Consider the following 132,946-nt stretch of genomic DNA (forward strand, 5'->3'; position numbering starts at 1 on the left):
TGGAAAGTTTCCAGTGCCTCAGCCACCTTCTCTAGCAGTAGCTGGCTGCCATGGGCGTTATCCAGTCAAGTGCAAGAAATATCACAGAGAATGACAGTGTGCGCGCCTGCCTGCAAGTCAAGTCACCTGCACAGCTGAGTTTTTCCTTTTTAATTAATTAATTATTGAAGGGCAGAGAGAGAGAGAGAGAGAGAGAGAGAGACTGTGAGTAAGAGGTTCACTCTCCAAACGCCCGCAATAGCCAGGGCTGTCTCAGATCCAAGCCAAGAGCCTGGAACTCATTTCTGGTCTCCCACACAGGTGACAGGGACCCACGTCCCTTGCCATCCTCTGTTGTCTTCCTGGTGCACATCAGTAGGAAGCTGGATGGGAAGTGGAGCTAGGCCTCAGAGCCAGGGGCTCGGGTGACGGAGGCAGGCTGGCCAAGTCTCAAACTGCCGTGTTGAATGCCCGCCCCACGCAACTGTGATTTTTAAAGAAGTCCCTTGGTTTTCTGTGAGGCACTAACCCTGGCCCCTTCTCCTAACACGTTCCCAAACATTACGAGATCTGTGCACAGACAGGTTCAAAGCAGAAGCTGCTGGGAAAGTTCTGTCAGGTTAAAGGAGCAGTGTGTACCAACATCAAGTTCCTCTGCCTGTGACTCTTGTCTTCTGTCCGTCCAAGTCTGGGTTTCCTCTTTGTCTGAGCCAGAGGAGCCTTGTACGTTTCAATACCTCTTAATATCCAGGAGGACTTCTGTCCACCCTGGGCAAGTCGGCCAATTTTAGAAGGGAGAGAAAGGAGCTGACCACACAATAGGGATGATGTATTTATTTATTCAGCCCCTCCTAGTCTGCAGCCAGAGCAGCAGCCATTGCATTGGGCCCTCAGGAAATGTATGTAGCGGGAGGCCTTCTTTCCTTTCCTGTTAGTTTCCTGCAAAAAGACATCAGTGTCTTCCTCAGTGTGGCAGCTGATAAGAAGGATGTCGAGGCTAAAGTGGAGACGGACAAACACACGTATTTCCCGTCACAGACCCAGGTCATCCGAAGGGCATGGGGAATTACACCAGACTGTGGAAGTGCCAGAAAAACTTGACCATTTCCTAAATGACATTTTTTCTCCCTGAAATTCTCTCTAACGGGATACAATAATTGCATCTTCCGACGGAGCAGAATTTCACACTTTGCCAAGATAGTGTCTTGTTACACAGGAGCAGATTTGGGGGGACTGTAATTGGCAGAGCTTGGTAGTACCTTGGAGGGTTCTAATATGAGAAGATAGTTATAGATTAACTTTATGTTTTGGAGAAATTATACAAATAGTATAGGTTTTCTCTACAATGGATCCCACTTGTTAGCTCTGACTCCTCCTATAGATTTCATCTTCTGAGTGACTACTATGGGGACAGGAGGTGTCCTGACACCCCCTCTTCAGCCACCACACAGTTGGGCACCCCTCTTACACACACTGCACTTCCACTTTAGCCGCACGCATCCCCTGGGTAAAATTGCTTAGTGTTTGTCCATCCTGCCGCCTGTCAGCATTGTGACACCAAAGCCCACATCCTTCCTGTTCAAGGCTGTCTTGCACAGTACCTGGCCCACAGAGCTCTAAATACTTAGTGATGGGCCAGCGCCACGGCTCACTAGGCTAATCCTCCACCTTGCGGCGCCAGCACATCAGGTTCTAGTCCCGGTCAGGGCGCCGGATTCTGTCCCGGTTGCTCCTCTTCCAGGCCAGCTCTCTGCTGTGGCCAGGGAGTGCAGTGGAGGATGGCCCAAGTGCTTGGGCCCTGCACCCCATGGGAGACCAGGAGAAGCACCTGGCTCCTGCCTTCGGATCAGCGCAGTGCACCGGCCGCGGCAGCCATTGGAGGGTGAACCAATGGCAAAAGGAAGACCTTTCTCTCTGTCTCTCTCTCTCACTGTCCACTCTGCCTGTCAAAAACAAAAAACAAAAAACAAAAAACAAAAACAAAAACAAAAACAAAAAAACCACTTAGTGATGACTGAGAGAATTGGGAACTGTCTCTAGAAGCAGCCTGGCCACCAAACACAGTAATTTATCTTGGGGTGGTACTCTGGGAGAGGCATATGCTAATTATCACGACGGTCACTGATGGTTATAGTAATTAGTAGGTAGAGGCACAGCGGTAGAGTACAGCTTAAGCTCTCCACCAGCATGTGCAGGGCCATCTCTGAAAACTTTGGAATCCCACTGCCCATCTCTGTTGGACTCTTGTAGACAGAGTCATTCCTATGGGAAATTCTGTGCAGAGCTCCAACACTGGGACAAGGAGAGCTCAGTTTCCCCCGACTCCAGGGAACACTTCTGGTCTGCAAATGAAACAGCCGGGCTCTCTGCTTCTTTTGCTTCAGCCGTTGAGACCGATTTCCCCACTAAGGGTCTGCCCTGAATCATCCCTCCTCCAAGGAAAACAAGTCAGCTTCCTCAGAGCGCGGGATGGAAGTAAATACTCACCTGCTCATCTCCTCTGTCCTTCCAGGCCAAGGTTCATGGCCTTGGGGGAAGAAGAGGGCAATCCAAGAGAAGAGAAAGGCTCTTCCTGTCCCTTCCTCCCTGCATCGGAAATGTGTCTTTTTCTTTCTGCTGAGGTACTGGGCTACACTGAGGGGGTGGGGACAGTAGGGAGGACGAAGGATAAACCCCAGGGCACAGTGTTTTGTCAGCTCACAGAGGCAGGATGACAGGACAGGGAAGAATCCCTAGGTTCTTCAACAATTCTCCCATCCTGAACAGCCAAGGCTCAACCAAGTTGCCAGCACACCAGGAGACCAAGAAACGCCGTCAGTGGGAGGCGATGACAGCAGAGAGCAGGCGGCTTTGATACCCAGGCCCCTACAAAGAGCTACGCCCTGTGGCAGAGTCGCAAACTGCTTAAGACTGGGGAGCAAAGAGGGAGCAGGTGTGCAGTGTGAGACCTCAGATTAGGAGGCCCACGCCCTGTTTCCAGCTCTATTGCCAATTCACAGGGAAGACCCCAAGCAAAAGATGAATGTCAGAGATGTGGCTTAATCAGCTGCCTATGGGATGGGCAGATGTCTGTGAGATTCTTTGAAATCTCTAAATGAAAGGAAATGCCAAGAAAAGCTGAAATTACTCTGAATGCTGATCACAAAAGAGGAATCAGAGCATCTCTGGGCTCTTGCACTGGAATCAGAGGCCACAGTACTTTTATCTTGGGTGAAACAGTCCTTGGGAAACTTGCTTTCTAATAACTTCAAATGAGAGCAGGGTCAATTCTCTTAGCAATCTCATCACTGGAATATAGAATTTATTATCTTTTTTTTTTTTTTTTTGGACAGGCAGAGTGGACAGTGAGAGAGAGAGACAGAGAGAAAGGTCTTCCTTTTGCCGTTGGTTCACCCTCCAATGGCCGCCATGGCTGGCATGCTGCGGCCGGCGCACTGCGCTGATCTGAAGGCAGGAGCCAGGTGCTTCTCCTGGTCTCTCATGGGGTGCAGGGCCCAAGCACTTGGGCCATCCTCCACTGCACTCCCGGGCCACAGCAGAGAGCTGGCCTGGAAAAGGGGCAACCGGGACAGAATCCGGCGCCCCGATCGGGACTAGAACCCGGTGTGCCGGTGCTGCAAGGTGGAGGATTAGCCTAGTGAGCTGCGGTGCCAGCCTAAGGAGTATAGAAATTTTCAACAAAGTTCCAACAAGTGTGTAGGCTGATTTTAACTTGACTAGGGAGATGATGTATAGGCTATGACCTGTTAACACTTCTTCTGGGTCCTCTCTTTCTCACTCATTTTTTAATGATTTTATTTATTTATTTGAGAGGTAGAGTTACAGACAGTGAGAGGGAGAGACAGAGAGAAAGGTCTTCCTTCCTCTGGTTTACTCCCCAGATGGCTGCAATGGCCTGAGTTGCGCCAGTCTGAAGCCAGGAGCCAGGAGCCAGGAGCTTCTTCCAGGTTTCCCTCGTGAGTACAGGGGCCCAAAACACGTGGGCCATCCTCTGCTGCTTTCCCAGGCCACAGCAGAGAGCTGGCTCAGAAGAGGAGCAGCTGGGACTATAAAAGGCGCCCATATGGGATGCCGGTGCCACAGGCGGAGCCCAGGCCCCCCACCTCTCTTTTTTTTTTTTTTAATTTTTTTTTATTTGTTAGACAGGTAGAGTTACAGCCTGTGAGAGAGAGACAGAGAGAAAGGTCTTCCTTCCATTGGTTCACTCCCCAAATGGCCGCTATGGCTGGCGCTGCGCCGATCTGAAGCCAGGAGCCAGGTGCTTCTTCCTGGTCTCCCATGCGGGTGCAGGGCCCAAGCACATAGGCCATCCTCCACTGCCCTCCTGGGCCACAGCAGAGAGCTGGACTGGAAGAGGAGCAACCGGGCCTGGAACCCGGTGCCCATATGGGATGCCGGCACCACAGGCGGAGGATTAGCCATGTGAACCACACCGCTGTCCCCCGCCCCCTTTACATGAGCACTGGGCTACTTGAAAACTTTGAGTCACCAAAAGACACTTGGAGATTCGAAAATGATCACCTCAGCTGATCTTCAACCATTTAGATAAAACAAAATAAAGCAAAACAAAACAAAAACATGATTAATGGGTTCCTACATCAAATCCTTTTTCTTTCTATTTAGCAGATACACGACGCTGGAACTCTCCTTCTCCATTCTCTCCCTGTGTATCTCACCATAAATACTCCCTTGCCACTCCTTCCTCTGAACTCTGTGCACTGAACCATTCAGATTGCTATTCCAAAGGATTATATGTGACATTGAACTCTTCTAAAATTTTTATTATTGTTATGTAGCTGCAAGGCAGAGGGAGAGAGAGCGAGCAACTCAGACAAAGACTTAGCATCTGCTGATTCAGTCTCCAAATGCAAGCAACAAGTGAGGCTGGATCGGGCTGAAGCCAGAAGCTTGTAACTCACTTTGGGTCTCCCACATGGATGGCAGGAACTTGTACTTGTGCCATCACCCGCAGCTTCCCAGGGTGTGCATTAGGAGAAGGTTGGAATTTGAGAAGATCCGGGACCCAAATGTAGGCACTCCAACATCGGATGCCAGTGTCCTGCCGCACCAAACACCCCCCTGGCATTGAGCTCCTCAGTGAAAGGATATTCCTCTTCCCGGCCTCTTGAAGACAGCAGGCTTATTAGACTCAAAACAGAACACCAAACTGGCAACAAGTGCTTACCTGTCCTGAATGTCCTAGGTCACAATCATCACAGGGACAGATATTATTTTTCTGTTCTTGCACGAAGTGGACAAAGGTTATCTGGCTGATACAGAATTGATCGCTTAATAAAGCCAAAGTCCCTTGTAAACCGAGAACAATCTCAAGTGGGCATGTGACTGCCAGGCAAGTTTTGGAATGAGAGCTAAAGCAAGTTTATGGTGTCCCAAATGGCATGGGCAACATCAGCATAGACTCACCTCTCAAACCCCCAAATCCTAGGATTTCAATCCTAGTAGAGCTAAGGGTAGGACATATAAGAAGGAATGCTACTTCAGCTTTAGGCAACGAATGCACAGAGCTCACTACCCAGAGAGAGGATATAATCAGAGTACAGAAAAGGTCACAGCGAGTTTCTGAATTGCAGGGTCATGACTGAGTGCAGCTGGATGGGTACTGAACAGCAGCTTTTCAACCTGGTTCTGTGTGAGACTCCCAGGTCCCTCTCCTGCTTTCAGGGATTCTAGATCGGTAGACAGGAGTAGAGTGCATGAACTCTTTGTGTTTTGGCAAAGCTCTGCCAGGTTTGGGGACCATTACTTGAAATACCTTTTCTCCAAAGAGTCTGTTGGACAGACCATAGGTCTAACCCGGCCCTAATCATCAAACTGGCTGGTGAGTGGCAACCTCAGAGACAGGTACAGCTGATTTCCTTATAACATGAGAACAGACTGCAGAGTAGCCATTAGACTTTTTATCAGTGGATCCAATCAGGTGGTATAATAATTGGTTCCTGCATCATTTAGATCCTTCTCAGAGATCTGTGAGTCTTTTCTCCTCAGCAATGAAACAACTGGGGCTTTTAGAACAAGGCACTACTCTTGGAAGGAAATATTCAGGTTTTCTCAGCAGGATAAGGTACTGGCTTCTTTATGCACTTCTCCCATGGCTCTTTTCGCACACTGTTTAATACAGTAGTAGAAATTCATTTATTCAGTAAACATTTATTGATTAAACATTAGATACATATTCCATGCCAGTAATATTTTGCTGATGATACAAATAAGATAGATGTAAAGCAAACCAGATATAGTTCTTGGCCTCTTAGTTTCTTTTTTAATTAATAAATACATTATTTATTTATTATTTGAGAAGCAGAGAGACAGAGGGAGGAAGACAGAGAGAGAGAGAAAGAGAGAGAGCACTTCATCTACTGATTTACTTCCCAAATGTCTTCATCAGCCAGGGCTGGGTCAGACTGAAGCCGGACCAACACAGGTTTCCACTGTGGGAGGCATCATCTGCTATCTCCCACAGTGCACATTAGCAGGAAGCAGGAATTGGGAATGGAGTTGAGCCCTGAACCCAGGCGCTCTGATACGGGATGCAGGCCTCTTAACCGTTAGGTCAAACATCTACCACAAGCCTCCTGGTTTTTTAATGAACTCTCAGAAACTATGATGATGATGGTATTATGATGATGATGATGTAGTGTCTGGAGACAGTGAGACAGCCATTGGAGAAACTCTATCTAAAGGTCTATGCACTTAGGAACACAGCGTTGAAGTTCTCTAAGAAGCCAAGAACAGATGTGTGAGGGAGTACACACCTTTTCTTCTCAAGTGTACATGCAGGTGAAGGATAATAATGCACCTCTGGAGGATGAACATTACGCCTTATTTTTTCTTGGAGTCCCCCAAACCAGGAATAGTACCTTGCCCATGGTGTTTAATTTTTTTATTAAGATTTATTTTTATTTATTTGGAAGGCAGAGAGAGAGAGAGAGAGAGAGAGAGAGAGAGAGAGAGAATCTCTTCCATCCACTGGCTCATTCCCCAATGGCTGCAAAGGCTAGGGCTGGCCCAGGCCGAAGCCAGGAATCAGGAGTTTCATCCAGGTCTCCCACATGGATGCAGGGGCCCAAAAGACTTTGCTGCTTTCCCAGGCGTATTAGCAGGGAGCTGGATCAGAAGTGGAGCAGGCTGGACTCGAATTGTCATCCATATGGTATGTCAGCACTGCAGGTGGCAATTTAATCCATTGTGCTATGCCATCAGCCCCATGTTTAGTGTTTTGAATGAATGAATGAACTAAGTTTGAATCCCACGTCTGCCTCTAATTGTATAACCTTATACAAGGCACGGAATCTTTCAGAACTCACCTTCCTTATGACTGAGACATAACTACCTTGTGTACTTTCCATACAGTTAGAAATCATGTGTTTTGTTAAGTCGTTGGCATGGTGCCTAGCATAGGGGAGACATGGTTAGTGCCTAGCACACCACAAGTGGTTGTGGTGATGGTACACAATTCATAGCCTTAAAAGGGAGCCAGGAGCTTCAGACTTGTGTGGTCAAACTGACACCTAGTGGTGCAATTTTAGAACACATACGCAAGGTGTAGCTTGTTTGAAACAAGTTGGCAATAATCAGGAACTAACAGAGCACTGCTTTACCTAGGTAACATCTAAATCTTCACCAAATTATTTTCAACCCTGGCCACATGTTGGAATGACCTGTGAAACTATAAAAATGTACTGAAGTGGGGCCAGCTCTGTGGCGCAGCGGGTTAATGCCCTGGCCTGAAGTGCCAGCATCCCACATAGGCACTGGTTCTAGTCCTGGCTGCTTCTCTTCTGATCCAGCTCTCTGACATGGTCTGGGAAAGCAGTAGAAGATGGCCCAAGTCCTTGGGCCCCTGCACCCGCGTGGGAGACCCAGAAGAAGTTCTTTGTGAGAAAAGAGAATCAGCTACAAATGCCTCAGCCAGGAAGGACAGGTAGGGTCTTTCATGGAGGATTTCCTGGGGTGCTTTGCCATGACATTTTGTTAGTGTGAGTAGATTAACAAAACCGTGAGAGTGAGGAGAATGGAGCCAGATTCTCTATTGCAAAGAAACAAGTGGCACCACTTGGAAACAGCAGAGGGAAGAGGAGCCGTCGCAGCCCCTGCCAAGCTCATTGCTTCTTCCGGCCTTTTAATTTCCCATGTCCCTCCTTGCTGAACCCTCCCAGCATGTCTGCTCTGTGCTACACGATTCCCACTAGAGAACGAGCATTGTCCTTGAAAGCTTCTCTTTTTGTGTTTCTTTAAAAACCCCTTGTAAACTCCTCGAGGACAAGGGCCATTTCTTCTGTTGCTGCTGCGTCTCCCCCAGTGCTGGTGGCCTCACAGACCCCCGTACAGCCTTGCCGACTGGCTGGCTGACGAGTTCCGTTTGGCTCTCTTGCTCTTGCCAGTAACGCAAAGAGTGCACAATGAAGTCCTTTCACTATTAAAGGACAAAATCAAAGATAGAGGGGCTGGGAAAGTACTCATACAGAATCGCTCATTGTCTCCAACGTCTCGTGGCAGCTAGATTCCGGAATCTTCAGGTTAAGATATGGGAAAAACTTTTGCATGCTGTTTGTGATGGTGCTTTCTAGATTAGTCTTTCACTTGGGTGGAATGTGTAAAGTGATAAATAAAAATATAAATTCTATGAGTCAGGGAAAGGGAAGATTTTCTGTTATGCAGTTAACTCATATTCCCCAAAGTTCTTTTTTCTCCTGTTTCATAACTTCTAAAAGTTCATCAGAGGGGCCGACACCGTGGCGCACTAGGCTAATCCTCCGCCTGCAGTGCCGGCAACCCACATGGGTACTGGTTCTAGTCCCGGTTGCTCCTCTTCCAGTCCAGCTCTCTGCTGTGGCCTGGGATAGCAGTGGAGGATGGCCCAAGTGCTTGGGTCCCTGCACCCGCATGGAAGATCAGGAAGAAGCTCCTGGCTCCTGGCTTCGGATCAGCACAGCTCCGTCTGTTGAGGCCATTTGGGGAGTGAACCAACAGAAGGAAGACCTTTCTCTCTCTCTCTCTGTCTCTCTCTCTGTATTTCTACCTGTCAAATAAATAAATAAATAATCTAAAAAAATTCATCAGAGAAAATAATGTTTTTTAATATATTTTTTCATTTATTTATTTGAGAGGCAGATATTTGAGAGGGACACAGAGAGAGGGAGAGAGAGGAAGGGAGAGAAAGGCTCTTTTTTTTAAATTTTTAAAATTATTTTTTATTTTTTATTTTTTTTTGACAGCCAGAGTGGACAGTAAGAGAGAGAGACAGAGAGAAAGGTCTTCCTTTGCCGTTGGTTCACCCTCCAATGGCCGCCGCGGCCGGCGCGCTGCGGCCGGCGCACCGCGCTGATCCGATGGCAGGAGCCAGGAGCCAGGTGCTTTTCCTGGTCTCCCATGGGGTGCAGGGCCCAAGCACCTGGGCCATCCTCCACTGCACTCCCTGGCCACAGCAGAGAGCTGGCCTGGAAGGGGGGCAACCGGGACAGAATCCGGTGCCCCAACCGGGACTAGAACCCGGTGTGCCGGCGCCGCTAGGCGGAGGATTAGCCTAGTGAGCCGCGGCGCCGGCCGAAAGGCTCTTATGTGTTGGTTCACTCCCCAAGTGGCCAGGACTGGACTATGCCTAAAGCTGGGAGCCAGGAACTCAATCCACATGTTCTATGTGGGTAGCAGATGTCCCTTTACTTCAGATACCACCACTTTCCTCCAGGATCGACATTAGCAGGAACCTGAGTCAGGAGTCAGCAGTTAAAGTTAGGAATTAAACTCAGGTACTCAGATGTGGGGCACAGGAGTCTTTTTTTTTTTTGCAGGGCCCAAGGACCTGAGCCATCCTCCACTGCACTCCCGGGCTACAGCAGAGAGCTGGACTGGAAGAGGAGCAACCGGGACAGAATCTGGTGCCCCAACCGGGACTAGAACCTGGGGTGCCAGCGCCGCAGGCGGAGGATTAGCCTAGTGAGCCGCGGCGCCGGCCAAGGACACAGGAGTCTTAACAGCTGTCTTAAATGCTCACCCACTTTTTATATTTCTTTCCTTTTTCAAAAGATCCATTTATTTATTTGAAAGGCATAGAGAGTGAGCGAGCTCTTCCATCTGCTGGTTCATTCTCCAAATGGTCACAACAGCCAGAGCTGGCCAGGCCGAAGCCAGAACCAAAGAACTCCACCCAGGTCTTCCATGTGCATGACAGGGACTCAGGTACTTGAACCATCATCTGCTGCTTCCCAGGCACATTAGCAGGGAGCTGGAGCTGGCCTGGAAGCAGAGGAGCCAGGACTCAAATCTGCTGTCCCACATGGCATGTGGGCATCCCAAGTGGCAGCTTAACCTGCTGAGCCACAACACGGGTCCCATCCCACTTTGTATACTTCTGATGACAAAAGTATATGATTAGGGGGAAAAAGGGGAGGGAGGTTCACACTGTCATTATTTTCATTATTGAATGTCAAAACTTTTTAGGGGAAAACAGCAACCAGCATTTAGGAAAGGACCATGGATTCACAACATTGAATCCTGGTTCTCTTTTTCCATGGTTGGTTTTTTGGTACCATGTGCTATTACAGAATCACATCTTGTGATACAGATACAGCTTGCAGTTGTTCCACAATGCTTCAATCTTGTAAGCACTGATTGTATTGAGGCTCACGACAATTGTTCATCAGCCTTGCGAAACTGCCTGATTGTTTTCCAGGGACCTAAATGTGTCACACCCACCCACGCAGAATGAAGGGGGAAATGATTGGGCTGCTGGGGCTTTTTGTAATACTCCTGTGGCATGGCCTCCATGTTCCTCTGTGGGCTGCAGTTAAAGAACCTGCTCTAGAACAAGACAAGACTTGTGGATAAAAAAAAAAAAAAAAAGAAAGAAAGAAAAGTCATCTGAGCCGTTTCCTTTCTAGATAAACAGGATTCTAGTTTGGGTTTCAGAGGGCATTATGCACAGCTTGTAAAAGATGCTGAGTCTTTCGATGTTTCTGGCAAAATTTGGAACTGACTTATGTTTGGGGCACGACCATTCTAGGGCATGAGAAAATAGGCTCTTTCACCTAATGTGATGTCAGTTTCCTTTAATCTGTGTAAAGGGTGCACCTTAAGAAATCAGAGATACTGCTAAATAATTTTTCTTTATAAACAGTGACAACAAGATTGTATAGTATCATTTAATGAGACAAAATTTGACCAAATCCACAGTTGTCTGTGTCTTGGAGCAAGAGACGCATCCAGCAGCCCAGATATGAGAACCTTTTTTCTAGAGGGAGCAGGCATGATGCTGGGGGGAAAAAAATCTGAGTATTTACTCATAGAAAGCTGAGTTGTCAGATCCAAATGGCTCCGTATCAGTTGTATTTTCCCAGTTGGTATGCAGATTCTTGACAAATGATGAGCTATTTCTGTTTCTTGTGTTGAGGCGTAGGACTGGACTTTGTAACCAGGGACTTGGCGTGTGGGGCTTCACAGGCTGCAGAGAAATGTTAATGTATGAGTGCCTAAGCTAAACATGTGAACCAACGTGAGAAAGTGGGCCCAAGTGCACCTTTTGCCAGAGTGACTCTGTAAATGACTATACTAAGTAAGAAAACAGAACCCACGAGTCAAGATCTGTTTCCTTGACCCTAGGCAGAAGCCCAATGTGGAGAACAGGCCTGAACTGCTGAGCCGAGAAGACTGGGATATCTGCCCGGTGATCTTTGGGGTTAGCTTGTGTTTTCCATATCTTTACTATTATGCGAAGTAGCCCCAGCTGTAGGATACCCTTGCGGCTCTGAGTGAAGACCCTTATTCCTGGGATGTGCTGGGGAGACAGATTTGCTCAGGTGAATCTACTGCTCTATCTTAACCTCATAAACCACTGTAGTGTTGAACAGGGTTGAACTTGTACCAAAGTTAAACCACTGCAGGAGCCTAGGTAGAGCTGTTATCAATGCAGGCATCTGTATAGTAATACTAAATATTAGTATTTAGTGGAATACTAAAAGGGATATCCACTTCACTTCCAAATGTGTTCTTAGCCTGGGCAAAAGTACAAATGGAAGCCAACTGACCATACGTCTAAGTACTTAAATATTGTAAACCAAGCTAAGAAGCTGTTGGGTAAAATGGGCTTTATCACCTACCTTGACAAGGAGACCAGACTGGAATTCGGAGTACTCAGATTCTTTGGAGTCCGTGTTAGAATTTGGTGGCACAGGAAAGAGGATCTGCAGCCTACTCGTCCCTTGCCCTTCCCAGCTCTTTCCCACACTCACAGTTACATGTGGACACTCGGGCTGCATGTCCAAGCTCTGTGCCCGTGTCCCTGCAGAGAACTGCCCGTTGGTCATTCCCTGTCTGAGAGTGCAAACACTGGCAAGACTGCCCACTCTTGGGAAGACAGTTCAGTCCACCAAACCTTGAAAATGCCAGACTTTTCGGGTGTCCAGATTATGTGGTCTATAAGGCAGAATGCAGGCTTTCGTAGGTCATGTCTGTGTGACCCAGTGGATCTTGCCGTTAGGAGGGGTATGGCTAGAATAAGAGACGAGCTCCCAAACTGAGGTCCCAGGACAGAGGACCCTCCTGCTCTAGGTGTTACTGGTGAGGGAGATGCAAGATCTAGATGACCAGATGTAAAATTTTATTGATTTATTTATTTTTTAATTTTTTGACAGGCAGTGATAGTGAGAGAGAGAGAGAGAGAGAGACAGAGAGAAAGGTCTTCCTTTTTCCGTTGGTTCACCCCCAAATGGCAGCTGCGGCCGGCGCACCGCGCTGATCCGAAGCCAGGAGCCAGGAGCTTCTTCCTGATCTTCCATACGGGTACAGGGCCCAAGCACTTGGGCCATCCTCCACTGCTCTCCCGGGCCATAGCAGAGAGCTAGAGTGGAAGAGGAGCAACTGGGACAGAATCCAGCACCCCAACCTGGACTAGAATCCCGGGGTGCCGGCATTGCAGGCGGAGGATTAGCCTAGTGAGCCACGGCGCTGGCCCAGATGTAAGAGTTAAGACTGTCTTCCAGGAAATCTCCCTTTGCTCATGGGATCGCTAAACTGTGATATGACATGAAGGCACAGGATATAAAGAATAGTCCTATGGTGTCCAACGTTAAAGTATATTGATTACAGAAGAACAAGATTCGAACTGTGCAGGGCTAGAAGCTAGTTTATGGAGAATTCTTCTACTCATCATAATTATAAAAAAAGGATTTAGTTCTCATTGTTCAAGAAAGTTCTTTCTTGATAAGCTACTGTTATAAACATAACAGATGTTTTTCTCTTTTGATAGACATTAAGGAATAGAATTTTAAAAAATATTTGAAACACAATATTATTCAGATTTTAAATGAAAATATAAGAATGACTGTAACAAACAAGATTTCACCACTCAATATTGTGATGTAGCAATGTTATATTTAAAACTCAAGAAGGTAAGGTGCCGGTGCTGTGGTGCAGTGGGTTAATACCCTGGCTTGAAGCCCCGGCACCCCATATGGGCGTCAATTCTAGACCCAGCTACTCCACTTCCCATCCAGCTCTCTGCCAGGGCCTGGGATAGCAGTAGAAGATGGCCCATGTCCTTGGGCCCCTGCACCTGCATGGGAGACCTGGAGGAAGCTCCTGGCTCCTGGCTTCAGATCAGCACAGCTCTGGCCGTTGTGGCCAATTGGAGAGTGAACCATCGGATGGAAGACCTCTCTCTCTCTCTCTCTCTCTCTCTGCCTCTCCTCTCTCTGTGTAACTCTGACTTTCAAATAAATAAATAAATCTTAAAAAAAAAAAAAACTCAAGAAGGTGGGGTCAGTGCTGTGTGCAGCAGGTTAAGCCTCTGCCACGGCACCCACATCCCATATGGGTGCTGGTTTGTGTCTTGGCTGCTCCTCTTCTGATCCAGCTTTCTGCTATGGCCTGGGACAGCAGTGGAGGATGGCCTAAGCTATTGGGCCACTGCACCCATGTGGGAGACCAGGAATAAGCTCCTGGCTCCTGACTTTGGACTGGCCCAGATCCGGCCATTGTGGCCATTTTGGAGAGTGAACTCGTGGATGGAAGACCTCTCTCTCTGTCGCTACCTCTCTCTGTCTGTAACTTTACCTCTCAAATAAATAAATAAAATCTTTACTAGAAAAAAAAACACCTGTCAATAAAATAAAACTCAAGAAGGAAATGACTGCTCTCCAAAACAGATAAATATGTAAATCCAAAATATGAAGGTATTTTTCAAACTGCCACCTTCCCTCAAAAGCCCATTCATCTCTTTCAGCATTCCACAGAGGAAGCACAGGGTCTGCGTAGTTAGAGAACACGGTGCACACAAGCTGCACCCCTGACATCACAGGACAGCTGCCTATAAAGCTAGAACTCTGATGTCTGGCTCCAGAATCATTTTCTCACGGCCAGCATCCTCATCCAGGAGAGCAGTGTCTGAAGAAGCTCTAAATCATGCGGAGCCTGTGCTGCCCCGGCTGGCTCCATGACAGCCCCTGGTGGGGCAAGAGCGGGCATGGCAACAAACTCCAAATTAGGGTCTCCCACAGGCTTTCTAGCAAGCCAGAGGAAGGCTTTCCCAAGTCATGGATACTTTGGCAGAAATGTCATACTACTGAAGATTCTTCTTTGGGTAGCAGACAATAGATTTTATCTTCATTTTACTGTTCTTAATAGCTGCTCTGTTGCTACAAACACGATGGGGGTTTTTGCATATCTGTATCAGATCTTTATGCCAGTTGGGCCCATTCTTGTAACTTTTGATGGTGTACCAAACATAGTAATGGCACACTGGGCTTGGCTATAATAGCCATCTTTCAGTCCACCAATTTTTTTCTGGCCAGCTACTATATATCCCATACATTGGATTTGATAGGTCCTCTGCTGGTGTGGACCTCAGCATCCAGCATGGCTCCGTATGAGTACTTCTCAAATTCACTGACCAAAGGACATTTCATGAATGTAGGTTTTCTAGTACCACCATTATCAACAGTACAAGTTTGAATTGAGCATGGGGCTCCGCTTGGACAGCCACCATGGTATCTGTCCCAGATACATTTTCAGAAAATAGAATTGATCAGAATTTGTGTTTACAGAGAATAAATCTGCAGTGAGAGGCACATCAATGAGTTTGTCATTGTGTGTGTGCTTGTATTTATATATATGTATATATATACATATACATATATATATATGTGTATATATATAGAGAGAGAGGCTTCGGGTCGGTTCAGCTCAAGCCACTGCAGGCAACTGGGGAGTGAACCAGTGGATGGAAGACACCTCTCTCTTTCTCTGCCTCTCCTCCCTCTGTGTAACTGTGACTTTCAAGTAAACTAAATAAATCTTTAAAAAAAAATCTTAAGAGCTATGTCAAATGCCCACCCCTCATTCTTTTTCAACAATATATATAATATATATATTATATATATAATAAATAGGGGGCCAGCACTGTGGTGTAGCAAGTAAAGCTGCTGCCTGCAGAGCCAGCAGCCCATATGGGTGCTGCTTCGAGTCCTGGCTGCTCCACTTCTGATCCAGCTCTTTGCTATGGTCTGGGAAAGCAGTAGATGGCTTAAGTCCTTGGGCCCCTGCTCCTGTGTGGGAGACCCAGAAGAAGCTCCTAGCTTCGGATCGGCCCAGCTCTGGCCATTGTGGCCGTTTGATGAGTTAGCCAGTGGAAGGAATACCTCTTTCTCTCTCTCTCTCTCTCTCTCTCTCTCTCTCTCTCTCTCTCTGCCTCTCTGTAACTCTGCCTTTCAAATGAATAAATAAATCTTTAAAGGTAATAAATAAGTAGGAAGTTTTTTATTATAATGGCTTATTTCTGATTTTTATGCTTGATTATTCTTTAAAATTAATCTCAGAATTTTAACATCAGAGTTTGATAAGTGCTCACTTTTATATTTGCAGAAGGAACATAATGCCTTTTATAATATTCCTTATTTCATCAACAATGTCTGATTATATACTTTTTATATAATTTGTATAATTTAATTAACTATCATAATCAATATACTGTTACCAATTTTTCATTACTTAAAAATGGATAAATTAGGGGCCAGCGTGGTGGTGCACTAGGTTAATCCTACACAAAACCCATATGTTCTAGTCTCGGCTGCCCCTCTTCCAGTCTAGCTCTCTGCTGTGGCCCGGGAAGGCAGTGGAGGATGGCCCAAGTGCTTGGGCGCCTGCACCCGCGTGGGAGACCAGGAAGGAAGCTCCTGGCTCCTGGCTTCGGACGGCATAGCTCCGCCCGTGGCAGTCATTTGGGGAGTGAACCAACAGAAGGAAGACTTTCTGTCTCTCTGTCTGTAACTCTACCTGTCAAATAAATAAAAATCTCTAAAAAAATTATAAAAAAATGGATAAATCGGCCGGCGCCGTGGCTCAATAGGCTAATCCTCCACCTAATGGCGCCGGCACACCGGGTTCTAGTCCCGGTCAGGGCGCCGGATTCTGTCCCGGTTGCCCCTCTTCCAGGCCAGCTCTCTGCTGTGGCCCGGGAGTGCAGTGGAGGATGGCCCAAGTGCTTGGGCCCTGCACCCCATGGGAGACCAGGATAAGTACCTGGCTCCTGCCATCGGATCAGTGCGGTGCGCCGGCTGCAGCGCGCCAGCTGTGGCGGCCATTGGAGGGTGAACCAACAGCAAAGGAAGACCTTTCCCTCTGTCTCTCTCTCTCACTATCCACTCTGCCTGTAAAAAATAAAGTAAAATAAAATAAAATAAAATAAATGGGTAAATTAATTATAATGGACCATTAACATTTTAAATTTGAGTTCAAGATTTAGTCCTCTAATAATTATTTTATTATATTTTATAATAGTATATGTTTTCTTTTAAATTTGAGAGAGAGAAAGAAAGCTTGTTCTCATCCACTGGTCGGTTCCTAATACCTGCAACAGCTGGGGCTGGGTCAGGCTGAAGTCGCAGAGAGCTGGGAACTCAATCCATGTGGTAGCAGGGACTCAAATACTTGAACCTTCATCTGCTATCTCACAGGGTGTGGTTAACAGGAAGCTGATATCAGGAGCAGAGCCAATCCTCAAACCTAGGCATTCTGATATGGGTGCCCCAAGCAATACCCTTTTTTTTTCTTAAGATTTTTTTTTTTAGTTACTTAAAAGATAATTACATAGAGAGAAAGAGAGAGAGAGAGAAAGAGACAGAGAGATAAAGACAGAGACAGGAATTTACCATCTGCTGGTTCACTGGTTCACTCCCCAAATGGCCACAATAGCTGGGGCTGGGCCAGGCCAAAGCCAGGAGCCTGGAACTTCATCCAGTTCTCCCATGTGGCTGGTAGGGGCACAAGTACTTGGGCCACCTTCTGCTGCTTTCCCAGGTGCATTAGCAGGGAGCTGAATTGAAATTGGGGCAGCCAAGATTTGAACTGGGGTTCATATGGGATGCCAGTATCACAAGTGGTGGTTTAACCTGCTGTGCCACAGTACTGCCCTCCCAAAACCATCTTAAGGGGCTGGTGCTGTGATGTAGCGGGTAAAGCAGCCGCCTGTGGTGCTGGCATCCAATATGGACGCCGGTTCGAGATCCGGCTGTTCTATTTCCTATCCAGCTCTCTGCTATGACCTGGGAAAGCAGTGGAAGATGGCCTAAGTCCTTGGGTCCCTGAACCCACATGGGAGACCTGGAAGAAGCTCTTGGCTCCTGGCTTCGGGTCAGCTCAGCCAACCCCCGTTGCAGCCAATTAGGGAGTCAATCAGCAGATGAAAGACCTCTCTCTCTCCTCCTCCTCTCTCTCTCCCCCTCTCCCTCTCTCTCTGCCTCTCCTCCCTCTGTGTAACTGTGACTTTCAAGTAAAAAAATAAATCTTTAAAAAAAAATCTTAAGAACTATGCCAAATGCCCACCCCTCATTCTTTTTTTTTTTTTTTTACAATTTCCTAATAAAAAACACTTGAGTCATTTCCAGTTGTGAAATTATAAGTAATGAGCATCTTTGTCTATGTTTACATGGTGAATATTTTTAAAGGATAGATTTCTAGAAGTAGAAGTACTGGGTCAAAGATAGTAAAGTTTTGATGAGCTGTCATCTACAGTATACACCAGGCTATCTCAATGATAATCACTGTTTTTTGTTTGTTTGTTTGTTTTTTGACAGGCAGAGTTAGTGAGAGAGAGAGAGACAGAGAGAAAGGTCTTCCTTCCGTTGGTTCAACCCCCAAATGGCCACTATGGCCGGCGCTGTGCCAATCTGAAGCCAGGAGCCAGGCGCTTCCTCCTGGTCTCCCATGCGCTGCAGGGCCCAAGCACTTGGGCCATCCTCCACTGCCTTCCAGGGCCACAGCAGAGAGCTGGACTGGAAGAGGAGCAACCAGGACAGAATCTGGCGCCCCAACCGGGACCAGAACCTGGAGTGCCGGCGCCGCGAGCAGAGGACTAGCCTAGTGAGCTGTGGCGCCAGCCAATCACTGTTAAATATTATGGTGTAAAGAGTCTCCACCTTTTTCTAGTAGTATGTATGGATGTATGCATGGATGGTAGGTAGATACATGCATATGCACTGACACACACACATATGACCAAATAGGATTCTGTTGTAATACTTATTTTGCCTACATTCCCTCATTCAAGAATATTTAAAAATCATTATTATTTTATTTTGCTAGACTTATTTATTTGAAAGTCCCAATTACAGAGAGAGGCAGACACAGAGATGGAGAGAGATCTTCCATCCACTGGTTCAGTACCCAGATGATCACAATGCCCAGTGCTGCTGGGCCAGACTGAAGCCAGGAGTCAGGAGCCTCCTCTAGGTCTCCCATGTGGGTATCAAGGGCCCAAGCACTCGGGCCATCCTCCACTGCCTTCCCAGGCCATTAGCAGGGAGCTGCACCGGAAGCAGAACAGTCGGGAAATGAACTGGCGCCCCTTGGGATGCTGGCGTCATAGGCAGCGGCTTCACCCACTAGGCCATGACACTGGCCCCCACTATTCTTAAATTATATATCTGAACGTGGTTATTAATAACTACTTTTGTAGTGAGAACTAAGTAGAGCCACAGGAAGAGTGATGAAATTAAAGATAAGTCTGTTTCCACAAGGCAACTCCCAGCCACAGGGGAACCAGAGGACAGAGAAATCAACAAGACCCTTTATTGGAGGAAATCACAGCATGTTGAAAAAAGAAAAGGATGAGGTCACAGGAAAGACTGGGAGGAGGAGATATTTACATAGGATATGGAAATGATAAACTTACAGTCTCTTGTAATAGGGAGCAGAGGCCCCCAGCTCTGCAGTCAGAGATGTGGCCTTTGTCAACTGGAAACCACTCTCTTTAGAAAAGCAATTAGAGTTCCCAGTTATAACTGCGACCTGCTCTCTTCTCCAACATTTCCCCAAGCAATCTAACACGGCCTTTGTGTCAAGAGGGAAGAGGGCTCCCCCTCCTGCTGTTCCTATCTCCAGACACTGCAGCCCCGCCGCAGAGGGGACTTGTGGGGAGAACAGGAATTGGTTTCAGCCCTTACCTCATCCCTTGACCAGGAATCCCTGTGCAGAGCAGTACCTACATAATCTCACAAACTGGCCTTGTCAGATATAGTCCTCACAGGTTTGTTTAAGCTTCTGTACAGCATATACAAAACAACAAACTTCCCAACCCTCACTTTCACCCTGCCCAACTCGAGAAGTTCTCTGCAGGGTAAGGTTAATCACTGCTAGGAGGCCTGCATCGCATATAGGACTGCCCGGGTTCAAGTCCTGGCTCTGCTTCCAATTCCAGCTGCTTCTTTTTTTAAAGATGTATTTATTTTATTTGAAAAGCAGAGTTACAGAGAGGTAGAGAGAGAGAGAGAGAAAAAGAGAGATGTCTTCTATCCACTGGTTCACTCCCCAAATGGCTGCAATGGCTGAAACTGTGCTGATCTGAAGCCAGGAGCCAGGACCTTCTTCCGGGTCTCCATTTGGGTGAAGGGGCCCAAGGCTTGGGTCATCTTCTACTGCTTTCCCAGGCCATAGCAGAGAGCTGGACTGGAAGTGGAGCAGCCAGGACTTGAACCAGCATCCATATGGGAGGCCAGCACTGCAGGTGGTGGCTTTACCTGCTATGCCACATAGCCAGCCCCCTAATTCCTGCTTCTTGCCAAGGTGTACCCTGGAAGGCAACAGGTCATGACTGAAGTACTTGGGTTCCTATCATCTAGTGGGAGACTGAAATTGAGTTACTGGCTCCTGCCTTTGGCCTGGCCAAGCCTCAGCTGTTGTGGGATTTAGGGAGTGAACCAGCAGATGGGAGATCTCTCTGCCTTTCAAATTGAAAAAAAAAAAAAAAGAAAAAAAAGAACTTCTTTGCCCCACTCAACCAATCCATTTCTTCCAACTAGACCAGTGGCAGGTAAGTCATTATATGGAGCTTTGCTACATAATAAAAAATTATTATAGCTACCATTTAAAAGTGTTTAGCTCTGTACAAAGTCTTGTGCTAAGTGCCTTAAATCCATGACTTCATCCTCACAACAATCCTGTGAAGAAGTAGGTTCAATTCTTATGCCCATCTTACAGATGTGGTCACCAAGACCTGAGAGGATAACTTGCCTGAGCCGATTGTCCCAAATAAGGCATAGGAAAGACTCGATTCTGGTTGGTCTGCTTATCACAAACATTTCCTGTGCACCTTCTTTGTGAAAAGGAAGTGTGTCAAAATCAAGCGAGGATAAGAAAAGGCATAAGGAACTCCTCTCCTTGAAGGAATTTACAGTTTAGGGAGGAACAGGACAAGGACATAAATCACCAACATGAGGCACGGTGTGTTAAAATCATGTGAAAGAAAAAAACTGTGTTCAGGGAGATGGTAGAGCCTTTTGTGAGAGACAGGACACACAATGGGCTGTTTATGGTTTTGACAGAAGACTGGAAGTTAACCTTTAGAAAGAACAATATGGGAAACATGAAGGATGGATGATGTAGGCAAAGAACAGCAGGCTAGCTTGCAGAAGTAGAGTGTAAGGGAGTGGTGGCTGACAGGCTAAGACGTTCTGTGACTTCAGCGCTAGCTGAAGAGTTCGCGTTGGTGGATGGAGCCCTTGGATAGATTTTGAGTAAAGCGATGATGAGTTTGAGGCCACAATTTGAGAACATTAATCTTGTAGCGACGTGTGATTTAGCCTGGCATAGGAGAGATTAAAAGCAGACACTACTCAGGAGACTAGCTACTTGTATCAGACCAGGGCTTCTCTACATTGGCACTATTGACCTTTTTGGTCAGATTATTGCTTTTGTGTGTGTTTGGACGAGGTAGGGGTATGTTATCCTTTGCATTGTGGGCTATTTAGAAGCATATCATTTAAATTTTCTTGAAAGGGAGGGAAGGAGAGAGTGAGAAAGAGAGAGGGAGGGAGAGAGAGAGATTGACTCATCTTCTATTTGTTGTTCTCAAACACTGGCAACACTCGGGGCTGGGCCAGGCCTAAGTCAGGAGGCCAGGATTCAATTCCATGGGTGGCAGGGACCCAAGTACCTGAGTTACTACCTGTTACCTCGAAGGCTGTATAAGCAGGAAGATGGCTGGGAAGTGGAGGAGCTGCAACTTGAACTAGGTGCTCTGATCTGGAATGTGGGCATCCCGAGCATCCTAACTGCTGCACCAAACATTCACCCCAGCACCTCTAGTTTCTCCCCAGTAGACATTAGAACCACCCCTCCCCTCATAAGATATTGACAAATGTCTTCAGGGAGGCAAAACTGACCCCAGAGATCTGTGTAATGGAGCACGTGAGAAATAAAAAAAGAGAAAAGATGGCTGTTACACATGAGTGTAACGCCTTGGCAAGCATTTGGATAGGAGTGTGGCCAAGAAAGAGGATGGCCACGGCGGCCATTGGAGGGTGAACCAAAGGTAAAGGAAGACCTTTCTCTCTGCCTCTCTCTCTCACTGGCCACTCTGCCTGTCAAAAAAAAAAAAAAAAAAAAAAAAAGTTCAAACAGAAGCAAAGAAAAGGTCCTAGAGGCTATGTAATCTAATAATCTAATGTGAGGGCTCTTCAAAAGTACAGAGAACAATAGGATTAAATGATAGGTTTATTCAGATATAAAACAACTTCAGGAGCCATGCAGACTTTTTTCATAATATGCTTTTTCCATGAACTGTTTGAAGAGTCCTTGTATGCACGGATTTCAATTTTTTTGCACCCAAACTTTTTTTTTTTTGACAGGCATAGTGGACAGTGAGAGAGAGAGACAGAGAGAAAGGTCTTCCTTTGCCGTTGGTTCACCCTCCAATGGCCGCCGCGGCCGGCACACTGCGGCCGGCGCACCGCGCTGATCCGATGGTAGGAGCCAGGAGCCAGGTGCTTTTCCTGGTCTCCCATGGGGTGCAGGGCCCAAGCACCTGGGCCATCCTCCACTGCACTCCCGGGCCACAGCAGAGGGCTGGCCTGGAAGAGGGGCAACCGGGACAGAATCCGGTGCCCCGACCGGGACTAGAACCCGGTGTGCCGGCGCCGCTAGGCGGAGGATTAGCCTAGTGAGCCGTGGCGCCGGCCCCAAACTTTTTTTTTTTTTTTTTTTTTTTAAATTTGACAGGTAGAAAGAGAGAGAGAGAGAGAGAGAGAGAAAGGTCTTCATTCTGTTGGTTCACTCCCCAAATGGCCGCCACGGCCGGCGCTGCGCCGTTCTGAAGCCAGGAGCCAGGTGCCTCCTCCTGGTCTCCCACGTGGGTGCAGGGGCCCAAGCACTTGGGCCATCCTCCACTGCCTTCCCAGGCCACATCAGGGAGCTGGACTGGAAGAGGAGCAACCGGGACTAGAACCCAGTGCCCACATGGGAAGCCGGTGCCGCAGGCGGGGGATTAACCAAGTGAGCCACAGCGCCGGCCCCCACAAGCTTATTTTTAAATTGCATTTTCCACAAACTTTCTGAAGTACTCTCTATGCTTACCCTTGTTTGCAACATTGTAAGCAGAGCAATTTGGTAAATCTTTTTGGAGGAGAGTTTGGTAAAACCTAATAACAAAATTTATTTTGTGCTTGACTCAGCAATTCTACTTTTGGGAATTCATCTTAAATGATTTAAATAAAGACAACCTATGTACAAAGCAGCAGTAGTTTCTCTCTCTCTTTAAGATTTATTTATTTATCCATGTGAAAGTTAGAGTTACACAGACACACACACACCTTCCAGTCCCTGCATCATTCCCCAAGATGGCTGCAAGGGCCAGGGCCGGCCCAGGCTCCGGGTCTCTCTTGTGGATGGCAGGGGTTCAAGTACTTGGGCCGTCTTCTGCTGCTTTCCCAGGCTACAGCAGGGAGCTGGATCAGAAGTTGTGGTATAGCCGGTAAAGCGACTGCCTGTGATTCTGGCATCTCATTTGGGCATTGGTTCCCATCCCAGCTGCTCCACTTTCAATCCAGCTCCCTACTAATGTGCCTGGGGAAGCAGAGGAAGATGGTGCAGGTGCTTGGGCCCCTGCACCCATGTGGGAGACCTGGAAGAAGCTCCTGGCTTTGGCCTTGTCCAGCCCTGGCCATTTGCAGCCATTTGGGGAGTGAAGCAGTGGATGAAAGATCTCTCTGTCTCTCCCTTTCTCTGTATCTCTTTCAAGTAAATAAACTTTTTTTTTTTTTAAAGGTGGAACAGCAGAACACAAACCAGAATATGGTTATATGGGATGCCAGCGAGGCAGGTGGCAACTTCCCCCTCTAGGTCACACACCTGTCCGGACAGCAGTCATAACAGCATCACATCTACCGCCTTTCCCGTGGTGAAAGGCACAAACTTCAGAAGCTGATTAAGATCGAAAAAGAATCCATAGCTGTGAGACAAAGTCCCAGGGGAGTGGGGAGTCAGCTAGCAGGGATGCAAGTCGAGAAGTCCATAACAACCACTGCTGGGCTTTGTAAAGGGGAAAGGAGGAGGAACTCTTAGATAAGGCTTCGATAAATGAAGTCATCTCTAGGGACAAGAGGACCGGGCGAGGTTTGTGTAGAAAGTCATACTTTGCCTGAGGGTATTCCTTGAAGGTAACAATTGTGCACTTTCTGGTGGGTAGCTACTGGGAAACACGCCTGGAGGAACGGTGCAATAGGCAGACTAGAAGGGAAAAGCAACCAAGTAGCCTCCTTTCTCCTGTTGTTCCAACCAACGTGCTTTTTAACTTGTCCTCTGGACATGGGATCCTTGTCAGTTCGTTTGGCAGGGATTCTGCCGCCCCAGTGCAAAAGCACGCATCTAGGAAAAGCAACCTTTGCTAATCAAGAAAACGGGAGGGGTGGGGCGCACGAAGAGTGGGCGTGACCAGCCCAGGAGACCACGCCCCCTTCCCAGAGTGCACCGCGGCCGGCGCCGGCGTGAGACCCTTTCTCTTCGGCTCGAACCCGGCTCTGGGGGGGACTGTCGGGCCATGGACGGGCTTCGGGCTAGCGCGGTACTGCTGAGGCGCGGGCGGCTGAGACGTCGGCGCCAGCCCCAGTCCCACGGTGGGTCGGTCCTGGCCCTGCCCTTGAGGCCCAGGAAGATCCGCCGGCAGCTGAGGAGGAGTGTGGCGTCCCGCATGGCCGCGCTGAGGGCTCAGACGTTGCCGAGTGAAGACTCGGAGGACTCGAGGGTCGAGTCGACGTCTGGCGATTTGGGGGGCGCGCTGCCCGGTGGCGCGGCGGCCACGTCGGACGCGGCCCGGCGCGAGCCGTACGGCCACCTCAGCCCCGCAGAGCTGCTGGAGGCCTCGCCCGCCGCGCGCTCCCTGCAGACCCCGCCGGCGCGCGTGGTGGACGCCTCGGCGCTGCTGTGCACCGCCCAACACCTGGCGGCCGCCCCGCCTGCCGGGACCCCCGCCACGCTGCCGGGGCCGCCCGTGGACGGCGCGGATGGGGGGCTGCCCTGGGACTCCCCGCTGCAGCGCGTCTTGGCCGAGCTGAACCGCATTCCCAGCAGCCGGCGGCGGGCGGCGCGCCTGTTTGAGTGGCTCATCGCGCCCATGCCGCCCGACCACTTCTACCGGCGCCTGTGGGAGCGGGAGGCGGTGCTGGTGCGGCGGCAGGACCCCACCTACTACCAGGGCCTTTTCTCCACCGCCGACCTGGACTCGATGCTACGCAACGAGGAGGTGCAGTTCGGGCAGCACCTGGACGCCGCGCGCTACGTCAACGGGCGGCGGGAGACCCTGAACCCGCCGGGTCGCGCCCTGCCCGCTGCAGCCTGGTCCCTGTACCGGGCCGGCTGCTCCCTGCGCCTGCTCTGCCCGCAGGCTTTCTCGGCCACCGTGTGGCAGTTTTTGGCCGTGCTGCAGGAGCAGTTTGGAAGCATGGCCGGCTCCAACGTTTACCTCACGCCCCCCAACTCGCAGGGCTTCGCTCCTCACTACGACGACATCGAGGCTTTTGTGCTGCAGTTGGAAGGCAGGAAGCTCTGGCGCGTCTACCGCCCCCGGGTCCCCACCGAGGAACTGGCCCTGACATCCAGCCCCAACTTCAGCCAGGACGACCTCGGGGAGCCGGTGCTGCAGACCGTGCTGGAACCCGGAGACCTGCTCTATTTCCCGCGCGGCTTCATTCACCAAGCCGAGTGCCAGGAGGGAGCCCACTCTCTGCACCTCACCTTGTCCACGTACCAGCGCAACACCTGGGGCGACTTTCTGGAGGCCGTACTGCCTCTGGCTGTGCAGGCGGCAATGGAAGAAAATGTGGAGTTTCGCAGGGGTCTGCCCCGGGACTTCATGGATTACATGGGGGCCCAGCATTCGGATTCTAAGGATCCACGAAGAACGGCTTTCATGGAGAAGGTGCGTGTCTTGGTTGCCCGCTTGGGACACTTTGCGCCTGTGGATGCTGTGGCTGACCAGCGAGCCAAAGACTTCATCCACGATTCGCTGCCCCCCGTGTTGACTGACAGGGAGAGGGCACTGAGTGTTCACGGGCTCCCGATTCGCTGGGAGGCTGGAGGACCTGTAAACGTGGGCGCCCAGCTGACAACAGAAACCGAAGTCCACATGCTTCAGGATGGGATAGCCAGGCTGGTGGGGGAGGGAGGTCACTTGTTTCTTTATTACACAGTGGAAAACTCCCGCGTTTATCATCTGGAAGAGCCCAAGTGCTTGGAAATATACCCCCAGCAAGCTGACGCCATGGAACTCTTGCTTCGCTCCTACCCAGAGTTTGTCAGAGTAGGGGACCTGCCCTGTGACAGTGTGGAGGACCAGCTTTCTTTGGCAACCATGTTGTATGATAAGGGGCTGCTGCTCACCAAGATGCCTCTAGCCCTAAGCTAGTTTCTTGCTGATTGCTGGAAACAAGGCAGTAGTGATTCTCCCAGAACACTGCCACTATTTTTTTACTTTTGAAAAAAGTGCTCTTACCTTGATGATAACCATCATTGTGCTCACATTTACCTTTATGACTGCATCGACGTCACAGAACTCAGACTGCCTTCTAGGGAAAACCGGCTCATCTAGGTGCAAAAGTAAAATCGGAAGTTAAAGGTGGAAAAGAAGGAGCTATTTCTGCAGAAGTAACCTTGATCCCTGGTTATTTCAGAGCACAACTTCATCCCTCTTCAGTGTGCTGTATAACTAACTCTAGCTGTGACATTTGCTTGAGACGTTAGAAACTTTTATTTGGAATTCGCATCTTTGATTTGAGTTCTCTTTCATCAGTTTTGGGGGACGGTTGGGGTCAGTATCTTGTTTGTTATTGAGCTTGTGTGAACATTAGAAAAGTTATTAAAGTGCCAAAGAACATTTCTCTTTTTCTAAGGCTAGATTGTTATGTGGGATGGTTTGAAGAAATGTGGGAGGGAGAGGAAGACAGGAACAATCTCTAATGGCTGAGGTGAAAAGCCATTCGGGGTGGTTGTAGGATGATTAAACGGAGCATGTTAAACAAGCTTTTAAAGAAACTCATCTGATGGAGGCCAGTTCTTTCAACTTAGGGTTAATTTGCTTGTTTTTATTATCTACTTGAATACCAAGCAGTACAGTACCAAAGTTACTTTAACACTAGCAGAGAGTGAGCTTTAAGAAAATTTTGTTTTTGCTGAGTGCTTGCTTTTACCAATGGCTGGCATTAATCCTAAAAGGGGGCAGCATGCTAATAGTTGTGATATCATAGGCCTTAGTCAGCCAATTTGTAGCAAGCTGGCCTTATGGAAAGGCTAGTGTTCAGTTACTGTCCACTTTCATTTTCTTCTGGCAGTTGGAAGAAACTTCCCTAAATCTGGCAAGTGAATATTCTCATGATTGGTGGAAAAGAGCCTGGTGTACCAGAAAGAGCACTGGACTTGGAATCAGAAGACCTGGGTTTGGGGTGGTGGCTGATGGGCAGCTGGCTGAATAACCTGAGGCTGCTACTGCACCTGGGCACATTTTGTAAGTATATTTTGGTACAGCTTGATTTCTGCAACTTCATCATACAGGTGGTTGTCTAGCATGCTTTTCACTATATTTAATAGGTTCAGTTATTTGAACTTGAGAACTTTCTAAAGTCTTCATTTATTTGAAAACTTTTTTTTTTTTTTTTTTTGAAAGGCTCAAACACACACATACACACAGAGATGCCTTCCATCTGCTGGTTCAAATGTACATAACAGCCAGGACTGAGCTAGGCTGAAGCCTGGATCTTAATCCAGGTCTCCCATGTGGATAGCAGGGACCCAAGCACTTTAGCCATTAACTGCTGCCTCTTAGGGTGTGCATTAGCAAGAAGTCAAAATCAGAAGCAGAGCTGGGACTGAAACCCAGGTACTCCAGAATGGGATGCGATTGTCCTAAGTGGCATCTTAACCACTGTGCCAAATGCCCATTCCATAAAGTCTTTTTTTAAAAATTCACAAAAGCATAGATGTACATAAAGAAAAATGATAGCTCTCTCTCCAACTTCACTTTCCAGAGATAACAACTATTAAAGATTTTTTTTAAGGTTTTTTGTTGTTGTTATTTTATAAAGCCTTTTGACCCAACTTTTAAATTAGTTCAAATAAAACTATTATTTTTTTCTTTCTGAGGAACAAAATAGCAAATGATAAAAACCTGGAAGATTAGGAAGAAAATAATAGAAAGTCCGAACAGATAGTGGATAAGAGGGGAAGGAAGTAGCTTTCTTTGATTCTTTTCCTACAGGGCTTGCTACTAACTCCTAAAACATCCAGTTCCTGAAACAGACTTTTTAAGAGTCAAGTTATAGGACACACTTCTAGGAAACCTACCCTGGAAAGCTTCTTGGAGAAAAGTATGAAGTTCCAATGGCTTTTGCCCCTCTTGGGGTTGTGAGTAAACACGTTTTGCTTCCTCCTTCACTTTTCCTATGACCATCTCAATTTTGAGTATTTTTTGTGTCACCAAGTCTTTTTGGCTTAATGTTTTAATCTAGATTAGAACAACCAATGTTAAAAAATTAATAGCAAATCATCAAAAAGTATTAATAAGTTAACTATACTATACTTATTACTCTCTTAGGTAGTACATAAAAGCCTGAGAAGATTGTGTTCTTAAGATACTTATACCTGTTAATGCAAATGTTCCTTTAGCTTTTTGGTCATTGATGAAAGGAGTCTGCTAAGAAATCCTTGCTTGGTGTGAAGTAGGTTTTGTGAATTAACTTTTTTTAAAAATTCATTTCTTTGAAATGTAGAGTCAAAAAAAGAGAAAAAGGGAGGGAGGGAGGGAGAGATATCCTCATCCTCCATCCACTTGTTCTCTCCCCAGATGGCTATAACAGCTGGGGTTGGCCAGGCTGAAGCCAAGAACCAGGCACTGCATCCAGGTCTCCCATGTGGATGGCAGGAATCCAAGTACTTGGGCCATCATCTGTTACCTCCCAGGTACATTGGCAGGAAGCTGGATTCGAAGTGCCTACTAGCCAGGACTTGAAGTGGCACTCCCAATTGGGATGCAGGCATCCCAAGCAGTGGCTTAATCCACTGTGCCACAATGCCCACCCCAGTGAATTAACTTTTTTTAAAGATTTATTTTATTTATTTGAAAGAGTTACAGAGAGAGGCAGAGACAGAGAAGTCTTTCATCCGCTGGTTCACTCCTCAGATGGCCGTAATGGCTGGAGTCGCGCCGATCCGAAGCCAGGAGCTTCTTCCGAGTCTCCCAAGTGAGTGCAGGGGCCCAAGGACTTGGGCCATCTTCTACTGCTTTCCCAGGCCATAGCAGAGAGCTGGATTGGAAGTGGAGCAGCCAGGACTCGAACCAGTGCCCCATGGGACGCCGACGCTTCAGGCCAGGGCTTTTAACCCACTGCATCACAATGCCAGCCCCATGAATTAACTTTTTAAAGTTCGTTTCCCTCTATTCCTTCATTTCATCTCATAGCTTTAAAAATTAGAACACCCAGGGCTGGTATTATGGCAGAGATGGTTAAGCTGCTGCTATGTGCAATGCCAGCATCCCTTATTGAAGCACCAATTCCCATCCTGGCTGCTCTGCTTCAGATCCAGCTCCCTGCTAATGCTCCTGGGAAAGCAGCAGAAGATGAGCCAAGAAGTTGGACCTGCATTCACATCAGAGACAGGTGGGGTTCTAGACTTGTGGCTTCAGCCTGGCCCAGCCCTGGCCATTGTGGCCATTTGAGGAGTGAACCAGCAGATGGAAGATTCTCTCTCTCTCTCTCTAACTACCTTTCAAATGAATTATAAATAAATCTTAAAACAAAAAAATAGAACAACCCTTTCAGTTCCCAGAGAGGTCCTTGGGTGAAAGCCCAGATTAGGAATTAGGAAAATTAAGAAGGAAAAAACTAGGGTGTCAACTCCAATGTCTCCTTTATGCCTCTGTGCAAGAAAAAACAGCAAAACAACTTGGGTTTAGCAGATTGGGGGGGGGGGGGAGTGGGAAGGGAAGCAGTATTTCAGAAACAACAGTAAACTCTGATTTTGAGGGCTATTTGATAGAACTAGTAAGATTTTTGTTTTGGTTCCTTTTCCTAATTTGTATTTATTTTCATTTAATTTAAAAGAGTGAGATAGATATCTTCCATCTGCTCATTTACTTCTCAAATGCCCACAACAGCTAGGGCTGGGCCAGACTGAAATCAGGAACCAGGGGCTCAGGGTCTCCCACATGGGTGGCAGGGACCCAAGTACTAAAATTGTTACCTGCCTTCTCTCAGGTACATATTAGCAGGCAGCTGGATCTGAAGTGGAGGAGCCAAACAGGCACTCCAGCATGGGAAGTGGGCATCTGAACTGCTGTGCCAAACACCCACCGCACTAGTAGGATTTTAGAATTCAATTACGCATATATGTTTTGTCTTCAAATGGTATGGTATCGATTTCCAGGATTGTAGAAAAAATTTTGGCAGTGAGGAAAAGGGTAAAGGAACTCTTGAGTGCCCTGAGTTTTCTTTAGCATAGTTTACACTTATTTACCCTGTTCTTGATCTCCTGAAGCATTTCCTGATTGCCTTCATTTTCTAAGTTGAGTATCTTCATTGCTTGGTAAATTTCTCTGAAAGAAAAGGAGCAGTTTAGATTGTTCTGTCCTGTCCTTAGGCAAGAATCCCAAATTCCTGTTCTAATTGCAGTTTTGCTGAGCTCTATCTGCAAAAGTGGTATGATGTTTAAGTTACAAAGATGTTGTGTAGTTTTTGATACATTTGAAGGTACTAAGGTACCATTGAACACCTTTCTGACAGGTACTGTCATCTCATTGATGATCAATGTAGACTATTATCTGTTGGATGAGAAAATGGGCTCAGAGAGTTTGTGTTCCTCATGCAGGCTCACACAGCTATTGCACGACAGAATGGAATTTAGACCCCATTTGTACTCTATAGCCCGTTGTCGCAATAAATGTCAGTTGAACATATGAATAACTTAAAATCTTCCAGAGTGGGGGAGAGAAAAGGCACGTGAACTGCATGGAATTTTTCAATCTCATTTAGGCCAATTTTTTTCTGTTACCCACTGGGTAAGTAGGTGTATGGCACAGGCAAGCCTTTGCTTTTACGGTCATTAGGCAGCCTGGAAAGGCAAGGACGTTCACATATTTAGTGAACAAAGATGGGAGGCTGGTAGCCCAAGAAGTCATAGCAGAACTGGAGATTCACTGCCTACCTTAGAACAGCCTCGTGGTTCTCCAGGAGCAGCACATCTAGGAAAGTGTCCCTAACCCGATCCCCTCGGAGTTTGAGGGCCAGGATGCTACGGCAAGCTTCCAGTCGCACACCTGGTGACTCTTCATAGTGGATAGCCCAGAGCAGGAGATCTGTCAGCTGGGGACTCACTTGCCCGATCTGTCCCAGAGCTGCAGAGATGAGCAGGAAGCATGTTTCACTATCACTGGAGTTGGCTACATGCTAGCATCCAGGAATGAACAGAATGAACCTTGAAAGCTTCCTGGGTGGGGGTTGTTGTACCATCCCTGCTCTTTAGGATATGAACACAGACCGCCTATTTAGGTATGAGATATAGGATAGATAACTTGAAAGACCAGCCTAGTCAAGGCAGGGTAATGGGAAGAAATGGCATAGTTATTTCACAAGTTTACCTAGAGCTAATTCTGCTAGGGACATGCCAAAGACCATGTGAAAAGAAGCAATGACAAAGATCTTAAAAAGAAACTAAGAAAATTAGCAGGCAGGGTTTTAGTCTATAGCAATCTTGAGTCTGGTCTGACTTTACAAAGTGCTATAGTTGAAACCTCTAGGGAAAGCAAGATGTATTCAATAGTGGATATCTACTTGGTACATGTCCTTGGAACAGTCCTGGTGGCAGGAACTGTTTTATCTGCCCTTTGCCCTATGAAATTTGACAGAGACCTATACTCAGGATCTTTTACTAACAACTAAAAGAAGAAAATAATCTTTCCATTCTCAGGCAAAGAACTTCTGAGAAGTTAAGCTCATTCCCTCCCCTGTACTGTATTCCCTAACCAGAGAGTTTCTGGGGATCTTCTGTCCTAGCATAGGGGATGGTGTTTAATGCTGAAGAACTGGGGCCTCTACTGTAATACCTCGAATGGCAAAGGCCTTGATTTTCCAGTAAGGATCTCTTTGCATCAGATTCAAGAGGCAGTCCAGCACCTGGGATGGATAAAAGGCAGTGCTAAGTGGGAGAACCAGAAACGGGGACTCCTCTCATCTCTGAAAGGTGCTATAACTGAAAAGTAACTTTTTATCAATTCTAGTGATAAATGAGCTAGGGCTTGAAGCACCAGCCAGTATACAGTGGATTAGCTAAATTACCTGTTGTGTCTAAACACCTCAATCAGATTTTCCATTAAAAGCATTCAACTGGAGTTGGTCCTGAAGCCTAGCAGCCCCCAGATAATGAGAAGCAGATAACTGAGGTGAGCTTATAGGATGTAGGGGGTGTACCCCAGAGTGAAGCCAGGGCTGGCTGGAAGCTGAATAGTCCTAACTGATGTGGCCCACATACCCCCTCACTTTTCTGGTTCTAGTCTCGTTCTGTGTAGCACAGAGTAGTGAGTGTACTGTGCACAAACAAGGGAGGGGAAGACCCTCTTGAGGTCAGTCAGGTGAGTTGAGGATGTGTTTCCCTGACTTACCATCTTATTGCGGATCTGCAGGGCACCAGCCGCCAAACAGGCCGCCTGCCGCACTGCTATGAAGTTGTCAGAGAAGCAGTTCAGGAAGCTGGGGAGGAGCTTGGCGGTCATGAGCTTGAGCCCACCTACCAGGGAGAGGGCCTCCACGCGCTCCTGAGAATTCCCTTGGCCCAGCTTGACTCTGCAAGGCACAAGCTGCTTTATTTTCCACCCTGAACTCCCAGTGTCTCCCTCCCCCGACATCCCCGTGTCCTCAGGAGTCACTTGAGTCCCTGTTACCTAGCTGTGCTACGCTCTCAGCTGTGTTAAATGACTGCATCAAGGAAACTTTATTCAGCTTGCACCCTTGTCACAGTCAATGTCTCTTCTGCATTGCCCTCACATGTCCATTTCTGTAATTGGCTCCCAGTCTGGAACGTCTATGCAGTCCTGCGCATCCTCCATGAAACTTGGCCTTACTCTTCTACCCCATATGGAGTATTTTTTTTTTTTTGCCATAGCAGTTATAGTATATGTCATGTGTTCTAGTTTCTAATATGATTTGATATTTTTTAGTTTATTACTTGAGAGGCAACGAGACAGAGCTTCCACCCAGTGGTTCACTCCCTAAATTCCCACACTGGCTAAGCCTGGGCCAGGCCAAAGCCACGCGCCAAAAACTCCATCTGGGGCCGGGTCTGTGGCGTAGTGGGTAAAGCTGTCACCTGCAGTGCCGGCATCCCATATGGGTGCTGGTTTGTGTCCCAGCTGCTCCTCTTCTGATCCAGCTCTCTACTGTGGCCTGGGAAAGCAGTAGAAGATGGCTCAAGTCCTTGGGCCCCTGTACCCACATGGGAGACCGGGAAGAAACTCCTGGCTCCTGGCTTCAGATCAGCGCAGCTCTGGGCCATTGCGGCCAGTTGGGGAGTGAACCAGTGGATGGAAGACCTCTCTCTTTCTCTTCCTCTCCTTCTCTTTGTGCAACTCTGACTTTCAAATAAATAAATATAAATAAATCTTAAAAAAAAAAATGAAGTCAATCCAGGTCTCCTATGTAGATGGGCAATGACTCAATTACTTGAGTCATCACTTGTTGCCTCCCAGGGTCTGCCTTAGCAGGAAGCTGGAATCGGGAGTAGAGCTGACTCCAAGTCATGTACTCCAATGTGGAATGCAGCTGTCTTAACCACTGGGCCCAATTTGGTATTTTTAATTAGACATTTCTGTATCTTCCTTGTGGTATCAGAATTTTGTTATACTTGTGAACTCCCTCAAGTACCTAAAACATTGTCCCACACCTGTGAATTCTTTTCCTAGCTACATTGTTAGTTTCTGGAAAAATGGTCAATTTATGCTAATGCCTAATTGAATGCTGAGCTCAACAAATGCTGGTTTGTGGGATCCCAATCCCCTTAAACTTTTTATTTTATTTTATTTATTTTATTTAATTATTATTTTTTTTTTTTTTGACAGGCAGAGTGGACAGTGAGAGAGAGAGACAGAGAGAAAGGTCTTCCTTTGCCGTTGGTTCACCCTCCAATGGCCGCCGCAGCCGGCGCGCTGCGGCCGGCAGGCGCACCGCGCTGATCCGATGGCAGGAGCCAGGAGCCAGGTGCTTTTCCTGGTCTCCCATGTGGTGCAGGGCCCAAGGACTTGGGCCATCCTCCACTGCATTCCCTGGCCACAGCAGAGAGCTGGCCTGGAAGAGGGGCAACTGGGACAGAATCCGGCGCCCAGACCGGGACCGGGACTAGAACCTGGTGTGCCGGCGCCGCTAGGCGGAGGATTAGCCTAGTGAACCGCGGCGCCGGCCAAAACTTTTTTTTTTTTAAAGATTTATTTATTTGAGGGGCCAGCACTGTGGCATAGCAGGTAAAGCTACTGCCTGCGGTGCTGGCATCCTATAGGGGCACCAGTTCGAGTCCCAGCTGCTCCACTTCCAATCCAGCTCTCTGCTATGGCCTGGGAAGGCAGTACAAGATGGCCCAAGTCCTTGGGCCCCTGCACCTATGTGGGAGACCCAAAGGAAGCTCCTGGTTCCTGACTTCAGATTGGTGCAGCTCTGGCCATAGCAGCCAATTGGGGAGTGAACCAGAAGATGGAAGATCTCTCTCAGCTGGCGCCGCGGCTCAATAGGCTAATCCTCCGCCTGCGGCACCAGCACACCAGGTTCTAGTCCCGGTGGAGGCACTGGATTCTTTCCCGGTTGTCCCTCTTCTAGGCCAGCTCTCTGCTGTGGCCTGGGAGTGTAGTGGAGGATGGCCCAAGTGCTTGGGCCCTGCACTCATGTGGGAGACCAGGAGAAGCACCTGGATCCTGGCTTTGGATCAGCGTGGTGCGGCAGCCGCAGTGCGCCGGCCATGGTGGCCATTGGAAGGTGAACCAACGGTAAAGAAAGACCTTTCTCTCTCTCTCTCACTGTACACTCTGCCTGTCAAAAAAAAAAAAAAAAAAAAAAAAAAAAAAAAAAAAGGATCTCTCTCTCTCTCTCTGCCTCTCCTTCTCTCTCTGTGTAACTGTGACTTTCAAGTAAATACATAAATCTTTTTTTTTTTTAAAGGGAAGTAGAGTTACAGAGAGAGGGAGAGACAGAAAGATCTTCCATCCACTGGTTCACTCTCCAAATGGCCACAATAACCAGAGCTGGGCCAATTCAAAGCCAGGAGCCAGGAGTTTCTTCTGGGTCTCCCATCTGGGTGGGTACAGGGGTCCAAGCAGTTGGGCCATCCTCCATTGCATCCCCAGGCTATTAGCAGAGAGCTGGATTGGAAGAGGAGCAGCAGGGACACAAATTGGTGCCCATGTGGGATGCTGGTGCCACAGGCAGAGGTTTAGTCTACTATGCGAAAACCTGAGCCCCCTTAAAAACTTCTTAGAAGACTTTCCTCGTGTTGAGTAGGTCTCACCTGATTGCATCATGCAGCTCCTTCCCAAGGCTCATTTGTCCCAGTGCTTGAGCAGCTGCTTGCCTCACTTCCTTATTCCAGTCTTTCCACATCAGCTGGATCAACTTGCATTTCATATCCTATCAACAAGTACAATATTATATCATTGATTGAATATCAGTTCTGTACTTGGCATTGTGTCGTGTTTTTAATCCATCCTTTAGTTTCCCAAACAATCCAGTCAGGCAGATGTTATTACCATTTACACAGGACAAAATAGAAGCTTGCCCAAGGTTAACCTGGTGGAATGCTGAGCCAGGACTCAAATTCAGGTCTGTTTTACAAGCTCATCCTTTAAAGTACTGTATAGTGTTGGGGATGACCTAATCTCCCCGGGAGACAGAAAATTTGAAAGGAATACTTAATGGGGTGACCAACTTAGCAATTTTCTTGGTTTTCATACTGGAAAGTCCCATGTTCTGGATGAACCAGCACAGTTGGTCACCCTGTACGTATACCTCTGAGGGAAAGAGATTACTGAAGTTTTAGTTGATGACTGCAAATGTGTGCAAGCTATTCTCCCTACCTAAAACATTATTTTTGACCCATTCCTGGTACCTGATGTTTGTCTACTCTAGGATTTAGCTCAAAAAGTATCCTCAGTAGGCCAGTGCCACGGCTCAATAGGCTAATCCTCTGCCTGTGGCGCTGGCACACCGGGTTCTAGTCCCGGTCGGGGTGCCGGATTCTGTCCCGGTTGCCCCTCTTCCAGGCCAGCTCTCTGCTATGGTCCGGGATTGCAGTGGAGGATGGCCCAAGTCCTTGGGCCCTGCACCTGCATGGGAGACCAGGAGAAGCACCTGGCTCCTGGCTTTGGATCAGCGTGATGCGCCGGCCACAGCATGCCGGCCATGCGGCCATTGGAGGGTGTACCAACGGTAAAGGAAGACCTTTCTCTCTGTCTCTCTCTCTCTTTCTCACTGTCCACTCTGCCTGTCCAAAAAAAAAAAAAAAAAAAAAAAAAGTATCCTTAGTGAAGTCTCTTCTGCCCCATAGAAGCATAGGCAATACCTGTAACACGTTAAGCTGTTTTTGTGATAGCTAGGTACAATATTTACCGAGAGAAGACATGTTGTCTTTGCTGCCCCAATACTGGTATAGGGCCTAGCAGTGCCGGAAACTGCCTGCTGCATAAGTGAAAGAACTCATAGGTATATGCCTTTCTTAATTGCATCATGAAGTCTAATTCTGACATGAAGTTATCATCTTTACCTCATCCACTGCTACCTATGCATGTCTTTACTTTCAATTGGCAGTTCTGTGTGACAAGTACCATAAAAGGGAATGTGCAAATGAGTCAAATGGTGTTCAAAGGGTACTTTTAAAATGCTCATTCTGATTGAGGTGGCCCAAGGTGGGATTCTGCAGTTCTAACAAGTATCCAGATGGTGCCTGTGGTGCTGGTGCTACAGCACTTGAGACAGAATTAGCCTTGTCCAAAAATACTTTAGGTGTTTGTATTGACTGGCCAGATTTTGTGTTTCCATATCAAAACATGAGGGTCAAAAAATGACAGTTGTTCACTTCTCATGGGAATTCCAATATTCTGGGCCTTTCTGAAGATACCCAATATAGGAAAAGATAGAGTAGAAATAGCATTTGGAAAGGTGACTATGATTTGAAGATAATGGTAAAGGAGGTCAGGGTTCCCTTGCATGGAATCTTCCTCTTCAATTCTAGCCACGTCCAATGCTTCTTCACAGAACTGTAACTGATACGTCCAGCCCAGGCTAATCTCTCTCTCCCTCTCTGAAAAACTTTTAAGGGAGTGCTTACATTTTCTTCTTGTTCTTGAATCATGTGTTTTTGTTAGTCTTGTTGCTCTAACTACAGTGTCAGCTTTTTAAAGCAGGAACTGTTTTCTATGTGTGTGCTGAACACATAGGGGATCAGGAAAGACACTCACAGAGTTGTGTTGGGTGATTTAAGCTAATGCTTCTTAAACCCCGTGGTGAAGGACAGTTTTGGGGAGGAGAGGATGTCGCTTACTGAGACTTTATAAAGCCCATTGACACAGAGGCAGTATCAAATTACTATAAATGCTTCTAAGCTCTTCCAGCTTTTGTGCTGATTTCATTGTGAATCCGTTAGTTTGTGGACTGCCAACACACTGAGAAGCACTGTCATAAGCCATAGAAATAATTCTAGTTTAGGAGTAAGGTAGCAATGTGGGGACAGAGGTCTGTTTGTAAGAATGGGACACTAGGTGGCAGCAAAAAGTGGAAAGGCTCCCTAACCCAGCCTTGCTTAGGCTTTTCCATCCTGGAAGCAAAGAAAGCAGCAGCTTACTAAGCAAACATTTCCACTGATCCGAGAGAACGCCCGGCAGGCCACAATCCGGTCCTTCCACTGGGGGCTATTGAGTTCCACGGCAAGCATGGTGTGTATCAGGGTCTGAGGAAATGGAAGACTTGAATGGAGATTCACAATCACTTTTAGAGATACTAGAACCCTGAAGAAGTTACAACCTATTACGCCACCCAACATAATGTCCTAAGTACATGAGGTGCCCATTTTTAGCAAAGGAAAGAGTGGGATCACAAAATATGAACACTCTTCTGTCTAACGCAACTGGATTGTAAATCAGGAACAAAATACCAACTTAATCTGAACAGGAAGTTCCTGGAGCCTTCCCTTTTTTACTTTATTTTTACCTCCATAATGATTTGTCTGTTCCTTGATCATTGTGAATTTCACATTTCTACTGTAAGTAACTAAACACAGTATTCAATGTGAGTTGTTTTCAATGGCAAACTTTCAGCAGAGGCAAATTCTACAAGTCATAGCTCTTCTTAGATACCGTTTGCAACCTGCTTTCCTCACTTTTCTCTGAGCTAGCTATTGTCATTTCTGCCTGCAAACACCACTACATCGAGGTTCACCCACACTTAGTCCATTTTAGCCACATACTTGAGATCACCCTACCCACACCACCTGCATTTTGGATTCCTTATATGCACTGACCTCAAATGCCCAATTGTTCCCCGTACTTGGTTTCTTTCTCTAACCCTGTAATGGACACGTACTGTCTTCTCACTGAGATGGCTCAGGAGGATGCAGGCCTGTTCCTCAGTGTCCTCATTCTTCTTGTAAAACAGCTGGTGGAGGATCCTCTTTATCACGCGGTAAGTGGCAGCCCCTTCCACAGCCAAGCACTGAGCAGCAGCCCAGCTATCCACAGTATTACCTGCCGCAGTGGGGAGAAGAAAGGGGTCCAGAGTGGTCATCGGTTCCTCTTGCCCCTGCGAGAACAGCCTGTGGATTGGTACCCAAGGCAGCTACCTGCCTGATCATCTCACTTCGCCGTGCTCCACTCAGTCTAGAAATCCAGTCCTATACGTAATCCATATTTAAATGGAGCCTATCACAATTTTAAATATAAACTGAAAATCTCAATGGCTAAGTCCTAAAGGCTCTTGTTAGGTAACAGCCAGAGGCATTTGTGGCTTTCCTGGGAGGTTCAGTTGTTTCTCCCCCTGGAGACTGAGAAGGCTGGGGTGGGAGGCCTTCCTCTGATAGGAATGTAGCTGTTGAGTGTATGCAGACAGCCAGTTGTCCTAGTCAAGGCAAGGAGAAGCTCATCTCTTGGAAACGGTAGTTAGGCACCGTGGGCCTGTCACCTGACAGTCTTTCATTAAAAAAAAAAAAAAAAAATCAGGTTGTATTGAAGAGGACATGGTTTCTAGTCAATTGCATCTATGAAAAGCTTAGTCCAGGGACCCCTTGGTGGCAGTGTACCTATTTTGTAAAAGAACATAGGATGAAGTAATTTCTGAGCGTTGTAACATAAAGTAAAGCCAAACCCAGTACAGTAGACACCACAGAACATAACGGTGCGGAGGAAAGGACTGAGAAGGCCGGTGGTGAGATGTCTCGATCACGGTGATAACAGGGACTTACCCTTCAGAAGGGCAGTCTGCATGATGTCCTGGGCAAGAGGATTATGCGCTTGTATGGCATACTGGCATATTGCTGCTGCCATCCGCACATTGGCATTCTTGTCACAAAGAGCAGCTTCCAGCCAGGGCTGCAGAACCTCTGGCAAGTCCTGGATGGTTGGGGCTGTCGTGGTCGTCTTGTCTGTGATCAAAAGAGCCAGGTAAGAGAGTAGCCACTTGCTTTTCTCCCATATATAGCCTCCATCCCATGGCCATATGGTGGCCAACCTCAGTCTCAGCTGTAGGTGCTTACTGCTACTTAAATGTAATTACTGGCCGGCGCCGCGGCTCACTAGGCTAATCCTCCGCCTAGCGGCGCCGGCACACCGGGTTCTAGTCCCAGTTGGGGCACTGGATTCTGTCCCGGTTGCCCCTCTTCCAGGCCAGCCCTCTGCTGTGGCCCGGGAGTGCAGTGGAGGATGGCCCAGGTGCTTGGGCCCTGCACCCCATGGGAGACCAGGAAAAGCACCTGGCTCCTGGCTCCTGCCATCGGATCAGCGCGGTGCGCCGGCCGCAGCGCGCCGGCCGCGGCGGCCATTGGAGGGTGAACCAACGGCAAAGGAAGACCTTTCTCTCTGTCTCTCTCTCTCTCACTGTCCACTCTGCCTGTCAAAAAAAAAAAAAAAAATGTAATTACTGTTTAACTGAGTCCCTGTAATGGGCAGGATTTTTGCTTAAGGGTTTAGAGCACACTGCTGTGCTGGTATGCTGGTTCATAGTTCTTTATCTTCTGGCCTCTAAAGACCTATATTCAAGCCAAAGAAGAGCGTTTCTAGCTAGGCTATGGTGACCATCACCATTATTTTCGTGATGAAATCCACCTGTTTACCTCATACAGCTTTATATTTTTAATAATAATAGCAATTGTATTTAGGTAGTGCATTGACATTAATTACATAATGTTTACACATTCAGTCTTCCAACCCTTACTGACTTAGGCAAGGCAGGTATCACTGCAGAACTCACCAGGCAGGCTTTTTTTTTTTTTTTTTTTTAAGATTTATTTATTTGAAAGGCAGAGTTACAGAGAGAGAAAGGGAGAGAAGGAGACAATGCATGCTTGTATCCACTGGTTCACTCCTCAGATGGCCACAAGAACCAGGGCTGGGCCAGGCTGAAGCCAGGAGCTTCTTTCAAGTCTCTCACATGGGTGCAGGGGCCAAAGCACCTGGGCCATCTTCCACTACCTCCCTGGCACATTAGCAGGGAGCTGAACTGGAAGTGGAGCAGTCAGGACTTGTACCGGTGCCCATATGGGATAGTGGAGTTGCAAGTGGCAGCCCCTCACCAGGGGCTGGGAACTCAACCCAGGTCTCCTACACTAGTAGTGGGGTCCTAGCCACTTGAGCTGTCACTGCCGCCTCCCAGGGTCTGTATTAACAGGAAGCTGGAGTCCAGGAGCAGAAGTGGTCATCAAACCTAGGTATGCCTATGTGGGATGCAGGCGTCTCAACCATCAAACCAAACACCTACCTCCATCTGTCCTTTTTATTAATGCTGTGCACCAATATACCATCTATTAAGAATAGACAACAGGTTGAACATCACCACTCTGGAAATCTGAACTGCTCCAAAATCAAGGTAATGCCAGCATGATGTCAAGTGAAAAATTCCATAGCTGACCTTTTGCTAATACTGTATAAAATACTACCTTTACGTTGTATGTCTAAAGTATATATGAAACAGAAATGAATGTCATGATTATACTTGAGTCTCATTCACAAGATATCTCATTTTACACATGCAAATACTCCAAATTCCTAAACAGGTCAAAACACTTCTGTTTTTGTTTTTGTTTTTGTTTTTGTTTTTTTCCAGATAAGTATTTCAGGTGAGGGCTACTCAGCCTATAGATGCAACCATATGTATTTTGTGGACAAACAGAAATCAATTGACTATTTCAAGAAATGAGGGGGTGGTGTTGGTGGCATGCTAGTTGGATTTCCGGCTACTCCTCTTCTGATCCACCTCCCTGCTAATGCACCGGGGAAAGACGGCCCAAGTACTTGGGTTCCTACCACCCATGTAGGAGACCTGGATGGAGACCCAGGCTTCTGGCTTCAGCTTGACCCAGCCCCTGCTGTGTGGCCTTGGGTAATAAAACCAGTGGATGGAAGCTTCTCTCCCAACTCTGCCTTTCAAATAAATAAATGAAAGGAAGGGAGGGAGGGAGGGAGGGAGATTTTTCCTTGGGGAGGTAACAAGACAAATCAAAATGAAAATTTAGAGATGTGGACATGTGAAATGCACAGCTCTCAGGAAGACATGTATGTCTTCCTTTGTAAGGATGTGGGAGACCTAGAGATAAGATAATATTTGTTGCTACCTATTGAAGGTTTCTCTATGTGATAAGCACTGGAAATCTCTCAATCCATTTAATATCCAAATAAATAAGAATATATAATTTAAATATATTTATATGTGGAAACTGGGACACTGAACCAGACCTGGTTGATGGGTCAGGAAAGGTTCTGCAGGGCTAGGAACACCTTAGTTGAAAGTTGTAGTGCAAGTATAGAGTAGAGGGAGAGGCTTTTCCAGCACAGGGAGCAGCAGACCTAAAAACCTGGAGGAAAAAATGCCTCTATCTGGATTCAGTATGAAATAAATGAAATAAAACTTTTTTAAAAAAAGATTGATTGGGCCGGCGCCGTGGCTCACTTGGCTAATCTTCCACTTGTGGCGCCAGCCACCGGGTTCTAGTCCCGGTTGGGGCGCCGGATTCTGTCCCGTTGCTCCTCTTCCAGTCCCGCTCTCTGCTGTGGCCTGGGAAGGCAGTGGAGGATGGCCCAAGTGCTTGGGCCCTGCACCTGCATGGGAGACCAGGAGGAAGTACCTGGCTCCTGGCTTCGGATCAGCACAGCGCGTTGGCCATCACAGCCATTTGGGGGGTGAACCAACGGAAAGAAGACCTTTCTCTCTCTCTCTCACTGTCTGACTCTGCCTGTCAAAAAAAAAAAAAAAAAAAAAAATTGATTGGTGGCCGGTGCTGTGGCCCAGTGGGTTAACACCCTGGCCTGAAGTGCTGGCATCCCATATGGGTGCCGGTTCTAGTCCCAGCTACCTCTCTTCCAATCCAGCTCTCTGCTATGGCCTGGGAAAGCAGTAAAAGATGGCTCAAGTCCTTGGGCCCCTGCACCCACTTGGGAGACCCAGAGGAAGCTCCTGGCTCCTGGCTTCGGATCGGTGCAGTTGCGGCCATCTGGGGAGTGAACCAGCGGATAGAAGACCTCTCTCTCTCTCTCTACCTCTCTCTGTAACTCTCTTTCAAATAAATAAAATAAATCTTTTTTTTAAAAAAAGATTGATTCATTTATTTAAAGGGCAGAGTTGCAGAGAGAGGAGATTTTTGATCAGCCGATTCACTCCCCAAATGGCTGCAATTGGCAGGCCAGGGCCAAGCCAAAGCCAGGAGCTTCATCGGGGTCTCCCACATGGGTGCAGGGGCCATTTTCTGCTGGTTTCCCTGGTGCATGGAGCTTCATCAGAAGTGGAGCATCCGGGACTCCAACCGGAGCTCATAAGGTATACTGATGTTAACAGGCAGAGTAACCCGTGGTGCCACAATGCCAGCCCCAAAATGAAATTTTTTTTTTTAAATTTTTTGACAGGCAGAGTGGACAGTGAGAGAGAGAGACAGAGAGAAAGGTCTTCCTTTGCCGTTGGTTCACCCTCCAATGGCCGCCGCGGCCGGCGCGCTGCGGCCAGCGCACCGCGCTGATCGGATGGCAGGAGCCAGGTGCTTTTCCTGGTCTCCCATGGGGTGCAGGGCCCAAGCACCTGGGCCATCCTCCACTGCACTCCCTGGCCACAGCAGAGAGCTGGCCTGGAAGAGGGGCAACCGGGACAGAATCCGGCGCCCCGACCGGGACTAGAACCCGGTGTGCCGGCGCCACAAGGCAGAGGATTAGCCTAGTGAGCCACGGCGCCGGCCCCAAAATGAAATTTAAAAGCCAGTAACTGTGTAGTTAGTCCCTGCCTTTAAGGTGTTATTTCCCTGTAAACAGACTGTTATGGCAGAGTGAGAAGTTTGAGGAAGAAGTGAACCTCTGATGCCACCAGCAGCAAAGAAGGGGGAAGTCAGTGCAGTTCATGTAAAAGTGGAACGTGGTATCTCCACACTTGGAGGGTTGAGTGTCAGTGCTGTTTGTCTTTTTGACATTTCATCATGTGAGCCCTGTGTCTTCTTGAACCACCTTCTCAGTAGGTTACAGCTGTGGCTCTTATAGGAGGGAATTTTTTTGTTTTTAATTTATTTACTTACTTGAAAGGCAGAGTTAGAGAGAGAGATCTTACATCTGCTGGTTGACTCCCCAGATGGCCGCAATGTCCAGAGCTGGGCCAGACCACAGTCAGGATCCAGGAGCTTATTCCAGGTCTCCCACATGAGTACAGGGGCCCAAGCACTTGAGCCATCTTCCACTGCTTTCCCAGGTGCATTAGCAGGGAGCTGGGTTGGAAGTGGAGCAGCTGGGATGCAAACTGGTGCCCATATGGGATGCTGGCGCTGTAGGCAGCAGCTTAACCTACTTGCCATTGCACCAGCCTCAGGGAGGAAATATTTTTAAAAAGATTTATTTATTTGAAAGAGTTATAAAGAGGGACACATACACACACAGATCTCCCATCCACTGGTCCACTCTCTAAATGGCTTCAGTGGCTGGGGCTGTGCCAGCCAAAGTCAGGAGCTAGGAACTCCATCCAGGTCTCTCACATGGGCAGCAGAAGCCTAAGCACTTGGGCCATCTTCTGCCTCCCTAGGCACATTAGCAGAAGCTGGATCAGAAGTGAAGCAGTGGAGCTTGAACCAGCACCCATATGGGATGCCAGCATTGCAGGTGGCAGCTTAACCCACCGTGCCACAATGCCAGGCCCTGAAAATTTTATTTTTTTAATTGATTACTACTAGTAAAAAAAAAAGCCATGGGCATTTCTTTTTGAAAAGATTATAGACTATTGGAAAAAAATGGCAAAATCCATGATTCATTTTACAAAATTTTAGAGTACAAAAGTTGTAAGTAAAACAACAAAAATCCTGAAAACTATGTATTTATTTATTTTGGACAGGCAGAGTAGACAGTGAGAGAGAGAAAGACAGAGAGAAAGGTCTTCCTTTTCCATTGGTTCACCTTCCATGGCTGCTGTGGCTGGCGCACCGCGCTGATCCAAAGCTGGGAGCCAGGTGCTTCTCCTGGTCTCCCATGGGGTGCAGGGCCCAAGGACTTGGGCCATCCTCCACTGCACTCCCAGCCACAGCTGAGAGCTGGACTGGAAGAGGAGCAACCAGGACAGAATCTGGTATCCCAACTGGGACTAGAACCCGGTGTGTTGGTGCCGCAGGTGGAGGATTAACCTATTGAGCCATGGTGCCGGCCAAAAACTATGAATTTCAGGGCTGGCATTGTGGTGGTGTAGCAGGTTAAGCCACTGCCTGTGATGCTTATGAGCACTGGTTCAATTCCCGGCTGTTCCACTTCTGATCCAGCTCTCTGCTAATGTGCCTGAAAGCAAGTCCCTGGGCCCCTGCAACCATGTAGGAGATCCCAATGCAGCACTTGGCTCCAGTCTGGCCCAACCCTGGCCATTGCAGCTATTTGGGGAGTGAACCAGGAGATGGAAGATCTCTCTCTTGTCTCTCCCTTTCTCGCTTAATTCTCCCTTTCAAATAAATAAATAAATGCATCTGAAAAAAGAAAAAAAAACAACTATGGGGGCTTGCACTGTGGCACAGTTGGTTAAGCCCACACCTGTGACACCAGCATTGCATATGGGTGCCAGTTCAAGTCCCAGCTGCTCCACTTCTGATCCAGCTCCCTGGTAGTGCACCTGGGAAAGCAGCAGAAGATAGCCCAAATCCTTGGACCCCTGCCATTCATGTGGGAGACCTGGAAGAAGCTCCTGGCTCCTGACTTCGGCCTAGCCTAGCCCCAGCCATTGTGGCCATCTGAGGAGTGGGCTGGTAGATGGAAAATCTGTCTGTCTCTACTTCTCTCTCTCTTTCTAACTCTGCCTTTCAAATTAATAAATACATCTGTTTAAAGAAAAAAAGATATGTATTTCATTTATGTAGTAAATTCTAAAGTATTAACAAACCCAGCAGACTAATAATATAATCTGGTAGAATTCAAAAATTTAACAGCAGAGTTTGTCAGTAGAGTTACTCTACCAATTAAAGGGGTAGAACTAGGGACTAGCTTTGTGATGCAGCAGGTTAAGCCACCGCTTGCAATGCAGCATACTATATCAGAGTGCCAGTTTGAGCTCCAAGCTGCTCCACTTCCAATCCAGCTCCCTGATGATGGCCTGGAAATGCAAGGGAACATGGCCCAAGTGTTTGAGTCCCTGCCACCCATGTGGGAAATCCAGATGGAGTTCTGGACTCCTGGTTCCAACATGGACTAGTCCTAGGCATTGCAACCATTTGGGGAGTGAACCAGTGGCTGGAATATTTCTCTCTCTCTCTCTCTCTGTCACCCTGCCTGTCAAATAAATAAGTCTTAAAAAAATTAAAATAAAACTAGAGTATGTCTGATAAAATTCAACACCCATTTTTGTAATAAATAGAAAAGTCCACATATGAAGGAACTTCAAAAAGTTTGTGGAAAATGGAATTAGGACGGCGCCACGGCTCACTAGGCTAATCCTCCACCTAGCAGCGCCAGCACCCCGGGTTCTAGTCCCGGTTGGGGTGCCGGATTCTGTCCTGGTTGCCCCTCTTCCAGGCCAGCTCTCTGCTGTGGCCAGGGAGTGCAGTGGAGGATGGCCCAGGTGCTTGGGCCCTGCACCCCATGGGAGACCAGAATAAGCACCTGGCTCCTGCCTTCAGATCAGCGCAGTGCGCCGGCCGCAGCACGCCGGCCGCGGCGGCCATTGGAGGGTGAACCAATGGCAAAGGAAGACCTTTCTGTCTCTCTCTCACTGTCCACTCTGCCTGTAAAAAAAAAAAAAAAAAAGAAAATGTCGCTCCCCCTCTTCGTGGAGGAACGACACAGGACCCTGCGCTGTTCTCTCGTCTGCTCGGCCCTCCCCGGGTTTGCTGCTGGTTCTTCCCGGGTTGGCTACTATCCCTTCCACCTCCGTGGAAGGGCAGTTCCCCCTGGCCACATTCCCCACTTCCGCAGGGGAGCGGCACACCGCCGGCCGGCTTTCTCGGGGGCTGCACGGGTTCCCTTAGATGTTCCCCATAGATGTTCCTGGTGCATGCCGTCTCTCTCCTCCTTTATAGTCCTCCTCCGCCAATCCTAACTCGGCTGCCCACACGCCGAGTACGCTGCTCTCCAATCAGGAGCAAGTCCTACAGTTTATTGGTTGAACTGGAGGCAGCTGTGCGGAAGCTGTTTACTTCTCTCCCAGCGCCATATTGTGGGAGAGCAGATGCATAGAATAAGTCCTAATTCCAGTAACTCAGTCCAGTCCGGATTGCTCCCCACAGAAAAAAGAAAAAAAAGAATTAAAAGGTAAGTTTGGGTATGAAAAATTTTGAAATCTTTAGTTTTCCCATAACATACATTTCCATGAACTTTTTGAAGTGTACTCATAGTTTCTGGCTGTAAAGGATGGGTCTCCAGAAGAAGCTCCTGGCTCCTGGCTTCTGCCTGGTCCAGTCCCAACTGTTGTGGCCAACCTCTCTCTCTGTCTCTACCTATCTCAGTAACTCTTTTAAATAAATAAAATAAATCTTAAAAAAAAAAAAAAAAAAAGAACAGGTCTCAGTGTGGGAAAATGTGAACTCTGCAAGCCTCTGAGCAAACGACAGGTGATGCTGTGTCATGAAAAAGCCCTGTCCTGGAAGTCAGGGGTTTTAATCTACTGTGGATAAGATGTGTATAGTCAGGTCGGTCTCTGGTCTTGGCTTCCACATTTTTTTTTTAAAGATTATTTATTTATTTGATAGGCAGAGTTAGAGAGAGAGAGAGAGAGAGAGAGAGAGAGAGGAGGAGACAGAGAGTGCTTCTATCTGCTGGTCAACTCCCCAGATGGCTGGGCCAGGAGCTTCTTCTGGGTCTCCTACATGGGTTCAGGACTCCAAGCACTTGGGCCATCTTCCACTGCTTTCCCAGGTGCATTAGCAGGGAGCTGAATTGGAAGTGGAGCAGCCGGAACTTGAACTGGCACCCATATGGGATGCCGGCGCTGTAGGCAGCAGCTTTGCCGGCTATGCTACAGCGTCAACGCTGGTTTCCACATTTGTACGGTGACCCCAGGTAAGCTCTAACATCCCACCAGATCAGCTGTCCTATGGAGTAGTTTAGTCCTTACTCTCGTCTGTGTCCCCGTGACTGGTGACAATCCAGGGCTGTTCCAAAGCAGCTGTGGCACATGTGGCAATGGCTTGGATCCGAATGTCATCGTGCATGTCTGCCAGGCTCCTCAGCAGGCTCTCCACTGTCTCGTGGTGCCACTCGACGACTGTGTCACAGTGAGGGAACGAGAAGAGAACTACCTGGTCAAGGTTAGATATTGTGCTGCAGGCGGAAGACGGGAAGTACCCTTTCCCTAAGGACAACTGAAGAACAGCATCAGCTTAGAATGGAGGGCCCAGAGATGGGTCCTTAGGGATGACCTATGTACCCTCCCAAGTAGTTCCCAGATAAAACTCCCCCCAGTCCTATCCTCTATGTTCTCTCTCTTTGCTTAAACAACTTTGCATTGTAGCCAACTGGAAATTGAAAGGAGCAATAAGACACACTGGTTAAGGTACTTTGTTGTTTGACATAACTGTTGTGGAATTAGTTATTAGCTGTGTGACCTTGGAAAAGTTACTTAGCCTCTGAGATTTCTCATTTGTCATATGAGACTAATACTAGAACTTACCACCACTGAGTTACTTTTGAGGGTTAAATGAGTTAAGTAGATCCAGTGTTTAGCAAAATACCCAACAAGATACTGAGGATTCGATAAATGTTAATTATTGTGATTACCATTGGGTTTCCTTGCTTTTGAGGCTTCAATGTCTTCCTCATTTTAGTTGCTAATTGCTCAGTTTGTAATTAGGATACTTTTATTTCAGTATTCCTACTAAATGTGGGTGCTCCTTGTTCACAGTTCTTACTCAGAATTTCTATCCTTTTTGGACAACTGGTCTAGTTTATCTAATGAATTGCCCTTCCTTATTCAGCATTAACTAAACTGGTCTCATGTTCTGACGGCCAGCAGCTCTTGAGTTCTCAAATACTTGCGAGGCCATTATTCTGCCCAGGTACTCAACCTTTTCTCATAGCTTTGAAAGAAAAGTAGACGCATGATAACCCCAACTCCAGAAATATATTTTAGAGGGAGACTGTTTATATTGCAGTCAAATACAGTTTCTTTTGACGAAGGGTCTTCTTATGAAAAGATGTGTCTGTGAAAAAACTATGTATAGATTTTTCAAAAATTTTTTTGGCACTTCAATAAACTTACCTTTTACATTTTTCCATAAACTCTGGAGTACTCTGCATTCATCATTGCTTGCAACATTGTAAAACATAGTGCGGGCAGCATATTTGGTCCTTCCCCTCATGCATCATTTACTGAGCATTAAGTTCCATAAATCAGCAAGACAGAGTTGCTGCCTATGAGGCGTTCTCCGTGGAGAGAATTTCTGCCCATTACTGAAGTAATACCCATGCAAAAAGCATCCAGATGCATGTATGCATGTGTGCCAGGATTCACCGAACACCCGCTGTGTCAAAGGCTCTCACCTAGTGTAGCCTTGCAGTAAGATTTCACAACAGAGGGATGGATGTTTCAGAGATTGAGAAATACTTGTCCAGAGTGAGGCCCACCCCATCACAGGTCTATACCAGTGCCTCAGGACCCCATCACTCACTTAGAGACCAGGCAGTCTTCCATTCCTGCAGCATCCTCTGCAGAGCCACCAGCTCCCAGCTCACATCCACCCTCGATGGTCTTGCCTGCTTCTTCGATCTCCTGGTCTGAACGGGCACATCCTCACCCACCTGCAGCAGCACATCCTTGGCCGGGGTTGGCAAGGCAGTCCAGCGCAGGGCTCCTTTCACAGGCCTACAAGCTGTGCAGTGTGGCAGTGAGAGATCTCACCCCACTGGCCTTACCTTGCCACAGGGTGCTTCCAGCTAGCATCTCATTCCTAGTCCTCTAACACCAAAGTGAAGCAGAACTCTTGCTAGCAGACTTGTTCGTGGTTATATAGGGAACTGGGTATGAGTCCCATAGGGAATTATGAAAGGTCCTGACTACAGACATGGGAGGCCATGATGATGGTGAGGGAGAGAGATTTGGGGCAGGAGATGAGCTGGAATTCAAATATATATATATATATGTATATAAAATCTATCATAGCATCTAAGCCCAATAATTTTCCTATTTTTCCCCCAGGTTCTTTTAGCTTCATTTCCTGAGATGAGATGATGAATAAAATGGTTATAAGAAGGTATGTCATAGGCCTCAGCAGGGAGGCAGGGTCTACGTGGAGAGGGGGGAAGAAAAAAGAAGGTATGTCTATGTCACTATACTTTCCTCAGATCAATCTCAAGTACTATTTTTTAAAGTTTGATGTGAAAATTCCTACAGCATCAGCTCATTAAATACCCTTTCCTGGGAACAAAGAGGGCAGGGGCCCAGCGTGCCTGTGACGCAAGTGTGGTGGGGGGCAGAGAATGCACGTGACGCAAGTGTGGTGGGGGGCAGAGAATGCACGTGACGCAAGTGTGGCGGGGGGCAGAGAGTGCCCGTGACGCAAGTGTGGCGGGGGGCAGAGCCTCCGTGAAAGCAGTGGGATCCTTGGAGAATTCTTTCAGAGGTAGAATTCACACACAATAAGATTCATCCTGTTAAAGTGTACACTTTTTAGTGTATTCAGAGTCCAACAACTATCACCACTATAATTTCAGATTTCCTCACCTCCCCCCAAAAATCCCATAGCCATCCTTCCTTCCCTCCCCCCAGCCCCTGACGACATTAATCTACTTTCTGTCTTTACGGATTTGCCTGGTCTCATGGAGAGGGCATGCAGAATGGAGCTAGCCTCTGGGGAAGGCAGTGTACTAAAAATAACTCCTTGAGTTTGTGTCACAATGAAAGTCTGCAAAACGTATTCACAAAACCACCTCTTCCCAGTCTCGCAGAAGTGCCTTGCTGTCTTAATGATCAGTGTCTGCATTTTAATGAAGCAGTCAACCAGCCCAGAAGATGACTGACCAAGACCCAGCCCAAGGCGTTGCTGCATTCTAGTGGTGATCCACAACAAAGCAGGAGGGTGAGTGTTTGAGGGGGGATGTGCCCTTAGTGGTCATCATTAGCACCTCTTCTACCCTAGTGGCTACTGCCTATCCAGGAAGCACTAGAGACAGAGGTTCAGGACTGGTGGGATAAACAGCAGGTCACTCCTGCTGTTTGTTTCTGTACATCAGGAGACCCATCTGAACAGTGATTCAGCAAGAGAAGAGTAATGGACAAAGAGACATGGCCTTTTGTTTCCTAAACTCATTTCTCTGTCATCTCCCTCTCCTCTACCCTGTTTGTCTTACAGAATGTAGAATGATGTATTTACGAAATGGAAACTTAGAGCAAAGGAAGACCACAGGACCTGAGAAAGTATAGCCTGACTGTGGAGCCAGCCCAGGGGAACGGGACAGAATGCTGTGCCAGGAGTTGGATGACTTTCCCTTGGAAGCATTAAGATGGGACTTGCCTTATTGGTAATCATTGGCTTCAAACCACTTGATTACACCTAAGTTATATCTGATTTCAATTGGACGTATGTTCCACCAAGCCTCTTTCTAGTTCCAACCAGTATTCTATGAGATGATTTTAGTCGGGTGGAAGGGGATTCTCTACTGCCATGAGCCAGGGAGGAGCCTGAAAGAAACACACTTCCATCACTACCCACCCCCGTTAGCTTCCTGCTTACGTGCTTCAGGAACTGGCTGGGAACTCCACGTTTCTGGGGTTTCAGGGAAGACCTTAGCTAGCTGCTTATTGTACTGATTCAGGTTTTCCAGGAAAATCTGGTCTTTTTTTGCCCCAATCTTGTGGACGATCTGGACTTCATCTGCGAACAAAGAAACAGTGAGCCCCCAGCGCCCTCCTCTTTCTTCTCTTCCCAACTTTCCCGTCACCAGGATCAGACTCAGTTTCTTTTTACTCTAATGGAAGCCTCAGGCCGAAACTGCCACGCTGTGGGCATCCCTTGAAGGTGGCTGTTGCATAGAAATGTCACAGCGGGCCTCTTAGAGAAGCCTTATGGGACCTGGGAGCTAAGGATGGCATCCTCCATCAGGAAAGCAGAGCCTAACTCATACTAAAAAGAGGTACCTAATTAATCCTATCAGTCTTGAATATCTCAATCAGAATTTTTTTTTTTTTAAGGAATACAAATTTCATAAGTACAACTTTAGGAATATAGTTGTTCTTCCCACCATACCCGCCCTCCCACCCACAGTCCTACCCCTCCTCTACCTCCTCTCTCCCCTTGCCAGTCCCATTCTCCATTAAGATTCTTTTTAATCAGAATAGTTTTGTTAAATGCTTGAAGACTTTCAGCTGACAGCAGTTAGGAACAAGATAGGGGTCAGAAAGAAGAAACAGGTTGGTTGGAACATGCAGACCTACACCAGGTATCTTGGAAAGCGCAGCAGGATTGGAGTGGGAGTGGTGGGCATTTATTGGGCAACGTCTGTGTGCCAGGCATTGAACAACAGGCATCATGCTTTCTTGTCTACTATATTTGAAGGACATTTTTAACATTTTTTTTACAAAGAAGGTATATAAGGCTCAGAGTGTTTGTTGAAGGTTACTAAGAAAGGACTGAGCCAGGATTTAAAACTAAATCTGTCTGACTCCAAGGCAAGTGATTTTTTTTCCCCCAGCACAGTTCCTCAGTAAGGGGAATATCTCAAAGTGAGCAAGTGAAGAAGGGTGAAGAGGTAGTTTGTTCCCGAAGTCAAATATTACATCCTCCATGGCCCCCTTAGGAAGGTAAGGGGTAGAGAAAGAGGAAGAGAGGAGACAGTTCCCACAGTACCAGGTAGCACTGCCCCGAGCCCCTGTGCTAGAAACCAACAGGTGTCCCCATGAAAACCTGGTCATCCAAGAACTGTCATCCACACCCATGGCTGTTTCTGTTCACCAACTCTCTTCCAATTCCCTGGTCCATGCCCACCCACCTGCATCCCACCACACGGCTCAAGCTGTGTTACCAAGGAGAGTCTCCTGTTCAAAGGTGTTGTCTGTGGAGTAAGCAAACTTTCCAGCTCTGGGGTTCACTTGTCGGAAGTAGCTCTCATTCTGGGGTTGGCAGATGTTTCTCTTTGCCTTGATATCCTGAGCAGTCTTATTGTTGCTGGGTGTGATTTCATCCGTCTGTTCTTGTGGGGTGTAACTGGACAATCTTGGCATAGGTGAGAGAAAAGGAAATGGGAAAGGGTGGGAGATGAACTCCCCTTTCCATTAGATCCCCAGCTCATTCTCTTTCCTCTTTAAGCCCCACTCATACACATGTGAGCATCTGAAGAACACCTGTGTCGACTGTTAGCCTTGCCCCTAAGGTGCCAGATGGACACGTAGCCGCCAGAAGGGCCTGTTTCCAGCCACCTCTCCCCCCCTTTGCTGGATCCGTGCCTTTAACAGCACGTGACAGATCAATAGAGTGACCATGCTCACTGCATAAGGGTACAATGGTACCCTTAGAGGTTCATGGACTTGGAGAAGGGAATCTGCCTCTCTGTTGTCTCATTCTACTATGTGTGTGGCTATTTATTTATTCACTCAGTGGACAGGCTGCAAGCTCCTTCAAAGTTATATTATAATATTGCATTATATTCCTAGCAATTGACAGACTACCTGGAAAGCAGCAAGAAGGCAATGTGTTTGTCCAATCAATGAATAATAAATAAGTAGATTGCTACTTATTTTTGTTCACTTTTGGAAATCAGAATATTATACCAGCCCTGGTCTTCCTTTAGCTATAAATAAGGATGCAACCCGAGGGATGTAGTTACCCTCTTCTCCCAGGCTGCTGGGGTCTCTGTCCTGCAGCTGGTTGGTTTTCAGGTCAGTGCCATATTGGCTCCTCATTCAAAGTGAGGCAGGACCAAAGCTCAGTGCCATGAGGTCTCAGCTGTCCTCACTTTAACCACAGGTAACACTTCTGGGAGCACCCGAATGACAACTGATAGTTAAATTTGCTGGAGCAGGCAAAGAACAATCCCTCCAAGGGCAGTGGTTTTCAACTGTGGGAGATTTTGTCCCTCTCAGAGACATTTGGCAATGTCATAGCTGGGCAGTGATGGAGGCATCTAGTGGCTAGAAGCCATTGATGCTGCTGACATCTGTGCACACGGCAGCCCCACTAGGGAAAAAAACTGTCTAACCCAGAATGTCAGTGGTGTGGAGTGGAGAAACCTTAACTTTGACAAGATCTCAGAAAGCAGGTAGGTGTTGGAGAACATGAGGTTGACGGGACAGTGCATTCTGAAATACAGAATGGGAGCCCACCTGGGAGTCCAGGGTTCTCAAAGGCGCACCCAAGGCCCTGACCAATCTACCTGTAGTAAACAGGAAGTGGCAGCTCCTGCTTCTTTGTTTCCTGGGGGTGCACACTGACATTCTGATCCGCCTCAAACTCCGCTGTCTCTTCCTCCTCCAGCTGCTCCAGGAGCTCCAGGTCACTGGCAGAGGTGAGCTCATCTCGGATGTGGCTCCAGTCATACTGCTGGCGCAAGAAGCTCTGCCACTTGCTGGGAGACTCCCCAGGCCTCAAAGGACGCTTGCTCTGGATCCATCGGGCCGTGCGCTTGTTCAGCTTCCCCAGCACGACAGCCTCCCAGGCTCTGGCTACTTTCTCAGCCGGCGGGAGCCAGGCTTCCCTCTCCTCCAGGATTATGTCTGGAGAGGGAGGCTGCTGGGTGAGAGGTCGAGGGGCTTCCTGGACTGTGCTCGCTGGCTGTGACTTCCTCCGCCTCTTCTCGGGATTGACAGAGTTGTCTTTCTTCTTGCCCTGGAAAGTGTCCCCCACTGAGGGACCGTGCTGAGGGGCAGTTTTCTCAGGTCGGGCCTTTCTGAGCTGGGGGTGCTGGATGATGTTGTCTGTGTTGTAGAGGTGGTCAAAGCTGTACTGGCTGTAAGGGATGCTGGGCAGCCCTCGCTGCCACACCACCTCCTGCGAGAAGGTGAGGTTGGCAGCAGCCTTTTTCAGGTACTGGTTCTTGAGATGTGTGTAGTGCTGTGGGCTGAAGCGGAAGGCTGGAGGAGCACACGAGACAGAGGCACACTCCTTGCCTTTCGGTTTTGAGTTGCAGAAAAGCGTGCCCCATCTCAGCTGTGGGGGGAGTGGCTGATGCAAGAGAGGGATCTTGCCATTCTGGGTCCTGGTCATATTGTTTCTACACTGCTCGTCCAGAGGCAGGGCCTGGAGACGGGGCCAGGAACCTGTGAACGGGATGCAAAGAACCAGTAAGAGCCTTCTGCCAGCAGAAACGGGAAGCCTACAGCAGCATAGAAAGAATAGGGTCCGGCACTTGGCATCGTGGATAAGATGACTGCATCCTGTACTGGAGTGCCTGGGTTTGATCCCTAGCCCCAGCTCCCAGTTGTAGATTTCTGCCAGTGCAGACCCTGAGAGGTTCTGGTGCTAGCTCAAGTAACTGGTTTTTTCCATGTGGGGGCCTGGATTGAATTCCTGGCTCCTGCATTTAGGTGCCTTCCCAGCTGTGCCACTGTAGGCATTTGTGAAGTGAGTCAGTGAATGAAGCCATTCCCTCTCTCTGCTGTTTGACTAAATAAATTTTTAAAATTTAAGAAAAGAAAGAGAATAACAGAATACAGAGAGGATGGGTGGGAATTGGAGGAAAGGACATGCAAATGAGAAGAACACAAGAAAGAAACGGTGCGACATTGTAAATATTTCTTGTATCACACACATGCTCCCAATTCTCACATTGTTTCCATAGCTCAGACCCTCATCTCCTTTAAGCATTACTGCATTTCAATAGTATACCACCGGGCCGGCACTGTGGCATAGTGGGCTAAGCCTCTGCTTCCAGCACCAGGGGCCGGTTTGTGTACTGGCTGCTCCTCTTCCGATCCAGTTCTCTGCTATTGCCTGGGAAAGCAGTGGAAGATGGTCCAAGTCCTTGGGCCCCCACACTTGCGTGGGAGACCCAGAAGAAGCTCCTGGCTCCTGGCTTCAGATGGGCTCAGCTCCAGCCATTGAGGCCATTTGGGGAGTGAACCAGCAGATGGAAGAGCTTTCTCTGTCTCCCACTCTCTCTAACTCTACCTGTCAAATAAATAAGTAAAATCTTTTTTTTTTTTTTTTTTTTGGACAGGCAGAGTGGACAGTGAGAGAAAGAGACAGAGAGAAAGGTCTTCCTTTGCCGTTGGTTCACCCTCCAATGGCCACCGCGGCCGGCGCACCGCGCTGATCCGAAGGCAGGAGCCAGGTGCTTATCCTGGTCTCCCATGGGGTGCAGGGCCCAAGCACTTGGGCCATCCTCCACTGCACTCCCTGGCCACAGCAGAGAGCTGGCCTGGAAGAGGGGCAACCGGGACAGAATCCGGCGCCCCGACCGGGACTAGAACCCAGTGTGCCAGCGCCGCAAGGCGGAGGATTAGCCTAGTGAGCCGCGGCACCGGCTAATAAGTAAAATCTTAAAAAAAAAAAAAAAAAAAACCAAGTATACCACACTTTAATTTTGTGTGTGTGTATTAAAGAGTTTCTTTTTCTCTGTTCAAAAGGTTTACAGCATGAAGTTCAAACTGCTCAGTCTGACATTCAGGGTTCTCCATGAGTATGACCCCAGTTTATGACTTTGTCTAGACATGTAACCTCTGCTTCAGCCTGTTGGGTCTTCTTGCTGTCCGCTGAGTATTTCTCCCTCCACGAGTGCGGCTTCGCTGTGTGCTCCCTCCATGGAAAAGGCCTTTCTTCCATACTTGACACAAATTCTATCCATTCTTTCAGGCTCAGCTCAGTTCCTACCTGCTGTGTAATATTTTCTTGACCTATCCAGGCTATTATACCTGAATGTGTAAGTCACTCCTAGTCCATATCACTTCCTTTGATTGTTAATTCTGTGATTCATCACATTGTTAGATATACGGCTCTAACTGTTCAGCCCAAGACCATGTCTTCTGTCTCTCCAGACTAGCCTGGCACTTTTCCATATCACTACTTAGTCTTCATTGTTAAAAATATTCAAGCTGGGGGCCAGTGTTGTGGTGCAGCAGGTAAAGCTGTGGCCTTTGATGCTACCATCCCATGTGGGCACCAGTTGAAGTCCAGGATGCTCTACTTCTGATCCAGCTCCCTGCGAATCTGCCTGGGAAAGCAGTGGAAGATGGCCTAATTGCTTGGACCCCTGTCACCCACATGGGAGACCTAGATGGAAGGAGTTACAGGTTCCTGGCTTTAGCCTGGCCCAGCCCTGGCTGTTGTAGCCATTTTGGGAGTGAAACAGCAGATGCAACATCTTTTCTCTGACTCTCCCTCCCTGTAATTCTTCCTTTGAAATAAATAAAATCAACCTTTAAAAATATTCAAGCTGTATAATATTTTATTAAGTAGGTAAATCACTCTGGCCCTTCCTTAATTATTAGGCAGACCGTTTCCAGGTTTTGACTAGCACAGAAAATGGTAGAGAACTAATGCTTAGATTTAGTGTTTAGCTTTGTTTTGCCCTTTCTTCTGAAGCCCGTTGGCCTAGTAACGATAGTTGGCACTTACGGGGTACTTTGCTGAGGGCTTTATTTACATAGAGAACTTACTATGATCTTCATTCCATCTGGGAAGAAGCTGAGGCTCAGAGATGGTTGGCAAATTGCTTTAGATCACATAACCCATAAGTTGAGGCATCAGGTTCCAATCCCGGCCTGCCAGGTGGCAACTCTGTGCCGTGCTGGCCGTGGCTCAAGCTCCGCTCCCCAGCACTGTGTTGCCTTGCCACTCTCAGAGCACATGGATCTCCTCACACACAAATGAAGCTGAGACCAATTATTCCGTGTCCATCTCTCTTGCCAGAACCAACTGCTGCCCTTCTCTGCACCCCAGATCTGACTTCTTTTCCCCTTGTAACCTGCAGCAAATACCATCCTTCCCCAGGGCCTGATTTCTCCCACTGTGTTCTGTGTATGAAATCTGACCTTGTATTTGTTTCTGTTAAGAGTCACCTTTTAAGCCAGCGCCGTGGCTCACGAGGCTAATCCTCCGCCTGCGGCGCCGGCACTCCGGGTTCTAGTCCTGGTCGGGGCACCAGATTCTGTCCCGGTTGCCCCTCTTCCAGGCCAGCTCTCTGCTGTGGCCAGGGAGTGCAGTGGAGGATGGCCCAGGTGCTTGGGCCCTGCACCCCATGGGAGACCAGGAAAAGCACCTGGCTCCTGGCTCCCAGCTTCGGATCAGCGCGGTGCGCCGGCCGCAGCGTGCCGGCCGCTGCGGCCATTGGAGGGTGAACCAACAGCAAAGGAAGACCTTTCTTTCTCTCTCTCTCTCACTGTCCACTCTGCCTGTCCAAAAAAAAAAAAAAAGAGTTTTTACTGGGATGCCACTAGGCCAGAATTGATAACGTTTCAAATTAAGTCATGAGACAGGATTTTGGCACTGTAGTTAAGATGCCACTTTGGATGCCCATATCCCATATCAGAGGGCCTGGGTTTGAGTCCTGGCTCAGTTTCCAACTCCAGCTTTCTGCTAATGCGCACCCTGGGAGGCAGCAGGTGCTAGATTAAGTAGTTGGATCCCTGCCACCCATGTGGGAGACTCAGACTGAGTTCTGGGCTCTGGGCTTTGGCTTGGTCCTGCCCTAGCTGTTGTGGGCATTTGGGGAGTAAAGTAGTAGATGGAAGCTCTTTGTCTCTCTGCCTTTCAAATAAATTAAAAGGGGCTGGCGCTGCGGCTCAGCGGGTTAACACCCTAGCCTGAAGCACCGGCATCCCCTCTGAGCACCAGTTTGAGACCTGGCTGCTCCACTTCCGATCCAGCTCTCTGCTGTGGCCTGGAAAAGCAGTAGAAGATGGCCCAGGTCCTTGGGCCCCTGCACCCATGTGGGAGACCCGGAGAAAGCTCCGGGCTCCTGGGTTCGGATCGGCACAGCTATGGCCATTGCAACCAACTGGGGAGTGAACCAGCAGATAGAAGACCTCTCTCTCTCTCTGCCTTTCCTCTCTCTGCCTCTCCTCTCTCTGTGTAACTCTTTCAAATAAATAAATAAATCTTTAAAAATTGAATCACATGTGATTAATATGATGTCCCCCTAGGATTTCTGCACATAAAACTAAATTTAGTTGTTTCATCTGTTTACAAAGAAGAAGGCAGTGTGGCCACAAGGGCACTCAGTATTTCAATAGCTGGAGTAGAAGAATTAGGGCAAAGGTAAAGGGCAGTCACATGGAGTTATTTTTCCTGAAACAGTATTTACTCTCACTGGTTGAAAATGAACTGTCAGAACATGTCAGTGTCCTCCTGCCTCGTTATTGCTCTAATAAAATACTACACATTCTTAACACATCTGTGTATCAGGATCTTACTAGAGAGAGTTTTACACTTAATTTTAAACTTGAAAAACAGGACGAGGCTCCCCTTGGGAAGTGGGTTAAAAGCCTGGGACATGGTGTGTCCTGCCTTTCTCTTCCTTTCCCTGGCCTCTCATCAGGAGGGGGCTGGCTGTAGCCCTGCGCCTCCAGGGCGCGTGGCCTTTGGGCCACCTGCCCTAGATGCTACTCCATGTGGCTGGTTCCTGGTGCTCGGTATGGACCCAGATTTACCTCTCTCTCTTAGATAAAGCTCTCACTCTCCTATGCTTCTCTCTCACTAAATAAAAGCCTAAAATATATATATATATAAAAAACACAGGATGAGGACTGGTTTCACCACAGGATGGCTGCTTGTATGGAGTGATTTAGGGTGTCCCCAATTTCAAGGGCTCTTCATAAAGTTCATAGATAGTTTATATTATGAAAAACCATATTTCATGTGTTTTAATTTTTTTTGGACCAAAATAAGCCTAGCTTTTAATTCTACTTTTCTACAAATTTTTTCAAGTCCCTGCATATGTGGCATAAAGAATGTTTGGTTATAATGCAAACATCCCAGAAAGAATACCATGTTATCATTATTAGTTATTATAAATTCTAGAGGAATAGCTGTTACTGATATGAGAGCTTATTGAAAAGGAAGGAGGTGGCCGGCGCCGCAGCTCACTAGGCTAATCCTCCGCCTTGCGGCGCCGGCACACCGGATTCTAGTCCCGGTCGGGGCACCGGATTCTGTCCCGGTTGCCCCTCTTCCAGGCCAGCTCTCTGCTGTGGCCAGGGAGTGCAGTGGAGGATGGCCCAAGTGCTTGGGCCCTGCACCCCATGGGAGACCAGGAGAAGTACCTGGCTCCTGCCATCGGATCAACGCGGTGCGCCGGCCGCAGCACGCTGGCTGCGGCGGCCATTGGAGGGTGAACCAACGGCAAAAGGAGGACCTTTCTCTCTGTCTCTCTCACTGTCCACTCTGCCTGTAAAAAAAAAAAAAAGAAAAAAGAAAAGAAAAGGAAGGAAACACGTAATAGATCCATTTATATAGGAGTGAGGTCAGGACAAAAGGTCAGTATAGTCAGAAGACCTGTCCTGGGTGCCTTAGAGCGAGAAGACAGCTGCAAGGCCAGGTTCTGCTCTTCCCAGCCATGTTACTTGGGCAGGTGATTAAAACAGCCAGCTGCCTATTCTGATTTTATGTTAAAATGAAGGTTGACACTGGAAATGTGGGTTAAAGTTCTTTCTGCAGGCTGCAAGATATTGCATAAATGTGGAGAATTGTTACTATTGATATAGGGGAGCGATGAATTCTTGTTAGAAGGAACATCTCTGTGGTCTCACAGTCAGATGTACTGGGCACTAATGGAAGAATTTGGAAGTATGGGTCCGTGTTTGGCCCAGTGGTTGAGATACCCACAACTCTATATTGAAGAGCCTGGTTTGAGTCCTGGCTCTATTTCCAATTCAGCTTCCTATATGCACTCCCTGGGAGGCAGCAGGTGATGGCTCAAGTGCTTGGGTCCCTATCATCCATATGGGAGACCTGATTGAGCTCCTGGCTCCTGGTTTCCACCTGGTGCAGCCCTTGTTAGGAAAATGGCGCAGTTTTATCTATGGCGCAATCTACACCCTGGTTTACATCCTAGGCCCTAGCCCCCACCGCCATTAATTAAAGCCAGGTAGCCACGTGGCCCAACCACTGGTGTCAAGCTCCACCCCCATCCTAATGGGATTTGCTGCTCCTGCTTCCCTGCCCGCCCTCTGGCAGTTTTAAAAGAACCTGTTCCTGAACTTGTGGCTCTCTCTAGCCTCCTCCTCTGGTCTCCTTTCTCTTCTCTCTTCTCTCCTGCTCTCTCTCTCTTCTCTCCTCGCTAGCTCCTCTCCTCTCTCTCTCCTCTCTGTTACACTCTCCTTCTCTCTCTTTTCTCTTCGCCCCACCCCTCTGGTCTGCTAGGTTTTCCCCAATAAACCCTTCCCCTTACTCCGGAGTTTGGTGTGTTTTGTGACAGCCTAACAGCCCTGGCTGTTATGGGTATTTGGGAAGTGAACAAGCAGATGGAAGATCTGCTTTTGTCTCTCTGACTTTCAAATAAAATGAAAATAAATGAATGAAAATATTTTAAAAGGTGGGGGGGTTTGGAGCATTAAGCACTTAAAAGAGAAGGTGCTTAGAGAAGGAAGGGCAGACCTACGAGTGGAGTTCATCTGCACGGAGATGTTACCCGCCTTGCAATGGCAGGGTCCTTACTACTCACAGACAGCCCTCAGAGCTGAAAGCTGAATGGCAGGTCCCAAGCCCTTTTTGTACACTGACAGCATAAAAAATTGAGTAAGTGGATCCTGGCATAATTACAGCTCAGGATTTGCAATCCTGGCAAGCAGCAACTACCAGCATCATCTCTGCACGCGGGAGCCAAGGCTGAAAGTGCAGGAGTGAGGCTGGAAAAGTTAGTACTTCCAGGTACAACTTGCTGGATTTCTAGATCCCTGGTTGTAAAACGTGCAAGTTGAACTAAAGTCTTCTGCGATTTTATGAGTGTAAGAAGCCAACTCCAGAGGAGCACGTTTAGTGCTGCTTGCTTCTCACCCTCACAGTGCCCAAACACTCCCTGGTCTGGTACTGCTTGCTGCAAAAGTGTTTGGAGTGTTGAGTAATGTGTGCTGAAAGGAGTAATGTCTTGCTTTTTTTCCCGTCTGTTATTAAAAGAGAAGGAACTGGGGCCGACGCTGTGGTGTAGCGGGTAAAGCTGCCACCTGCAGTGCAGGCATCCCAAATGGGTGCTGGTTCGAGTCCCGGCTGCTCCACTTTTTTTTTTTTTTTTTGGACAGGCAGAGTGGACAGTGAGAGAGAGAGACAGAGAGAAAGGTCTTCCTTTGCTGTTGGTTCACCCTCCAATGGCCGCCGCGCTGCGGCCGGTGTACCGCGCTGATCCGAAGGCAGGAGTCAGGTGCTTATCCTGGTCTCCCATGGGGTGTAGGGCCCAAGCTGGCCTGGAAGAGGGGCAACCAGGACAGAACCCGGTGTGCCGGCGCCGCAGGCGGAGGATTAGCCTAGTGAGCCGCAGCGCCGGCACCAACTGCTCTACTTCTGATCCAGCTCTCTGCTATGTCCTGGGAAAGCAGTGGAAGATGGCCCAAGTCCTTGGGCCCCTGCACCCACGTGGGAGACCTGGAAGAAGCTCCTGGCTCCTGGCTTTGGATCAGCGCAGCTCCGGCTGTTGTGGTCAACTGGGGAGTGAACCAGCGGATGGAAGACCTCTCTCTCTCTCTCTCTGCTTCTCCTTCTCTCTCTGTGTAACCCTGACTTTCAAATAAATAAATAAATCTTTAAAAAAACCAGGGTCTTCTGAGAACTGTTACATACACTTAGGGCTGGCATTATGGCAGCTGCCTCCCGTGATGCCAGCATCCTTGACTTGGGCCTGGCACAGCCCTAGCCATTGCTGCCATTTGGGGAGTGAACCAGCAGATGGTAGATCTCTCTCTCTCTCTCTCTCTTTCTCTTTCTCTGTAACTCTGATTTTCAAATAGATAAATACATCTTTTATATATATATATATATATTATATATATTCTCCATTCAGATTCTGTTTCTGAAGTGGGAGGGTCCAAGAGGCAGTCGTGAGCTTTTGGAGTGGTGTTCATTAGGCTTAAGTAACATTAGGCTTAAAGTAATTTCTGTATCAACATCACCTGAGGAGCTTGTTAAAATGCAGAGTTCTGGGTGGGTTTTTGGTATAGTGATTTTTTTAAAAGATTTTTTATTTGACAGAGTTACAGAGAGACAGAGAAAGGGAGAGACAGAAGAGAGATCTTCCATCTGCTGGTTCACTCCCTAGGAGCCAAGCACTTCATTTGGGTCCCTCACATGGATGGCAGGGGCCCAAACACTTGGGCCATCTTCAGTTGCTTTTCCAGGCACAGCAGTAGGGAACTGGAAGTAGAACAGCTGGGACTCAAACCGGCATCCATATGGGATGCCAGTGTTGGAGGCAGTGGCTTTACCTGCTACACCACAATGCCAGCCCCTGGTATGGTGATTAGGACATGGCTTGGGATGCCCACATTCCGTACTAGAGAGCCTGGGTTCTAGTCCCAGCTCTAGGCCCAATTCCAGCTTCCTGCTCACGTGCACACTGGGAGGCAGCAGGTGATGGCTCACGTAATCGGGTCCCTGCTACTCACATGGGTGTCTTAACCACTAGGTTAAACGCCTGCCTCTAGAAATCTACATTTAAATAGGCTTCCAGGGGTCATTATAGACATTAAATTTAGAAAAATCACATCCCTGAAGGGCATCAATGGGGTGTTATTAAAGCAACTTGGTTGATGCGGAGAACGGGATCCGGGAACACAGCCTCTTAAGCTGGCTTGTTTCAAATCCCCCTCTGCTTCTTCCCCTACTGATAAACGTCCCCTCATCTCCCCACCGCCTTTCTGGTTTACCCTTCTCGCCATGCCCTCAGCTGTACACTGTCTCTGGCTGCGTCCCAACTCCTTCATCTGACGGATTCCTGAGTGGGGCCCAGAGTACTGGTTAGTATCTGACCACTTAATACCTAGTCCAAAGTCTTTCCAGTTACCTCAGGGTGCTTCTTACATTCATTCAGATAATGGTAAAGTAGCCTTGCTCTAGAATTATCTTCAAAATCCTCAGCGGGAACTCAGTCCTTAATGGGAAGCAAGCTTCTACATCGTTCAAGTTCCTTGGTTTCTTAGGTTCCATAGCTGTTTATGTTGGTCACCAAGTAACCAACGCTAGAATTCCATGGATCTGCTCAGAGGACCTGTGGGTTCACCTGAGAGTATTTTCAACTAGTCATTACATTTCCTTTGTTTTTTTTTTTTTTTTTTTTTTTTTAAGATTTTTTATTTATTTGAAAGGCAGAGTTACAGAGAGGCAGAGACAGAGAGAAAGAAAGGTCTTCCATCCACTGGTTCATTCCCCCAGATGGCCACCACAGCTGGAGCTAGGCCAATATGAAGCCAGAAGCCAGCAGCTTCCTCCAGGTCTCCCACATGGGTGCAGGGGCCCAAGCACTTGGGCCATTTTTTCTGCTTTCCCAGGCACATTAGTAGGGAGCTGGAGGGGGACTGGAACAGCTGGGACTTGAACCATAACCCATATGGGGTGCTGGTGCTGCAGGCAGTGGCTTTACCTTTTATACCACAGTGCCAGTCCCTTATTCCTTTTTTAAAAAAATGTATAGGGGCTCCTGCTGTGTTGCAGTGGGTAAAGCCATGGCCTGCAGTGCCAGCATCCCATATGGGTGCCAGTTTGAGTCCTGGCTGCTCCACTTCTGATCCAGCTCCCTACTGATGTGCCTGGGAAAGCAGCAGAAGATGGCCCAAGTCCTTGGGCCCCTGCACCCACATGGGAGACCTGGAGGAAGCTCCTGGTTCCTGGCTTTGGATCAGCGCAGCTCTGGCTGTTGCAGCCAACTGGGGAGTGAACCAGCAGATAGAGGACCTCTCTCTCTCTCTCTCTCTCTCTCTCTCTGCCTCTCCTCTTTCTGTGTAACTCTGACTTTCAAATAAATAATAAATCTTTTTTTTAAAGTAAAAAATAAAGTAAATTTGCATAGGGATGATACATTGCCTATGAAACTGAAAAAAAGGAGATGATCTTACAATTGACAATACTGGTTCCATCTGGAGAGAAATGAGATGATTTGGCCTTTAGGAATCATTTCAAGCAGGGTATGTGGGAAAGCTGCTAAAATTTCACCTGCTTGTCATGACACATATATTCTTTTTACAATATTACAGTTGACTGCTCAGTTGTTTTCTGTGTATGAAGCACTTGTAGTACATTTCCAGAATGCAATTCAATACGCAAATGTGAGTGCACTTTGAATGGCTAGCAACAACCATAATGAAAGTTCATCAAATCAGAATGTGTTTTATTAAATTCCATGAAATTCACATCCAGGCTTGTTTTGTTTGTTGCACTTAAGAAAAAAATTACTTTCAGAGAAATCCGTGCCGGTGAAGAGCCAAGGCAGGCCCCCACCTCATGGTCTCAGCGTTGACTCCCTGCTGTCCTTGCCTGAGATTGTCCCACGTGGAAAACAGCCCTGAGAAAGGGCACCTGTTCCATGGAGAAGTCAAAATCTGCCACTTCCCAGCCTCCGGGTGCCTCGCCCCTCGGAGAGCCTGCAGCAGGACTGCCAGGGCTGGGGAGGGGGCTCCCTAAATTACCTTTTGTGTAAAATGAGCTTTGTGGAACTGCATGTTTTTTTTTTTTTTTTAAAGATTTATTTATTTATTTATTTGAAAGAGTGACACAGAGAGAGGAAGAGAGAGAGAGACAGAAAGAGAGACAGAGACAGAGAGACAGAGACCTTCCATATGCTAGTATGTTAGTTCACTCCCCAGATGCTTGCAGGAGCTGGGACTGGGCCAGGCAGGAACCAGGAGCCAGGAACTCCATCCAGGTCTCCCACACGGGTGACACGAACCTAACTGCTTGCGCCATCACATGCTGTCTCACAGGCACAGTAGCAGGCAGCTGGATCAGAAGCACAAAGTAGCTGAACTTGAACCTCCGGTGTGGGATGCGGACTTTCAAAGCAGCAGCTCAACCCTCCGGGCCACAACACACACCCCTGCATCATATTATTAGTTCCGTAATGAATTTCTTGGTCACTCTTTGAAAAATAAACCTTTAGATCTATGCAGCTCAATATTCCAGCCACCCACCAACCCGGGAGTGCCTGAGTCCTGCTCAGAAAGAGACAAGGCAGGAAACACTTGAATATGTGGCACTGACATTCTTCAAGATGGCCAGGTAGCTAGAACAAATGATAAAAGAACAACCGTTGGGGTGGACGCGTGTGCAGTGGTTACAGGTCCCCTGGGAGCTGGCCTCTGCTATTACAGGACCTGGGTTCTAGACCCAGCTCTGCTTCAGAGTCCAGCTTGTTGCTTACGCACACCCTGGGAGGCAGAAGATGACGGCTGCCACCCTCGACACACTTGAACTGAATTCCTGGTTTTTAGCCTTAGCGACCAGGGGAATAAACAAACTGATGGAAGGCCTTTCTGTCTCTCTCTCTCTATTCTCAGTTAAATCCAAAACGAAACAAAACAAGCCATCTGGGCTTTTTCCACTGCCATTTCATCTCTTCCACACTGTTTAATCCCCTTCATCTACACAGTTCAGTTCCATCTCCCCAACCCCCGGGTCCTAGCCAGACTATTAGGCAATCACATTACTTTTATAAGGGGATTCTTCAAGTCCTGTATTTAAAAATAGTCCAATTTCAGGCCTACAGAAACACTGGTCTTCAGGAGTCTGCTTATCAAACAACTAACTCTAACAGGGAAGATTTCCGGGCTGAGGCTGTCTGGCTGACGCAGGTCACGCTATTCAGGCAGCCCCCGTCTTTTGTTTCCAGACAAGGGTGGCATTGCTGATGGAGCCACACGCTGGCTTTAGTGCCTGGGCTCATGCTGTGCTCAGACCCTTAGACTCCCACAAAAGGGTGGGAGAGTACATTCTCTCTAAGGAGAAAAGAGAAGACTGAAAGACTACAAAAGTTAAGTATTAAAACCCTGTTGATGGGCCGGCACCTGGCTCCTGGCTCCTGGCTTCGGATTGGTGCATCTCTGGCCGTTGCAGCCATTTGGGGAGCGAACCAATGGAAGGAAGCCCATTCTCTCTGTCTCTCCCTCTCACTTTCTGTAACTCTACCCCTCAAATAAATAAATAAAATCTTTAAGAGAGAGAGAGAAAGAAACAAGGAGGGAAAGTATATGAATTTCCTGTAGGGATTTCATAGGAGAGTGATTATCCAGTAACCCAATGAGATTCAGAAACTAAAAAACTTTTCTTTTTAGGGAAGAGGGAAATGGGAAAACAAAGGCATTTTTTGAAAGGTGGAAAATGAGGTTTAGAATAAACAAATGAGCCCAAAGAGTAGATCACGAATGAGACAAAGCTGTTCTTAATTCTGGGAGAGGTGGCACTTGTTACCAGAGTTGAAAGGTGCAACTTCACCATGAACCAAAGAATTTGTTATGTAGATAAAGTCTCCTAAGGAATCTCCCAAGAACAGCAGAAAACTTGGCGTGATTTTAGTCTCTTCTGTGGTGTTTCATCTTTCCTGATTATTTGATGATATTCTGAGGGAGGGAATTTAAGACGATTCTATTTGTAAATAGTTTCCTCAGATAAAATGGCCCCTCCCTGCACTGGGTAGAGGGAGAAACAAAGGAGAGATTAGGGAGACCCTGATTCTAAGGCTTTCCAGTTTCCTTTTTTTAAAAGATTTATTTTACTTCTTTGAAAGAGTTAACAGAGAGAGCGGTAGGGTCAGAGAGAGAGAGAGAGAGAGAGAGAAGTCTTCCAAATGTTGGTTCACTCCCCAGAAGGCCACAAGGGCCAGAGCTGAGTTGATCTGAAGCCAGACTCCAGGAGCCTCTTCTGGGTCTTCCACGTGGGTGCAGGGGCCCAAGGACTCAAGGGCCATCCTCCGCTGCTTTCCCAGGCCACAGCAGAGAGCTAGATCGGAAGTGGAACAGCCGGGACTTGAACTGGAGCCCATATGGGATGTCACACCGCAGACAGATGCTTAACCTACTATGCCATAGCACCGACCCCTCCAGTTTCCTTTGGTTTAAGGTGCTCAGCACGTCAAAGCATCATACCTTGGGCTCTTATTTCCTGAGTACCAACACAAACACCATGCTAAGTGAAATAAGACAGAAACTAAAGGGCAAACACTGTATGATTCCACTTAGATGGAGTCCCTAGAATAGACCAATTTACAGAGGCAGAACATGGAACAGTGGTCATCAGAGACCGGGGAGGAAAAGGACTGGGGTTACTGTTTCATGGATACAGAGCTTCAGGGTGACATAAGGACAAAGTTCCAGAGATATAGGGTGGTACCAGTGGCATGATAATGGTAAGAAGTAACTGATGTAGGCCAGCATTGCCAGGGGTGGAAGGATTCACCAGAATGGTCAGACAATGTGAGCGGAGTTGGGTTTATGGAACAACATGGCAAGAGAGCAGCAGGTACACAGGACAGCTAGAGACTGACAGCTGCTGCCCTGTGCTGCACAGAGACTATGACCCAAAAACCACACTTGTAACTGCAGTATCTTTTAGTTATGGGGAGCTGCCCGTGGTCCAATAAGTTTTGCATTTCTGGGTGGAGTTGGGAAGCCTGCACCGCCCTTAGCTTAGGTTCCCCAACCTTCTGCAGTACTGTGAATGTACTTAGCTGTAACCTAAGAATGGTTGCAGGCAGGGGTGGGCACGTGGCACCGCTGTTAAGACACTGCTAAGATGCCCACATCCCATGTAAGAGTGCTTCAGTTTGAGCCCAGGCTTTGCTTCTGATCACTTCCTACTACTGTGCATCCCGAGAGGCCACAGGTGATAGTTCAGGTGCTTGGATTCGGCTACCCTTGTGGGAGAGTGACACGCTTAATAACTAGCAGGACCGAGCAGAGTTTGGAAGGGGAAAAAGGCTTGTCTGGGAAAGCTCTTGAGCGCGGACTACTGGGAGCAGAGACAAGCACAGGTTTTGCAGACTTGATTCTCACACATTCGCATGTTTCTCTAATAACAAGGATGTGGAATTATGAGCATAAAATCAGCTACAGGCCTTGGAAGGGGCCTGACACTTAAGTCTGACCAAAAGTCCACTTCTACTCGGAACCGACAGCTTATGAAAAAGTGGAAAAAGTGAGAAGTTCGGACGAGAGGGAAATAACGTTTGCTCAGTGTAACAACATAACCACTACCTCACCTGACTAACTTTAAACCTGCCTGGAATGAAGGTCACATAGCCAGCAAGAAACCAGGCCCGAGACGTGGGCCTGAGGAGGCTAAGCATACACAGAGATGACGCACAAGCAGCACATTTTAAAGGAGAAAGCTCGTGATTAGTAACGAGTGTGAGTTACTCAGCCAGTGAGCGAACTCCTGTCCTGCACCGCTCTTCGCCACCAGGTGTTCAGCGATGCAGGTTCCTCGTGAGCCGGCGCCGGTCTGGCGCTCCTCCCGGGCACAGGAGGTTTTGCTACAAAGCGTTGTGCTTTGTGGATTGTTTCAGTGCTGGAGGCTTGGAGAGAGTTCACGAGGGACTATTTCCGCTCTGCTGATTGGCAGGCTCTCCGCGGCAGTGAGCAGCTGTCTAGGCCCCTCTCCGGGTAGGCAGTTCGCCACTAGAGGCCCTCTCTCCAGTTCCTTACTCCACTCAGTTCCGAGAGGTCTCCCGTCAGGGCCCAAAATGGTGGCCTCGTCTCTCGCTGTCCTGCGAGCCTCCGGACTGTGCCAGGTGGGCCTGAGGAGTTGGGCGCGGCTGCAGGGCCCGCCGCAGCTGAGGCCGGGTGGCTGGATCACTTGGACCCCTGCTCGGATGGCGGCGACGGTGAGCGTGGAGCCCGCGGGCCCCTGCTGCTGGGACGAGCCGGTGCGCATCGCCGTGCGCGGCCTGGCCCCCGAGCAGCCGGTCACGCTGCGCGCGTCCCTGCGCGACGAGAAGGGCGCGCTCTTCCGGGCCCACGCGCGCTACTGCGCCGACGCCGGCGGCCAGCTGGACCTGGCGCGCGCGCCCGCGCTGGGCGGCAGCTTCGCGGGGCTCGAGCCCATGGGGCTCCTCTGGGCCCTGCAGCCCGACAGGCCCTTCTGGCGTCTGACCAAGCGGGACGTGCAGACGCCGCTGGCCGTGGAGCTGGAGGTGCTGGACGGCCACGCCCCGGAGCCCGGGCAGCTCCTGGCCCGCGCGCTGCTGGAGCGCCGCTTCCTGCCGCCGGGGGTGCGGCGCCAGCCGGTGCGCGCGGGCCGGGTGCGCGCCACGCTCTTCCTGCCGCCAGGTGAGCCGTCTGCTGTTCCTTGTCCCCAAGCTTTTACAGCAAGGAGGTAGCGCCCAACATTCCAGAGGTCAGTGTCAAGGAGACAGGAATGGAATGGAAGCCTGGGGATGGGGGTGGGGGTGGGGGGTGGACCTGCCTGGCCAGAACTGACAGGTGCCTTCAATATCTAGTGCTCAGTTAAAAGGCAGCTTAAGGAGAGGGAACAGACGCTTGTAATTTAAAAAACAAAAACAAAATGCCCATCTACAGGTAAGTTCAGCTTTTTAATATTCTTTTAGAAGTTTTTCAGCTTTGCAGTTGTACTTCCAGCTTCCACAGTTATCTTAAGGTTTATTTAAATGAGCATTTACAACAGGAGGGAGGCCTCTTCCTGTCAACTGGAAATCTGAGCATTGGGTACTTTTCCATCACATAAAGAAAAACCGGCCGATGAAGAACTGAAAGGATGCTTAGCCCAAATGCCCATGGACAGCAGAATCGATGAGCACATCGAGATAACTTTTCCAGCAAAGTGATCAGACATCTGGTACAAGAACCACTAGGCGTCCATCTCCAGACACTGCTGAGTAAAACAGTCACCTCTCAGAACACCTTCCATGGCATTCCCTTTACACGAGATTCAAAGAGTAGGTGAAATACGCTGAGTATTGCTTAAGGCACACGTGTGAGTGATAATAAAGAAAACCAAGAGATTTATAAACACAGGATGCAGGAGCCTGTGTGGGAAGAAGGGGGCTTCATGTTGTTAGTGTGGAACTGTTAAACAGAGTATTGCTCATGAAGTGTTTATTATTCCGTAGGTTTTAGGTGAAATAGAAGCTTTCTATATAAATGGTAAAAATATCCAGCAAATGGAATCGTACAGAATGAATCGAGCCCGTGAGTCAGTCTGCATTCACTTATCGGAATTCATTTGTGCTGGTCTGTGTATCAGTCCTTTGTTTTTCTTAGTTGTGCTCCACTGTATGTAACTTTACCAGCATATTCATCCCCCACCAGTTGGAGGATGTTTGGTTTGTTTCTAGTCTCTGGGGTTATGAATAAAGTGGCTACAGACATTTCACATACAAACTTTGTGTGGACCCAAGTTTTCATCTCTCTTGTGTTCACACAGGAGAGGAATTGCTGGGTCATATGGTAAGTGTGTATGCTTGATTTTGTAAGAAACTGCCAGTTGTGTTCTTGGTTTTTTTTTTGTTTGTTTGTTTTTTAGATTTATTTTATTCATTTGGAAGTCAGAGTTTATAAAGAGAGAGGGAGAGACAGAGAGCTGCTTCTGGGTCTCCCATGTGAGTCCAGGGGCCTAAGCATTTGGGCCATTCTCTGCTGCTTTTCCAAGTGCATTGGTGAGGGGCTGGGTCGGAAGTGGAGCAGCTGAGACTCGAGCCCAACTGTGCTCTAAAGTGACCGTACTAGCAGCACTGAATGAGGGTTCCAGTTGTTCTGCATCCTCCTTAGCATTAGGCTTTGGCAGTTTTTGGGTGGGAAGAGAGGAAGGTTGTTGATTATTTATAAATCATTTAGAGATTTTTATTTTCATTTTATTTGAAAGGCAGAGACAGAGAGAGATCTTCCATCTGCTGGCTCAATCCCAGATTCCCACAACAGCCAGTGTGGGGCTAGGTCAAAGCCTAGGACTTGTAACTCAGTCCAGTTTTCCTTCTTGGGTGGCAGGGACCCAAGTACTTGGGCCATCATCTGCTGCCTCCCAGGGTACATATTAGCGGGAAGCTGGGTTGGAAGTGGAGGAGCCAGGACTCAGACAAGGCATTCTGGTATGGGGCGCGGGAGTCCCAGGCAGCATCTTACCTGCTGCGCCAAACAGCTGTCCCTGCAAATTATTTTAAGTCTTTTTTTTTTTTTTTTTTTTTTTTTTTTTTGACAGGCAGAGTGGACAGTGAGAGAGAGAGACAGAGAGAGAAAGGTCTTCCTTTGCCGCTGGTTCACCCTCCAATGGCCGCCGCTGCAGCCGGCGCACCGCGCTGATCCTGGCAGGAGCCAGGAGCCAGGTGCTTTTCCTGGTCTCCCATGGGGTGCAGGGCCCAAGCACCTGGGCCATCCTCCACTGCACTCCCTGGCCATAGCAGAGAGCTGGCCTGGAAGAGGGGCAACCGGGACAGAATCCGGCGCCCCAACCGGGACTAGAACCCGGTGTGCCGGCGCCGCAAGGTGGAGGATTAGCCTATTGAGCCACGGCGCCGGCTTATTTTAAGTCTTAAAAGTAATATACTTAGGGGCCAGCACTCTGACGCAGTGAGTTAAAGCCCAGCCTGTAGTGCTGGCATCCCAGTGCTCCATTTCTGATCCAGCTCCCTGATAATGTGCCTGGGAAAGCAGCGAATGATGGCCCAAATCCTTGGGCCCCTGCACTCATATGGGATACCTGGAAGAAGCTCCGGGCTCCTGGCTTCAGATTGGCTCAGCTCTTGGCCGTTGCAGCCAACTGAGAAGTGAACCAACAAATGGAAGATCTCTCTCTGTAACTCTTTCAAGTAAATAAAATAAATCTTAAAAAACAAACAAACCCATGGGGCTCAGAGAGGCTTTGTGTAGATAGGAGGATGTGAATTTAGCTTATATGCCACTGTTATTTGTTTGAAGAGCAGAGGTCTTTCAGTGTTTCCGATTGTCCCTAGAAAACTCTGATACCACCAAGCAGGTAACAGATGGCTTTTGCCACCACTGCAGAGTGTCAGGAATAGTTGAAGTGTGTGTGTGTTTTGTTTCTTCCCAGGCCCCGGGCCCTTTCCTGGCATTATGGACATATTTGGAGTTGGAGGTGGCCTGCTGGAGTATCGAGCCAGCCTGCTGGCTGGGAAGGGCTTTGCTGTCATGGCTCTGGCTTATTACAACTATGATGACCTCCCCAAGAGCATGGATACCCTCCACCTGGAGTACTTTGAAGAGGCGGTGAACTACCTGATCAGCCGCCCCGAGGTTAGACCTTCTCTCTGTTTTACGGGCTCCCTAGCAGGTCTCCTCCTCATGAGTGCTCTTGGTTTTCACAGAAGTGAGGTCATTCATGAGAGCCACTCTACTCCAGACCCACGACCTTTTATAGTAGCTTCTCAGAGACAGTTTCCATGGTGATCTGTATTACTGTTATGTATGAGAGTACTTTAAAAAAAATCTTTGGAAAAATGGAATTAAAAAATAAGCTTATTTTGATGCCCCAAATTTTTGAAAACTTGGATGGTTTTTGTGAATTTGCGTTTTCTTAAACTCATTGAGTTCCTTGTATTTCCTGTTAGTAAATATGTTTTCAGCTGGTATTATGGAATTCTAAATGGAGTTGATTAATGGTATTCCGTAATTAGTCAAACACTTTTGAGAATCCTGAGTTTGACAGAAAATAAAGGGAAAAAGGGGTATTACTGTCCTGAAGGTACCCTTGTGAGAGTCTTGGGTTATTTGGAAGGAGGAATTTGGCAGCCAAAACCTGCATGCCAGAAATATTCTGAAGTTTCTAGACTTAGTGTATATCAGAGGATCAGATCATAGTCCTTGCTTATTTCACACTTCACTCAGAACTCAAGGTGACAGAAACCTTGGAGCTTTAAAAAAGGATAATAGGATATAGCAGAACAAGCCTGAAGTGTATATATGAGGGAGTCTTCAAGAAAGCACATAGAAAATTCAAATTATGAAAAAATTATGCATGTATTTAAACATTTTTGTGGCCAAAATAATCTTAGCTTTTAATTCCATTTTCCATGAGTTTTTCGGTTTGCCTTCATAGAATAAAGTTAAATTACTTTCACATTACTTTAACTTTTATCATTAAATTAGTGGGCATTACTTTGCCCATTTCTTTTTAAATCATGACCATGCACCACATTGTGTGTATCATTTGAGAGGTGTAAAGATGATGGAGGCAGCTCCCATCTGCTGGTTCACTCCACACATGTCTGCAGCTGGGAGCCAGGAACTCAGTCCAGGTCTCCCACTGGGTGGCAGGAGACCCAATACCTAAGCCATTACTGCTTCATTCCAGAGGCTGTGTTAAGAGGAAGCTAGAGTCAGGAGCTGGAGCTGGTATTTTGATGTGGGAAGCAGATGTTAAAATTGCTAGGCTAAACACCTGTTCCAACTTTTCTAACCCCTTGACTGTGGTACCTCTCACTCCTCCTTTGAAGCAGTATAATAAACATATCAATTCCTGGTACTTCCGTGAAGAATGTATCCTTAAAACCAGTGAAGGGTGCTGTTGCAGAAGGCTAGTTAAGTGATTGTTTGTTTATCTGAAAGAGAACACTGGGAACCAAGACAGAGCAGCTCATGGGACAGTGCACACCCAAACTCCCCTAGAGGGGTCTCAGAAGGGAATGGAACTAGAAATACAGCAATTACCAACAAATTTTCCTACAGATATTGCTGTGAGGGGAAGCAGAGGATTAGGGCAGTAACTAGAGTAGAAGTAGTCAAGGGATTGTCAATAAAATGCAGAAAACCATGGAGTTCTCAAAAAAATTCATGGAAGATGTATATATGGTAAAACCACACGTGAATTTCAAAACCTTTTTGTACCAAAATGAACATGTATTTACCTGTTGTTGCATGTCTGAACAGGATCTAGTTTGAGGCACTAAGAAGTATAGGACATTACTTTGAAAAGAGCCACTATTGGCTGGCGCCGCGGCTCACTAGGCTAATCCTCCGCCTTTGGCACTGGCATACCAGGTTCTAGTCCCAGTCGGGGCGCCGGATTCTGTCCCGGTTGCCCCTCTTCCAGGCCAGCTCTCTGCTGTGGCCAGGGAGTGCAGTGGAGGATGGCCCAGGTGCTTGGGCCCTGCACCCCATGGGAGACCAGGAAAAGCACCTGGCTCCTGGCTCCTGCCATCGGATCAGCGCGGTGCGCCGGCCGCGTCGGCCATTGGAGGGTGAACCAACGGCAAAGGAAGACCTTTCTCTCTCTCTCTCACTGTCCACTCTGCCTGTCAAAAAAAATATATATATATATAAAAAATAAAGAAATAAATAAAAAAAAAAAAAAGAGCCACTATTAAGGCTGGCGCCGCGGCTCACTAGGCTAATCCTCCGCCTTTGGCACTGGCATACCGGGTTCTAGTCCCAGTCGGGGCGCCGGATTCTGTCCCGGTTGCCCCTCTTCCAGGCCAGCTCTCTGCTGTGGCCCGGGAGTGCAGTGGAGGATGGCCCAAGTGCTTGGGCCCTGCACCCCATGGGAGACCAGGAGAAGCACCTGGCTCCTGCCTTCGGAACAGCGCGGTGCGCCGGCCACGGCGGCCATTGGAGGGTGAACCAACGGCAAAGGAAGACCTTTCTCTTTCTCTCTCACTCACTGTCCACTCTATCACAAAAAAAAAAAAAAAAAAAAAAAAAAAAAAAAAAAAAGAGCCACTATTAGAACAATGTGAGCGCTACTAAAATTGAAGCAAGGGGGACGGCACTGTGGTGTTATGGGTAAAGCCGCCGCCTGCAGTGCCAGCATCCTGGCTGCTCCACTTCTGATCCAGCTCTCTGCTATGGCCTGGGAAAGCAGTAGAGGATGGCCCAAGTCCTTGGGCCCCTGCACCCATGTGGGAGGTCCAGACGAAGTTCCTGGCTCCTGGCTTTGGATTGACACAGCTCTGGTTGAATGAACAGGTGGAAGGAAGAACTCTCTCTCTCTCTTTTTCCCTCTCTCTCCTTTTCTCTCTATGTAACTCTTTCAAATAAATAAATCTTTAAAAAAATAAAATTGAAGCAAGAACAAATATCAAATTTATGAAGGTAGAAGAATGATGAAATCATTTATGATTTCCCAAAAGTATATGGTGACAATGACTCAAAGAAATTAGCAGTTTACAAATGGAAATGTTTTAGAGGAAATGAGATGATGTTGAAGATAAAGCCCACAATGGTAGACCATCTACATCAATTTGGATGGAAAAAGTTAATCTTGTTCATGTTGAAATTCAACAGACTTACAATTAACAGTAGAAACAATAGCCAACACCACAGCCATTTAAATTAGGACTGAAAAATTAAAGTCAAGCAAATTGTCAGCTCAATATGTACCCAAACTGTTGTGCTCAGATGAGATGCAGACAAGAGCAGACCTAGCCTGCTTGCTTGGCTTCTTTCTTTCTTTCAAGATTTATTTATTTATTTGAAAGGCAGAGTTACAGAGACATTGGTGCAGGGGCCCAAGTACTTGGACCATCTTCTGTCATTACCCTAGGTGCATTAGCTGGGAGCTGGATTGGAAGTGGAGCAGTCAGGACTCAAATCAGTGCTCAGATGGGATGTGGTGGCCTCACAGGCGGTGGCTTAACCAGCTGTACTACAATGCTGGCTTCAAGAGTAGAGCTTTTGATGAAAAATTTAAACAAGCAATATCTAGGTCCAGTAGCCTTTCTTTCAGGAATTGAAACAGGGCATGGAAGTACAATTCTCAAGATAAAGCACAATCAAAATAAAGGCTACCAAGAAGGGGAAGTGGTCTAGGCCAAGCAAAAGTGGACAGGTCAAGAGCAAAGGTCATGGCAACAGTTTTTTGGGGATGTTCAAGGCATTTTGCTTAGTGGCTTTCTGAAGGACCAAGTAGCAACAACTGCTTATCAGGAGAGTATTTTGAGAAAATTAGCCCAGCTTTAGCAGAAAAATGCCCAGGAGAGTTCACCATGATAATGCTTCTGCTCACTTCTCTTATCAAACAAGGGCAATTTTGTCACTGTTTTGATAGGAAATCATTGGGCATCCACCTTACGGTACTTATTTGTCTCCTTCTGATTTCTTTTTGTGTCCTAATCTTAAAAATTTGTATATGTTTTTTTTTTTTAATTTATTTTAAAGGCAGAGTTACAGAGAGGCAGAGGCAGAAAGAGAGAGAGAGAGAGAGAGAGAGAGAGGTCTTCCATCTGCTGGTTCACTCCCCAGATGGCTGCACAACGGCCAGGGGAGCTTCATCCAGGTCTCTCATGTGGGTGGCAGGGACCCAAAGACTTGGGCCATTTTCCACTGCTTTCCCAGGCGCATTAGCAGGGAGCTGGATCAGAGGTAGAGCAGTTGGGACTTGAACTGGCACCCATACACGATGCTGGTGCTGCAGGTGGTGGCTTAACCCACTATGCCACAGCACCAGCCCCCGGAGATGTCATGGCAGAAGCAAAATCCTCATGAACTGATGGTGCATGGGATCCCAAACACACATAGAAAGAAGGGTGACCTCTGGTAAGAGCAGAGATAACCTTTTTGGAAACAGAAGAGAAGTCTGAGAGCTTGAGTTTATGTGGGAGTAGATTTTACAATGAGAAAATCCTGCTGGGTAGATGCTGTTTTCTCAACGAAGTGTAAAAAGCTAAGTATAGGGGAACATGGCTGTAAGAGGCTTCAGGAAGTATAGAGGGTTAACAGTCTTTCAGAGAAGCAGAAAGCAAATCCACTGGTGAAGTCTGCCACAACTGGTGGGCAATATGGATGTGTTTTTGAAAATTATAGTCATGAATGGAAGTAATTTTTCAGCACAAATATATACTTTTCCTCCAAGTACTGTTCATTTGCAGAAATGGAGGCCTACAGGAAGTGACCAGGTGGGTTTAACCAGGGCTAGCACTTTTCCTAGGCCAGTATGACCAAAGCGAGAAGGGCATTCAAGGAGTTACATGTGTTTGCAGGGGAGCAACCATACTGATGAAGCATGAAGTCTATAAGCTGGAGGAGGTGAGAAGTGAGGACAGGAGAGAGAGATTGATAGTGAAGAACTGGTAGCCAGGGTCTCAAAGAGGCAGAACTGGGGTCACTGGCGTGGCTCAGCTGGAGGTGTTGAAGGTGGTGATCAGGGAGTGGAATGCTTGATGCTGAGACTTGGGAGATGATGTGCTTACTGATGAGAATGCGAGTGGATGGCTCAGGTGATAGAGAAGATCATGAGAGGTATGGAGGTCGTGGAACTGAAGCCAGAGTATTTGAAAGATCATCCATGTGGTTGTTGAAATCCAGAATGGTGATAGAGGGGCTGGCATCGTGGCACAGTTTAATCTGCAGCTTGCATCAGCAGCATCCCATATCAGAGCACTGGTCCAAGTCTCTACTGCTCCACTTCTGATCCAGCTCCGCTTCTGATCTGCCTCTCTGCTAATGTGCCTAGGAAAGCAGCAGAAGGTGGCTAAAGTACTTGGGCCCCTGCCACCCAAGCGGGAGACCTGGATGGAGTTCCTGGCTCCTAGCTTCGGCCTGTCCCAGTCCTGAGTATTGAGGCCATTAAACCAGCAGATGGAAGATATCTCTCTCTGTTTCCTCTTCTCTGTCACTCTGCCTTTCAAGTAAATAAAAAAAAAATATTTTTTAAAAAGGATGGTGATAGACAGATTGTGGAAAGGAAGGTAAGGAGGAACAGTAAGTAAATTTCCCTAGGTTGCAAACCTGTATAAGAATCCACGCTTGGCCGGCGCTGTGGCTCAATAGGTTAATCCTCTGCCTGCGGTGCCGGCACCCTGGGTTCTAATCCCGGTTGGGGCACCGGTTCTGTCCCGGTTGCTCCTCTTCCAGTCCAGCTCTCTGCTGTGGCCCAGGAAGGCAGTGAAGGATGGCCCAAGTGCTTGGGCCCTGCACCCGCATGGGAGACCAGGAGGAAGCACCTGGTTCCTGGCTTTGGATCAGCGCAGTGCCAGCAGTAGTGGCCATGTGGGGGGTGATCCAACGGAAGAAAGACCTTTCTCTCTCTCTCTCACTGTCTAACTCTGCCTGAAAAAAAAAAAAAGAATCCACGCTCAATCTTGGGCCCACCTGACTTCCCAAAGTGTGCACTGCTAACTATACCGCACTGTCTGTGAACTCATTTTTCTTCTTTTTCCTCTGTTCCCTTCTCAGGTAAAAGGTCCAGGGATTGGGCTGCTTGGACATTCCAAAGGGGGTGAACTTGGCCTCACCATGACCTCCTTCCTGAAGGGCATCACAGCTGCCGTCATAATCAACGGTTCCATAGCTAATGTTGGGGGGACCTTACGCTACAAGGACGTGACCCTGCCCCCTGTAGGTGTCAACAGAAGTCGAATCAAGATGACCAAAGAAGGCTTTGCAGACATTGTGGACGCCCTGAACAGCCCTTTGGAAGGGCCTGACCAGAAGAGCCTAATTCCTGTGGAGAGGTCTGAGTGCACCTTCCTGTTCCTCGTGGGTCAGGATGACCACAACTGGAAGAGTGAGTTCTATGCCAATGAGGCCTCTAAACGCCTCCAGGCCCAGGGGAAGGCAAAGCCCCAGATCATCTGTTACCCAGAGGCAGGGCACTACATCGAGCCCCCGTACTTCCCCCTGTGCCGGGCTTCCCTGCACGCCTTGGTGGGCGGTCCTGTGTTCTGGGGAGGGGAGCCCAGGGCTCATGCTGCGGCCCAGGTGGATGCTTGGCAGCAACTCCAGACTTTCTTCCACAAGCACTTGGGCGGTGAGAGTTAGAGGGGCTTTCTGGAAAATATAGCCCATCCAATTTGAAGGGTAAAATTTAAATATATTCTAATTACATCAGTCTGGTTTGTTCAGATTAGACTGAATGTATTACTATAACTCAGGTTTTCATTCACTTTTTTTCTATAATATTACTGCCAAAAACAGTTTCTATACAACAGTGGTATTTTGAGTGAAAAACAGTCATACGTATAGGGGCCAGTCTTGTGGCATAGTGGCATAGCGGTGGGGCTGCCTGTGGTGCCAGCATCCCATATGGGCACTGGTTTGTGTCCCAGTTGCTTCACTTCTGATCCAGCTCTCTGCTAATGGCCTGGGAAGAGTGGTAGAGAATGGCCCAAATCTTTGGACTACTGCCATCCATATGTGAGACCTGGGGGAACCTCCTGGCTCCTGATTTTGACCAAACCCAGCCCTGGCTATCTCATCCATCTGGAGGGTGAACCAGGGGAAGAAAGATCTCTCTCTCTGTAACTCTTTCAAATAAATAAATATATTTTTTAAAAGAGTCATAAGTATAGATGCTTTTGTTAAATTAAAAATTGGAATGGGGCTGGCCTTGTGGTGCAGTGGGTTAAGCTGCCAGCTGCCATGCTGGCATCCCATAAGGGGGTCAGTTCAAATCCTGGCTGCTCCACTTCAGATCCAGCTCTCTGCTAATGCTCCTCGGAAGGCAGTAGAAGATGGCCCAAGTGCTTGAGTCCCTGCTCTCACATGAGAGACCTGGATGAAGCTCTTGGCTCCTGGCTTGTGCCTGGCCCAGCCCCAGCTTTTGTGGCCATTTGGGGAGTGAACCAGCAGATGGAATATTCTCTCTCTGTAACTCTGTCTTTCAAATATATATATATTTATATATATATATATATATATATAAAATATATATATATTTAGAAATTGGAACATTACAGATTAAGCTGCTATCTCATTCAGTGCTTGTACCATTGTCACTACCATCCTTATGTATGTACAGGTTTATTATAAAAGATACTGTTTCGGGCCCAGTGCTTTGGCATAGTGGGTAAAGCCACTGCCTGCAGTGCCGGCATCCCATGTGGGTGCCAGTTCAAGTCCCAGCTGCTCCACTTCTGATCCAGCTCTCTGCTATGGCCTAGGAAAACCATAGAAGATGGCCCATATGGAGACCCTGCATCCTGCACCCATGTGGAGACCCAGAAGAAGCTCTTGGCTCCTGGCTTTGGATCAGCACAGACCTCTCTGTCTCTCTCTGCCTCTGCCTCTCTGTAATTCTACTTTTCAAATAAATAAATCAGTATTTTTAAAAAATTTATTTTATTTATTTGAAAGGCAGAGTTACAGAGAGAGGTAGAGACATAGAGAGAGACAGAGAGAGGCAGAGAGAGAGAGAGAGGTCTTCCATCTGCTGGTTCACTCCCCAAATGGCCGCAATGGCTGGAGCTGAGCTGATCTAAAGCTGGGAGTCAGGAGCTTCTTCCAGTTCTCCCACATCTGTGCAGAGGCCCAAGGGCTTGGGCCATCCTCCGCTGCTTTTCCAGACACATTAGTGGGGAGCTGGATTGGAAGTGGAGCAGCTCGGACTCGAACCAGGTCCCGTATGGGATGCCAGTGCCGTAGGCTGGACTTTAACGTGCTACGCCACAGCTCTGACCCCAATAAATAAATCTTAAAAAAAAAAAAAAAAAGATACTGTGTCTGTTTTTCTTTCTTTTTCACATCCTACTCATAAACCTACAAACCTGGTCACCCCCAGACCCTCCCTTCTTTCCCTGGCCCTCCAGATCCCCAGAAAATAATTTTTGGTATGTATTTTTTCAGATGTTACATTTTACCATGTATATATGTAGCAACAAAAATGTTTTGTGTTGTATAAGTATTTTAATAAGAAAATTGATTTTATAAAGCAAATAATGGGGAAAGAGCAACTGTTACCTGAAACACACCAGAATCACATGGGATTAGTTCAGGAAAGAAAAGAACAGTTGGGGAAGAAATAATACTTCTGGGACACCCATTTGTGCTAGTCACTAATCCTCACAACCATTCTGTGAGGCAAGTAAAAGAAAGTGCAAGAAAAAGCTGTTGGGGCTGGTGTTATGGGCATAGTGGGTAATGCCGCCACCTGCAGTGCCAGCATCCCATATGGGCACCGGTTTGAGTGCTGGCTGCTCCACTTCTGATCCAGCTCCCTACTAATGTGCCTGGGAAAGCCGTGGAAGATGGCTCAAGTGCCTGGGCCCCTACACCCACAAAGGAGACCTGTTGAGGATCCTGGCTCCTGGCTTTGGTTTGGCCCAGCCCTAGCAGTTGTGACTATTTTGGGGGTGAACCAGCAGAAAGATTATTTCTCTCTCTCTCTCCCTCTCTCTCTCTGTCACGTCTTCATTTCTGAAACTCTGCCTATCGATTACATGAAATAAATTAAAAAGAGAGAGAAGCTCTTGCCCACATATTATAAGGCAAAAGTCACCTGTGAGAGTTAGTGATTGCTATTCAAAGTTGTGGGGAAAGAGGGATTTCTTGGACTCTTTCCTTACTAGGTTTATGATTGAGGCGCCTACCACAAAAGATAGATTAATCTGAAAAAGCATAGAAATTTATTAAATACTAGTTTTACCTGTCATGAGAGCCTTCAGAAATAAAGACCCCCAAGAATCAGGGAATCCTGCGTATTTTTACACTAGGTTGATGGAGTATTTAAGTTGCAGGGAAACGTGTTGGAGGAAGGAACTATGAGCTAGTTGTTACTAGCTGGGCGACTCAGGGAGGCCTGTTGGGATCCCGCTCTGTGCTGCTGTGTGTCCTGTGATAGGACGGCAGTGGGTCCTCCTCGAATGAGGGTCTGAACAACCTGTCACGGCAGGGAGTGTGAAAGGTCAGAGAGTGTGACCTTCTGGATTTTTGTGGCTGTTTCTGCTGCTCTCTCAAATGCCAGCTTCACAGTCCAGAACCTGGGTTTCATTGGAGCTAATAAAGCAGGTTTCTCAGCTGGGGTTAGTCAGTTTGCTGGGGTTAGTCAGTCCAGTTAAACTGTTGTGACTTATTTCAGGAGGCAGTGGGACAGTAGGCTTCCACCAAAGCTAGGCCTCTGTGTAGTGTTGATGATCGAAAGAACTACACACGGAGGTTTTGAGTCCAGAGGGAAGTCAGCTCAGAGGATTTCTAGATGCTGAGCTCTGGAAGCTCTAGACTCAGGTGGTGGAGGAGGCACAGGCACAATCTGACAGATTTTCCTAAGTAGCAGTTTGTATCGAGTGCCCTGGGAAGGTTTCTGAGCAACCTACATAGGCTTGCTTGCTTTCTTTCTCTCTCTCTCTCTCTCTTTCTTTCTTATTTTTTGACAGGCAGAGTGCACAGTGAGAGAGAGAGACAGAGAGAAAGGTCTTCCTTTTGCCATTGGTTCACCCTCCAATGGCTGCCATGGTCGGCGCATTGGGCTGATCTTAAGCCAGGAGCCAGGTACTTCTCCTGGTCTCCCATGGGGTGCAGGGCCCAAGCACTTGGGCCATCCTCCACTGCACTCCCTGGCCACAGCAGAGAGCTGGCCTGGAAGAGGGGCAACCGGGACAGAATCCGGCGCCCCGACCGGGACTAGAACCCAGTGTGCCAGCGCCGCAGGCGGCAGATTAGCCTATTGAGCCACGGCACTGGCCCATAGGGTTTCCACTCTGAGTTCTCAAGTGGTGATTTTCTGAGGTCTGTGAAAGTTGTCCAGCTTCAGCTTTTGGGGCTTCAGGGAAAGAACAGATTTTGTTCATAGTGTTTCTAAGCCAGAAGGGTGGGAGAAAAATTGGGAATATTAGTTTGACTAACGAGTTAATAGCCAGATACTAGAGGAAACCACAGTTCAGGACCCAGTCCATTTTAGAGGTAAATAACAAAACCTAGAATCTGCTATCCGTGAGGGTGTGCTGTAGTGAAGAGATGGAGAACTCTCATCCACTAGTTCGTGCCCAAAATGCTCACAACGGCCCCAACTGAGGCTGAAGCTGGAGGCCGAGAGGTCTCCCACGTGGGTGGCAAGAACCCAGTTACTTGAGCCGATTACCCACTGCCTCCCGGGGTCCACATTAGGGATCTGGAGCCAATAGCTAGAGCTGGGTATCAATCCCAGGGATTCAAATATGGAAAACAGGCATCCTAACTGGTATTTCAACCACTGGGCTAAATACCAGGCCCATGTATGATATTCAAGTTATCAGAAACTTGTATTCCAGAGTACTCATCAGACTCTTTCGTGAATCTCCTTGAAGAACAGCAGTTTTGGACTGTAGCTGATTACAAATGCTTTCAGGGAAGAATCAAAGTAAAATAGTAACTATCTGACAATGACAAAAACTTAAAATGGCCAAGGTTAAAGACCTAATGGAAGTTTGTTGTAATAACCATGAAGTTGACAGGAAATGTGGTCATTTCTGTGGCATACAACAGTTTAATATAATAACGGAAATTATGACTGGTAATATTATCAGGACATAGCATATTTCTAGGAATTAAATACAATTTCTAGAACATTCTTATCAGTAACATAAGCCCATAAAATATAAATGAAGGAAGGTTTAGTATCAAGTATTATTTGACTGCTTTACATGTCATTTAACACACCAAATAAACTAATTAGCTTTACATTTCTGTTATTATATGGAGAGAAAACAAATTCTTTTGAGATATTCCAGGGGATTTCTGGAAACTCATGAAGTGAGTTTGAGGTGAAAAGCAATTTAGAGGGGCTGGCGCCGTGGTGTTGCAGGTAAAGCCGCTGCCTGCAGTGCTGGCATCCCATATGGGCACTGGTTCTAGTCTTGGCTGCTCCACTTCTCAGTGCTCTCAGCACTGGAAGATATCCCAAGTCCTTGGGCCCCTGCACCTGCATGGGAGACCCAAAAGAAGCTCCTGGCTCCTGGCTTTGCGTTAGCGCAGCTCCGGCCATTATGGCCATTTGGGGAGTGAACCAGCGGATGGAAGACCTCTCTCTCTTTCTCTGCCTCTCCTTCTCTCTGTGTGTAACTCTGACTTTCAAATAAGTAAATAAATCTTTTTTTTTAAAAAGCAATTTGGAATTTTATTTTGTGAAGCTGTAAGAAAAGTCAAAAGGCTTCGGGGTGGTGTTCCGGTGCAGTGGGTTAAGCGGCCCGGTGCAGTGGGTTAAGCGGCTGCTGGGGATATGCATATCCCATACCAGAATGCCAGTTGGAGTCCCAGCTGCTCTGTATTTTGATCTAGCTTCTTGCTAATGCATCTGAGAGGCAGTAGATGATGCTCCAAGTACTTGGGCCCCTTCCACCTATGTGGGAGATCAGATGGAATTCCTGGCTCCTAACTTTGGCCTGGCCCAGTCCTGGCTGTTGCAGGCATTTGGGGTAAACCAATGGATGGAAGATCTTTCTCTCTCTCTCTCTATTACTCTGCCTTTCAAGTAAACAAATAAACTTTAAAAAGTATCAAAAGATTTAAAATACTTTACAGTACCTCAGACTGTTATGAAACAAATACTTAGGTTCTCTTAATTAAGAACATGATGAAAGTTAACATAAAACATGGGAAATTATTCTGATAGAACAAAATCTTTGTTTTCCTAAGTCAGTTGATTAAAAGGAAAAGAAACACCTTTCATAATCTCTTAGTATTATCAGACCAATATGCCAAAAAAGCCACTTCAACAGAGAAAACCAGAATCTAAACTTTCACCAATGTACTATTGATATTAATGCTCAATTTATAACCCTTATAATAAATTCAGTGTTAGCTAATTTGACCATACAAGATAAGATTCCCTTCTAGGATTCTTTTTCTGCAGAACTTCTATAATTTTTTATACCCACTAACTTTTTAAAAATAATTTTAAAGGATTTATTTATTTGAAAGACAGAGTTATGGAGTGGAGGAGATCTTCTATCTTCTGGTTTATTCCTCAAATGGCTGCAAATAGCTGAGGTTGGTCCAGGCCAAAGCTAAGAGTCTAGAGTTCATCCAGGTCTCTGATGTGGGTGACACACACCCGAGTACTTGAGCCATCTTCTAATGCTTTCCCAGGTGCATTAGCAGAGAGCTGGGTCAGAAGTGGAGCAGCCGGGATTTGAACTGGTGCTCATGTGAGATGCTGGTGCCACAGGCAGAGGCTTAACACATTGCACCTCATCAATCAGTTTTATTTTTCCCTACAAGTTTCTTGTTCTTATTCTGAAACAGTCATTCTTCATTAATATAGAATTAATAGCCCTCTCTCTTTTTTTAAAAAAGCTTATTTATTTATATTTATTTGAGAGAGTGATGGGGGGGGGGAGAGAGAGAGAGAGAGAGAGAGGTGAGTGAGCCATCTGCTGGTTCATTCCCCAAATGCCACAACAGCCAGGGCTGGGCCAGGCAGAAGCCAGGACTCAGGAACTCCATCTGGGTCTCCCATGTGGGTAGCAGGGAACCAAGTACTTGAGTCATCATTTGCTGCTACACTTTAGCAGGAAGCTGGGTTGGAAGTAGAAGGAGGACTTGAACTCAGGCACTCTGATCTGGGATGTGGGCATCTGAAGCGGCAGCTTAACCTGCTGTGCCACAATGCCCACCCCAACTTTCTTTTGATCTTAATAAAACTACATCCTTGTGCCTTATAACTGTCTTTACCAAAAAATACCTTATTTTCCTTGAATACATTGCATACAGAATTGTTACCTCATTATTTCTGGTAGTTTTTTTTTTTTTTTTTTTTTTTTTTTTTTTGACAGGCAGAGTGGACAGTGAGAGAGAGAGACAGAGAGAAAGGTCTTCCTTTTGCCGTTGGTTCACCCTCCAATGGCCGCCGTGCTGCGGCCGGTGCACCGCACTGATCCAAAGGCAGGAGCCAGGTACTTCTCCTGGTCTCCGATGGGGTGCAGGGCCCAAGCACTTGGGCCATCCTCCACTGCACTCCCGGGCCACAGCAGAGAGCTGGCCTGGAAGAGGGGCAACCGGGACAGAATCCAGCGCCCCGACCAGGACTAGAACCCGGCGTGCTGGCGCCGCTAGGCGGAGGATTAGCCTAGTGAGCCGCTAATCCTATTTAGTAATTAGAATTTTTAATCCTTAGTTTTAATTTCTAGTGAAAACTAAGAAGTAAGGAATTATGAACTGTCAAACCAGCATTTGATAGATGAGTACTTTTCACAATTTCTAGAAACGTACGCTTCCTCATATATAATTTCTAATATTTATCAACAGATACAAGTATATTTACATATGAGGTATCACCAAACATCATGAAAATGCATAATATGAAAAAACTATGATGGATTTCAAAATGTTTTTGCACAAAAATAAAGATCCTTTAATTCCAATTCTCAACAATTTTTTGTGGTATCCTTCTACTTGAAGGTTATAAATTAACATAAAAATTTTGGAATCCAGTTAAGTAGACATATTTTATACAGCATAATGATTGTTGAAAAGTACTTTTGTGGCTGGCGCCGTGACTCACTTGGCTAATCCTCAGCCTGCGGCGTCGGCACCCCGGGTTCTAGTCCCGGTTGGGGTGCCGGTTCTGTCCCAGTTGCTCCTCTTCTAGTCTAGCTCTCTGCTGTGGCCCAGAAAGGCAGTGGAGGATGGCCCAAGTGCTTGGGCCCCTGCACCCACATGGAGACTAGGAAGAGGCTCCTGGCTTTGGATCGGCACAGCGCGCCGGCCGTAGCAGCCATTTGGGGGGTGAACCAACGGAAGGAAGACCTTTCTCTCTTTCTCTCTCTCACTCTTTAACTCTGCCTGTCAAAAAAAAAAGTTCTTTTGTAAACTTACCCCTTTTACATTTTAAAAGATTTATTTATTTGAAAGGCAGAGTTATGGAGAGAGAGAGGGAGAGACAGAGAGAGAGAGAGAGATCCTCTGTGGGGAGCAACTGGGAGCAACTTGGACTAGACTGTTACTGGAATTAAGACTTATTCTATGCATCTGCTCTCCCACAATATGGCGCTGGGAGAGGAGGAAACAGCTTCTACGCAGCTGCCTCTTGCCAACTTGAGTGATGACCTCCAGGAGCTGATCCTGCTCCTGATTGGAGGAGAGCAGCATACTCGGCGTGTGGGTAGCAGAGTTGGGATTGGTGGAAAAGGACTATAAAGGAGGAGAGAGACAACATGCACCAGGAACATCTATCTGAAGGAACACCTGTGCAGCCCCCAAGAGAGCCGGCCAGCGGTATGCCGCTCCCCCGCGGAAGTGGGGAAAGTGGCTAGGGGGAACCGCCCTTCCACGGAGGTGGAAGGGACGGTAGCCAACCCGGGAAGAACCAGCAGCAAACCCGGGGAGGGCCGAGCAGACAAAAGAACAGCGCAGGGTCCTGTGTCGTTCCTCCACGAAGAGGGGGAGCGACAATCCTCCATCTACTGGTCCATTCCCCAAAAGGCTGCAATGGCTAGAGGTGGGCCAAACCAAATCCAGGAGCCAGGAGATTCCTCTGGGTCTTCCATTGTGTGGCAGGGGCCAAAGGACTTGGGCCATCTTCCACTGCTTCCCCAGGTACTTTGGCAGGGAGCTGGATTGAAAGTGGAGTAGCTGGGACCCAAACCAGCGCTCATATGGGATTCCTGTGTTGTGGGCCGTAGCATTACCTGCTTATACTACAATGACAGCTGCCCTGTTTACATTTTAAAAATTCAACTGTCCTTAACAATTATGCTCGAATTGATCATGAAGCTTTCAAGAGGCATTAAACAAAGGTAGTCCAGGGCTGGTGGTGTGGCATGGCGGGTAAAGCCACAGCCTGCGATGCCTGTATCCCATATGGCCACTGGTTGAGTCCTGGCTGCCCCACTTCTGATCCAGCTCCCTGCTAATTTGCCTGGGAGAGCAGTAGATGGCCCAGGTGCTTGGGCCCCTGCACCCACATGGGAGACCTGGATGAAGCTCCTGGTTCCTGGTTTCAGACTGGTTTAGGTCTGGCTGCTGTGGTCATCTGGAGAGTAAATCAGCAGATGGAAGAGCTATCCCTCAACCTCTCTCCTTCTCTCTGTGTCACTTTGACTTTCTTCTTCTTCTACTTCTTTTTTAATTTGACAGTTACAGTAATAGACAGTGAGAGAGAGAGACAAAGATAAAGGTCCTCCTTCTGTTGGTTCACTCCCCAAATGGCCGCTACAGCCGGTGCTGCACCGATCTGGAGCCAGGAGCCAGGTACTTATCCTGGTCTCCCATGCGGGTGCAGGGCCCAAGCACTTGGACCATCCTCCACTGTACTCCCGGGCCACAGCTGGACTGGAAGAGGAGCAACCGGGACTAGAACCCAATGCCCGTATGGGATGCCGGTGCTGCAGGTGGAGGATTAACCAAGTGAGCCACAGCGCTGGCCCTATCACTCTGACTCTCAAATAAGCCTTAAAAAAAAAAAAAAAGACATCCATTTTACCATGCATTTTGTTCGTAGTTTGGATTTATGGATTTATAGATTTACCATCTTCAAGATCTAACAAAGATAACAAAAGTTTGACTAGTAAACTCAGGCTTAAGGAAATTACTGCATTATATTTAATGCTGACAGTTATAAACACACTTCTTTATTTTACCAACGAAAAACTGGCTATATTTACCAATTATTATCCCTGATCACATGTACTTAAAAATAAGCACTCTTACCTAAGCCAATTTGAATAGAACTCCTTTAACAGGAGTTATGTAAATTAATTTGGTAATATCATCAGACAGAAACATTCCTTGTATATCACACACACACACACACACACACACATACAGACATAAACATACAAACAGAAGTGGAGACTGTATAGTTTTCATTCTAAAATTTTAGTCATGTGTGAGGTAACACAACACAAATCTCTCTAGGTTATAGAATAGGCAGATGCAAACTGTATAGAATACTTCAAAAAGTTCATAGAAATGGCTATTTTGAGAAAAAAAAAACTATCCATAGATTTCAAAAAAATCTTGGACCAAGGCAAAGTTACTTTTGAATTCCATTTTCCATGAACATTTGAAAGTACCTTCATATTTCTGGCATATGCACAAAATTAAGATTACCCACTCAGGTAGCTAAAGCTTCTTACTAAAACGTAGGGAAAAGCCAAGATTTGGGGGTAGGTGTTAGCTGACATGGTTTAGACACTGCATCCCATATCGGAAAGCCTAGGTTCAAATCTTGGCGCCACTTCTGATTTCAGCTTCCTGCCCATGCACACCCTGAAAGGCAGCAAGTGATGCCTCAAGTACTTGGGTCCCTGCCTGGATTGGGGTCTGGGCTCTTGGCTTCAGCCTGGCCCAGCTCCAGCTGTTGTAGGCATTTGGGAAGGGAACCACTGGATGGAAGATGTCTATCTGTTTCTCTGTGTCTCTGCCTTTCAGATAAAAATAATAAAAAGTTTTAAAAATGTTTATTATCTTTAAAAAGAAAAAAAATAAATTTGTCATTTGCCCTGACATGTCATCTTATAGAAGCTGTGTACTGAATTTTAGGCGAGCCGGCGCCGCGGTTCACTAGGCTAGGCTAATCCTCTGCCTTGCGGCGCCAGCACACCGGGTTCTAGTCCCGGTCGGGGCGCCGGATTCTGTCCCAGTTGCCCCTCTTCCAGGCCAGCTCTCTGCTGTGGCCAGGGAGTGCAGTGGAGGATGGCACAAGTACTTGGGCCCTGCACCCCACGGGAGACCAGGAGAAGCACCTGGCTCCTGCCATCGGATCAGCGCGGTGCGCTGGCCGCAGTGCGCCAGCCCCGGCGGCCATTGGAGTGTGAACCAACAGCAAAGAAAGACCTTTCTCTCTGTTTCTCTCTCTCACTGTCCACTCTGCCTGTCAAAAAAATTTTTTTAGGCAAGTGACTGAGTTACCTATAGGTTATTTGTCTCCAAAACCCACCTAAGTGGACAAAGCATCCACTCCTGTTTCCAAATACTCTTTTTTCAAATTTTCAATTTTCCAAACATCAGACCACATATTCAAGAACACTATAAGCCCCACTCAGGACAAATAAAAGGAAACGCATATTTAACAAATCAGAAAAAAACATGACAGTTTTATAACATAGCTGTAAATTCTGCTGCACACTCCCAACGAAAGGCAGGAGACCTATGTCCTCTCACTTCAAGTCTATATAGACTTGTGATTGTTCCAGTCAGTAAAACAGAGCGGAAGTGACTTCAGAGGCTGGGTTATAAAAAGCCATGAACAGTCTGCCTTATTTGCTGGAACACTTGCTGCTGGCATCCTGAGCCATCATGTGAGATTTGGCTGCCTTAAGGTTGGGTGCTGTGATGAAGGTCCAAACACAAGAAGAGGCCAGCAGAAGGTACTCCTGTGATGCCCCCAGCTAGGAAGAGACTCTGAGTCATCCCAGCCCAGATACCAGATGTTGGAGTGAAGAAACCTCCCCAGGATCCTAGCCTCCAGTTCTCTCAGTTTTCCCAGCAAAGACTTCAGATGTACTGAGAAGAGCTTTGTTTCTGTCAAGCCCTGTCCAACTTGCAGATTTATGAGCCAAGCACATTGGTCTTATTTTACGTGACTTAGAGTTTGGGGATGTTTCAGATGTCTATTGTTGGGTAAACCATCACAAATCACAGTGGCTGAAAACAGTAACCATTTATTTCTTCTCCAGGGCCTGCAAATCTCCTTAGAATGCATCACCTTTGGTCCACATGGCACTGACTGGGGCAGTTTGACTTGGGGATGCAGTCTGATGGCAGGGAGGTTGGTGCTATCTGACAACTGGGAACTCAGGCAGAGCTATGGGGTAGGGGGTTCTCAATTTCTCTCCACCTGGGCCTTTTCACTGCTTACATGGCATGAGATCTATGAGTGCGACTCCCACGCCAGTCAGGCAGAATTGCATGGCCTTCGTATGACGTAGTTTCATAAGCTCTCTAGCATCAATCTTGCCACGCTATATTGGTTGAGGCAATCACAAGGTCCACTGAAGTTCAAGGAGAACACAGAGTTCACCTCTTGGAAGAGGAGTAGCAAGGTTATAGAAAAGCATGAGGGATGGGAAGTATACCATTTTTGGAAAATACAATTTACCTTCTCGCCACATAGCCTTCCCAAATATTCACAATTCTCTCAAATATAAAATACTGTATGAGTTTTCTAAAAATCTTGGTGAACTTTGTTTTATTAAACAAATACACTACTGAGATAACTTTTCACCTTGGGTTCCCAGTATGGATACTATAGGACAACACTCTGAAGATTCGATTCCCATAAGCCCTATTATTTAATAGACAGGCTCAGTCAGGCACATTCTTTAAAAACTAGTGGACATTCCGTCAGACTGAAATGTTCTTGAACCATTGCTTTTAATCTTTTTGAGGTCTTTACTAGGGATCTTGAAGAACTATTCTAGAGTTGACTTTGGTCTGAGGTCCTTTTTTTATTTTCATTTTATTTGAAAGAGAGAGAGAGAGAAAGTGAGAGAGATTATTCATCCATTTACTGGGTTACTCCCTAATTACCCTTAATAGCCAAGGCTGGGCCAGGCTGCAGCCAAGGGCCTGGGACCTAATCTAGGTCTACCACGTGGGTGGCAAAGACCTAAGTATCTGAGCCACTGTTATCTGCCTCCCAGGGTGTGCAGTAGGGGAAGCTGTATAGGAAGTGGAGGCATGACTCAAACCAGGCACCAGGAGTCTCAAGCAACTACATTGCCACTGCTCCAAATGCCTGCCCCCTGAGGTCCTTTCTTAATTAAATAATCATTTACCATCTGGACAGACTGGGAATAAGAAACACTATTATTGTCATACTTGCTAAGTCCTGGTTCTTTCATATTTAAGAGTTCATTTGTTTTTTAAAAAACTTATTTATTGGGGCCGGAGCTGTGGCACAGCAGGTTAACGCTCTGGTCTGAAGCAATAGCATTGCATATGGAGACCTGGCTGCTCTGCTTCCAATCCAGCTCTCTGCTGTGGCCTGGGAAAGCAGTAGAGGACAGCCTAAGTCCTTGGGGCCCTGCACCCATGTGGGAGACCAGGAAGAGGTACCAGGCTCCTGGCTTCAGATTGCACAGCTCTGGCTGTTGCGGTCAATTGGGGAGTGAACCATCGGATGGAGGACCTTTCTTTCTCTCTCTTTCTCTGCCTTTCCTCTCCTTGTGCAACTCTGACTTTCAAATAAATAAATAAATCTTTTTTAAAAAACTTATTTATTTATTTGAAAGGCAGAAATACAGAGAGAGAAGGGGGAGAGGAAGAGAGAGTGAGAGAGAGAATATCAGTCTTCCATCTCAGGACTGGCACTGTGGCATAGCAGGTAAAGCCACTGCCTGCAGTGCCGGCATCCCATTTGGGTGCCAGTTTGAGTCCCAGCTACTCCACATCCGATCCAGCTCTCTGCTATGGCCTGGGAAAGCAGTAGAAGATGGCCCACATCCTTGGGCCCCTGCACCTGCATGGGAGACCTGGAAGAGGCTCCTAGCTCCTGGCTTTGGATTGACATAGCTGTAGCCATTGTGGCCATCTGGGGAGTGAACTAGCGGATGGAAGCCACCCCCTCCCCCCGCCTCTCTGTAACTCTGCCTTTTAAGTAAAAATAAATAAACCTTTAAAATAAAGAATTTACATCTCAAGATAGCAAGGCCAAATGACATGGCATTTTATGACCAAGCTCTGGGAATCACGTGAGATCACTTCCATTTTACTCTGTTGGCTGAGGCAGACACAAAGTTCGAAAGGACACGAAGGAAAGGAAATGTGGGATAGGAGTTCTCATTGTGGTCATCTTTAGAAAATGTAATCTTGTCCACAAAGTGGTTTGTTGTATAGCAATAGTCAACAAGAACACTTCTGAAATAAAAACAAAGATTAAAGAGTCACCAGCAGCCATGGTGGGATGTGAGGGGACCTTGAAATGAGCAAGAATCAGACTAACAACAGAATTCTCAATAGCCATCATGGAAACAAAAAGCATTGGGATGATATCTTCAAAGTATTGAAGGAAAACAACTGATGACTTAGGATTCAATCCTAGCAAAATAGATCCTTAAATATGGAGGTATTTGTTATTCATAAAGTGTGCTGAAAAAATTATATCCATTTATACCCTAAAAATCCCCAAATTCCATCCCGTTGTAGCACCATGCTCACATTCAAGTCCAAAATCTCACCATCAGGTCCAGGTACAGATGAGACTGCTCAGAACAGTTCCTCCGATACAGCCCCTGGCTTTTCAGTGTGAAACCTGTGAATTAAACAAACACAGTATCTTCAGAGAACACATCCATAATACAACGGTGGTTTAAGATAACTCCTATACATATTTCTATTTGAGAATGAGGGAAATGAGAAGCATGCAACCATCACTGGTCCTTAGCAACTCTGAAATCCACCTGAGAACACGCTGCCAGGGCCTTCATGGCTACCCCATTGACTCTGAGTTGTCTCTGTGATTACCCTCTGAGCTGCAGCCTTTATTTTCTGTAAGAAAACTGAGTTAGCATCTAGAAAGCCTGCTTCCTAGATGGAAAATGTTGGGAATCCAAAGTTGTCTTTATTTTGTACTCTCTCCATTTAATTAGAGCTACTAGTTCTTCCCCTAGACTGATCTTAACTTGATCCTCTTTGGAGAAAAAGTCTGCATCATACCCAAGTCTTAATGACTGTAGTTTGTCAACTTTTCTCTTAAGCAAACTGGTGTTCTCTGAAAAAAAACTGGCTAGTTGAGCTCACGGTTCAATCACCTAAGTGCTTTTAATAAGATAACCATCATAATTGAGCTATAACAGAAGTGCTTTATATGTACTTCTCAATTTGTTAAACAGAATAGTAAAAAGATCTGTACCCAAGGGTGAAGATTTAATAACACCAGTAAATCTTACAGCTGCCACAAAACGCTCCTCACTGAAGCTGGCTTTTGATTTCTCTGCCAGTGTTGATGGTAAGGAATGCAACGACTACTAGCACAGTTTGGTGCTGTTGCCCTTATTAATGCTGAAATGGTTGTAGATTACCCATTATTGCTTTTATAATATCAGTGAAAATCTCAACACAGTGAGAAAGGCAACTAACATCTTAGCATTACTATGGAAACTGTTCTTGATCTGTACCCAGAGATCTGTAGACCACACTTTAAGAAAATTTATCCTAGGGGCAGGTGTTGTGGTACTGTAGGTTAAGCCACTGCTTGTGATGCCCACATCCCATGTGAGCGCCAGTCGGTGTCCCAGCTACTCTGTTTCTCATTCAGCCTACTACTACAGCATCCTGGGAGGCGGCAGATGACGGCTGATGTGCTTGGGCCACTGCCAACCACGTGGGAGACCCAGCTGTTGTGGGCATTTGGAGAATGAATTAGCAGATGGGAGATCTCTTTCTATTTCTGTTTCTCCTCTCCTTGCACTCTATCTTATAAATATAAATAAATAATATTAAATAAACAAATCTTTCAAAGAAACCCAAAGGGGCCTGGCACTGTGATGCACCAGGGTAAGCCGCCAGCTGGGATGCCAGCATGCCATATCAGAGTGCTGGTTTGAGTTCCAACTGCTCCACTTCCATGTCAGCTCCCTGATAATGCGCCTGGGAAAGCACTGGAAGATGGCTTCAGTACTTGGGCTCCTGCCCTGTTGTGGGAGACCTGGAGGGAGCTCCAGGCTCTTGGCTTTGGCTTTATGTATTTAAGGATTAATGCCCAAAATTAAAAGTACTCTCTTTTAAAAATATTTATTTATTTAAAAGGCAGAGTAACAGAGAGAGGACACACACACACACACACACACACACACGAAGAGAGAACCATCTGTTGGTTCACTCCCCAAATGCCTACAACAGCTGGGGCTAGGCCAGGGTGAAGCCATGATCTAGGAACTCCAACTGGGTCTCCCACTTGAACAGCAGGGACCCAAGGACTTGAGCCATTATCCACTAACTTCCAGGTGCATTAGCAGAAGGCTGAAATCAGGACGTGCAGAGCAGTCAGGACTCAAAGTAGGCACTCAGATATGGGATGTGGGTGTCCCAAGTATCAGTTTAACCTGCTGTGCCATAACAAAGTCCTAAAATTCAACAGTAAGGAAACAAACAATGCAATGAGAAAAGGGACACAATGTATGAGCAGAAGGTATGTGGATGGCAAATAGGCTTATAAGACTGCACACCGTATGTCACCAGGAACTTACAAATTAAAACAACAATGAGGGTCAGTGCTGAGGTGTAGCAGGAAAAGCTGCTGCCTGCAGTGGAAGCATCCCATGTGGGTGTCAGTTCAAGTCCCGGCTGCCCCACTTCCCCTTCCCCCCCTTTTTTAGGGCTCTGATTCCACTGTGTTTACTGTGAAATACGCTAAAGGTGGGGCGGAGGTTGGGAATGAGGAGGAACATCCGTTACAAGGCGACGTGATAGGTAGTGGCGCCCTAGCTAGACTTTAAGGAATTGATTCTATTCAGGCAGGGGAAACCCACATAATTAAGTTTCACACTTATAAAATTATCACTCTGAATTCAGGAATAAGAGGCATTTGGTTGTAGACACAATTTCATCTAACTTTAAATTTAGAGAAGAAAAGGCCAGCGCCGCGGCTCACTAGGCTAATCCTCCGCCTAGCGACTCCGGCACACCGGGTTCTAGTCCCGGTCGGGGCGCCGGATTCTGTCCCGGTTGCCCCTCTTCCAGGCCAGCCCTCTGCTGTGGCCAGGGAGTGCAGTGGAGGATGGCCCAGGTGCTTGGGCCCTGCACCCCATGGGAGACCAGGATAAGTACCTGGCTCCTGGCTCCTGCCATCGGATCAGCGCGGTGCGCCGGCCGCAGCGCGCCGGCCGCGGCGGCCATTGGAGGGTGAACCAACGGCAAAGGAAGACCTTTCTCTCTGTCTCTCTCTCTCACTGTCCACTCTGCCTGTCAAAAAAAAAAAATTTTAGAGAAGAAAAACACTCATTGCAGTAATGTTACGGGTTGGGGTTTCTTATGTGACTCCTAAATCCATCTATTCTCTTTGTTTTGATACAATTTGCAGCTCTGGTTCTCAAGACCAGCACAGCCCCGGTGCAGGTGTGCTCTTTAGTTTCAGAAAGTCCATCGGTCATGTAGTTGGCCATCACTGGTAAATCTGTTGCTTGCAGAAGCTCAGAGCTCTGGGATTGCTGCGTAGAGTCCTCACCGTTTAGGCTCCTGCTATATACGGGACACGTGTCATGCAATTCTAACCATGGCACAATACAACTGCTGTAAAAGAAGTGATTGCCGGGCAACTGCTGGACTTCCTCTCTAACTGTGTGATCTTCTTTGCACACTGGACACTCTAAACCCCTATCAACTTGTTCCTGAGTTACTGACGCTGTTGGAAGAGATGTAATCTTCTCCCTGTCAGCTGGGGGAGGCCCTGTGTTTCCCAGTTGTCCTAAAAGCTGGGTTACAATGGCATCAGGCCCTGTCTGACCCCAGGCATAGTCCCCAGGGTTGGAGTGCAGCATCCCGCTCCAGGAAAAAGGGTGTGGGGATCCAGGAATCGCAGAAGTTGCGAAGAATCCTGCAAAGATCTGTTGCATTATTCCTTCGATAGCTGGTGATCTGTCAGGACGAGTACTTCCCCGAGATCTGTATCTCACTGGCAGCTGGAGGCCGACTTGCTCCCCAGAAGTCAGTGTGAGCTTGGTGACCCCTCTCATTGCTCTATTATCTTGGTCCAGAAATGGTCTAACAACTTGGAAAAACATCGTGTGATGCAAATAGTCCCAGAGCTCTGCGAAATGTGTGGATGTGCTGTTGTCCATCCGGCTGCCACCACCACCTAAAAAACTGGAATCATCTGTCACTTCTTAAATAAAGCCCGATTCACATCTGGGACAAACATATTCCTTATTAAAAACCTTGGGAATGGTGAATCTGTCCTTCTAATACTGGTTATATGTCCAAACAGGATGCTTGTATAGTACTAAACAGGTTCCCTCATTGAATCAGCACCAGTAGTTTGGGGCTGACCTCGCCCTTGCAAAAGTGGCAGAGAAACCGGTGCGCGGCTACGGCGGAGACCACCTCCGCACCGGCCGCAGAAGCCTCCGCCATTTTTCTCCTGCGCCGCGGCTGTCCCGCAGGGCGAGCGGTCTGCCCCTCACCAGGCGGCTTCGTCCCAGGCTGCGGTCGCCGCTGCAGCCGCCACCGCCACCACCGCCTCAGCGGGGCCCGCCTCGGTCACGTGAGCCCGCCGGGTCCAGCGAGGCGACCTCCCGGAGGGCGACTCCGCGGCCCGCCCGCCGGCCGGCTGCTCAAACAGCCCCCGGCCGGTCCCAGCTCCACTTCTGATGCAGCTCTCTGCTATGGCCTGGGAAAGCAGTGGAAGGTGGCCCAAATCCTTGGGCCTCTGCACGTGCGTGGGAGACCTGGAAGAAGGTCCTGGCTCCTGACTTCAGATTGGAAGACAAGACCTCTCTCTCTCTCTCTCTCTCTCTCTCTCTCTCTCTCTCTGTTCCTCTCCTCTTTCTCTGTGTAACTCTGACTTCCAAATAAAGTCCTACATCCTTAAAAAACAACAACAGTGAAATACTGTCACACACTGATTAAAAGGGCTAAAATCCAAAACACAGACAATGCTAAATGTTGGGGACAATGCACGGGAACTCTCACTGCTGGTGGGAGGGAGTACAGATTGGTACATTCCCTTTGGAAGACAGCTTGACAAAATATTGTGAGGAAAAGATCTAGTTGGGGAGAGCATTTAGAATGTAAAGCTTCGTAGGGGGGATGATGAGGGAATGAGGTTGCTGGGTCCCCTGCTGTATTTCCTGGGCTCTCAAGTAAGAAACCAGGGCAGGCAGGAGGCAGTCAGTGAACCCAGAACAGACTCTCTTGAGTTTTCTCCCATTGGACGTTGAAGGGTTCACTTATTTTGTCTTTTATAAACAGTCTCAGGCTCATGTGCTAATGGGTAGAGGTGGAAGAAAAAGGCTACCAACTGCCAATTAATGGAAACAATACTGAGCCGAGGCCTCATGACCCCATGGGAAATCCAGCATCATGCAGACTCCTGGAAAATCTATGTTGTGTTCACGGGATAAAGGCAGAAGGACAAATTGACCACAGTGAATTGAGGAGGAAAGGGTCTTAAAGTGAAGACCCTCCTTGAATGCGACATTGCAAGAGTTAGATGCTGACTCTGCATCTGAGGAGACGATGAAGAGACCCACGAGCTATTTATGGGATGTTGGAGAACAACTGCAATCAGGGAGAATTATAATGGAAGGGATCAGAAATGATCAAAAAAAGGTCATTTAAATTAGCCCAAAGTAGGCTGCCCAAGTGATTTCTACTTTTCAAAACAGGAAGAAACCAGCATTTCTGTTTTCCAAAGATTTACATCTTGTTTTTCTAACTAGAAGAAGAGCCACTGCAAGGAATGGATGATGACAGTAGTGAACAGTCAGGGAGTTCAGTGCCGCGTTTTGTTTAAACAGTTGTTTGGCCCACCTGTTGGTGATTTAATGATTCAATGAAGTCACAGGAGTCATCCAAGTAGCACCTTTAAGAGTTAATCTCTCAGACACCCTTGTATCAGTTGCAACTGGGGTAAAGGTCTTGGCAACAATTCAACTAGGTAAGTTACATGGTTGGAAGTCCTGGGAGCTGAGCCAAGGGAGGGCTTGCCAGGACAATGACAAAGCTCTTTTTGTGCCCAGCCAATGCCGGTTTTCAAACTCCCGCCTTCCAGAATAAACTAATCTCCCTGAACGTGGGGAGTCTTCCCTTGAAGACTAAGGATGAGGCCCCTCAAAGGAACAGACGTGACCCCAATGTCCTTTCTCCCAAGACTCATTACAATATTAGATTCCACTGCAAAATTATGTGCCTGAGTCCAGATACTTTGGACAAAAAACTCAGAATTTTAAGAGGATTTTTATATAAAAGCTGATGGATAATACAAAGTCCTGGAAACCTTAACCACTTGTGAAAGACTTTTTGAGATTTTGAAGGAAGAAGGATCTTGACTGGACAGATTTTACTAACCCACCAGCTGTACAGAAAAGACCAGAGATCCTCTATCGTGGTTTCATGACTCCTGGAGTTTGTTGTATTTTTTTTTCTTTAAACTTTTTATGTTGAAATGATTTTACACTATACAAATATTGCAAAGTAGTAAAGTTCTTCAAATCTTTCATCCACCTCCCCCAATGTTAACATCTTACATACCACAGTACAAATATCAAAACCAGGAGATCAGGGTGGGTGTTTAGCCTAACAGTTAAGATACTGGTTAAAGGCTTGCACCCCACAGCAGAGTGCCTGGTTCGATTTTGTGTTGCGGCTCCTTATTCCAGTTTCCTGCTAATGCTGACCCTGAGTAACTGGTGATGACCCTGAGAAAAGTAGTGATGACTCAAGTGATTGGGTTCCTGCCACCGGCAGGGGAGACCTGTGTGGTGGAATTGTTACCGGAGAAATTGCAGGGTTCTTGTCTTCGTGCAAGAAAGAATTCAGGTGTGAGACAGAGAGTAGTGGGAGGTAAAATAGCAAGGTTTATTAGGGAAGGGACATCCCTAAGAACAGATGGGCGCCTCTCCAGACAGGACCCGAGAGATAGTGCACAGTCGCTCGGACTGGGGCGGGGGGTGGGGTGAGGTTACATGGTTGAGTGGAGAGATTACACCTGGCCAGACCAGGTGGGCGGCTCAGCAGAGAGGCAGAGGGCTGAGCACGCAGTCCGGTTGAGGCTGGGGGTTTTTAAGGAGATGGGTCTTTGTCTTCACATATCTCCTCCTGAAACAAAGGATTTTATGGCTGTAAATATTAAGAAGCTCCTATCTGAGTTTTCCCTTGAAGGTATCAGACAGGAGGAAGCCTAGCTGGCGCCATGCTGGGTTCAGAGGACGGGTGAGCAGGACCCCCTGGAGAATGGGGATCCGGAGCAGGGTGTTTGAAATGCAGATACTGGGCTGCATCTGGGAGACTGTGGAAGATTTGTCAGGCAGAAGGGGCGGGGATCTCCACCTGGCAGGTTATCAGGTAGAAGGGGGCAGGGCAGAATGTGAATACCGGGCTGCCCCTGAAACATTGTCAGCAGATGCATGTGCTGGATATAGATGTCTTCTCTTTAGGCCTTTATGTCACACACGCATAAGCTCATAACTGACTTCCTACCTAACAGGATGAGGTGAAAAAGTCATATCAAGATGGCCGCTGAGCTGGCTCACTCCCCAAATGGCCACAACAGCTAGGGCTTGGCCAGGCTGAATCCAGGAGCCAGGAACTCTATCCTGATCTCCCACATGGGTAGCAGGGGTCCAAGCACTTAGGCGATTATCTGCCCCCTTCCCAGGCGCGTGAGCAGGGAGCTGGATAGGAAGCAATGGAGCCAGGACTTGAACTAGTACTCTGATAGGGGTTGCTGCATCACAGGCAGCAGCCTAACCTGCCGTGCCACACCACCAGCTCCCGACAGCTGGTCCTTCTGCAGGTTATATGCACTCCGGCACAGCTGGCCTGCACAGTACCTACTTCTTCCTGGAGTTCCTGGGCTCAGAACTCCACGGAGGAAAGTACTTCTGAATACAGCCCAGGCCACCTCCTCAGCTGCTTCTCCCTCATGTGCCTGACAGTCACTTCTGTGTCTCTTTACAGCAAGCTGGGGATCAGGGAAAGAGGAGGAAGGAGCTATTTTTTCTTGCCTGCCTTTTTGCTCTTCTGAAATCAGTGTGTACATTTCCATTTCTGAGCTGATGTCTACAGCAGCCCAGGTAAGTTGTTTGTAAACCCAGTGTTTTCCTCCACTGGGGGGCATCCTGTCACGTTTTAAAATACCTACCAGAAGTAGGTATTAAAAATACCTACTGAAAATCATTTGCAATAATTAAAAAAAGCTCCCTGAGCTATGAGATCTGGGGTTTATTCAATAACTTTCTGGGAGGTTATAAATATCTATAAAGCTCCCATTTGCTACACATCTTCCACAGGCCTGTCTCTCCTCACCTTGCTAACAGACTAAGCTGTATGGTTGCCTTCATCCAGACACCTGCAAATATTGAAGGGCGGGAGGAGAGTGGAGTCAAGGTTTGTATTCTCCCCACTCCTGCCACATCATGCTAAGTCACCTGCCGCCTGGCAGGTAGCCACCTTTCCTTGAGCCTTCAGGCCCAGCATCCTGTACCAAACTTAATGAGGTCTTAAATTTTTTTTTTTCTTTTTTGCCTGTGCCTTTGCAAATAAGATAGTCCCTTCATAAAACTCTGCTCAAATCGTCCAGTTTGAGCGTGCCACTTGCTTCCTGCCGGAACTCTGACTGATATGACCCAAAACCTGACACTGGCAGACAGTAGAGCTGTGGGTTGAGAACCAGCACTTTTTCACTGGGTACTTCACTGTTTTTAGGTTAGTCCATTTACTATTCTCAATATGTGTGTCCTTATAAGGAAACTGAATTCACAGGATTAATTATGTAGCTTGCTAAAGATCTCCCAGCTATTAAAGGAGCAGGGTTACATTGGAATCCACTGTGGCCTGGCTCCATAAACACTACCCAACCGTGGGAGCAGCTCCAGGTACCATCAGCAACAGGAAGAAGGATCGGTGGGAGGAATTAGGGCCATGTTTCTCCACAGATCACATGAATTTCAGTGATCTACAATGCTTTTTCAACATCCGGATTCTTGGAGCTTTGGCTCTCGCAAACCTTTGGCTTCAGCGGTCTTTGTAACTTTATTTCGACAGTCACCACGCTGGATCCCGGGATTAAGCATTAATAAGCTTTCTTCTATTCAGGTTGCTGGGACACTTGCACAAAGAAACCTCACACAGAGACTTGAACAGCGTCCCAGTGCCCAACCAATGGAAAGTGCGAAGGGTGGCGACACAGGGTGGAGAGAGGCCAGGCCTGGCCACGGCCCACGACTCCCCTAAGCAGGGACGCCTCTTCGTTGCCCAAGTCGGGATGGCGGCGACGGTGAGCGTGGAGCCCGCGGGTCCCTGCTGCTGGGACGAGCCGGTGCGCATCGCCGTGCGCGGCCTGGCCCCCGAGCAGCCGGTCACGCTGCGCGCGTCCCTGCGCGACGAGAAGGGCGCGCTCTTCCGGGCCCACGCGCGCTACTGCGCCGACGCCGGCGGCCAGCTGGACCTGGCGCGCGCGCCCGCGCTGGGCGGCAGCTTCGCGGGGCTCGAGCCCATGGGGCTCCTCTGGGCCCTGCAGCCCGACAGGCCCTTCTGGCGTCTGACCAAGCGGGACGTGCAGACGCCGCTGGCCGTGGAGCTGGAGGTGCTGGACGGCCACGCCCCGGAGCCCGGGCAGCTCCTGGCCCGCGCGCTGCTGGAGCGCCGCTTCCTGCCGCCGGGGGTGCGGCGCCAGCCGGTGCGCGCGGGCCGGGTGCGCGCCACGCTCTTCCTGCCGCCAGGTGAGCCGTCTGCAGTTCCTTGTCCCCAAGCTTTTACAGCAAGGAGGTAGCGCCCAACATTCCAGAGGTCAGTGTCAAGGAGACAGGAATGAGAATGAGATGTCTGGGGAAGTAGCCCTGCTACTCCACAACTGAGAGGTCCTCAAATCCATTGCTCAGTTATAAGAAATTGTAAGAAGGAAAAGACACTTGTAATAATCTTTTAAAAAATTTTTAAAAGATTTATTATTTGAAAGGCAGAGCGACAGTAAGACAGAACTTCCATCTGCTGGTTTACTCCCCAAATGCACAACCCTCAGGGCTGAGCCAGACCAAATCCAGAAGCCAGGAGCTTCTTGTGGGTCTCCCATGTGGGCCCAGGGGCCATCCTCCGCTCTCTCCCAAGCGCATTCGTGGGGAGCTGGGTCGGAAGTGGAGCAGCTGAGACTCGAACCCAGTTGTGTCCTAAAGTGACCGTACTAGCAGCACTGTATGAGGGTTCCAGTTGTTCTGCATCCTCCTCAGCATTAGGCATCTCAGTTTTTGGGTTGGGAAGAGAGGAAAGTTGTTCATTATTTATAAACTATTTAGAGATTTTTATTTTCATTTTATTTGAAAGGCAGAGAGAGAGATCTTCCATCTGCTGGCTCAATCCCAAATTCCCACAACAGCCAGTGTGGGGCTAGGTCAAAGCCTAGGACTTGTAACTCAGTCCAGTTCTCCTTCTTGGGTGGCAGGGACCCAAGTACTTGGGCCATCATCTGCTGCTTCCCAGGGTACATATTAGCAGGAAGCTGGATTGGAAGTGGAGGAGCCAGGAGTCAGACAAGGCACTCTGGTATGGGACGCGGGAGTCCCAGGCAGCATCTTACCTGCTGCGCCAAACAGCTGCCCCTGCAAATTATTTTAAGTCTTTTTTTTTTTTTTTTTTTTTTTTGACAGGCAGAGTGGACAGTGTGAGAGAGAGACAGAGAGAAAGGTCTTCCTTTGCCGTTGGTTCACCCTCCAATGGCCGCCGCGGCCAGCGTGCTGCGGCCGGCGCACCGCGCTGATCCGATGGCAGGAGCCAGGTACTTATCCTGGTCTCCCATGGGGTGCAGGGCCCAAGCACCTGGGCCATCCTCCACTGCACTCCCTGGCCACAGCAGAGAGCTGGCCTGGAAGAGGGGCAACCGGGACAGAATCTGGCACCCCTACCGGAACTAGAACCCGGTGTGCCGGCGCTGCAAGGCGGAGGATTAGCCTGCTGAGCCGCGGCGCCGGCCATTAAGTCTTAAAAGTAATATATTTAGGCCGGCTCCGTGGCTCACTAGGCTAATCCTCTGCCTGCGGCGCCGGCACCCCGGGTTCTAGTCCCAGTTGCTCTTCTTCTACTCCAGCTGTCTGCTGTGGCCCGGGAGGGCAGCGGAGGATGGCCCAAGTGCTTGGGTCCCTGCACCCGCATGGGAGACTGGGAGGAAGCACCTGGCTCCTGGCTTCGGTTCGGCACAGCGCCGGCCATACTGGCCATTAGGGGAATGAACCAACGGAAGGAAGACCTTTCTCTCTCTCACTGTCTATAACTCTACCTGTCAAATAAAAATGATAATAATAATAATAAAAGTAATATATTTAGGGGCCAGAATGTGGTGCAATGATGAGTTAAAGCCCCAGCCAGCAGTGCGAGCATCCCATATAGGCTCCAGTTCGAGTCCCGGTGCTCCACTTCCTATCCAGTTCCCTGATAATGGACCTGGAAAAGCAGTGGATGATGGCCCAAGTCCTTGGGACCCATACGGGACATTTGGAAGAAGTTCCTAGCTTCAGATTGGCTCAGCTCTTGGCCGTTGCAGCCATTTGAGAAGTGAACCAACAAATGGAAGATCTCTGTAGCTCTTTCAAGTAAATAAAAGAAATCTTAAAAAACAAACAAACCCATGGGGCTCAGAGAGGCTTTGTGTAGATAGGAGGATGTGAATTTAGCTTATATGCCACTGTTATTTGTTTGAAGACCAGAGGTCTTTCAGTGTTTCTGATTGTCCCTAGAAAACTCTGATACCACCAAGCAGGTCACAGATGGCTTTTGCCACCACTGCAGAGTGTCAGGAATAGTTGAAGCGTGTGTTTGTTTTGTTTCTTCCCAGGCCCCGGGCCCTTTCCTGGCATTGTGGACATGTTTGGAGTTGGAGGTGGCCTGCTGGAGCATCGAGCCAGCCTGCTGGCTGGGAAGGGCTTTGCTGTCATGGCTCTGGCTTATTACAACTATGACGACCTCCCCAAGAGCATGGATACCCTCCACCTGGAGTACTTTGAAGAGGCGGTGAACTACCTGATCAGCCGCCCCGAGGTTAGACCTTCTCTCTGTTTTATGGGCTCCCTAGCAGGTCTCCTCCTCATGAGTGCTCTTGGTTTTCACAGAAGTGAGGTCATTCATGAGAGCCACTCTACTCCAGACCCACGACCTTTTATAGTAGCTTCTCAGAGACAGTTCCTATTTCCTGACAGTAAAGGTGTTCTTAGTAGGTATTATGAAATTCTCAATTTAAGTTTGTTTTGGAATTTCATAATGAGTCCCAACTCTACTGAGAACCGTGGATTTGACAGAAGAATTAAAAGAAGGGAATTACTGTCTCCCCAAGATGGCAGTTAGATTTTTTTTAAAGATTTATTTGAAAAGCAGGGTTACGAGAGAGAGAGAGAGAGAGAGCGCGCGAGCAAGAGCTTCCATGAGTTAGTTCCCTCCCCAAATGGCTAACATGGATAGGGTGGGGCCAGGCAGAAGCCAGAGGCCAGACCTTAATCCAGGTCTCCCACGTGGGTCACAGGGGCCCAAACACTTGGTGTCTTCTTCTGCTTTCCCAGCTTCAATAGCAGGCAGCTGAATCAGAAGTGGAGCAGCCAGGACTTGAACGAGTGCCCTTATGGGATGCTGTTATCACAAATGACTTAACCCGCTGTGCCAGAACACTGTCCCCAACATGTTTAGCTTAACGTTTTTTTTGTGTGTTAATTTTCATGTAATTGAAAAGGGGGGGGGGGCTGGGCCAGGGAGGACCCAGCATCCCTGAACTGCATCCCAGTTATCCAGATGGGTGGCAAGGGCTCAAGCACTGGAGCCATCAAGTGCTGTCTCCTAGGATGCAGTAGCAGCAAGGTGCATTGGGAGCGGAAGTGCTGAGGCTCAAACTGGCGCTTCAGTATGGGATGCAGATGTCCTAAGCTGTGGCTCAAGGTGTGGATGTGTGGTGTGGTGGTGGGGTGTTGTGGCACGGTGAGTTAAGCTGGCACTTGAGATGTCTGCATCCCATACTGGAGTGCCAGTTCAAGTCCCTGCTCCTCAGCGTCCCATCTGGCTTCCTGCTAATGCACCTAGGAAGGCAAGGGATGATGGCTCAAGTACTTGGGTTCCTGGCACCCAAGTGGGAGGCAGGTTGGAGTTCTTGGTTCCCAGGCTGATGCCTGGGCCATCCCTGGCTGTTGCAGGCATTTGAGGAGTGAGCCAGTAGATGGGAAAAGTCTGTGTCTCTTTCTCTGTCTCTTGTCGCTCTGTGAAAGAAAGAGAAAGGTAGGGGAGGGGATGAAGCTGGAAGGAGAGGGGAGAAGAAATAAAAGAAGGCAGGAAGGAAGAATTGAGAGCCTCTGTCCCACATTTGAGTGCTGGTTCATGTATAGGTTGCCCCACTTATGATGTAGCTTCCTGCTGATCTGCACGCTGGGTGGCAGCAGGTCATGGCTTAAGTGCTTGGGTCCTTGCCACCCACATGGATGACCTGGATTTAGTTCTGTGCTCCCAGCTTCAGTCTGGCCCAGCCCTGGCTGTTGTGGACAGTTGAGGAGTAAACTAGCAGATGGAAGATCTCTCTCTTTTTGTCTGTCTCTATAACTTTCAAATAAAATGAAAAGAAAAGTTAAAAGGCAAAAGTGTTTTAAAATAAATAATGGATACACTTAGCAGCCAGAACCTGAGTACCAGAAATGTTTTGAGGTTTCTAGACTCAGTTTATATCAGAATATCATAAAATAATTATTGCTTACTTTATAATTTACTAAGAGCTCTAGGTAGATGGAAGTATTGGAGCTTTTAATAAAGATGTTTCATCAGAATGGCAGGAATTGAGAACAAGAGAGAGAGATTGATAGTGAAGAACTGGTAGCCAGGGTCTCAAAGAGGCAGAACTGGGGTCACTGGAGTGGCTCAGCTGGAGGTGTTGAAGGTGGTGATCAGGGAGTGGAATGCTTGATGCTGAGACTTGGGAGATGATGTGCTTACTGATGAGAATGCGAGTGGATGGCTCAGGTGATAGAGAAGATCATGAGAGGTATGGAGGTCGTGGAACTGAAGCCAGAGTATTTGAAAGATCATCCATGTGGTTGTTGAAATCCAGAATTGTGACAGATAAACTGTGGAAAAGAGGATAAGGAGGAAGGACAAGTAAACTTCCTTGGGTACATGGTAGTATCAGGTTCAGTCTCAGGTCCACCTGAGTCTAAGATTGGACACTAGTCACTGTACAGCACTACACTGTGGACTCATTCTCCTTGTTTCTCTGTTCCCTTCTCAGGTAAAAGGTCCAGGGATTGGGCTGCTTGGACATTCCAAGGGGGGTGAACTTGGCCTCACCATGACCTCCTTCCTGAAGGGCATCACAGCTGCCGTCATAATCAACGGTTCCATAGCTAATGTTGGGGGGACCTTACACTACAAGGACGTGACCCTGCCCCCTATAGGTGCCAACAGAAGTCGAATCAAGATGACCAAAGAAGGCTTTGCAGACATTGTGGACGCCCTGAACAGCCCTTTGGAAGGGCCTGACCAGAAGAGCCTAATTCCTGTGGAGAGGTCTGAGTGCACCTTCCTGTTCCTTGTAGGTCAGGATGACCACAACTGGAAGAGTGAGTTCTATGCCAATGAGGCCTCTAAACGCCTCCAGGCCCAGGGGAAGGCAAAGCCCCAGATCATCTGTTACCCAGAGGCAGGGCACTACATCGAGCCCCCGTACTTCCCCCTGTGCCGGGCTTCCCTGCACGCCTTGGTGGGCGGTCCTGTGTTCTGGGGAGGGGAGCCCAGGGCTCATGCTGTGGCCCAGGTGGATGCTTGGAAGCAGCTCCAGACTTTCTTCCACAAGCACTTGGGCGGTGAGAGTTAGAGGGGCCTTCTGGAAAATATAGCCCATTATTTGAAGGTTTAGAGGATAAGATTGTATACATATTCCAGGAACTTGAATTTTGATCAGTTCATTGGAACACATTGTCATAAGCTTTCTAGATTTTTATACCTTTCTCTTTAAATTTTTAATGTTAAACATTGCTTTGCTTCCATTGAAAAAAATCTCTTGTCAGGAATGAATAAAGAGCCATAAATAAATATACTTTCTAAAAAGTAAAGATAGGGAGACTGGTGTTATAGCACAGTGGGTAAAGTTGCCGCCTGTGATGCTAACATGCCATATGGGCATCGGTTCAAGTCCTGGCTGCTCCACTTCCAAATCAGCTCCCTGCTAATGCTCCAGGAAAAGGAGCAGAAAATTGCCCTTGTGTTTGGGCCCCTGCCACCCTCGTGGGAGACCTGGAAGAATCTCCTAGCTCCTGGCTTTGGCCTGGCCCAGCTCAGGCCATTGTAGCCATGTAGGGAGTGAACCAGCAGATGGAAGACCTCTCTCTGTGTGTCCTTCCATCTTTCTCTCTGTCTCTCTCCAACTCTTTCAAATAAAATAATAATAAAAAAAATTAAAGGTAGGAATATCACAGAGGTGAATGCTTTGTTATCAATGCTTGGACCAGTGTTACAACCATCACCACTCACCCCAGAAGAAACCTTTGAGATGGTTTGATATGTATTCTTTCAATTGTTAAGCTTAGTATATATGTATGTGTCAATAAAACATGCTTTTTGTTACATAAATATTTTTATAGGAATATTGATTTTACAAAATAAACAGGTGGTTGGGAAAGAATACCTTTTTATCTGAGACATACTCTATGTCACAGCAATACATAGAACTGAGCAGGGTTTTAATCCAGGACAGAAGAGAGGAACTAGGGGGATAAACAGTGCTTCTGGGATACCCATTTTATTCCAACTGCTTAATCCTCACTACCATCCTGTGAGGCAAGCAAAAAAAAATGTGTACAAGCGAAGGCTCTTGTCTGCAACATTTTAAAGAAAAATTAGTCCGCCAGAGTCAGTGATTGCTATTAACAGTCACTCCTCTAGCCAAAGGTAGAATAGAAAGACAAAATCAATGTAAAACCTCTATCTCAGGGCTGGTGCTGTGGTGTAAAATGTTAAGCCTCCATCTGCAGTGCTGGCATCCCATATGGTTGCCAGTTTGAGTTCTGGTTGCTCCACTTCCAATCCATCTCTCTGCTAATGGCCTGGGAAAGCAGTAGAAGATGCCCCAAGTCCTTGGGCCCCTGCACCCACGTGGGAGACGCAGCAGAAGCTTCTGGCTCCTGGCTTTAGACTGGCCCTGCTCCAGCTGTTGCAGCCATTTGGGGAGGGAACCAGCAGATGGAAGTCCTCTCTTTCATCTCTGTCTCTCCCTCTCTCTGTCTGTAACTTTGCTTCTCGAATAAATAAATAAATTAAAAAAAACCCTCTATCTCTAATAATGAAAATTATGAACCAACAGGGTTGTTCCACATAATTAAGAGGCAAGCTTTACATATTCATGACTATATTCCAGGGGCCATCACATGCTTTTGTAATCCAGATGTCTTCAAAATAATTATAAATCGTATTTCAAGGCATACTTAAAATTACAGAAAAAACCCATCAGGATGAATAATATGTAAGTGTGACAACTAGGATACCTTTTACTCCCCTCAATATAATTTATATCATTTATATCTCCAATTCCCTTGTTTTATCATAGTTTTCTAGATTGCTTCGTTATTGAACATCCTGCTTCAGATTCAGATAGCACTGAAGCAAGTAAAACATCTTAGAAAAAGCTGTTTACCAGATTTGTTAACTAGTGGCTTGTCATTCGCTCTGCAAAGTCAGGACTGAAAAAGAAGCAAATTGAAGACCAAAACTCAAAATGCTAAAAAGAATACAACATTGTTTTTTTCTGCATGAAAAATGTGATGCTTCTAGTTTCCAGTCCCCGCAGAAACATCGGTGGGTTCAGGAATGTAGGAGTGGGGAGGTGGCTTTCTCTCTCTACCTTACCGACTGTGTTTCCCGCAAGCCTTCTGAAGCACACATGCAAGAAAGCCAGAACGCTGCGACTCACACTCCTCAAGGGAATGTCTTCATGCAGCAACAGCAGGCATCCTAAGAGATTGCAGATCAGAAAACGAGAGCACCTCAGGTCAGAAATAAAAAGGTATTTGGGAGTGTGGCTGACCATGTTGTCAGTAGATAGGGCCCCGCAGCCTGTACAGAGAAAAAGGCTTCTCCTCTAAAATTCCTTCTGAAATCAGTTGGGAGAGTAAACACAAAGGCATTATATTTTACACAAAACATTAGAAATGTTAGAAGAGAGGTCATGGTGTGGCACAGTGGGTTGCAGCACCGGCGTCCCATATGGGTGCTGGTTCAAGCCCTGGATGCTCTACTTCCAACCCAGCTTCCTGCTGACGTTCCTGGGAAAGCAACAGAAGATGACCCAAATCCTTTGGTCCCTGCACCCATGTTGGAGCCCCAGATGAATCTCCTGGCTCCTGGCTTCAGCTTGGTCCAGCCCTGGCCTATGAGGCCATTTGAGGAATGAACTAGCAGATAGAAGATCTCTCTCTCTCTCGGCTGGCACCATGGCTCACTTGGCTAATCCTCTGCCTTTGGCGCCAGCACCCCAGGTTCTAGTCCCGGTTTGGGTGCCGGATTCTGTCCCGGTTGCTCCTCTTCCAGTCCAGCTCTCTGCTGTGGCCCGGGAAGGCAGTGGAGGATGGCCCGAGTGCTTGGGCCCTGCACCCATGTGGGAGACCAGGAGGAAGCACCTGTCTCCTGGCTTCAGGTCAGTGCAGCGCCCCGGCCATAGCTGCTATTTGGGGGGTGAACCAATGGAAAAGGAAGACCTTTCTCTCTCTCTTTTTAACTCTGCCTGCCAAAAAATCTCTCTCTCTGTCTCTCTCTGTCTCTAATTCCACCTTTCAGAAAAATAAATCTTTTGAAAAAGTGTTAGGGGCCAGCACCGTGGCTAGTGGGTAAAGCCGCCGCCTGTGGTGCTGGCATCCCATATGGGCACCAGTTCAAGTCCTGGCTGTTCCACTTCTGATCCAGCTCTCTGCTGTGGCCTGGGAAAACAGTAGAAGATGACTCAAGTCCTTGGGCCCCTGTGCCCATGTGGGAGACCCGGAAGAAGCTCCTGGCTCCTGGCTTCAGGTCGGTGCAGCTCTAGCCCTTGCGGCCATCTGGGGAGTGAACCATCGGACGGAAGACCTCTCTGTCTCTTCTTCTCTCTGTGTAACTCTGACTTTCAAATAAATAAATGAAATCTTTAAAAAAAAAGTAAAAAAATTAAAATTGTTAAAGATAGATATAATACGTTTAATAGAATTTATTTGCACAAAGAACAATTCATGAATCAAGCAGCACATAGAACCAGAAGAGGTTCATAGAGTTCCGTGTGGCAATGGGAACAGTGGACTTTTGTAGGATGGGCATAGAAGCGCAGAATCACCTGATCTGACTGGCTGTGGCTAAGCATTTGCCTTCTTTGGGCATGGTCTGATCAGCTGGTCCCTGTGACAGTCTGAAACTCAGCTATTTGTTACCAAAAATCTACTGTACTAAGTCAGGTTTGTTTTGTTTGCATAACACGTAGGGCTGCATTTTGTTAGGCAGAAACTCGAAGCACAGAGATAGTCTGAGGCTAGTGGCTTCCTGCTTATTTAATAAGTGGCACTGGGACATTATTACATTTAGATGGGGGAAGACATGCCACATCCGATTTGGTGGAGAGATGAGGACGTGAGAAGAAGTGACATTTCAGATGGAACTTGAAGAAAGGAAGCATTTAAAATTTAGGATTTATAGCTTTTTCTAGGGTATATATATATATATATATTTTTTCAAAATAATGAAGACTATAAAGAGGTTAAACATGGGGCCAGTGTTGTGGTACAGTGGGTTGGGGCTGTGATGCTGGCACCACAGTTCAGCACCAGTTCAGGCCCCAACTGCTCTCTGCTAATGCACCTGGGAAAGCAGCAGAAGACGGCTTTGCCACCCATGTGAGAGACCTGGATAGAGTTCCAGGCTCCTGGCTTCAGCCTGGCCCAGCCCTGGCTGTTTTGGCCAGTACATGGAAGATCTCGCCCTCTTTCTCACTCCCTTTTTCAAATAAATAAAATAAATCTTAAAAAAAAAGTTAAACAGTTACCTATGATTAGTGGTTTGCTTCCAAAGTATACAGTATGGAAAGTGGGGCAGAATAATGAAGGAAGGAGAGCCCTGCCTTAACCAGGTGATCCAGGTTGACACATTAGTGGTACGTCATGCTGATACCACACATCTTTCATACGACATGCTGACAATGGTGCTTCACTTCTATGGTCTTCCTCCTCAGAACACATAACCCAGTCTACTCACGAGGAAAGCATGAAGCAAATACAAATTAAGAGGCAATTGGTGGAGGCCAGCACTGTGGCATAGTGGGTAAAGCCACTGCCTGCTGTGCTGGCATCCCATATGGCACCGGTTTGAGACCAAGCTGCTCCACTTCCAGTCCAGCTCTGCTATGGCTTGGGAAAGTAGTAGAGGGTGGCCCAAGTCATGCACCTACGTGGGAGACCTGGAAGGAGCTCCTGGCTCCTGACTTCGGATTGGCTCAGCTCTGGCCATTGCGGCCATTTGGAGAGTGAACCAGCGGATGGAAGACATGCCCTCCGTGCCCCGCCCCATGCCTCTGCCTTTCAAATAAAAAAAAAAAGCTTTAAAAATAATAAAAGTGGCAATATGCAAAAATACATGACAAATACTAGTTGAACAGCATCAAGTTAAAAACAAAAGAATGTCTAAGAAACTGTCATAGCGAAGAGGAACTAGAAGACACGACTATTAAATGTCATGTGGTGGGGCTGATGTGGCATAGCAGGTAAAGCCGCCTCCTGCAACACTGACATCTCATGTGGGCGCTGGTTGGAGTCCACTTCCAATCCAGCTCCCTGCTAACACACCTGGGAACGCAGCAGAAGATGGCCCAAATTCTTGGGCCCCTGCACCCATGTGGGAGATCTGGAAGAAGTTCTTGGCTCCTGGCTTCAGCCTGGCCCAGCCCTGGCCATTGCTGCCATTTGAGGAATGAACCAGCAGATGGAAAATCTCTCTGTCTTTCCCTCTCTCTCTCTCTAACTCCACATTTCAAATAAATAAAATAAATGTTTAAAGAAAATGTCATGTGGTATCCTGAGACAGAAAAAGGAAAAAGCAGGAATATATGAATATAGAGTTTAGTTAATAAACAATGTATTTTTTTTTATTTGACAGGTAGAGTTAGACAGTGAGAGGGACAGAGAGAAAGGTCCTCCTTCCATTGGTTCACCCCCCAAATGGCTGCCACGGCTGGGGCTGCGCCGATCCAAAGCCAGGAGCCAGGTGCTTCCTCCTGGTCTCCCACTCAGGTACAAAGGTCCAAGCATTTGGGCCATCCTCCACTGCCCTCTTGGGCCACAGCAGAGAGCTGGACTGGAAGAATAGCAACCAGGACTAGAACCAGCACACATATGGGATGCCGGTGCTGCAGGCGGAGGATTAACCAAGTAAGCCATGGCGCAGGCCCTAAACGGTGTATCTTTATTGCATCATTAGTGTGACAAATGTACCTAACGATTGGAGAAACTAGGTGCTGGTTACACAAAAGCTCTCTAGGATTTTCCAATTTTTCAGTAAATCTAAAATTATTTTAAAGAAAAAAGTCTATCTAAATATTTTTAAAAAGAAAACAGTAGATTAGGCCCTGCCACAATGTAGACAGAAGGAGGCTCCTCCGTTAATTTCTTCTGAAATCAGATGGGAGAATAAACAAGAAGGCATTATATTTTACACAAAACAACTTGCCTGTTTAATTAACTTCTTTGATAATTAATGATACATTGCCACTTGGACTTGGTTTTATGGACTAAGCTATCTAGGGCCAAATTCCACAGTTCTCAGAAAGACTTTTATTTTTTTCTTGGTTAAGTGGAATTTTTCTTTGAGACTTACTCCAACCCTTAGTTATGACTTGTCGATTTGTTATGAAGACTTTCAGAGATCATTTGAATGAGAATGCAGGCATTAATGATGACAACTGTGCAGACTTATGAAGGGGCATTGACCAGTTGGATATGAACTAGTATGGGCTCAGTGTCAGAGCAAGGTGCAAAGGGCTGCTCTTTTTCTCTACCACAGTGTAAATGCTTATAGTATATCTGATGAGTAAGTTTCTTTACTTAACGACATTAAAATCTAACTAGAAGTTGTAGTTACAGCTTCTTACAAATAAAGGCACTGTCCTCAGGGTAACGTGGACTAATTTAGAAAGTGGCTAGGGTTGGGATAATAAATGTAAAATTGATTTGAATAGCCCTTTTTTTTAAAAAAAATTATTTATTTATTTGCAAGTCAGAGTTACACAGAGACAGGAGAGGCAGAGAGAGAGACAGAAAGAGAGAGAGAGAGGAAGAGAGAGAGAGAGGTCTTCCATCTGCTGGTTCACTTGCCAATTGGTCACAATGGCTGGAGCTGCACCAATCCAAAGCCAGGAGCCAGGCGCTTCTTCCGGGTCTCCCACGTGGGTGCAGGGGTCCAAGGACTTGGGCCATCTTCTACTGCTTTGGCAGGCCACAGCAGAGAGTTGGATCAGAAGTGGAGCAGCTGGGACTCAAACCGGCACCCATATGGGATGCCGAAGCTGCAAGCGGTGCCTTTACCCACTACGCCATAGCACCGGCCCCAGCCCTATTCTTTCTCCAAAGAAAACAGTGATTAGTCAGACCTAAACCCGCAGATGTGCCATAGGAGTCAATAGGTAGCTTCATTTCTTTTTCTTTTCTTTTTTTTTATTTTTGGACAGGCAGAGTGGACAGTGAGAGAGAGAGAGACAGAGAGAAAGGTCTTCCTTTGCCGTTGGTTCACCCTCCAATGGCCGTCGCGGCCGGCGCGCTGCGGCCGGCCGGCGCACCGTGCTGATCCTATGGCAGGAGCCAGGAGCCAGGTGCTTTTCCTGGTCTCCCATGGGGTGCAGGGCCCAAGCACTTGGGCCATCCTCCACTGCACTCCCTGGCCACAGCAGAGAGCTGGCCTGGAAGAGGGGCAACCGGGACAGAATGCGGCGCCCCGACCGGGACTAGAACCTGGTGTGCCGGCGCCACTAGGCAGAGGATTAGCCTAGTGAGCCACGGCACCGGCCCAAGCTTCATTTCTGCATGTTAGAACTCCACACGCTCTACAGCAACCCTACCATCTGACTGGGCAAAGTGAGTATAGGAGATATGTGTATGATAGCTTAGAAAGAAGACTTTTCACCAACCAACTTCCGTTCTTGAGCTGGAATTTGAGTCTCTGTGGCAACACAGATGAGAAACTATTATAGTCTCAGAGACCACAACAGAGACCCTTCTTGGGGAGGGGGGGCTTTTTTTTTTCTTTTTTTTTTTTTTTGCTTTTTTTATTTTTTTGAAAGGCAGAAGGGTAGAGACAGCCCTGCAACAGTCAGGGCTGGGCCAGGATGAAGCCAGGTCCCCTAAGTGAGTGGCAAGGACTCTACTACTTGAGCCATCACTGCTGCCCCCTAGGGCGTGCATTTACCAGGAAGCTGGACTCCGGAGCAGAGCCCGGACCCTAATATGGGACATGGGCATCCCAAGTGGCATCTTAACCACTGCATCAAATGCCCACCCCCAGAAGGACTTCTGAGTGGAAAAAGCTTGGCCTCACAGAAGAGAATCTCATCAAAATAGAAAATGTCTTCTGCTTCAAAATTATTCTAACACGAAAAAGCCTGCATAAATGTTTGCTGCTGATATGGGAACCTCATATGAATGGAGAAATGGGGGAACAGGGGATGTGGCTCAAGTTGACACTTCTTGTTAGGACTCTTGCTTCAGTTATATACAGGAGATATAGTCATAAACTGTAAACTGTAAGCTCTCTTCCAGGGGCCAGCAGCAGGTTGAGCCTCGGCCTGTTACACCAGCATCCCTTATGGGCAACAGTTCCTGTGTCAGCTGCTCTACTTCCAATCCAGCTCCCTGCTAATGTGCCTGGGAAAGCAGTGGAAGATGATCCAAGCACATGGGCCCCTGAGTACACATGGGAGACCCAGATGAAGTTCCTGGCTCCTGCCTCCTGCTCCAGACGTAGCTATTGTGGCCACCTGGGGAGGGAACCAGCAAATGGAAGATCTCTCTGTCTCTCTCTCTCTCTCTGTAACTTGGTCTTTCAAATAAATATTTCTTCTAAAATACTTATACCTGTTTTAAATGGGTAAGTTTGTATATTTTATGGCTTTGCTATGTATACAAAAATAAAATCTTACAATCTTAATGGGTAAGTTGATTATATTTTCTATACTTTTCCTCTTTTTGCTTCGAAAATGAGCCCCTGCACACAGTGCTAGGGGGCAAGGGAGCAACCAAGGGAAGGGACACAGGCTCACTGCTGTGTACATACTGTTCTCTGTCCCTAACTCCAAGCTGCTGGCTTGACTCACATGTACCCTCCTTGCTGCTGCCAGATCAGACCAGTGTCCAGGGTACTGGCTCCTTATCTCACTTGGCTTATGCCAAAACATAAAATTTAGTGCAGATGCCCGAGCCTTAATGTGTCAAGGTGTGTAGACCTTTTAGCCAACACTGTGGCCATTACAATGGGGCCAAAGGGGAAAACAGTGATTATTTTTTTTGAAAGATTTATTTATTTATTTGCAAGTCAGAGTTAAACAGAGAGAGGAGAGGCAGAGAGAGAGAGGTCTTCCACCTGATGGTTTACTCCCCAGTTGGCCGCAACGGCTGGAGCTGGCTGATCTGAAGCCAGGAGCCAGGAGCTTCTTCCAGGTCTCCCACACGGGTGCAGGGGCCCAAGGACTTGGGCCATCTTCTACTGCTTTCCCAAGCCCTAGCAGAGAGCTGTATCAGAAGCGGAGCAGCCAGGTCTCAAGCTGGTGCCCATATGGGATGCTGGAGCTTCAGGCCAGGGCGTTAACCTGCTGTGCCATAGCACCAGCCCCGAAAACAGTGATATTGAGAAAGAGTTGGGAAAGTCCCAGAGTAACAAAAGATGGTATGACTATTGCAAAGTCAGCTGACTCAAAGGATAAATATAAAAACATTGGCGCTAAGTTTGTTCAAGAGGTTGCCAATGACACAAATGAATAGCCTGGGGATTGATGATACCACCACAGCTACTATAGTGGCATGCTCTATCGCCAGGGAAGGCTTTGAGAAGACTGGCAAAGGGGCTAATCCAGTGGAAATCAGAAGTGTGATATTAGCTGTTGATGCTGTAAAAAATGGGCTTAAGAAGTGGTCAGAATCTATGATAACCCCTGAAGCAGTTGCTATGACTTCTGAAAATGGAGACAAAGAAATTGGCAATATTATTTCTGATGCAATGAAGAAGGCTGAAAGAAAAGGTATCAGCACAGTAAAGGAAGTAACAATCAATTAGAAATTATTGAAGACATGAATTTTAAAAACTATTTATAAAAATATTTATTTATTTGAAAGTCAGAGTTACAGAGAGGCAGAGAGAGAGAGAGAGGTCTTCCATCCACTGATTCACTCCCTAAATGGCTGCAACAGTTGGAGCTGCACTGATCCAAAGCCAGGAGCCAGGAGTTTCCTCCCCGTCTCCCACTCGGGTGCAGGGGCCCAAGGACTTGGGCCATCTTCTATTGCTTTCCTAGGCCATAGTCTTGAACTGGCGCCCACATGGGATGCTGGCACTGCAGGCAGTGGCTTTACCTGCTATGCCACAGTGCCGGCCCTGAAGGCATGAAGCCTGATTGAGGCTGTTATTTCTCCATACTTTATTAACACATCAAAAGGTCAGAAATGTGAATTCCAGGATGCCTATGATCTGCTGAGTGAAAATCCCTAGTATCCAGTCCATTGCATTACACCTGCTCTTTAAACTGCCCATGCTTACCGTAAGCCTCTGGTCACAACTGCTGAAGATGTTGATGGTGAAGGCCTGAGTACACTCATTTTGAACAGGCTGAAAGTTGATCTTCAGATTGTAGCAGTCAGAGCTCCAGGTTGAGGTGATGACAGAAAGAAGCAGCTTAAAGATATGGCTATTGCTACTGATGGTGCAGAATTTGGAGAAGGGAGATTGACCCCAAATCTTGAAGATATTCAACCTCATGACTTAGGAAAAGTTGGAGAAGTCATTGTGACCATAGATGATGCTATATTTTTTTTTAATTTATTTTTATTTTAATTATTTTAAAAATTTTGTTTAAGGGTTGCTATACTTTTGAAAGGAAAAGCTGACAAGGCTCAAATTAAAAAACATTTTCAAAAAAATCATTGAGCAATTATATATAATAACTAGTGTATTTGAAAAGGAAAGAGTTGAATGAACACCTAGCAAAGCTTTCAGATAGAGTAGCTGTGCTGAAGGTTAGAGGGACCAGTGATGTTAAAGTTAATGAAAAGAGGGGCCAGCGCCATGGCACAGTAGGTTAATCCTCTACCTGTGGTACCGGCACCCCATATGGGTGCCGGTTCTAGTCCCGGTTGCTCCTCTTCCAATCCAGCTCTCTGCTGTGGCCTGGGAAAGCAGTTGAAGATGGCTCAAGTCCTTAGGCCCCTGCATCCATGTGGGAGACTTGAAAGAAACTCCTGGTTCCTGGCTTCCGATCAGCCCAGTTCTGGCCCTTGAGGCCATTTGGGGAGTGAAACAGCAAATGGAAGACCTTTGTTTCTGTCTCTCCCTCTCATCGTCTGTAACTCTACCTCTCAAATAAATAAATAAATAAATAAAATCTTTAAAAAACAGTTAATGAAAAAGACAGAGTTACAGATGCCCTAAATGCTACAAGAGCTGCTGTTGAAGAAGGTATTGTTCTGTGGGAAGAGACTGTGCCCTGCTCTGGTGCATCCCAGCCTTGGACTCATGGACTCTAGCTAATGAAGATTAAAAAAAAAAGTCAGTACAGAAATTATCAAAAGAACATTCAAAATGCCTGTAATGACTATTGCTAAGGATGTAGGTGTTGAAAGATCCTATTGTTTAGAAAACTCTGCAAAGTTCCTCGAAGCTGGTTATGGTGCTACGTGTGGAGATTTTGTAGAAATGACGGAAAAAAGAATCACTGATCCAACAAAGGTTGTAGGACTGCTTTACTGGATGCTGCTGGGTGACCTCTCTGTTAACTATAGCAGAAGCTGTAGGCACAGAAATTACTAAAGAAGAGAAGAACCCTGGAATGGCTGCGATGGGTGGCATGGGAGGTGGTATGTTCTAATTCATAGAATAGTGCTCTATCATTATTAATGAATTGTAACGGGACAATCAAGGCAGTGCTCATCACCAGTTGAAGAAAATGACTGGTAGAAAAGCTGGCCAATGTTTAAGAAAATCACTATAACCATCAGTTACTGGTGTCAGTTGACAACGATATATAATGGTTTACTGCTCTCACTGTGCATGCCTACATATAATTTATTTTATATTTTTGAATTTAAAAAAATTTCTATATTCCTGATACTAAGTGCTAGAGCTATCACTGTACTGCTTTCAATTTAAATCACTGACACATTTTTTAAGTTTAATTTTCAATTTATTAGAACCCAGTGAGTGATGATTTCCATTAAATTAACACTAATTCAGGGCAAAAATACATTTTAAAAACGTAAATCTTAAGGCAAAAGTACAACATTATAAAAACAGTATGTCTAATATAGACTGTAGAATGTCAGAATTTTAAGAGATTCACATAGTATTTTATTGCACTAAAATGTTAGTACAGTCAGAAATATTATCAGTTGGCCCTAGATTTCTCAGTTTATAAAATATCTGGGCTGCTAATTGAAGAAATGTTGCTGTGTAATAGCTACCAAACAACCAAGTGATTGCTCTAATGACAAGGGACTAAAGCAGGTGATTTTCTTGGTTTTCTTTTATAAAGATTTTACAGAATTAAATATCAAGAAGTACTACCCAAAAGATGTACACCCCTTTTCTTTAATTACATTTTAAAAATTTTGTGAACCATTATACCTAATTCATTGTTGGCCTGACCCTACTGATAACAAAGGCACCAACTGTTTACTTTGATAAGGTGGGAAAAAGTTTTAGTAAATTAACTGCATCTTTTCCTGGTCATTTAATAATTCCAAAATAATTTCTTTACTTCTGTGAATCTGAATTTTGACTGGAACCTTAGTACTAGGGGTGGGGGAATACATTTCATGTTGTTTAAATGCAATTAGCAAGGCCGGCGCCGCGGCTCACTAGGCTAATCCTCCGCCTAGCGGCGCCGGCACACCGGGTACTAGTCCCGGTCGGGGCGCCGGATTCTGTCCCGGATGCCCCTCTTCCAGGCCAGCCCTCTGCTGTGGCCAGGGAGTGCAGTGGAGGATGGCCCAGGTGCTTGGGCCCTGCACCCCATGGGAGACCAGGAAAAGCACCTGGCTCCTGGCTCCTGCCATCGGATCAGCGCGGTGCGCCGGCCGCAGCGCGCTGGCCGCGGCGGCCATTGGAGGGTGAACCAACGGCAAAGGAAGACCTTTCTCTCTGTCTCTCTCTCTCACTGTCCACTCTGCCTGTCAAAAAAAAAAAAAAAAAAAAAAAAAAAAAAAAAAAATGCAATTAGCAGTCATCCTTCTGAAAAATAGGGTTAACAATCTTAAATTTCTACTTAGAATTAAAACCTTTTATTTTAGGGGAGTGGGATAAGATTTAAAAATAATTTAAATCAAAGAACACGAATTACCTAGCTTACACATCCTACTGAATAGAGTTAAAAAAAGACACAAGCATTTAAAATAATTTTTGTAAGTCTAGGAAAGATGTTTGATGGAGGCCAGCGCCGTGGCTCACTAGGCTAATTCTCCGCCTGTGGTGCCGGCATCCAGAGTTCTAGTCCTGGTTGGGGCGCCGGATTCTGTCCCAGTTGCTCCTCTTCTAGTCCAGGTCTCTGCTGTGGCCCGGGAAGGCAGTGGAGGATGGCCCAAGTGCTTGGGCCCTGCACCCATGAGGGAGAGCAGGAGGAAGCACCTGGCTCCTGGCTTCGGATCGGTGCAGCGTGCCGGCCATGGCAGCCAGTTGGGGAATAAACCAACGGAAAAAGGAAGACCTTTCTCTCTGTCTCTCTCTCTCACTGTCTAACTCTGCCTGTCAAAAAAAAAAAAAAAAAGTTTGATGGATTCTTAACTAACATATTAATTACAAACATTCATTTTTGTTACAAATTTTTAATCTATTTTAATAAAACAGCTGTGGGCCTCACTGTACTTATATCTATCTGTACATGAATAAAAACCTGTTAAAATTGCTCATTTAGTACTTCTGAAAAAGTCTAGTCAACTAAGATCACTGGAACTACCAGAAAGTCTTTGAAATACCAATTGCAGATTCAGTCAAAGCAGATTTAGCCCCTCTCAGGATTCGGCATTTCAATCATCAGTATCTTTGCCAACCTGAACTCAGAAAATACAAAAAATTTTAGCCACTGATGGCCATAGTGAAGCAGTACTGGTATTACTTGAAAAAATAAAAACTGAAAATATATGTCAATCAGGCATTCCGCAAAGTTCAAAAAGTAGGTAAGGCATAACTCACAAATATCATTATGTCTTTGCAGGTTACTTCAAACTTCCATCAGGCCCCAGCTGAAAATATATCTGCCAAACACATCAGCACTCATGTAAAATAAAAGGAGTAGGGAGGGGATTTTGTACATATGTTGCCCAGTGTTTGGTTTCCACTTTCCCTTTTTTGTGCAATTGTGATAGGTATAATTCCTTGAAGATCGTGAAGCAGGGAATAGACAGAACATTTATCGGGCTAACAATGTATTAGTGTGTAAAAAGTTTTCAGCTGAGTTTTCAGCTGCATAATTGTTCTCACTCTGGTTAAGCTATGTGCAATGTACAACATGTACAGCCATTTTTCTCTGCTTGTCTATTTGTGGAAAGAATTATTAGGCTCAGTAAAATGTGAAATATACATGAGTTTGCTTTAAATGCAAAGATTAACTGTTTTTGGCTTAACTGTATCATAATCAAAAAGTCTCTGCTTTGATAATACAATAGGAAAAGGTTCACATATGTACATGGATACATTCCTTCATTACAATTTTTTCTTAGGGGCTGGCGCTGTGGTGCAGCAGGTTAAAGCCCTGGCCTGAAACATCGGCATCCCATATGGGCGCCGGTTCTAGTCCCGGCTGCTGCACTTCCAATCCAGCTCTCTGCTATGGCCTGGGAAAGCAGTAGAAAATGGTCCAAGTGCTTGGGCCCCTGCACCCACGTGGGAGACCTGGAAGAAGCTCCTGGCTCCTGGCTTTAGATCGGCACAGCTCCAGCCATTGCGGCCACCTGGGGAGTGAACCATCGGAAGGAAGACCTCTCTCTCTGTCTGTACCTCTCTCTGTAACTCTGTCTTTCAAATAATTAAAATAAATCTTAAAAAAAAAAAAAAAACCCTATCCTTAAATCTATCTCAATGTATCTTGACAACTGATAGAACTGACCTTCACAGCAAAAGTAAAAATGATGAAATAGAAATGATTCCATATTACAGCACTTTAGGTTTTCTGAAATTTTCCTTCAGGATTCAGAGGACATCACTGAAATGCTGCTTTCCATGGTCTGCAGGGTCCACCTGAAGCTCTTATTCTTCATCATTTTGCTTCAATTTACGGAAGTCACCAACTTTATCCTTGGTAGCTTGCTTTAGTAAATCTTTTTGAACATTGGGTTTGCTCTCCAATTTGGAGCCTGGAATTAAGTGCTGAAGAGTGTTGGAAGGGTTCTGTTTTGAAGTGCTGAGGTCTCCATTATGGCTTACCTGGGCATCTTCACCCAGATTGGGAGAAAGAGGTTGTCCGGTTGGAAGATGAGGAATTGCTTGGTGACTTCCAAGTTGAGAAGCTGATACAGGAGGTTTCCTTAAATAAGCACAGGAAGAGCTTCAGCTTTTGCTGGGTCACTCCCTCCTCCTCCAGGCGACCCTGCATCACCACCTTGCTCGGTCTGTTCTTTCCCACGAAATACGACTACTTGAGGGTTCCTCATTCTTTTCTGCAGCACCTTCAGCTACTACTGCAATGTTTTTAGGTACTACATGATCGTTCACACCCAGTTTTTCTCCATCATTTGCTTGAACCTTCTGAACATCTTGCTTTTGTTCTTGCAAAAACTGGTCTGCTAATTTTTTAAAATATTTTCTTCACGTTGTGCTCTTCATTTCTTGATCTGCTGTCCACACTGAAAACTCGTATATTCTAACCTCTCCCCACAAGGTAAGTATTGTTCTTCTGATAGTCCTGAAGCTGGTCTTCCTGTCGAAGGAACTCCTGACGAAGCTCAGCAGGTTGCTCCTGGAAATGATGTCTGTCTGCTATGTGATATGACACGTTGTTCTGTAGTTAACCTTGTCATCTTCGCATCTCTTGCCCAGGCCCTCCCTGGCCTGCAGCCAGCTGCTGAGGCAACTGTAGTCAGCCTCTTTCTGGTTGATGTGTTTCCTGTGCATTTCCACCAAGAGCAAGAGGCCCAAATTCACTTCTCCAGGTGCCCGCGGGCCACCTTGGTGCACTGGACCTGGCCCTGCAGCTCGGCCACCTACCCTGAATGGAACCAGGAGAACCGGGCTGTCCCATCCTCCCTCCCCAGCCCCAGCACCTCAGGCTTGGGGACAGAGAAACACACTGAGGCATTTTACTGCTATTCTGTTAAATCAGGATATGTTTGCCATCACCACATAAGAAGGTAAAAGGTGGCCTTTCTCTGGAGAGGGAGAAAAACTGTGTAAAAGTAGAGAAATCTCCAACTATGTGGCAACCTTGTGTAATAAAGATTTGTTTAAAGCAGCCCCTACACTTGCTGAAATGGTACACTGTAACTAATCAGTAACATTCATACAAGATGAAAGCGTACATAAAAATACCAAAGCTCTATAACTTTAATATGCTTGAGTTAATCTTTTCTTTCTTTTATTTAGGAAAAAAAAAACATACTGCTAAGGGTGAGTGTATTCCTGGGTGGGAATGAATGAGTTTATTACTGTGTTTATACAAAAGTTAAGAAGTGCGGGAAAGCTGAAAGGTTTCTAAAATCTGAATCAAGGGGTCAGTGTAATTGTGCAGCCTGCTAAACCATTGCTTGTGACACTCCCACCCCTTCCTGGAGTGCCAGTTCAAGTCCTAGCTGTTCCACTTCTGATCCAGCTTCTTGCAAATGCACTTGGGAAAGGAGCAGAAGGCCCACTTTTGACCCTATCACCCATGTGGGAAATGGACTGAGTTCCAGACTCCTGATTTTGTCCTGGCCCAGCTCCAGCTGTTGTGCCCATGTGGGGAGTGAACCAGCAGATGGAAGCTATCTGTCTCTCTCCCTTTTTCTCTCTGTGATACTGCCTTTAAAATAATTAAGTAAATAATGGGGCTGGTGTTGTGGTGTAGCAGGTAAAGCCTCTGCTTGCAGTGCTGGCATCCTATATGGGCACCAGTTCAAGTCCCGGCTGCTCCACTTCTGATCCAGCTCTCTGCTATGGCCTGGGAAAGCAGTGGAGGGTAGCCCAAGTCCTTGGGACCCTGCACCCACGTGGGAGACCCAGAGGAAGCTCCTGGCTCCTGGCTTCGGATGGGCACAGCTCTAGCCATTGTGGCCATCTGGGGAGTGAACCAGCGGAGGGAAGATCTCTCTCTCTCTCTCTGCCTCTCCTTCTCTCTCTGTATAACTCTTTCAAATAAATAAATCTTTAAAAAAAAAAAAAAACTCTCTCTTTCTCTGCCTCTGTCTCCACTTCTCTGTAACTGTGCCTTTCAAATAAATAAATAAATAAATCTTTTTAAAAATCTTTAAATAAAAAATAAATCTTTAAAAACTATTGGAGCAAGATAAAGAATATTTATCACTTTTACAAAAACATAGTATTAGGGTTTGACACTGTGGTGTAGTAAGTGCCCATATAGGCACTGATTCGTGTCCCAGTTTCTCCTCTTCCAATCCAACTCCCTGCTTATGGCCTGCTTATGGGAAAGCAGCAGGAGATGCCCCAAGTCCTTGGGCCCCTGCACCCACATGGGAGACCCAGAAGAAGCTCCTGGCTCCTGGCTTTGGATTTTCCCGGCTCCGGCCACTGCAGACATTTGGGGAATGAACCAGTGGATGGAAGACCTTTCCCTGTCTCTCCTCTCTCTGTAACTCTGCCTCTCAAATAAGTAGATAGAATCTTAAAAAACAATACAAGACATAGTACTGGAAGTCCTAGCCATGCAGTTGGGCAAGTGAAAGAAGTGTCATCCAGAGTGGAAAAAAAAAAAAAAAAAAAAGCAAGTTGTCACCGTTTGCAGATGAAAACAGAAAACCCTGAAGAGTCCACCACAAAAAAAATATTAAAATAAACAAGTTCAGCAAAGTTGCAGAATACAAATTCAATATCAAATATGAGTAGCATTGTTATAAATCAATAATGAATTATCTGAGAAAGAAATCAAGAAAGTAATACTATTTCCAGTAGCTACAAAAATACCAAAGAATAAATTGAACCAAAGAGGTGAAAGATCTCCACAATTAAAATGATAGGAGCCGGTGCTGTGGCATAGCAGTTTAAGCTACTACCCGAAACGCTGGCATCGCATATGGGTATTGGTTTAGGTCCCAACTGCTCCAATTCCAATCCACTTCTCTGCTCTTGGTCTGGAAAAAGCATCAAAAGATGGTACAAGTGTTTTGGTCCCTGCCACCCATGTGGGAGACCTGGATGAAGCTCCTGGCTTCTGACTTTGACCTGAATCAGCCCTGGACTTTCCAGCCATCTGGGGGGTAAACCAGCAGATGGAAGTTCTGTCTCTCCTCCTCTCTGTGTAACTCTGCCTTTCAAAATAAATAAATAAATGTTTTAAAATTTTAAAAAATAAAACATGAATGAAATACATTGAAGAGGGTATAAAGAATTGGAAAGTCATCCCATGTTCATGAATTGGAAGAATCAATATCATTAATGACTTATGGATTCATTGCAATCACTATCAAAATACCAACGGCATTTTTCAGACAACTAGAAAAAACAGTTGTAAAATTACAATAGACTCACAAGACCCAAAACAGCCAAAGCAATCTTGAGCAAAAAGAACAAAGCAGGAGGCACTGTATTATCTGACTTTAAAATATATTATAGGGGTGGGCATTTAGCCGAGCAGTTAAGATGCCTATGTACCACACTCTGGCTCTTGACTCCAGCTTCCTGCTGATAAAAACCGTGGGAAGCAGTGGTGATGGCTCAAGTATGAGTTCCTGCCACCTACATGGGAGGCCTGGACTGAGTTCCTAGCTCTTGTTGCAGGCATTTGGAGAGAGAACCAATGGATGGGAGATCTCTATCTCAATCTCTAATTCTTTCTTTTCCTCCCTTCTTCCTTCCCTTCTTCCCTCTCAAATAAATACAATTTTAAAGAGAGAAATAGTTGTAGAATCTCAGGCTCCAACCCCAGACTTTCTGATTTGGCATCTGTATTTTAACAGGATTCCCAAGTACATTAGATTTTGAAAAACACTGTTTTAAAGCAATTCCAAATGAAAATTGTGAGAGATTCAAGCAGAAGATTCTCTAGAAGTAGTAAATATATGAATAAGTCTAATAATTGATTTTATTTTAAAAAATGTAGTTTATTTTTAAAAATGTAGTAGCAATGTATGATGGGGTTAAACAAAATAAGACAGATGTAAAATACATGAATACATGCATACAAAAGTATATCCATCAACGGGGAAGGTGGATGAAAGTAAGAACATGTGTTGAAAGCTGTGGGTTAAGCAATGAAAGGTTAGGAATGAAATTGTAACTTTACACAGATGGGCATGGGGCAGGGAGTGAATGAGAAAATGATACAAGTGACAATAGATACTCATTCTTCACTAGCCATTAGGAAGGGGAGCATTCATCAGTAAGGTGTGGGTCATGTCAGACCACAAGGTGAAGTAACACCTTGACAGTAGGGACTCCATTTTGGAGCACTTGAGACTCCATTCTGGGAAAGTGCCCCCGCCCTCCACACCGTGAGACTCTGGTCTGAAACTATGATTTAAAACAGTCGGACAATAGCAGTCCACTATACCACACTTGGCAGAGCATAGAAACCCCCTAGCATGATTGCTCAAGCTTGGAAGTGGATAGGCTGCACCTGGGTTAATGATAAAAATGTAATTTGTCTATGTCCTACATATGATTTAAGCTAATACCTGGATTAATGTCAGGATTATAAGATTGTAACTGGTATTGTCAAGATTATAATTGATACTAGTTTCGCATAGGTTTTAGGTCAGCTTGACCCCAGTAACCATGTATTCCCCCCTGTTCCTAGCCACCATGAATTCCCCTCCCGATTTTGTGGTTTTTGCCTTTATAAACCCTGTTGCTTTAGGCTTCAGGGTTGAGAGTTCTTTAGGGCATGAGCCCACTCTCCACCGCTGGCAATAAAGGACCATCAAATTTTATCAATATGTGGTGCTCCTTTGTTTACACTCACTCAGGTACAACAAAGGTACCACACTTTACCCTGACAAGGAAATAGATGGGAGAGGTCTTTTTAGTCTTCTAGCTATGTCCTGTTTGTATGCTTGTGTGAAAGTTGTCAGAATCAACATGGAGCTGTTTGAGCCAATTCTAAGAACAACAACAACAATAGAATAGTTAATTCTAAGAACAGTACCTTAGCCAGAATGTTATAAACAGTTCTACCAGAACCACAACCTTGAACAAGTTCTGTGTGATTTTAACACCCTCCAAAAATACTTTTTGTCCTTTGCAAGGACAACTTACTTGCCCAACAGCTGTCTGCTCTTCAAATTAGCACTACCCATGTTATTAATCCTTATGGCCAAAGATTATTGTTACCAAATATCCCATGTAATTTTTGCCTTTGAAAATTTGCCTCAATCTCCTGGAATACACTCACAATTTATTATGGCATGCATGTTCCCACAGCGACACTATTCTATTCCCAAATAAATATCATTATCCTTTAGAGAATCTCTCTCAACTATTATCTAGGTTGACAATCATTCATGACGTCCAGAACTGGGACCTGAAGGAAGTCCACCTGCACAAGGAACAGCAGCTCCTGGAACTAGGTACAATGTTGGCATTGAGCCCCTTTCTTTTTTCTCTCCTGGTAAGTCTTTTCTCAGGTGGAGTTCCCTTCTTTTAAGGATCTGACTTGGTTAAGCCCCTTAAATAACAGAACTTAGGGGCTGGCATTTTGGCTCAGCAGGTTCAGCTGCTGCTTGTGAGGCCAGCATCCCATATTGGAGTTCAAGTCTCAGCTACTCTGCTTCTGATCCAGCTTCCTGCTAAAGTGCCCGGAAAGGCAGTGGAAGATGGCCCAACTGCTGGGGCCCTGCCAGCCACGTGGGAGACTGGATGGAGTTCCTGGCTCTTGTCTTTGCTCTGGTCATTTGGGGGATGGAAGATCTCTCTTTCTCTCTCCCCGTCTCACTCTACCTTTCAAATGAATAAATAAATAAATCTTAAAAAAAAAAAAGAGGATTTGCATCTCTTTAGGGGACTGTGCACAATTTCTGTATTTCTGTCAGATCCTTCCAGTTTAAAAGAGCCTTTGTACTGGTGAGTACTCAAATATCCACTGCCCCCCCCCCCACCACCAAAAAAAAAATTCCAAGATGTCCTAAATTTAATTATAAGGGCTAGACTAGGACGGGAGTTGGGGGTGGTGAGGGTTGTAGTGGAGGAGAGGATCTGTAAAGTTAATGAGTAAAGAGCTGCCTAAAACTAACACAAAAACAGTTTATGTAGAAACTTAAATCCCAACACCAGCAGGACCACCAAGCCTGTTTGTATATTAACTTTCTGGACTGTGAACCCCAACCAATTTAGAAGCCACAATTCTCATCATGCAAAGTTCTCCTTTCTCAAAGCTTTCCGATTCCTCTTATCTATAACTAATGGAAATTCAATGTAAACAATTTATGCCTGCCTTCCCCAAATTTTTGTTCTAAAAAATACTCATAGCTCTGGTCCTACCAATATTTTTCAACTGTTACCTAGTCTTGCTGCTGGTAGCTTGCAGTAACTTGTACCAGTACCTGGTCATTTTCCTGGCTAGCAATTTTTCATTTCAAGGAACCCTCTGTCTCAAGAGCTTTGGTTGAACAGATTTTAATCTCTGAAAATAAAGACTCCCATATGAAAATTATCTGGCCATGGGCAAAGTTTACCATTAGAGCAGCTGCAAACACAGACCATCTGTATACACCAGGGAAACCTTGATCATAGCTCAGACTAACTAGGGGAAAGGCCATTTGTTCTGTTTTTAAAAAAAAAATCCTATGCTAGGTATATTTGTCCAAGCAAAACTTTTTGTTCAAACACTTAAAATTCTCAGACAGCACTTGTAGAATTTTCTTTTTAAAAATGTTTTATTTCTTTAATTTGAAAGGCACAGAAACAAAGAAATCTCCTATATGCTGGTAAAATGGAAACTCTACTTTAAAAAAAATTATATTTTTATTCAAGAGACTTAGAGACAGACAAAAGGAGTTCTCATCTGCTAGTTCATTCTCCAAATGCCTGTAACAGCCAGGCTGAGCCAGGAACTTACTCCAGGGATCCCACATAGGTGACAGGGACCCACACACCTGAGCCTTATCTGCTGCCTCACAGGGTCCACATTAGCAAGAACTACAACCAGAAGGTACAGCCAGGATGTGAACCCAAGCACCACAATACGGGAGGCAGGTGTCTTTTTTTTTTTTTTTTTTTTTTTTTGACAGGCAGAGTGGACAGTGAGAGAGAGAGAGAGAGACAGAGAGAAAGGTCTTCCTTTTGCCATTGGTTCACCCTCCAGTGGCCGCCATGGCCGGTGTGCTGCGGCCGGCGCACCGCGCTGATCCGAAGGCAGGAGCCAGGTACTTCTCCTGGTCTCCCATGGGGTGCAGGGCCCAAGCACTTGGGCCATCCTCCACTGCACTCCCTGGCCACAGCAGAGAGCTGGCCTGGAAGAGGGGCAACCGGGACAGAATCCGGCGCCCCGACCGGGACTAGAACCCGGTGTGCCAGCGCCACTAGGCGGAGGATTAGCCTAGTGAGCTGCAGCGCCGGCCATGGAGGCAGGTGTCTTAACTGCTAAGCTAAATGTCCACCTTGAAAGGATAATTCTTAAATTGGAATTACAGGATTAACATGAAAACACTTTTAAAAAAAGTTCTATTTTTAAAATTAATATATTTGAAAGTCAGAGTTACAGAGAGAAGGAACAGAAAGAGAGAGAAATCTTCCATTTTCTGGTTAAACTTGAACCCGTGCATATATGGAATGCTGGCATCACAGGGGGCAGCTTTACCCGCTGTGCCGCAACACTCACCTTGAGAAAGCTTTTTTTTTTTTTTTCTTATTTACTTATTTGAAGCCAGGGAAAGGGGGGGAACAGAAAGAGAGAGAAATCTACCATCTCCTGGCTCACTCCACAAATGGCCACAACAGTCAGGTCTGGTCCAGGCCAAAGCCAGGAGCTGGAACTCCACCCAGGTTTCCCACATGGGTGGAAGACCTCTCCCATCCCTCTCTCCCCCTCTCCCTCCTTCTCCCTCTCCCTCTTTTTCTGTTGCTGTGCCTTTCAGATAAATTAAAGTAGTAAACATTTAAAAAATGTAAACATCTTAAATGGGTTTTTTTGACAGGCAGAGTTAGACAGTGAGAGAGACAGAGACAGAGAGAAAGGTCCTCCTTCCGTTGGTTCACCCCCAAAATGGCCTTTATTGTCGGTGGGCTGCGCCGATCTGAAGCCAGGAACCAGGTGCTTTTCCTGGTCTCCCATGCGGGTGCAGGGCCCAAGCACTTGGGCAATACTCCACTGCCTTCCCAGGCCACAGCAGAGAGCTAGACTGGAAGAAGAGCAACCGGGACAGAACCGGCACCCCAACCGGGACTAGAACCGGCACCCCAACCGGGACTAGAACCTGGGGTGCTGGAACCGCAGGTGGAGGATTAGCCTAGTGAGCCATGGCGCCGGCCAACATCCTTTTTTTTAAACTTTTATTTAATGAATATAAATTTCCAAAGCACAGCTTATGGATTACAATGGCTCCCCCTCCCCATAACTTCCCTCCCACCCGCAACCCTCCCCTTTCCCTCTCCCTCCCCCCTTCCATTCACATCAAGATTCATTTTCAATTCTCTTTAAATACAGAAGATCAGTTTAGCATACATTAAGTAAAGATTTCAACAGTTTGCTCCCACATAGAAACACAAAGTGAAAAATACTGTTTCAGTACTAGTTACAGCATTAAATCACAGCACATTAAGGACAGAGATCCTACATGAGGAGTAAGTGCACAGTGACTCCTGTTGTTGACTTAACAAGTTGACACTCTTGTTTATGGCCTCAGTAATCACCCTAGGCTCTTGTCATGAGTTGTCAGGGCTATGAAAGCCTTTTGAGTTCGCCGATTTCGATCTTATTCCGACAGGGTCATAGTCAAAGTGGAAGTTCTCTCCTTCCTTCAGAGAAAGGTACCTCCTTCTTTCTTTTTTCTTTTTTCTTTTTTTTTTTGACAGGCAGAGTGGACAGTGAGAGAGAGAGACAGAGAGAAAGGTCTTCCTTTGCCGTTGGTTCACCCTCCAATGGCCGCTGCGGCCGGCGCACCGTGCTGATCCGATGGCAGGAGCCAGGAGCCAGGAGCCAGGTGCTTTTCCTGGTCTCCCATGGGGTGCAGGGCCCAAGCACCTGGGCCATCCTCCACTGCACTCCCTGGCCACAGCAGAGAGCTGGCCTGGAAGAGGGGCAACCGGGACAGAATCCGGCGCCCCGACCGGGACTAGAACCCGGTGTGCCGGTGCCGCTAGGCGGAGGATTAGCCTAGTGAGCCGCGGCGCCGGCCAAAGGTACCTCCTTCTTTGATGACCTGTTCTTTCCACTGGGATCTCACTCGCGGAGATCTTTCATTTAGGTCTTTTTTTTTGCCAGAGTGTTTTGGCTTTCCATGCCTGTAATACTCTCATGGGATTTTCAGCCAGATCCGTGTGCTTTAAGGGCTGATTCTGAGGCCAGAGTGCTGTTTAGGACATCTGCCATTCTGCTGTGTATCTCGCTTCCCATGTTGGATTGTTCTCTCCCTTTTTTATTCTATCAGCTAGTATTTGCAGACACTAGTCTTGTTTATGTGTTCCTTTTGGCTCTTAGTCCTATCATTATGATCAATTGTGAATAGAAATTGATCACTGGGACTAGTGAGATGGCATTGGTACATGCCACCTTGATGGGATTGAATTGGAATCCCCTGGTATGTTTCTAACTCTGCTGTTTGAGGTAAGTCAGCTTGAGCATGTCCCGAATTGCACATCTCTTCCCTCTCTTATTCCCACTCTTATATTTAACAGCGATCACTTTTCAGTTAAGTTTCAACACTTAAGAATAACTGTGTATTGATTACAGTATTCAACCAAAAGTATTAAGTAGAACAAACAAAAAAAATGCTACGAGGGATAATGTATTAAGTTGTTCATCAACAGTCAGGGCAAGGGCTGATCAAGTCACCGTTTCTCATAGTGTTCATTTCACTTCAACAGGTTTCCTTTTTGGTGCTCAGTTAGTTGTCACCTATCAAGGAGAACAAGTGGTATTTGTCCCTTTGGGATTGGCTTATTTCACTCAGCATAATGTTTTCCAAATTCCTAACAGGGATCACTTTTCAGTTAAAATTTAAACACCTAAGAACAATTGTGTATTAATTACAGAGTTCAACCAATGGTACTAGAACAAAAAAAAATACTAAAATGGATAAAGTATTACATTGTACATCAACCGTCAGGACAAGAGCTGATCAAGTCACTGTTTCTCACAGTGTCCATTTCACTTCAACAAGTTTCCCCTTTGGTGCTCAGTTAGTTGTCGCCAATCAGGGAGAACACATGATATTTGTCCCTTTGGGACTGGCTTAATTCACTCAGCATGATGTTTTCCAAATTCCTCCATCTTGTTGCAAATGACTGGGTTTCGTTGTTTTTGACTGCTGTATAGTATTCAATAGAGTACATGTCCCATAATTTCTTTATCCAGTCTACTGTTGATGGGCATTTGGGTTGGTTCCAGGTCTTAGCTATTGTGAATTGAGCTGCAATAAACATTAATGTGCAGACAGCTTTTTTGTTTGCCTTAATTTCCTTTGGGTAAATTCCAAGGAGTGGGATGGCTGGGTTGAATGGTAGGGTTATATTCAGGTTTCTGAGGAATCTCCAGATTGACTTCCATAGTGGCTTAACCAGTTTGCATTCCCACAAACAGTGGGTTAGTGTCCCTTTTTCCCCCACATCCTCTCCAGCATCTATTGTTGGTAGATTTCTGAATGTGAGCCATTCTAACAGGGGTGAGGTGAAACCTCATTGTGGTTTTGATTTGCATTTCCCTGATTGCTAGTGATCTTGAACATTTTTTCATGTGTCTGTTGGCCATTTGGATTTCCTCTTTTGAAAAATGTCTATTGAGGTCCTTGGTCCATCTCTTAAGTGGGTTGTTTGTTTTGATGTTGTGGAGTTTCTTGATTTCTTTGTAGATTCTGGTTATCAACCCTTTATCTGTTGCATAGTTTGCAAATATTTTTTCCCATTCTGTCAGTTGCCTCTTCACTTTCCTGACTGTTTCTTTTGAA

General features: G+C 46.9%; 3 protein-coding genes, 1 long non-coding RNA gene and 4 pseudogenes across 13 annotated transcripts; 4 read left to right on the forward strand and 4 right to left on the reverse strand.

Annotated features, from left to right (window-relative positions):
* Nucleotides 1-11,124: 11,124 nt before the first annotated feature.
* HEATR4 (HEAT repeat containing 4) lies at nucleotides 11,125-54,600 on the reverse strand. 2 transcript variants are annotated; one of them, XM_070065249.1, is made up of 16 exons: nucleotides 53,771-54,600; nucleotides 52,424-52,614; nucleotides 51,136-51,276; nucleotides 49,075-49,275; nucleotides 47,523-47,672; nucleotides 39,226-39,405; nucleotides 38,352-38,512; nucleotides 37,615-37,719; nucleotides 35,287-35,405; nucleotides 32,402-32,582; nucleotides 31,847-31,916; nucleotides 30,949-31,138; nucleotides 30,262-30,340; nucleotides 28,093-28,252; nucleotides 26,282-26,340; nucleotides 11,125-11,437 (listed from the first exon to the last, which is right to left on the reverse strand). In XM_070065249.1, exons 1-16 carry the CDS (start codon nucleotides 54,598-54,600, stop codon nucleotides 11,273-11,275), a joined length of 2,982 nt encoding a protein of 993 aa, XP_069921350.1. In that variant the 3' UTR covers nucleotides 11,125-11,272. The 2 variants fall into 2 exon arrangements, with proteins under 2 accessions (XP_069921350.1, XP_069921349.1); XM_070065248.1 differs by having other exon boundaries at nucleotides 47,523-47,702.
* Nucleotides 11,444-21,859, reverse strand: LOC127484604 (GTP-binding nuclear protein Ran-like; annotated as a pseudogene).
* On the forward strand, nucleotides 24,213-56,761 carry RIOX1 (ribosomal oxygenase 1). 5 transcript variants are annotated; one of them, XR_011384917.1, is made up of 7 exons: nucleotides 24,213-26,563; nucleotides 27,084-28,115; nucleotides 28,592-28,707; nucleotides 49,602-49,718; nucleotides 50,343-50,481; nucleotides 50,755-50,923; nucleotides 53,872-56,761. It is a non-coding gene; the product is annotated as a ribosomal oxygenase 1 (long non-coding RNA). The 5 variants fall into 5 exon arrangements; XR_011384918.1 differs by having other exon boundaries at nucleotides 49,602-49,656; XR_011384915.1 differs by having other exon boundaries at nucleotides 49,602-50,481.
* Nucleotides 56,762-68,716: 11,955 nt separating this feature from the next.
* Nucleotides 68,717-91,012, forward strand: LOC100344509 (acyl-coenzyme A thioesterase 1). 5 transcript variants are annotated; one of them, XM_051826014.2, is made up of 4 exons: nucleotides 68,717-69,572; nucleotides 72,307-72,509; nucleotides 78,384-78,714; nucleotides 90,518-91,012. In XM_051826014.2, the coding sequence occupies exons 1-4, from the start codon at nucleotides 68,717-68,719 to the stop codon at nucleotides 90,565-90,567; spliced, it is 1,440 nt and encodes a 479-aa protein (XP_051681974.2). In that variant the 3' UTR covers nucleotides 90,568-91,012. The 5 variants fall into 5 exon arrangements, with proteins under 5 accessions (XP_051681974.2, XP_069921353.1, XP_069921351.1 ...); XM_070065252.1 differs by lacking the exon at nucleotides 90,518-91,012 and having other exon boundaries at nucleotides 78,384-78,571; nucleotides 78,690-79,483; XM_070065250.1 differs by lacking the exon at nucleotides 90,518-91,012 and having other exon boundaries at nucleotides 78,384-79,483.
* A 4,900-nt stretch (nucleotides 91,013-95,912) lies between these two features.
* On the reverse strand, nucleotides 95,913-96,911 carry LOC100344762 (E3 ubiquitin-protein ligase RNF115-like; annotated as a pseudogene).
* Nucleotides 96,912-101,669: 4,758 nt separating this feature from the next.
* Nucleotides 101,670-108,080, forward strand: LOC138843038 (acyl-coenzyme A thioesterase 1-like). Its single transcript, XM_002719664.5, has 3 exons — nucleotides 101,670-102,220; nucleotides 104,323-104,525; nucleotides 106,741-108,080. Exons 1-3 carry the CDS (start codon nucleotides 101,764-101,766, stop codon nucleotides 107,323-107,325), a joined length of 1,245 nt encoding a protein of 414 aa, XP_002719710.3. The 5' UTR covers nucleotides 101,670-101,763; the 3' UTR covers nucleotides 107,326-108,080.
* Nucleotides 108,081-115,818: 7,738 nt separating this feature from the next.
* LOC108178620 (60 kDa heat shock protein, mitochondrial-like) lies at nucleotides 115,819-118,578 on the forward strand (annotated as a pseudogene).
* Nucleotides 118,579-119,922: 1,344 nt separating this feature from the next.
* LOC100343245 (protein GOLM2-like) lies at nucleotides 119,923-124,918 on the reverse strand (annotated as a pseudogene).
* Nucleotides 124,919-132,946: the final 8,028 nt, after the last annotated feature.

The sequence above is a fragment of the Oryctolagus cuniculus genome, chromosome 20, assembly GCF_964237555.1.
Source record: "Oryctolagus cuniculus chromosome 20, mOryCun1.1, whole genome shotgun sequence".
NCBI classification, from domain to species: domain Eukaryota; kingdom Metazoa; phylum Chordata; class Mammalia; order Lagomorpha; family Leporidae; genus Oryctolagus; species Oryctolagus cuniculus.

What these genes read in the sequence shown, in the direction of transcription:
- HEATR4 (XM_070065248.1), bottom strand. Translation starts at nt 54,600, where the DNA reads ATGACCAGGACCCAGAATGGCAAGATCCCTCTCTTGCATCAGCCACTC. An exon ending in CCACTTCCTGTTTACTACAG is followed by an intron (nt 52,615 to 53,770) that starts GTAGATTGGTCA and finishes ACCTATGCCAAG; the next exon opens with ATTGTCCAGTTACACCCCAC. An exon ending in GAAGACTGCCTGGTCTCTAA is followed by an intron (nt 47,703 to 49,074) that starts GTGAGTGATGGG and finishes TTGACCAGGTAG; the next exon opens with TTCTCTTCTCGTTCCCTCAC.
- LOC100344509 (XM_070065250.1), top strand. Translation starts at nt 68,717, where the DNA reads ATGCAGGTTCCTCGTGAGCCGGCGCCGGTCTGGCGCTCCTCCCGGGCA. An exon ending in CACGCTCTTCCTGCCGCCAG is followed by an intron (nt 69,573 to 72,306) that starts GTGAGCCGTCTG and finishes GTTTCTTCCCAG; the next exon opens with GCCCCGGGCCCTTTCCTGGC. An exon ending in ACCTGATCAGCCGCCCCGAG is followed by an intron (nt 72,510 to 78,383) that starts GTTAGACCTTCT and finishes TTCCCTTCTCAG; the next exon opens with GTAAAAGGTCCAGGGATTGG.
- LOC138843038 (XM_002719664.5), top strand. Translation starts at nt 101,764, where the DNA reads ATGGCGGCGACGGTGAGCGTGGAGCCCGCGGGTCCCTGCTGCTGGGAC. An exon ending in CACGCTCTTCCTGCCGCCAG is followed by an intron (nt 102,221 to 104,322) that starts GTGAGCCGTCTG and finishes GTTTCTTCCCAG; the next exon opens with GCCCCGGGCCCTTTCCTGGC. An exon ending in ACCTGATCAGCCGCCCCGAG is followed by an intron (nt 104,526 to 106,740) that starts GTTAGACCTTCT and finishes TTCCCTTCTCAG; the next exon opens with GTAAAAGGTCCAGGGATTGG.